A 144179-nucleotide genomic window follows, 5' to 3' on the forward strand; every position below is an offset into this window, starting at 1 on the left:
GACAACATCAGTGAAATATTCCCATGGGCCAGGAAGAACCATACTAGCAGCTGTAACTTACTAGAGCAATCTTTTTATGAATACTTTATTCAATTCATGGTGATTAAAAAACACATTAATTTACTTACATAATAATATGAAATCCCATTGCACACAGGATAGCATATGCAATCACAGGACATATTTGCTGCCCTTAATATTAAAAGTTTATATAGTTTTAATTCCTGCAAACATACAAACTTATGAAGTTGAGCTGTCTATTCTAATGGTTCCTAGGATTTAGGATTGTATACATCAGTGAAATACAAATGAGAAGACCAAAAGTTTTTCATTTGGCCAAATAAAATATTAAAACAAATAACCTAGTATCATTTTTTTCTCACCATCACTTCAAAAGAATATTTGTATGTTAAATAATGTTAATCTTTAGAAAATAATCTAGAAGACACAATTTTCAAATGAAATTCTTTAAATTGAATATATTCATACTTGTAAATATCTTTTACATTTTTCTTAATTTCTTGGGTTGATAAGGCATATGAAAATATCGTCATGGGAGTGCCACTATGTGGAACTGTGTTTGAAATGTTTTTACATCCCTCAAGGTCTGGGCTCCAGCATAGATAGACAAAAACCATCTACAATTATCATTTTGACAGAATCACCAGAATAAAGATATGAATCTCCAAATTAGATCAGTTCATCTTCAAATACTGGGAACTTAACCACTATGCCGTACATCTCTCCTAAAATATTTTTGGTTTTAGCAAATAGGAATTACCATGAAAAGCAAGGAATGTGATCATTTAAGTAACACTTCAGAAAGATGACTTGGATGAAACTACAATAATTAAAATCCAGGATGCTTTAAAGTTGGTAGAGAAGATCTAATTTTGAGTGTAGAAATCATAAAGTCCAGAATATAAGAATCAAATAATAGTGTAAACACAGATATATAGATACTTCAACAGCACAACAGCCAAAAAATCCTCCCTTCCCCAAAGACACATACATCTATGTTTATCTGCATACCGTATCTGCATTTCTTTCTATCTATACACATGTGTATGTATACATATAAATATGTGTGTGTATGTATATACATATATAATTAACTATATATAACTGATTTTTCTTTTAACTCAATGAAGTGGGAGCTGTGGACTTTATCTCCTTCACTTCTAAATACTTGAGCATGCATTTTCTGAGAACAATAACATTTTCTTTTCTTTTTTTTATAATGGGTACTCTAGCTTAAAAAATTAAGAAAATCAAAATGTTAAAATATTAATAACTAGTCAACAGTACACACTCCAACTCAGTGTTTTCAATGACTTTCTCCATCACTATTCCCAGTCCAGTATCCCATACTGTCACACATTGTGTTTAGCCAATGTAGCTCTTCAACCTGAAGCAGTTCCTTAGCCTTTTTGTTTCATTTTGTTTTTCATGATGCACATTTTAAGAATTTAGTCCAGTTATTTTATAGAATGTCCTCAATTTTGTTTTCCTTGTGGTTATATTCAGGTTATGAAAACCTAACTGGATACCAAGACGTGATGTGGGCTTTTCCATACATCATACATTCCATTCTGTAATATTGTTCCATCTCCTAATTGATACTATTCTTGAAGGTTGTGCCTGCTTTGTTTCTCCCCTGTAATTTTCTTCTTTTGAAATGTTTAATTAATACAGACATACTTTCAAGCAGTCTAAGTTTCCTGTTCCTTCTCAAACTTGCACCCATGAGTTTTAGCATTCATTGATGATTCTTATAGGAATCAATTTCATAATAGTATCTGCTAAATCACGATTTATTCAACTCCATTATTCTACATTTGTTAGTTAACAGTCTGCTCTAAGAGAATTTTTACTTTTATCTACATACTTACATAAGTATATGCGTGTGGATTTTGATTTTGTTCAGTGAGTTGTAATCTATTATTATCATTATTTCTTTTTTTTTTAATCATTATTTCTTTTGATGTTCCAATTGCCTCAGCTTTAGCTGATGGGCAGCCTCTTATAGTTGGTTTCTACATTCTGTTAATATGACCTAGTCATTCTTTGGGCATTCATTACTTTTTGGTGCAGCAAATATTATGAAAAATAATACCAAGATGAAAGTGGAGATTTATATGGATAAATGCATATGATATATTTTATAGTATAGACAAAGTGAAATATATTTCACTGATGCTTCTTTTATATCTGTAAAGTACTGATATGGCTTTTATCAGGAGATGATAATCTTTTCACAATGCCTCACAGCACACAGTAATCTTATCTTTAGTGCATCTTATCAGGATGTGTGATATAAAATCTCTGTACAGTTTATCCCATAGTTCTTATTTACTTTAGTTGGAAATAGGAAATTCTTTTCAGCCACTACTAAGTCAGAATTAATTGTCATTTTGTTTTAGGGTGATGATATTATGAACAGATGGGGTAAATAAGTTGTGGGAGAAGCACTGTACATTACTGTTTCCTTTTGGAGCAAGGCCATGTTCCCCTTCTTGATCTAAAACTGAGATAGTACGAGCCTATAAACAAGCAAAAGCTTCTCTTTCCTCAGAAAATTAGATTAATTTGTTAAGACTGTTAACTTTACTCTCTGTACTACTCAAGTAACTTTTCCATGTCCATGTGAATTCTGCACTGGATTTCCCTATGTTTCCTCCAGTCAGTGTTTTTCCACCTATGAAAGACAGTCAATTGATCTCGAAGCTAACTCACAGCAAACCTTGGCCTTTTCTGACTCTTACCAGCTATTTCACACTTTTTATTAGTTAGACAGGGGACAGAGAGTGTGCTTAAAATGAGACATAGAGAAGGTTTTCATACAGAGGCTGATTACAAAGGTGTGGGCATGGTGAGGGGAAAGCCATGAGGAATGAGAGCACTCCCAGGCCAGCAGCAGGCCTGAAGGAACAAGAGGACTAAGGATTACCTGACCCCAATAAAAGCAGCCCCATTTGTAGGAGAGGACAATATGACATTCAGTGGAGGAATGCAGCCATTGCCTATCCAGGGCAACCCAGCAAAGAAGAAACTAGTAAATAATATTCTTCTCCCTCAGATGGGGTTGGGAGTGTGGGTGTTTTCCTGCAAGAGCTTCCCACCGGTCAAACAACTGGGAACTCAAAGGTGGGAGGAGCCATTGATGCAATGCAAAAATCTCACTGTCCTTATGCATACAGCAGAATGGGGAAATATGAAGAAAATTTCTGAAGATGCAAAAAATATCCTACTTATATATGGCATTTTTGAATTTTTTTAATAAAAATTTAAAGGCTTCTTTTTATAGCTCAAGTGGCCATCCACCATTGTTCTTGTTCTTATATTTTTTTTTTTTTTCCCCAGAGATACTGGCTTATGCTTTGGCACCCATTCTTTGTCCTAACAGAGATCACACTCTGCTTCTCGTTGTTCCAAAGAAGTCTTTCCCTCCAGTTTCAATTCAATTCTAGATTTTCTTGTCTCCCTGTGGTGTGTGTGTGCATGCACATACTGAGATCTCCTTCTGCCCCAACTATAAAATAAAAATATCTCCATCCGGTTGAAAAATACTGCTAACAAAATTAAATGGGCAAACAATAAAATAAAAAATGTAATCTTTATTAGTTTTGCACATTTTTAATGTTGGTTAGCATCATTAGGGTAATAGTAGCATTTTCCAGCATGCAGTTCACTAATACAATTTATCTAAGTAGTTTTAAGAAAAAGAGGAGCCTATGATTTGCTTCTGTAAGAAACACAAAATGTCCTGATGTAATTGACAATTTTACTACTCTCTCTTTTTGTGGAAAAAAATTAAAAATTGCAAAGCCAACATTATACTCAGAGCAATCTAAAGCAGCATGACTCCAAGGAAATGAAAGCATAAAGAAAAGTTAGGAGGAAAAAAAGGCAAAAATGAAAAATAAACACTACCTTCAATCAGTTAATGCAGGCACTACCAAAAATGTAAATCAAATTTTACACCCTTTCCAACTGCAAAGCATAATTTGGATGTGAGTCGTGAGCCTATTTTTTGCCCCTTAAAATTATGAAATAATCTAAAATTAGCAAATATAATAATAAAAAGGCAAAATCTACAACTACCCAGTCTTGTTTTCATTTCTTGTTTAGCAAATATCTTCCATGAAAAAGTACTATGGACAGAAAGTAAGAAAAGTGATTGTGATATCAACCTGAAGATAATTTCCTCTTCATATTTATGTACATAATGCTGAAAAATAAAATAAAATGACTTTTTACAGTATTTATATTTGCTTATAAAATTCTAAACACATTTTAACAGGTTAAGCGGTGTTTTTTTAAACATGTCTGTACAATCTGGCTATACACCATATGTTATTCACTTAAAATTTTAAAATAACCAAAAAGTTGTTAGAGTGCGGCAAACTATTGTTTAATGACTTAAAGAAATGAGATCTGTTGAACAATTTCCTTGACTTTACCACTGACATATGGTTTCTCATAAATGAGATTCTGAGCAGTGGGAGAAACCAGATACAGCAGCATGGTAATATAAACATGCATTGATAGCATCCAAACTATCTATAATGGTACGGAATACATTATATTACCTGTATAAAGCTTGCACTCTACATTTCTTGTGGTACATATTTGATGCAATAAATACTGTGCTTAGGTCATTATTTGTTTGCTCAAACGTGCACCACAGGGTAAAATGACTATTTACATAATAAATAGCATTTCATTAACATATACAGTGTCAACCTCGCTGAAGATGGCTAAACAAAGTGCAGGATTAAGCAGAAATTTATAAAGGATTCGTTTGGTCAATTCAGTCTTCTGGGGGGGGTGGGGGTGAGGATCAGTATTCATTATTTAGAGTTTTTAATACAATAAACAGAAATAAAACATTTATGACTCCAGACATTTGAATGAAGTTTGCACCTGCTAAGACTTAATGACTTACCCCCAAACAATCTACTTGGTCTAGGGGCTAGACTGGATGAAACAAGATCAGCAAGGCACCTCCAGTTATCACCCAGCTACCCTCCCAGGAACACAGATGAGGTTTAAGAACTGCTTAAGAACTGTCGTGGCTTCCCTTGTGACTCTTTTCCTCATGCATGATCTCTAAGTGCAGCATGCCTTCATGCAAACCATGTCTTGGTGAAGGTGGGAGGGTCATGAGGCTGCCATGACCCCCAGGTGGCATACCTGTAAAAGGGGTCCTTGAGTCTATTTCCCAACAGAAATCCTGTTTACAAAAATAGTCACATATAACAAACAACATATGGATTAAAAAAAAGATGAATCCACTAACAGAGTTTGTAAAAACGTGACAAATGTGGCAGTTGAAATGCAAACAGTGGATACAATTACTACACTAAAGTGTTTCATGTTAAACAATCCCCAAATTATAAGTTTGCACCCCTTTAAACTGGTCCCTACAGTCTGCGTAACCACTTTGTCTCTTGTCTTCAGCAGTGTCAGCTGGTAGTGAGGACAGTAACCTCCTGTCAAGGTTGTCTCCCCTTTACACAGAGTCACACAGTTTGCCGACAAGGGGGTCACTGTCTTATTGTAGGCACTGACCTTAAGTAGATTTGTGTAAAAACAGTCAGTTTGGCATTGACCTCCTAATGGAGTCCTGTTGACAAAAATACATCACCTTCACAGGCTGTAAACAATTTGTCACCCAATTATTTTTATTTATTTTTTTTGTTTATTTCCCTTTGGCTTTTTCATCTTTTCCTTCTTGCTCGTGTTTTTCCACAATTGGCTTTGTCACCCGATCATAGGAGGGTGGACAGACTGCAGTGGACATGGTCAGATCAGTTTTCTCTGTAATAGAGTTTTCATTTATTCTATCGATTATCATGTCTTCTTTTACAAGAAGATTAGCCCCACCTTTGAGTTTGTTCTTATTATATGTAAATGAAGCTTGTTTGACAGTCCGCTTTAAAAGGTGGCGCCTGTAAGCACGCTGAATAATAACAGCAGATACTTCCTCTTGTTTTCGTTTCAAAGTAGTAGTGATTGGCTGATAGGAGACCTTGGAAGGATTGGAAGCCATGAACCGCTCTTCCATCTGTATTCGGAGGGCGTCCATCTCTCCACTCTCTCCTAGGACTCGCTTTGTAAAAGCAAATAAGATGTCTAGACAGTGGATTCGGTCACCACTCACCATGGGCAAATCCATAGCAATGAGCTGGAGTTTGTTTGGTTGTGGCAAATTGAGAGGAGGTTCAAGAGCAGCTGCAAACTGAGATAGTTTTTCAAATTCCATGAACTGGGTTGCATCAGGATCAAACTTCTCCCAAACCTCATAGAACATCTCAAAGTCATCCTCACTCAGGGGCTCTGCACTTTCTTCAGTAGCAACACTGAAGTTCTCCAGGATGACAGCAATGTACATGTTCACCACGACCAGAAAGGATATGATGATGTAACTGACAAAAAAGAAAATCCCAACAGAGGGGTTCCCACAGTCTCCCTTAACTGAGCTTCCAGGATTAACTTTATTAGGATCACAGTCTGGAGGTCCACTGTTGAGAATAGGTGCCAGCAATCCATCCCAGCCAGCAGAGGTGGTGATTTGGAACAGGCAGATCATGCTGTTGCCAAAGGTCTCAAAATTGAACATGTCATCAATTCCAACTTCCCTCTTAACATAGGCAAAGTTAGACATTCCAAAGATGGCATAGATGAACATGACCAAGAAGAGCAGGAGGCCAATGTTGAACAAGGCAGGAAGGGACATCATCAAAGCAAAAAGCAGTGTACGGATCCCCTTAGCCCCTTTGATCAGACGTAAGATTCGGCCAATCCTGGCAAGACGGATCACTCGGAACAGGGTTGGGGACACAAAATATTTTTCTATCAACTCAGCAAGAAACATTCCTGTGAATAAATGATGAGAGTAAAAGAAAGAAAAAAAGAAAAAAAACAATGAGAATACAACTAGTGAAAAAGTTATTCATTGAGATAATGCTTAAGTTTTTAAGGCTCTGAGGTAAATTCAGAATACTGAAATTCAATTATGTTTCTTAGATATCACTCATACATAATACAGTCATCTTTCACTATCTGCAAGGTACTGATTCCAGGACTCCCTTTCATTCCTTCCTGGGAATTCATGGATAATCAAGAATACCAGAATTCATGGATAATCAAGTCCCATAAAATATATAGTACTTGCATTTAACCTATGCACATTCTCCTGTATACTTTAAATCATCCCTAAAATACTTACAATACCTAACGCAAAGTAAATGCTATGTAAGTAGCTTATAGTCTATTATATAGGAAATAATAACAAGAGAAAGAGTCTGTATATGTTCAATAGAAATGCACTTTTTTTCTGAAGATTTTTTGTCCATGATTTATAAAGAACACACAGATGCAGAACTCACAGGTGTGGAAGGCTGAATGATATAATCTAGATTTATCATAGAAAAGTTGTAAAATAGTACAATAAATACAAAACCACCCTCCATCTGGATTCAAGAATTGTTAACGTTTGGACCCATCATGTCTGTTATCTATCTTATCTATATTATGATTTGATTTTGACATTCAACAATAAATTAAACCATAAGAACCACAGTATTTTTTTGTCTTTGAGGGATGTTGACAATCTATTTTTAACCTTACATTCCCAAGTCAGGATCTAAAATAAATAAATAAATGCACAAGTCTGGTGAACAACAGCAGTCAATAATGTTAGTATAAATTTATATGAATATAATTTCTTTTTTCTGAAATTTCCAAATTATAAATCCTCTTTTTACATTTTATCCATCAAAAAATAGTTTTTGATGCTATTTTCATCTATGAACTTGATGCTTTTCTGAGCTTCCATTATAATATTCATATTTACATATTTGCTTGTGTACCTTATGGTGCATTTGTGAAAGGATCCAAGGTTGATGTTTGTTTTGATTCCCTGTGTCTGGTATTGGTATCAAGTCCCTTTTTTTTTTCTTAACCTTTTTTCCAATTTTCCTTTTAAATAAAGACTATACTGAAGAAAAGCTCAAAAATCTAAATGCCTTTGAGTTGAAAGGATTATAGTCATGGATTAGATTGGGGATCAAAAGTATATATAACACATGAATTGGATTTAAGGCCAATTTATTCAGAGTGGGGAATGATATGAAAATCTGCCCCAAAAAGGTTCCCTTTAATGGATGGTAAAACATTGACTGATGTCCCCTTGTTTAAGAGAGAGTGAATATTTCAGGCCTACACACAGAGGTCTTCCCTTCACAAGACCTTCACTTATATCTGTTATGAAAAGAGTTATTGTTCATGAAGTCTATTGTAAGTTCCAGGCTTTTAAGTATATAACTAAGGAAATGAAGTTCCAGTTTACCGCACTTCCCTTGTGCATGATTAGTAAAACTTCATTTTTATGGTAATGTAGAAAATCTTTGTATCTGCTAACATTTAGTCTTGGTCTTTATCATCATTTTGTTCTATTTTTCCTTATCTTTCAACCAGCTTCCAACAGTATCATGCTGGTGTCTCCACAGCTTTTCTCTAATGTAATGTCTTTCCTGATTATACTTCTGGATGAAATGCATCAAAATAATCACAGTGATTAAATGTTGGGAGGACCTCTATTCCAAAGTTGTTTTTACTTTTCACTTTTTTTTAAACTGAATTTGAGAAGTCTTAAATATTTCTTACCTACAATGGAAAGAATGACAACCACAAAATCAAAAATATTCCAGCCAATCGTAAAATAATAATGGCGGAGGGAAATGAGCTTCAGCACACACTCTCCAGTGAACAACACGATGAATACCAGATTGATGCGTGACAGAATGTTAGTCACATATTCACTTTGGTCATCTGTTTCCACCATCATTGTGACCATGTTAAGGCAGATAAGAATCATGATGCTTATGTCAAAAACTTGTCTGGTTACAAAGTCAAAGACCATTCCTTGAAATTTGTTCTGTAGAGAAACATAAATGCTTTTAGCAACAGTTTTATTTTTTTGCACACTAGCATATGCATCAGCAATTTTTGCATTAATTCACTGTCTAATACTGTACATTATAGCTGTTTGACCCTGATTTTAGTAAGCAATGATTTATGGTACATTGATATTTAAAATTTAGTTATCTAAATTACTATTTATCTGTACCTATTCATCAGAACAGCAACTCCTTGTCCAAACAGTTTCTAATAGGAAACATTGCATACTGTACACAACAGTCAGAGGAAACAAAATACATATCAATATACTAAAATTATGAGGTGAGAAACCTGTTTGATTTGATGTTACCAAACTTTCCCATGATCAGTTGGATTAATACTATTAGTACAATAATATTAATATTCAATTTCCTTTATTCTCAAAGAATTATTAAAGGGAACTTGGGAATCTCAGGATACATACAGTTACATTCCACATATGATAATACTGATATTTCTCCTACTAAAGAATCTTCGCTAGCATTGTCAGAAACAAAATGCTGAGCCTCCACAGGGATAATCAGACCAGAATTACGTTCCTTGTTTTGATGTTAAAAATTTCACATGTTTTGTAACTGATTTGTAGTTCTCTTCCCCAGTTCTGTCACTGTCAGACACTGAAGGCCATCATCTGTCTATTTCCCTGGCCAATAAAAAAAATCTAAGGATATTTAGTATCCTACATTTTCTATACACATCTTTGACTCATTTCTACTTCTAGTAATAAATATCAACATAGGAAAGTATATATTTCTCATCATTCTCCAAAAGGCACTATTGGCCTAGCATTATGAATTTTCTCTGATGCTCCCTCCAAATTTAAGCTCAAAGATCATTGTCATGAAAATCGTTAATGTGAGCAAGGTCCCTCCATTTTCACAGCTTGTTTAGTTCATCATGGAAATACAAGGATTGTTATTTATCATGTTGAAATGTAATCCTTGACCTTGATTTTTAAAAGACATTAGTAATTTCTAAATTTATAGTCAATATGAATGGTAGTTGCTGAAATTCTTTCCTTCTCCAAAACACTCAGTACTTCTAGGGAAATATAAAATGAAAGTAAAATTTTATTTCACTTAACAATTCATCAACTTCTTAATCTAGTAGGAAACTACTTGTACCTTAGCCCCATCCAAAGGTTTACTCACTTCCCAGCATTAAATGGCAACTACTCTACAAATAGATAATTAATTCTCTCTGCAGCTCTGATGTCTACACATTCTCTGGCCATTTAATTTGAATTCTAATTGTGTAGTTCTAAATCTTTTGAAGAAAAAGGTACATTTTTATATGTCATCTTGTTCAGTCTTTTAATTTTTTTTACCATTACCATAAAAGTATGAATTAATGATTCTCTAAATGTGAAAGAAAATTTTGTTGTTGGAAATGTTAGCTGATTTCTTTTCTCTGAGAAAACCCATACAAATTTTTGGTTTTGTATACTTTTTCCCCCATATCATTTGATATTTCTTACTCCTGGTCGAGGTATAGGCTTTTGTGGCTTTTTCGATCCTAATTTTTTCATTGCATTATAATATTTCTTCTGTTCTTCTGTCATAAAGATGTCTTGACCTCCAAAGTATAGAAAAGAAAAATCAAAACTGGTTAAAACTGTGTTCATTTGTGCATGATTTTTCAATTACAATAAAAAGGGACAGTTAAAACGTAATGTAATTTTGAATCAATTAGCATTTTTATGCTGAGGATTTGAGTAATTAAATATACTTTGTAGGCATTGTAATTTCATTTAGTTCTTACATTCATTAAAAAAGACATTATTATTATTATTATTATTATTTTGAGAAGAAAAACCCATAAACTATAAGCACTTACCCAAGATCATATACTCAGGGAGTGGTAAAATTTGGCTCACTGGGATTGTAAATATATATTTAGTTCCATATATATATATATATATATATATATATATATTACTTTTTTTTTTGTATTGGGGATTTAATCTATAGGAACTCAACTACTGAGCTTCATCCCCAGTTTTCATTTTGAGATTGTATCTCATTAGGTGCCCAGGCTGGACTCAAACTTAAGATCCTCTTTCTCAATCTTTCCAGTCACTGGAATCAAGGACTGTGCCACTGTGCCTGGCAACATATTACTTTTCTGAGTTAAATACAATGATGTTCTTATTCAAATTTAGCAAAGAGTTAAAGATATTTATATTGCAAAATGATTTGGAGTTAGCCATGAAAGTCACTCGACTCTGTCAAGAACTGAACCAAAGAAACGGAAAGAGAACTGGACGAGTTGAGGGATGAATCAGAAATCCTAAGTATAGCAAGTGTGGGACAGGAGAGCAGGGACAGAGGACTGGACACAAGCTTATGACTAAATGGAAAAACTTGATACTAGCAAGATTATGCTATTAGTAAAGAGAATAATGTTAGCATTAGGAGTAGAAATGTTTTGTATTGGGAAAAAAAACAATCATTACATAATAAAAAAAACAACTAAGCAAATGAGATGTAACAGTTCATAAAAAATGCAAATGGCTGAGAGACACTTGAAATCCCATTCAAATCAATTCGTAAGAAAAATTAAAATAATTGTAGCTTTCATCTTGTCAAATACTAAATATTTAAGATCAAAGAAGTTTTGATACCAGCAAGGGAACACCAAGCACCACTTGCACATTTATATATATTTACTAGTAGTTCAAATGCCTACATTATTTTGGGGAAGGAAAACACTTAATTATGGGAATTTATCCTAAGGAATAGCTAAAAACTCAGTTTATTTTTTTTTTCCTTCATGGGATATAAAAATTTGACAAGGTAGTATTTAAATCATTAAAGATTAGGAGGAATTTAAATTATCAACTTGTTAGGGAATGGTTAAATAATTTCTGTTAATGTATACATAAAGACTTAAAAATGGAAAATACTTATGTCAAAATTTTAAGCTTAGATGGAAAAAAAGAATTTCAACAATAAGAATATACATAGAAACATTGTGAATAGAAGAACATGAAATGTGAATAGTGGTTATCCCAAGTGACAATATTTATTTACTTTTCATGCTTTCTATAATGAACATATATAAACAATAAAATGAGCTTCATAAATGATAATTACAAATAGAGATCTGTACAATTTAGGACTTGAAGTGATAGCTTATACTTAAATATCTGGGAGAAAGAAATGGACATTATAAAAGGAAACAAGAAGGAAAAAAGTATGAAAAGAAACACTAGAGAAAATTTATATCTGGTGCCTAATTTCTTGCAAAGATTGAGTCTGTTTTTTCTTTTTGATCAACATGTATTAATTGTACATATTAGTGGGGCTTTGTGTTATACTTCAATAGATGGATAGATACAACATACACTGATCAAATATAGCCTGCCTTTATCCACCCTTTTATTCTACTTCCCAACCTCTAGTAATTTTTTAACTGATGATATGGATAAAGGAGCCTGGGGATTTATAAGGACAAACATGGCAAAGTAGAACATTCCTCAGATTTTTTTTGTAGATTTTTATAAATTATTTTCTTTCAAAAGACAGCCAATGTTATTTCTTAATTAAAATAGGGATAAAAAGCAGAGATATTTGGTGAGCCTGCATACAGGTGTGTGAATAGTCATTCATTCTCAGCTTTCTATAGCCTGAAAGAGAGTGGTAGTTGATAGCAGAGGAGGAGGAAGGAAAAAATAGTTCATATATAGAACCCTTTGTTCTCTGAATTTGAGTACTCATTTGATGAATAAAGTATCCTAAATATTAATTTTTCTAATTCAGTAGGAGAGAAAATATTAGAAATACTTATCTTCTTTTTCTGCTGGTTGAAATTATCTATGATGACACCAATAAATAGGTTCAAGGTGAAGAAGGACCCAAAGATGATGAAAATAACAAAGTAAAGATACATGTACAGACTTTCCTCATACTTGGGCTGCAGTTCCACCTACCAAAGGAGAATATTTTGCAAAATATTACAATATATTTTAATGTGGGAAATATCACTGGTCCTTTTTCATGAGTATAGAAAATACTGTACTTAGCAATATTTCAGGATTTTTTCCTGTATTAACTACCTCTAAAAATAATCTCTGAAATACATATATATCCTTTAGTGATATATATTTTTAATAATCTTATTTTTATACCTTTACTTAATTTATTTTTTTATGTGGTGCTGAGGATCGAACACAGTGACCCACACATGCTAGGCAAGTGCTCTACCACTGAGCTACAACTCCAGTCCTTTAGTGATATTTTCATGTGAAAAATATTGTTATTATGATACTGTAGAATCTAATTTTTGTAACCACAATTAATGTTTTGTTATTTGGACAGTAATGTGATGAATTTGGAAGGTTTTTAAGGTACATAAAATTTAGCATTTTAAAAATTAGTGAAAAATTACTTCTACAAATACATATGGAATACATTTAGAAACAATCATTTACATATGCAAGAATGTATTTAGCAAATAATAACTGAATTATTCATTTGTATGTTTGACATCCTACCCCAACATGATATTCATTCATTGGATTTTTCAGATCAAGTAGACATAAATGGAAAGTTCATTTTAAATTCTCAATTCATAATTTAATCTCTAAATTGTATGTATAACAAATAGGCATAGAGCTATCACTTTTAAGCTAGTAAAGAGGTAAGGAGTTGCTACACCTAGTTCCCAGATCAATTCAACTCTTTTTAGAGATGGTAGAATTAAAACTGACCAAAAACATAAAGCAAAATATATTTAATGGTCAAATAACACAATTCTGAAGGCTATTGGGAAGGTACTCAGCAAAGAAGGAAAGGTATTGTGGCTTCAATAAAGGTAAAAATCAAACTATCAGTTCAGTCTAAAAACTACAGGGACAGAAGATGTTAAAGTCATGTCTATGGATCATGAATTAAAACAGATGACAACTCAGAATGGAAAGAGGAAGGCCTATAGAAAATATTCAATTTCACAATGTTTTGAAGACTAAAATTAGAATAAACATGAATATCAATTTATATTACTGAAACATGGAAGACATTGGGGTCAGATAAAGTAGATCTTAGCTGATACATACTTGGAGGAATCTACTAGCAAAGGTGTGATAACAACATTTTCAAAGGATCTAATAAATTTATGGATATTGACATCATATAGCAGAATGGATTTGAAAGAGACTGTTAAGTAAATCTGTGGCCCTAGGACAGTTTCTGTAGCTTTTCATGTTGTTTAACATGGAGGGTAACTATACCTTTCAGCAACTGATGGAAATCATATATTTTTTCATACCTGCTTTTGCAAACCAAAATTACTAGTGATTATAAAATTTGTGGATAAAAAGGAAATGAAATAGAAAAATATTAACAAGAAGAACATCTGTTACTTATTAAATAGATGAGCTTATGTTACCTTTGACTTTCAAAATAATTCATGCTTTTTAAATTTATCTTAATGAGATCTTACTGATAAACATTGCTATACTCAAGTATTAACCTGAGTCATATTTTTTCTTGAATATATTTAACCAACATAGACTCATTTCATTTGTTTTGTTGATTTTATTTAAGCACCTCATCAAAATAGTAAAAAGACTTATAATATAAAGAATACTTACATTTCTGGAATCAACCGCTGCATACATGATATCCATCCATCCCTTAAATGTTGCCTATTGAAAAGGACACACATTTTAATTTGGAGCCAAAATACTTCAGAACTGATGTTTATAAATATTCTTAAAGATACACTTTAAAGGAGTATTTTTGGAAAACATTTCAAAACAAATTTATAGGGATTTTGGACCCAAAATACTAAATAAACATAATGGTCATTTTATAGATAATCCTGCTTGATAATCGAATTATAAGTAATTCTCCATTCTTTATAATTAATGAACTCATGAAATTTAAAGTGCTATTACAACTTGGTAGAACACTTTTAGAAAGCCTTACAAATGTAAACACATTTGATCATATCTATAGCAGCCAAAAACTTAAAAATCAGATCTGATTATCATCTGCTGAAATCTAAAGTGACTGAAATGAGATTTCTGTTTTTTATAACAATATATAAATTAAAAATAGTATTGAAGCTATTCTGTTAGGACTGTAGAAGTTAAGCATTCAGAAATAATCTTACATTCCACTTTTTATCTGTATTTTTTGCACAGAAGGCATTAATATGGGCAAGAGAAGTAGAAAACAGTACAGTAGACACTTGGTATTCAGTTTAAAGGATTCCAAGTTTAATAATTTACTGTAATTTTTTACTTATCCTGTACATGAATTTTTGAGCTCTGTGGGTCTTTAGCTAATGAAGGAGCCTAATAGTTTTCAGCATCTGTATCATACATGCTTTATAACTCTAACACTGTGGAGTGGTGGCATCATGAGAAGATAGACAAGTGAGTATGTTGTAATGGAAAGAGAAAGCTATGATTCTTGGCAATAGAAATATATTGTACCACAAAGAGAGAAATGTTGAATGTGTCAATGGCTTCAGTCAGTGATAGAACAAGTCCATTACATACTTGGCACAGGAATAGAAAAGCAGACTCGTGGAACAATTTCAAGGAATTACTAATCAACAGAGGTGATTCTGTAAATAGCCGATTATGAAGCTGTATTTTAGTTGTTTTTTTTTTCAGTAGCAGAATGTATTTAATAATTTTGTACAGAACTTCATATTTTCAAAATGTTAGCATTTTGAAGGATTTATTAAAGTTTTCAAATTTTCTTTCCTCAATTTTATGGAGGAAATGATATGTTTCAGTAACATTTACAAGTGTGAGTACTAGTAAATAGGATAAATGCCCAAAGAAATGTCATTCTTACTTAGTATAGTATTAAATAAATCATTTTGCTAGATTTTAAATCCATATTTTAATTGCATGAACATTAAGAGATTTAAAATGTCCAGAAGAAAAACAAAAATTTTCAACAAAAAGGTGGGAGGAATTGAAATCATAGTAAAGACACCAGAGAAAACTGTAAGAGGATTTTGAGGATAGGTTTGTTTGCTTAGTGATTGTCCTGGTTGAACAACTAAAAATGTTATCTCAGTAACATAACCATATTTCTACCCTAAAGACCCTATAGAAGCACAACAGAAGAAATTTGACAGAAGCTCCGTTTTTGTATTAAAGCTGAGTTTTTAGCAGCCAAATCAGAGTAGCATCTTTACTGTATTTTTCAAAAACTCTGGGCCATTTTTATTCACTGCTTTATTGTAATGAGGCTGCAGCTAAGTGTCGTAATATTATTTCTAGTTTTGTCAATTTTTGTGTTTTTATTAATTATGAACTGCATTTTTTTTAGAGAACTAGTCTTAGATACATAGTAGGATATTTAGGATAAAATATAATTAAATAATGGTGCTTAGAGGTCATTTGAGATAAGACAACAGTTGCATGTGGTTCATTTCTGTGTCCAGGTGCTCTCAAGTGTTAATTTCATCTTATTGCAAGAATCTAATCATAAAACTTAAATATCATTCCAGAATCTCCAATCCAAAATAATATAAAAAGCAGTTGATTCCTCCAAATCAGTTACAATCTCATCAGGTGTTAAGTATTTATGTGTTGGGGAGAGGAGTAATCCATCAGTGAAAAACGTTTTCAATTGAAATAGAAAAAAATTAATAACAAAGTTATTGATTTAATAATCAACTTGTTCATATCGGAAGTGAAGGAAATTTAGAAAAAAAAGGAAAAACATAAAGGAAAAAGGAGAAAAAGATCTATGGAAAGACCTACAATATCTGGTCACTATTGACCACATTGACCATGTTTGCACATGTAATGAAGTTGCCATCTACCTGGGCTCACAAACTTGTACTAATAAATCAAAATTAGAAAAAAAAATGGTATAAACTTTCTTCTTAGTAACTCAATAACAGTTGTAGTCATTATGTTGTTATTATTCTGAACAATAAAAATATTTCAGAGAAAATAGTGTTCACTTACAACTTGGAGCAAAGAGAGATACCCAAATCCTACATTATCAAAGTTTACTTTCACATTTTTCCACCGGGCAGTCTCATTTCTTTCTATTAGTTTTAGGCAATCAGAATGATTATTCACTTCGCTGATCTCAAACATGTCACCAGTTGTGGTGTTAACACAGTGGTAGAATTTGCCAGCAAACAAATTTACGCCCATGATGCTGAAAATTAGCCAGAATATAAGACAAACCAGAAGCACATTCATGATGGATGGAATTGCTCCTAAAAGGGCATTCACAACCACCTAATACACAAATGGAAAAAAAGAAAAGTCAGAATTCTTATTGGTTAAAAAAGAAAAGACATTCCCCTAGTAACCTTTAATCTTTCAATTTTTTTTTATATCAAGAACCACTTATCCTAGAATATGCTTTTAAAATCAAAGTAAAAAATATTGAAATGAAATCCACTATTTCTTAAGCAATATGCTTAGGAAAACAAATACAGGCAATATAACAAAAAAATTAAAGCTTAAAAAAGGGAGAAGTTCTAACAGATTAAAGGAAAAGCGAAATCAGAGGAACTTGCTGCCAGATGAAGACAGAATATGTGCTGCTTACTAGAAAAAAGAGAAGTAGGAATCTTATACAGAAGATTAACTCATTTAAAAAAGGCAATATATTAAAGAACAAAACTAAAACATTTGGGCATGAGTTGATTTGACTATTATACTTTTAAAATAAATAAAAAATATTCATATGTCTAAAAATAAGAATATCATATAATACCTAATGTAATTTTGGCCTTAATTATTCATGCATTGCTATGACTAATAATAATTTTTGCATAAGAAGCAAGACAATTTAGCGTTATGTATTTCATTAGATCATCACATCGTTTATTTCAAGCTCCAGTCATATAAATTGTTTCATTTACTGAGTTTAATCCAATAAACTTATTTTAAATGAAACAAATTGGTTTCTTAAGAAAAGGAGGGATACAATACATAGTTCCCAAATCTGATGTGATTACATTAAGTTCTGTGCTAAGTTATTATCTACTTTTCTCCTATGGAAAAAGGTTTTTACCCCCTCTTTATTTCTCTGGACCACAAATTAAAAATGTGAGTTTTCATATTTGACAACACTGTAGTCCTTGCTTCCTCCTCCACAGTTCCCACTGGAGCTGCACATGAATATCTAAGAAGGAAGATAAAGACAAACTCTAAAATGCTTGCAAGTGGCTGGGTGTCTCAGACTTGAACATTAATAGCTGAGATTAATTCCACCTATGCACCTCTATTATTGCCGTAAATCTAATTCAAAGTAAACAGGCACCAAAAATATCTTCTATTTGTCTTTTGATTCCAGTGTGCTTTTAGAACAAAATTCTGTATCTATCTGGGGGAAAAAAAAGAACAAGAAGCAATTCTTTATACTTTCAAACTCTGTATAAAGTCTATACAGAGCCTGAGGCCTTCTGAGGATATAAAACACTGTGATAAATGGGCCAAAGGAAATAATGAAACTAGTAATGATAAACATGGGAAATGAATATGAAAAAGTTAACTCAGCTGGAGTTAGCCAGGGAGAACCAGATAATGTGATCTACACAGTTGACCAAACCAAAACACCTTATGCTATTTTATTGTCTATCTTAAAATTAACTGAATAAAACTCTATTTTTGTATTCCATTTTTAAATGCAAGGACACAATCAGATTTCTTTTAGACTTGAGATTTGAAAGTTGAAATCAAGTTATTATTTCTTTCCATCCTTGTCTGAATATTTTGTTTGTCATCCACACTAAAATGCTCTTTCTACTGTTATACAAAAATTGCATATTAAAATACATAATTTTACCTTCAACACTCAGTATAGAGTGTTAGCAGACACTTTCTTGCATTTCTTTATAGCTACTTCTTACATTCTTTTCATATCAGTCTGTAAGTCTCATATTTCTTTCTTCAAAACTTTTCTCATTTGTCACTTTTCCATCCTCATGGTCACCATCCTTATCCTGGTGATAACCTTCCTTTTTGTATTATTGTCAAATGCTCCTTTCTCTTGCCTTCAATATACGTAAGATGAATTAATCTTCCCCAAGTCCTATATTAAAATTATTTAATGGCTCCCCAGTAATTACAAAAAATGTTTTCCTTGTCACGATATGCATATCACTCCACAATCTACACCTCAAGTTTAACTTCCCTGGCCACCTACCCTTGATGCTGCCCCAACTAATAGAGTTACCATGTGCTAATGTAATTGCCAGAAAATTGAGATGCCATTTCTTTTGAATTCCTTGTCCAATATCTCCCTTTCTGAAATAGTCTCCTTTCTCAGAGGCTTTAATTCAAATAGCACTTCTTTTATGGAGCCTAACCTTCATCCTCACTTAGCCACCTAAATAGACATGAGAGTTTTCTCCTTTGAATTCAAGAATCAGAATTCTACTATACTGGAATGTAGAGATAATGTGATAACTTAGTATTGTGTCCTTACTTGGCAAATAAGGCAGATGAAGTTAAAACAGGTTAAATTCAGAAAGTAGCATCTCATGCTCTTTCCAGTCTATCCTATCACTTGTCCTAAGTTTTGCTCTCATTTTTCTGTTACCCACATTGCTCTATACTAGATTCATTGTATTCATGTAATCCTTACAGAAAATAAACCTTAAAAAATATAAGATGCGAAATATATCTGTGACTCCTCCAAGACTTTGAGTGTCTGGAAAATATGATTACTACAAAGAGGTTTCAATATGGGCAATATAAAAATGATTGAATGGATGAAAGAATAAAGCAAAGATTAACTTAGTATTTATTGATCAAAGCATAATAGCAGATATCTGGAAATAGCAGATATGGGAGAAGAATAATTAAAGAAGTAAGGACAGATAAATGGGGAAAAAGTAATGAATTTGAGAGATTTACTTTGGAATAGTGACCAGTTTTAAGTTAAAACTAATTCTAATTATGGAATTAGATGTAAGTATGTACTCTGTAGCAGTGCAATTCAAGATATGATTTGCAAAATTGTTACACATCTGAAGCATTAAAAAGTTTTATTTTACTAAGATAAAGAATTTTTTCTTGAAAAAAGGTTTGACATAGTAATGGGAAATATCCTATACAAATCTCATATTTAAGATTTCATTAGACAGCAAAGGATCATAAGAAGAATTGTCTTTTCCCAAGAGCCTAAACCAAATCCTTGGTTCAGCATAGAGCGAGGTGTATTAACTCTTTTGTCTCTAAGGAACTGCAGTAATTGGTTCCCATGCAGGCAATGCAAGGGCAGAGTTGGTCTGAATGGATTGGAAAAAACAAAGTGAGATTTTCAGATGCATAAAAAGAGATGTCTAATAAAGGAAATGTCCTGGTGAATAAATATTAGTGGTTAGATTCTAATGCTACTCTACTTGAAATACAGGAAGACTATATGAATAAAAATCAAAAGTAGGTAAAGGAAAAGTCATACATTTCTGAGTCTGGAAAAGAACAATAGAATCTTTGTTTTTTAATCTAATAATAAAATTTGTGTTGTGGGTTTAATTAAGGCAATTATTTCTGAAAGGTACATCAATTACTCAAACAAAAATTACAATGGTTTTCTACCTCAGAAATAAAAACTCTTCTTCTTGTACAATATTCCTAAACTTCAAGAGTAAACAAAAAAGTAGATTTGTTTTTATTTTTACCGTGATATCTCCTGAGATCCTAGAAAATTAGTTGGGAGCGACTTATTCTAAAAGAAGTGAGTTTATATATTTTTCTTCTCTTCTCTCTTCTTTACTCTTCTTTTTGTGGTCCAGGGGATCAAACCCATGACCTCATGTAAATCAATCTTAGTACTTATGATGCTTCTGTTTTAGTTTTGGGTGAGTGTTCTATTCTGCATAATTCAAATAATTTGATTCTTTTATATTAAGTATTTTTCCCATTTAAGACACAAATGAGTGCTTATTCAACTCTTCCTTAATATATTTTTGCCTTGTTTACATTTTGAGAATAAACTCTATGAACTCACACAATAAAAAATGAAAATGTCATACAATCAATAACAGTCTTATGAAACCTGGAATGTTACACCTTAGCATATGCTCACACATAACAATAGACTGATAGCAGGTAGCTGGCCATTTTCAGAACCCAGACCAAGGTGCTAAATGCCAAGGCATGTAAACTCAAACCATATCTTCAGCTCAATAAGTTAAATTATTTCCACACAATTGTCCTACACCAGGGTTCCCCACCCTCACCAAATAATGTCCCCATAAATGGATAATTCAATATACACATAAAAAGTCATATTTAGTGATACTTAATGAAGATATCAATCATTGTGGTTAAAATCCACAAAAGGTAAATGCAGAAAGGTATTTTTCCCCAAATAAATTTAAGACAATTGAAAATTGTGAATTAGGTAGTAAATATTCTATTTTTCCTACTGTGGTGCAGTTGCACCCTTCCCATTCCCTCCCTCACCCCGCTACACATAAGTCACAGTGCAAGGAGTAAAGGTACAAAAGGGGTAATACAGTACCCATAATAAGGGGCTGAGGGGAGGAACCAGCGCTCCACCCCATCCAAGTTGGAGCAAGATTATCCTATATAAAATAGAAATATATAGTTTGTTATTAGTTAGAAATCTGATATGACAGAACATATGGTGTTACTTTTTGTATATGATGCTCTCTGTCTGTTTCCCTATCAATTAATACTTGAGTTCTTTTGAAAAGGTATTTAAGATTACCTAGATTAGGAAATTGAAAAATACAAATTGAAATACAAATTTTATTTTACCCTAGGTATTCACAACATCAATTCACTCAGTTCAGTTTTACAAGTTGGAAAATTTGGACTGGAAATTTGAAATACAATAAATGTTCAAAAGCTGTCAGCCAGAAATGTGCATAAAACATGCAAAACACAAAGTGCAAAGTGATGATAACTTTTTAAATTACTTTTTAAGTTCTTATCAAGCACTATTAACATGCTTTATTCAATAGTGTTGCATAAAAGCACATGCTTTGGAAAAGTGACAGAAAAACAAAATAAAATGAGTGCCTGATTTACACTTTGACACAGCTATTACAATATTATGTTGCTATGAAAAAGAACTAAATGAGAGTTTCTGAATATATTCAAAATTCACTTCCCAACTAGAATCGTGTTACCTTCAACTTCACCATTATTCATGATTCTATTTTTACAAAGTAAAAAAATATCCAAATACTCGAAATATAAAAAAATAGAATCAATAATTTGACTCTACAATGCCAAGTAGGTGTTGAAGAGCTCTGTCATTTTAGTGTGGTGTACTTGATGTCATTGTGACGCAAGAAGCCATATTTATAAATATGAAATATTAAGTGATTTGGTTTTATAATCTATCAGCATCTAAAAGGAGTTTATGTTTCCAAACTTCAAGCTTTAACAACTAGCCTCCAAAAATATATCAATATATAATATTAATAAATTAATAATTATAGATCAGGATATTTCTGTAGAAAGTATATATAGCTTAATTGTTATGGAAATAAGGAGCTATATGCTGAAATAAATGGCCATCCAACTCATGAATTTATTAAGTTTTTAAAAGGTCAAACTTGAAATGTTGATAACAGTTTATGTGTTAGGCATCATTCAGATTTCAGAATCCTTTTATAATGTATTATTTTAATTCAGACAATATGTTTTCAAGTAGAATGTATGAAAAGTATATTTTTCTTGAGAACTGAAACTGCTACTCTGGAACAAAGAAAGTGACGTTTTAACTGGAAAGCAAACTTAATTTTTACATATCCTAGAGAGAATATCTGATCACATTTTAATAAAAAATTGGTCTGTATGAGAAATAAAGCAGCACTATTTGCATGATAATTTGTTGAATTTTTTCTAATGAGGAAAAAGTTTTCATATATTTAGGGAAATTAAAGAAAAGTCTTACATTTTTAAAAAGTGACATTTATAATAAATTTTAATTTAGAAGAGAACATAGGCTATATGTGACCTAGAAAATGCAAATATAAGTCGACAATACAGCTTAGTTTCTACAAACAGAACCAAACTTCAGGTACCAAAAGAGCAATGTTTTCTGTTGGACTCAGACATTTCAGCAACTTTGTTTAGATAAAAGAAATTTTGGTCCTTTAAAAAAAGAATTAATTTTTTATAGATATACCTCATATAAATTAATATTTCATGCTTTTTAAAAAGTCATGGAAAATATCAAGTCAATAATAGCTACATTTCTAATCTGTTATGTATCACGATGAATGGCTTAATGTTTTCTTAACAGGGACAACATAAAATTTTGTGTAATTTTGACAAGTGTGTTTTAACGTTAGTTTATGAATTACCTATGATAATGAGTCAAAATTATACATTCAGTTTATTTTGTTATAAGTGTTTTATTTATTGTCATAAAATGTGGATTTGTACATAATATTTATATAATGTCTTCATTTATTTATATTAAGAACACAAGTGCAGTTGTAAATTGAGGCTATATTACATGTATCTATATTAAAAATTAAAAGTTCAGCTAATATTAAATATCTATCCTTGAATATATTCAAATAATGCAAACTTTGGCATTATAAAGACAAAATTTATATTATACTTCATATTTTCCTTTATACTCATTCTTATATACATGTGTGTTTTATATTATTTTCAGTAAAACTCATTAAGTACAGTTGGGTCTTCACAAAGGAGAAGTACATGATGTAGAATTCACTTCAGATAATTATAATATTGATGCTTTAATAGTGCATTTGCTTTTTGTATGCAAAATTGCAAGGAAACTCCCAAAATGAATTAGGAAATAAAGTCATTTTGATGAGCACAGCAGATAAATGATTTTATATCATTTTAAGAGAGGCCTAAATTCTCTTGCATATCACCTAGAAGTAAATATGCAACAGATAAAAGGATTAAGTAGCAAGTTTGCAAGGATTTGCCATTCCTTTCGCATGCACATATTTTCCTTATTCTAAATTTAATTGCACTCAATTTTGGCTATATATGATCTTTCAGCTTTTTCATTTTCCTTACCCTCATCCCTTCAAATCGTGACAAGGCTCGTAAAGGTCTCAGAGCTCTTAGTGTCCTGAGGGATTTGATGGCACCAAGTTCTGAGTAACCCAAGGCATTTGCTGTTAAACTGACCAATGAAACCTGCAGGCACACACATATAATAATAATAAATAAATGGAACCCTTTTCCTTCAATCTATAGTTATTATGTAAAAATTGTAAAATGCCATTTTAATTTATATATTTGAAGACAAGTGGTTGGACATATCAGTAAAACTTTTAAAAATTTAAGCAAGTGTTTTCAGCTTAAATTTTAAAAACAAGTTATTTTAAAGACATTAATTAAACACTAGTTTAACAATCAAAATCAAACCATTTTCAGGATGGATTGAAGATCATTATGGTTAAGCAAAATGAACAATACTCAAAGACAAATATCACATTTTTGCTTATATGTAGAGTCTAAAAAAAGTCAACATGAAATAGAAAGGGGAACTTTTAGGGTAGAGGGAGTTGGGTGGAGGAAGGAAGAGAGGGCAATAGGGTAATAAGCAAAGCATAATGTATATGTGAATGGAAATGTCACAATGAAACCCATTAATTTACATGATCAATATATACTAATAATTAAATTTTTAAAAGCTTGGTCAAAAATAACTTAAATTCCATGTAATTTGTTAACTATTCCACTAATATAAATGAGTTCAGCAATTAGTTGGAAAAACAAAATGAAGCATTAATGAAATAAGGACTTGGGGAATAGTTCAGTTGTGGAGTACATGATTAGCATATGTGAAAACCTGGCTCTAATCCCCAGAATAATCCTCACCATAATCATGCTACAAGGAAGAAATCCAGGTGGGAAAAAATGTCAGAGATATGCTTTATTTTATTGGTGCTGCTGAATTTGGCATTTTGCCTACAGCTAGTTATCTAACACAAAACTACAATTGTACTAGGAAAAAAGAAATATCTACCCTGAGTTAATATACTACATTATTAGATTATTTATAATCTGTATTGTCAGAAATTAATGTGATAAATTGGTTTTAAAGGTGATTTTTTGGGGGGGAGGTTTGCCTAATACCTTGTTTTTAACTTTTAAAATTGAGTTCTATGTAAATAATTAAAATGTAATTCCATCATAAAATATCCTCTTTATTTGCTAAACTAATTTACAGTTTCTGCTATGTACCTGACCTTAAATGGATAATTGGTGAATAATCAATAGATTTACTTAATTAGCATAAACTATGCAACACTAATGGAAAAAAATCTAATTCTCTACACAAATTGCCCAAATTCTGTATTTGGGCAGTGCTATGATTTTAATTTGAGGAGTACCAATTCTATACACTGAACACTATTTTTGAAGAATTTTCATTTTTTTAAAGTGTGGTAAAGAGCTCTTAGTGTCCTGAGGGATTTGATGGCAGCAAGTTCTGAATAACCCAAGGCATTTGCTGTTAAACTGACCAATGAAACCTGCAGGCAAATTTATTAACATTTAACATACTTTTTACATTATTTGTGTTGTGCTATATTTATTTGTGTCATTTTCAGAGTGGTAACTGATCCTTATGAAATAATAAAAATGACATTAAAAATAAAAGTATTCTTTATAGAATTGTTTTTCAAAAGTATTTCAGAAATGCTTTACTAAAGCAATATGTAAAACAGTGGATGTGTAACCGATGTGATTCTGCAATCTGTATACGGGTAAAAATGGGAGTTCATAACCCACTTGAATCAAATGTATGAAATATGATATGTCAAGAACTATGTAATGTTTTGAACAACCAATAATAAAAATTAAAAAAACCAATTGGTAATAATGTTAAAATCATATTTCTTCCCCCCCAAAGCTCAGAAATGTAACAAATAAAATAGTACAAAATTAAATTCAGTATATTTCAAAAGGGTTAACTTATATTTAAAATCTAGCGTAAAAATTTATGAGGACTAATTGATTTAATTTCTAATGCTTGAAACCTCAATATGAGAAACTTCTTCCCTTTTTGATATGAGAAAGCAATTACTTTATTTAGGTTTCTCTCAATTCATTCATTTCATGGGAACGTTATTAAGCATTTCAAATTGCTTTATTCTGACCTTTGTTTAGAATCAAGGAGACCTAATATATGCATGACTCAGTTCTAGAAACAGTTTCCACGAGAAACATTTATAGTCCTGATGAATATTATCCTTTAGGTGAAAAACTGTTGCCCATTGAGTCATGATAATTTGGACATAATTTCCAAAGCTGAAATCATGCCAAATTGATAACATGAAATATGATATTTAATGAATTTTGAAGTCAGACACTTAATTTAGGCTAAGTGAAACATTAATTATTGGATATACAAATCCTACAAAGAGTTGTGTGGTCTATAATGTGCTTGCCACAAGTCTAGTCTACATTCTAGCATAATGGATAAATAAAGTAGGCATGTCTTTCTCGGTTCTCTGCACAGCTTATTCCTATAATGGAGCTATCATCTATGCAACCTATACTTATGTCTACCTTTAAAAGCTTTTGTAGATCAAAGAGAAATTTTTGTTAATTATAAAAGTGCCCACCTGCCTCAGTGTTTATTAAGCATCTTTAATTTTGTTCAGTTAATACCAATATTTTACAAAGTTAGGGGCCAAGTAACTTAGTGGCTCCAAACTAACAAGTGGGCAGGGGTAAAAACATGAGTTTTTCTGATTTACAACATAAAACATTTATGCAACATGCTTTTTATAATCCATTTCATCCACTCAAGTGCTACTGAAGTCAAACACTTGTCCCAGAGCTGTGGAACAGCCTAAGTGGGTTGGAGGCCAGATAGTAGCACTGACTGGGGCTGCATGGAGTCCCCCATGCCAGAACTGGCCTAAGGCACTGCAGACCATCATTATGGAGACTCAGGGTGCACTGACTTTTCACCCCACAGTGCTCTGTGGGAGCCTAGAGCTGACATCCTCTGCAGAAGCTGGCTTCACACAGGACTGCAGCCTGGAACCCCAGGCATCCATGAACCCATAACCTCAACCTCCACTTGAGCAAGGGAAAAAATAAAGTGAGGCAGACCTGAATGGGATTGCAGAGCTAATAATATTTTCCATGCTTTTCCAAATCTTGATTAGCATAAATTTGGACCAATAATTTTGATCCAAGTGCTATATAAAACCCTGTATTAGCACGCTCAGGCAGTCACCCCTCTTGGTTCCTGTCTTGTTTTGTGGAGTTCTGTTTCTATTCACACCTGAATAAATCCTACTCTTACATTCACTCATCCTTGTCTGTGGATTTCATTTTTCAAATTTGTGAGACCAGAACCCAGAAAGAAGAAATTGGCAGTGAGCTGTTGGGGTCTGCTGGAACGCTGGAGGGCATAGCCCGCCATTAAGAGCTGCAAAATGTTTCTTGGCTGAAGAGACCTACAGCTTATAAAAACTTCACCCACCAGCAGAAGAGGAGAAACTCGGGTTTCATCTTTGACACCAATCATGGGTCCCTCTTCAGAAGGGTGAGTGAAACATAACAACAAAACTATCACTTTTTTCCCCAAGAGTTCTATACTCCTTTTAGAAAAATATCTCTCTCCAAAAAGGAAATACTGGGCACCTGTCAGCCAGTTAAAAAGTAGTTAGGTCATTGATTGTTTCTTTTGCTGAGAAGAAGCTTTTTAGTTTGAATCCATCTCACTTATTGCACTACAATAGTCTTATTAAGGAAGTCAGGGCCTAATCCAACATGATGGAGATTTGGGCCTAATGTGTCTTCTATTAGTCACAGGGTCTCTGGTTTAATTCTTAGGTCCTTGATCCACTTTGAGTTGAGTTTTTTTTTTTTTTTTTTTGCATGGTGAGATATAGGGGTTTAATTTCTTTTTGTTGCATATAGATTTCCAGTTTTCCCAGCACCATTGTTGAAGAGGCTATATTTTCTCCAATGTATGTTTTTCGGCGCCTTTGTTTAACATAAGATAACTATAATTATGTGGGTTAGTCTCTGTGTCCTCTATTCTGTACCATTGGTTTACCAGTCTATTTTGGTGCCAATACCATGTTTTTGTTACTATTGCTCTGTAGTATACTTTAAGGTCTGGTATAGTGATGCCACCTGCTTCACTCTTCTTGCTAAGGATTGCTTTAGCTATTCTGGGTCTCTTATTTTTCCAGATGAATTTATGACTGCTTTTTCTATTTCTATGAGGAATGTCATTGGGATTTGGTTGAAATTGCATTAAATCTGTATAGTGCTTTTGGTAATATGGTCATTTTGACAATATTAATTCTTCTGCCTATGCAAGAGCAAGTTAGCCAATCCCAAAAAAACCAAATGCCAAATATTTTCTCTGATATAAGGAGGCTGATTTATAGTGGGGTTGGGAGAGAGAGCATGGGAGAATTAGACAAACTCTAGAAAGGGTAAAGGGGTGGGAGGGGAGGGAGGGGGCATGGGGATAGAAAAGATGGTGGAATGAGATGGACATCATTTATCCTAAGTACATGTATGAGGACACAAATGGTGCGAATATACTTTGTATACAACCAGAGATATGAAAAATTGTGCTCTATATGTATAAATGAACGTAATGCATTCTGCTGTCATATATAAAAAATTAGAATTAAAAATGCAGTTAGGTCAATGACAGGACCTGTGCTGCCCATCTTTGTTCTAGCATCCCTCCACCCTCTGCACCCCTGCCCAAGGGCTGTCATTCTGCAACTCTGGGCAAGGTCTTGACTTTACTATTTTAAGATTAAAAAATTAGCCCATTTCTTCCGAATACTGTACCATCATCCAGTGGATGAGCTTAGTAGCATATCACATTATTACAATACCATGGGCAGAGGTTCACTATTATAGAATTACAGAATAAATATGACAAACTATATTGAGCAGAAGACAAAGGAATGGAGGATACCTACATCAACAATTAAGAAGTCCAGCCAACACCAGGCATTAGTGAAATACGTTTGATAGCCATATGCCACCCATTTTAGAAGCATTTCCAAAATGAAGATGTAAGTGAAAACCTTATCTGCATATTCCAACATCGTCTTAATTGTCTTTCGCTGATCGATATATATATCTTCAAATGCCTATAAGAGAATGCTGTATGTTTTAGTTTTCAAAAACTATTAAATGCCATAAACTTTTAAAACTTTTATGTGCATTATGACACTTCATTGGAACAAGAGAACAAAGAATAGTAGTTATTGATGTTTTGTTACTCACAAAGTTTTTATTACACATTTTTTAATTGTTGATGTACCTTTATTTATTTATTTATTTATATGTGGTGCTGAGGATTGAACCCAGTGCCTCACACATGATAGGCAAGTGCTCTGACACTGAGCCACAACCGCAGCCCAATGTACAAAGTTTTGAAAATTATTTTTTCAGGGGAAAATTATACCTGGCATTGCTATTATATGCAGAATAAAGGAGAAAGGAGTAAAGAGGTAATTCAATGAGTTAATTTGACTTGTTCAAGAAATAGTTCTTAATGCCATATTCTAAGGGGCCCACCACAACTTGAAGTTATATATTCATGTTATTACATTGTTTTGCTTCCTTCTCTTAGCTTTTTTTTGCCATAAAAAGGAAAATTATAGAGGTAAAATATTAAGGCATATGTTTTTATAAAACCAGAAATTGTGATTGATCATCAGAGTGCACAATTTTACCAAATTTACCAAGTTCATCTGATGTTTTGTTTTTTTCATTTTGTTAACAGTTTATATTTCTCAGAAGAGATCTCGTGTGACAATAATAGTAAGAGGACATTCCTTTCTTTTGGTTGCTAATATGCATACTTCTAATATGGACCCCTCTTGACATTTTACTTCTAAGTAGACATTACTTTCAATGACTAAAGACTATATCTAAAGTGGCATGTGGAAGAAATTTATGTCATGAAAGAAATCTGCAGCCTTATGTTAGATTTATAAACTTAAGTTAAAGAAACTTGCATTTGTTTCAAGCAGCCAAGCTCTTCTCCTATCCTTCTTATCTATCTATCTATCTATGGATCTATCATCTTTATGTCAGTGTTTTTCTAAAATGTTATCAATATGATATGTGGTAGTTTTCTAAAGAGAAATTAAGGCTTAAATGAATCACTTAGTATTCTGTCCAATATTCATTGTTACCTACATTTATTGTTTCCTAGTAGTACATGAATGAGGAACACAGAGAAGTGTTCCCTAAAGATTGATCAATTGTCTATAAGGCAGTAATAGTATTAATAATACTCAAAAAGAAAATTCATTAGAACTCAGAGGATATACATCCCCAATCACAAACTTCCATGGACTATATTATTGGCCCCATTCTTATTATTTTATTAAAAAGGGTAATTAAATATTTAGTATATTTTAGTTAGAGTGAATAAGCAGAAGGGACAAATGGGGGAACTACTTACTCAAAGCAAAAACTTATATGTAGATTATTATAAATGTATTAATACATATTAAAAGGAATGGCTTTTTAGTTTTTTATTAAGTCTGTTGTCTAAGAGATAAAAGATAGGGTTACTAAAAATGCATTGGATACTAAGACAATGGAATAGAAACTACCAACAAGGTTTCAGTGTTAAAAGATACTAAAAAATCCGTGCTGTAATACTTTTGCCTAACACTGACTCACCAGAGCACCACTACTGAGGAGAATCATGAAAACAATGAAGGTCTCAAACCAGTTGTGTTCTACTATTCGGAAACATGTTCTTCTTAGGTTCCACCACTGTTTTCCTCTTCCTTCTTCCACGCTGATTTGACAACATTTGAACCTCTGCACACAGCCTGCAAGTATAATGTTCAAACAGAAGTAAAATAAGAGCCCTTTTGTAATATCCCTTGAATTGTGCCGGTTTCATGTTTCCACCACTATTGCCATTTCTGTCTTGCTGTGATAATTCTCTAAGCCTGGATTAGTAAGGGCACCTTCATTAGCCCTGTGAAGTTGTGAGAATTACTCAGGCTCACTGAATGATTCCCTAGCTAATACTACTTCTGCCTCCTAGTGTTACTGTCCAGGAAAAAAAAAAAAAGTTGTAAATTACAAATAAGTGTAAAGTAGCTTGCTTTATTCTATTCATTATGCTACAGAATTCCACTGAATTCATTCTAGAAAAGAAATTCACAATGGATTTTAATAATAATAAAGAGAAAACTTCCCTTTTAAAGAGAATATAGAATAATATTATTGATCTTTTCCAATAATGCTAGATCGGTTGATGTACAGGTTTTCTTGTGGAGTTTCTAGAAAGGCTTATATGATTTTTCACTAAAATTTTATTTGCAAGGTCCTAGTTTCATTTGCCATGGTCTTCCTCATATTGCTTTCACTTACACACACACACACACAAAACCCCCAAATTAAATCTACAAATATCTCTGAGTATCTGTCTAAGCCCCATGGAAGATTTTTTAAAAGTCAAGTATTTTTGAAAAAAAAAAGATAAATAAAAGGAAAGTAAAAGAATGAAGGAAGAGAGGAAGGAAAAGATAAGAGTAGGGACCTAAGGAACAAGGGAATAAAGGAAAAGAAAACAGTAAAGACACATCTAACAGTTTAAAAGAGAAAGAGAACAGTTTTTGTAACATAATATGTTGTAGTTATCAAGTGAATTAAATTTATGTTTATCACAGCCGTTCAAGAGTATAAGAAACTCCTCTAAATAAGATAATGGTAAGACAATTGTAGTTTTGAGAAGGATTTTGGGTTACGTGTGTAAATTATATAGGGAATAAAGGAACACTGCAGATATTAGGTCAATTAGGTAAAGAGTGCCAAATAAAAATATATACAAGTACTCACATTTTAGAGACTCAATTCTTAAGGAAATCAGACAATAAAAAAAATCTAGCTGTAGAATTTTATTTTTAAACCACTGAACTACATTCCCAAGCCTTTTTATTTTTTCTTTCGAGGTAGGGTAAAATTTATATTCTTTGTAAAAGGGAAGTTTTCCCTTATAGTTTAATGATGATGTTTATCATCATTAAAATCCATTGTAAATTCCTTTCTATTTTCTGAGGCTGTCCTTGAACTTGCTAACCTCCTCCTCAGCTTCCCAAATTGCTGGGATTATCAGGATGTACCACCATGCCCAGCCTCATATTATATATATATATAGTACCAGCTCAACGCTGTTTAGGTATCAAGTGCCCAGGGCATCCCTTATTTCCCTTCTTCCAACATGCATTGAAAAATGATGTTTTCATTTAAAAATACTGTCCAGAATTTATAATAATTTAGTTTTTGTAGTCAAAAGTCTACTGTTAAGGAAACTTCTATGTATGAGAATTTTGATGAATACTTAATATGCCAATTCATTGCAAAGTTACCATTTTCTTTAAAAATTACTAATCAGTAGCTTTCATTAAGTTAAAATGTTTTTCTCTGTGTTCATGATCTTTTCACATAATGGAGATAACTAAAGCATAACAGTAGTCTTCGATCCTTTTTATCTGTCAACACATTAAGGGTAACTGAAATTGATCTATTATTAAGGTCTAGTCTATTCTAAGTGATCCATTGCGGGGGGGGCAGCAGCAAAAGGCTTCTTCTTTACTGGAGAAAAATGAACACAAGGATCTGTGTCTTTACCTTCAGTGAAACAGGCCTCAGGTTCAAGGGTTTCTTCCGGTTCCACCACGGGCTGCTCCTCTGCAGGTGCACCAATGTCCACCGTGCTGCCTTCTGACGAGCTGCTGCTTTCATTAAGTTTCTGTACATAGGGTGGCATAAAAAACAGATCCCTTTAATGAGTGGCCTACCAAGAAGGGATTATCACTATGAGTGTATTTGGTATTGTTCTTATGGTAAAGAGTTTGTAAATTTAAAGCAAAAGAGAGATTGAGTAAGAAGAGGAAATATTTTTTTTTTTCTGTGTTAACTCCTTTGTCAGAATTGAGAATGTTAAGGATGCAACCAAATGGCTGTTCAAAGGGGTAATCAATGACCTTCAGCAATGCACACTGAGGAAACTTCTGTCCTAGGAATCAAAGAGAAAAAGGAAGACGAGGGAGGAGAAAGGGAAAGGGAGCAGAGAGGGGAAGAGAATTTCCACCTTAGGAGGAAATAATGTCACTCTGCATTTTAATGTTTGACTATATATATTTCTTTAGCAATGTCTTAATTGTGAGCAAATACTACCTTTAGCTTTAATTCATGATACTAATATTCACTGTTAGGGTATATAGAATTAATATAACTATGTTAATATTTATATATGCCATGTCCTCTTTTGATAGAAGTAGTCATACAATAGGTTAAATATATCAATAAACAAATAACCTTAGGCATATTAAATAAACAGTTTGAATTCCTGGTAAATATTTTAAAGCTTGAAATATTGCACGAAAGAGATCAACAAGTAGTGGGTAGAAAAATCCAGTTTACCCCTCAGTAAATGATATGCCATGTGCAGCTGAAAGGAGAAAGTTCAGTTAAGAAACAGCATTATTAATATTTTGAACAACAGTCATGGAACACATAGTTTTGGGGGGTTTTGTTTATTTGTTTATGTTGGGGGTTTCACTATGTTTTCCGGGCTGGCCTCAAAGTCTTGAGTTTAAGTGATCCTTCTATCTCAGCCTCCTGAGTAGCTGGGACAACAGGCATAAGCCATTATGCCAGACTCAGTTCTCATTTTAGGGTTTTCAGAAGATAAACATGGCAAAAATAATACAGAATATAGATTTTCCCACTAAGACAAGACCTAATCATAAATGATGGTTCTGAAGACTGGCAATATGCCATTTAGGTAGTAAGAATAATTAATCAATTCAGCCATTTATTCAAGTAGTATTTATTGAACATTAGCAATGTGTTAGATGCTAAGTATTCGTTGATGACGCCAATATCCAAGATAGTTTTGGGAACACAGTGTCCCCAACTTTATGCAGATCATCTAATAGACATTCATAAACAGATACCACTCAACTTATGACATTATTTAAGTAATAAAAATTAAACTATTAAAATTATTAAAATTTTTGCATGGAAGAAAATTGATTTTGTTGAAAAGTTCAACAAACTATTTATATTTGCTCAAAAACAATTTGTACGTCTGGGTCCATATCCAACTGATTGCTTCCCTTCTTTTAAAATTTGTGGTAAAATAGACAAATCAACATTTCGGGTCATTAGAATATGTAATAATATGATAGTGCTGACACAATTCTTAGTATTTGAGTTGCAGATGATCTCTGAAATTATAAGATTTATCAAAAAAGGCTAATTTCAACAACATTCCAACAAATGCATAGTTACCCTGGGTACCACATTCAAGAGCTTGAACTTTGTTCAACATAGGATACAGTAGCAAATAGATTTCAATTTACTTTTCCCATGCCTTTGGTTCTGAATGTTTTTACATTCCGTTTTATTTTTTATTTATTTTTTTTATTGATTGTTCAAAACATTACAAAGCTCTTGACATATCATATTTCATACATTAGATTCAAGTGGGTTATGAACTCCCATTTTTACCCCAAATACAGATTGCAGAATCACATCGGTTACACATCCACATTTTTACATAATGCCATATTAGTAACTGTTGTATTCTGCTACCTTTCCTATCCTCTACTATCCCCCTTCTCCTCCCCTCCCATCTTCTTTCTCTACTCCATCTACTGTAATTAATTTCTCTCCTACTTTTCCCATGCCTTTGGTTCTGAATGTTTTTACATTCCGTTTTAGCATTCATGCTGAATTAAAGACACACCCAGGAATAACTCATTGGTTATTTCTCTGACAAGTGAAGAGAATCATCAAATGATGGGCTTGAGTGAAAATCTCAATCAAACCATTCATCTCATACTGTGGTGTTCTGAAGAATTTCTCTTTTCTCATCCTCAATGTTGAAGAGATTCATAATTTGGTGATAAAGTGATAGGTCTAGGCTGAGGTTCAAGCATTACCACTTCAACAATGATAGAAAATAGCATTGTGAGTGTGTGTGCGTGTGTGTGTAGGTGTGTGTCTGTGTCTGTGTGTTGCTGGATATTGAACCCTTAGCCTCATGTATCCTGAATATGAGTTCTGCCACTGAGTTACATCCTGAGCTCAGCATTGGCCTTTGTTAGCAATATCAGCATCATGAAAACATTCATTCTATATTTTATGAAAAATCATAAGGAGTATGTCACCACCATCCATTGCACCTATTTTTCTTCATGATAGAAATGGAATCTTATGCAAGACACCAAATCTTCATGCATAATCAGTGAAGGGGATTTGAGAAGCCTAACAATATTGACCAATATTCATTAAGAACTAGAAAGCATATTGTTTCAAGTGCTTAAATTTGTGTATCGAAAGGCATTCAGATGCAGAATTAATTTCAATAGTAAATCCACTTTGCTGGAAGTAAAGATTGTCAAGGTCATCTCAGAATCCTGCCTGCCACACTAGTTTATGTCTGTATTGTTTTTTTCCCCTATGAACTACCTGCTATACTAGTATTATCTGCTACATTAATAATTCATGTGGATATTTGTCATATTCCTTCACTTTTTTCTTTTTCTAATTTCTGAAATTAAGATGTTTGTTATGCTCCTTCATCCATTTTTGATCATTCTTGGTAATATGAAGACATTTACTAACTGTTTGATCCTATTCCAGAAATTTTAACAACATATTCTTGTTATTGAGACAGCTATAAATGTATTTTATTTGCTCCATAACCCACTATTTATTTAGGAGAAATTTTATTAATAGTCAGGTTTTTAGAATTTTATCAATTTATTATTAATATCAGGTGTAGTTACATTTTGATCAGATATACATATACAGCTGTTTCAAAAATAAAACTATCTTATGTGAAAATAGCGGTAGCTTTACTTTGAGATCCAGTATATCGTTAATATATATGAATTTCTCCTGGAAACTTGGAAATAAGAATACTCTATAAATATAATTTTAAAAATAATGTAGTTATATATACTTTTGTTTTTCATATTATTCAAATTCTCAATGTCTTAAGTAAAAACATTGCTTTTTTATTAGTGTATTATAGTGGTACATAATCTTCTTTATAGCTGAATAAAAACTTAATTGTGGATGTAAACCATATTTTCTTAATCCATTCATCCACTGATGGGGATCTGAACTGGTTCCAATTGGCTGTTGTGAGTTGTGCTGCTATAAACATTCATGGGGCTGTATTGCTATAGTATAATGGTTTAGTTCTTTTTTATAAACACTAAGGAGTAGGATGGCTGGGTCATATGGTGGTTCAATTCCTAGATTTTTGAGGAATCTCCACACAGTTTTTCAAAGTGATTGTACGAATTTGCAGTTCTAACAACAATGTATGCATATACCTTTTCTCCCAACATCCTTGCCAGCATTTATAATTATTTGTATTCTTGATGATTGCCATTTCAACTGGAGTGAAAATGAAATCTCAATGTAGCTTTGTGTTTCCCTTATTGCTATGGATGCTGAAAATTTTTTTTTCAGATATTTGTTGGCTATTTTTTTATTGATTGTTCAAAACATTATAGTTTCTACTTTTGAAAAAAATGTATATTTAGTTCTTTTGCTCATTATTTGATTACTTTATTTGTTTGTTCTGGTATTAAGCTTTCTGAGTTCTTTATAGATTTTTTATATTAATCCCATGGCAAAGATTTTCCCTCATTCTATAGGTTCTCTCTTCATGTTCTATGTTGTTTCTTTTGCTATGAAGATTTCTAATTTGATTACATTGTACTTATTGATTCCTGGTTTTATTTATTGAGCTTTAGGGGTCTTGTTAAGGAAGTCAGTGCCAGTTCAAATATGTTGGCATGTTGACCTTGTGTTTTCTTCTAGCAGTTGCAGAGTTTCTAGTCTGATTCTTAGGTCTGTGATTCACTTTGACTTTTGTGCAAGGTGAGTGATAGAATACAGTTTCATTCTTCTGATGTGGATATCCAGTTTTTGCAGAATCACTTGTTTAAAAAAGCTTTCTTTTCTCCATTATATATATTTTTGGCTTATTTGTCAAGTATCAGATAACTGAAAGTATGTGGGCTTGCCTCTGTCTTCTATTTTGTTCCTTGGTCTTCATGTTTGTTTTGATGCCAATACCATGCTGTATTATTACTATGGTTCTTTTGTGGTATAATTTGAGAACAGGTATTGTGATGCCTCCAGCATCACTCTTCTTTCTCAAGATTTCTTTGGCTATTCTGGGACTTTTATTCTTCTAAATTTATTTTAGGACTGTTTTTTTTTTTTTTTTGCTAGTTCTGTGAAGAATGTCATTGGTATTTTGAAAAACATTGCATTAAAACCCTCATAAGTTAATTTATATTGTCTCATTTTTCTCATTGTAGAAATAAAAGATAAGATGGCTCTGTTATTTGTTTGAGAAATAAAAACACTATTACTCAGAAAAGGAAGGAAACACTTTCTACATATGTGGGAGCAGTCTATCTCTACATCATCACCTGAGGCAGGAATTCAAATAAAATAGTAGAGAAGCTGGATAATAATAGAACTAAAACATTTTCAGACAAGTACATTTATTGATTTGAAAATCAGTAAAGTTAATTATTTATTCCTTTTTTTTCTTGTAATTTTGAGGAATTTGAATTTTATAATTCATCATTCACGTAACAAAAAACTTGGTTTTACAGTTTCTGATAATTGGTAAAATATTTTAAAAATCCATTTTGGCATTTATTAACCCATTAGTCTATTTTCAATTTATTAAATGTATTAGCTACTTTGAAAATATGTAGGTTTTTACATATTGACCCACAATAGCTTAAATTATACATATATACACTAATCTATATTTTCAAGATATTCTTGGCAAACTTAATATGTGAGCTGAGAGAGTGAAGAGAGTGCATTCTATCTTAATTATTCACTTTGCCTTGTACACCAGGGCATTCAATAACCACTTAATAACTACAGCCTTGATGATGAGACCATTTTTCCTCTTCAGTGGATTCATACAATATTTCTTGCTTTTAAAAATGTTCTCTACTATAGCAAATGATTTTGACCTTCAGGGTAAAGCAAAACAAATCAAACAAAACATTCCACAATGTTTCTTTAAATGATTAAGTGCCTTTTTTCTTATTCTCTTACTTGATTTTATAATGGCTATGTTTTTATCTTTAGACTTGTTTTGTTACAAGGAGCTTAAGGTTTAAGAGGAGTTCCGTTTACAATGACTGATGAAAATATATGGATAAAGAAATAAATTTTGAATTTATGGGTCAAAATAATACAGATTATATGTGCATTTAGTGTATGCACACACACATACAGATACACACAGGCACATATACAAATATTTAAATGTGGCAAAGAATATTATCTCAAGTACTTTTTTAGAAACTGGGCATTTTAATGTATATATGTATATACATGCACACATAGAAAAACATAAATGAGATGTTCCAGAACCAAAAAATATTAGTATTACTATTTTATTGCATACACTCTGTATGATTATATACTAATTATAATTATATAGTAATTGTATATAATTGTATAGAAAACATTTCAAATATACACTATACATGTTAAACATTTAAATGATTTCTATTAAAGACTCTCAAAAAAGTGACAATATGTAAGAAAAAGACACTGTATTGGGATTTACCATTACCATAGAAGGGATGGAAAAATCAAATATTAACTTATTATTTCCAACATTATTCCTATATCACAGAGGATTTTTTCATCAAACTGTATTTTGGAAGAATAATCTTCAGTGAATTATTCATGTTTACTAAGTACTATATTAGTCCTAGAAATTGGTAAATCTAATATTATTCAAACATGTGTCCAGGGTAGGGGTGAAAGTGGGGATATACAGCTCTAAAGTACTCTGATTTCTGCTTTAAAGTATGTCAAAATTGAACATAAAGTATGTCCATCATTAGATATAAAGGAGCAAAAGAAACACAACTCATCATATACTGGTCCAACAGAATATTGTTATTATGCAAAAAACATTAAAAGTAAACAAAAATTCTGCAAAATTGCATTTATAATTTCCAAGCTAGATACCAAAACTGCAAATCATAATACTATGTGTATGATTTTAGCATACTTTGTTAAAGCTTATTTGTTTAGCTGATTTGTTGAAATGAGTTCATTTTTCTCATCTATAAAATTGCATAGTAATATTTATCTGACAGTATAAAGATTGAAGGAAGCAGTACATGAAAAGCCCTACAAACAGTGCTTTGATTGAGTTTAACCTTCAACAAATGATATTTGCTATTATCATTGCCTGAATCATAGGGACCGAATTGACATTTTTACTTCTTATTCTGGGGCTTGCTCATTACAAAAACAAATATGCTTTTTTCCTAATTACTTTAGTAATGTGCTATTTTTATTCCAAAAAAAGTGTGATTTAAATAATTCTTTAAAAAGTGTTTAAACAAATTTGTAGTAGTAATAATTATGTTGACATCATCTTTGTTTTTTTAAACTTTTTTTTGTGGGGGGTGGGCATTTGGGGATTGCAACCTAGGGGCTCACATATGCTAGGCACCCACTCTTCCACTGAGCTACAGCCAAAACCATTTTTAATTCTTTTTTGACAGAGGGTCTCAAACTAGTTGCCCAGATTGGCCTTGATCCTGTGATCCACCTGCCTCAGTCTCCTGAGTACCATGAGACTTAGCTGCTTTTGAGTACTCTTAACTTCCAAACATCTTTTAGACACTTATGGTATTTTAATAAGCATAATAGGACAGATATCCTGTATATAAAATTAGGAAATGGAATAATGTAAGACTGGTGATTTGCCTGAAGTTAAGGCTACTGAATTTTTAGCCTAGTATCTATGCAAATCAAACAAAAAATCCCTAAGTTTTTCCTGGAATAAAAGACAGTAGACGAATTCAAACTAAAACAGTTTTTCTCAGCAAGAGAAATAATATGTGAGGTGAATAGGGAGCCTACATCCTGGGAACAAATTTTTACCCCTCACACATCAGATAGAACCCTAATCTCTAGGCTATACAAAGAACCCAAAAAGTTAAACACCAAAAAAACAAATAACCCCATCAACAAATGAGCCAAGGACCTGAACAGACACTTCTCAGAAGAGGATATACAATCAATCAACAAATACACGAAAAAAATGCTCATCATCTCTAGCAATCAGAGAAATGCAAATTAAAACTACTCTAAGGTATCATCTCACTCCAATAAGAAATGGCAGCCATTATGAAGTCAAACAACAACAAGTGCTGGCGAGGATGCAGGGGAAAAAGATACACTCATACATTGCTGGTGAGACTGCAAATTGGTGCAGCTAATTTGGAAAGCAGTATGGAGATTCCTTGGAAAGCTGGGAATGGAACCACCATTTGACCCAGCTATTCCTCTTCTCGGACTATACCCAAAAGACCTAAAAGCAGCATACTACAGGGACACAGCCACCTCAATGTTTATAGCAGCACAATTCATAATAGCTAGACTGTGGAGCCAACCTAGATACCATTCAATGGATGAATGGATAAAAAAAATGTGGCATTTATACACAATGGAATATTACCCAGTACTAAAAAATAACAAGATCATGGCATTTGCAGGGAAATGATTAGCATTAGAGCAGGTTATGCTAAGTGAAGTCAGCCAATCCCCCCAAAATAAATCCCGAATGTCTTCTCTGATATAAGGGGGTGACTCAAAATGGGATAGGAAGGAGGAAGAGCATGAGAAGAAGATTACCTTTAGGTAGGGAAGAGAGGTGGGAGGGAAAGGGAAGGAGAAGGGGAATTGCATGGAAGATGGAAGGAGACCCTCATCGTTATACAAAATACATGTATGACGATGTGAGGAAATAAAAAATGAGTGTGTCACATTAGATTGGGTAGAGAGAAGTGACGGGAAGGGAGGGGAGGGGAAGGGGGCAATGGAAGGACAGCAGAATAAAATAGACATTATTATTGCTGTGTGTATATACGTGACTGCGTGACCAATGTAATTCTGCAACCTGTACACTCAGAAAAATGAGAAATTATATCCCATCTGATTCAAATGTATGATATGTCAAGATCATTGTACTGTCAAGTTAACTAATTGAAACAAAAAAAGAGAAGAAGACAGAATGTGTGAGTGTACTCCTCGAAGAGGAGGCAAAACAAATGTGAGCTTTCATTTTGCTTGTCTCTTCTCATTAGTCTGTTCTTGGTTTTCTGTAAGCTGAGATCATGTGCTCCTTAGTTCCATCTCTAGCCTCATACCCTAGACTTCATACCTTAGCAAGTCCACTACTAATTGTGTCCATATTATGTGCTGTTGCTTCATGTTTCTAGGTTCTTGCATATATATTCCTTCTAATTGTGCTTCAGGAAAGTAATTTTCTTAAATATCTAAGTCATTTACCATATCAAGAGTAATCAAAACAGTTCAAAATTTAACAACAACAAACACACACACACACACACAAAACAAAACATACTGTCTCCAGATAAACCTGTAAAACAATTTATTACAGAAGGAAAAAGGCAAACAAGAAAAGGTTAAATAGTCAAACATGTTACTAATAATTCTTATAAGAAAATTTACTCCAGCAGTGTTGGAATGCTACTAGTGAAAATACTAATGGTAGCTGGCATGGTGGTGCACACCTGTAATCCCAGCAACTTGGGAGGCTGAGGCAGGTGATAGCAAGTTCAAAGCTACCCTCAGCAAAAGTGAGGCACTAAGCAACTGATGAGACCTGTCTTTAAATAAAATACAAAATAGGGCTAGGGATGTGACTCAGTGGTCAAGTGCCCCTAAAGGTAATCCCTCATACCAAAATAATAGTAGTAGTAATAGTAATAATAATAGTAATTTAGTGAATACTTATATGTCAGGCATTGTTCTAAGCACATCATATTTATTACCACATTTGATAATCCAAAGAGATATAATATATATACATATTATATATACATATAATATGTATATATATATATTACACATATATATGAGAATATATATATTGAAAAAAATATATATATATATATGAAAATTGCAAATTATACAGCCAGCAGGGTTATATGGTAGGAGACTAAGGGAATTAAATTTCCTGGTATCTGGCTCAAGTATAATTTTTTTAACCAAAAACATTATAATTATGGCCTCACATGCATAAAGTATGCACAAACTTATGATAATAAATAATTATCACTTCTAAATTTAATCCAAGGAATGAATATAATTTCAGGGGCTTTATAGAGATTCATAGAGGATAAGAGTCATTACTGAATTCGGCAATTAAAATGTTAACATATTCAGATGGAAGAGGTCTAATAGAGGTGACAAGGAGTAACATATTTTAGTCAACATTGTTCCAACATGGAAAATCACATTAATAATCGAGTCACCATTTTATGAAAAAGTATGTATATTATATGTATTATACCTGTACACTATATATATAATTATATGTATTTTATGTTCACATATAAAATTCAGAATCGTGGCTTACTAGCATCCCCTATTATTTAGTATATTCTTTAAATTGCTGAATTATGAAGATAGCCAAAAAGAACAAAAAATAAAATAGAAAGATCCAAAATAGTATGATTTCTTTAGTATGCTAAAGACTGCATTCTTAGTATGAAATACATAGTATTAGTATACATACACAGTGGAGTATTTACTCAACCATAATGAGGAATGACTTTATGCCATTTGCCAGTAAATGGATGGAACTAGAGACTATTATGCTAAGTAAAATAACTGAGTTTCCAAAAGTCAACGGTAGAATGTTTTCTCTGATATGCAGAAGCTAATTAAAAATAAGGGTGGGGGGATAAAAAAATAATAGAAGAAAGATCAGTGGAGGAGACAAAGGGGAATGAAGGGAAGGTAGTAGGGATGAGATAAGGAAAGGCAGTGGGATGAATCTGACCTAGCATTCCTATGTACATATATGAATACACACCAGTGAATCTCACCATTATGGACACCCACAAGACACTAATTTAAAAAAAACTTTAAGTATACATCAGAAATCAGTATAGTAGGGGAATAGAAGAGGAGAGGGAAAGCGGAAGTCCTGGGGCTGAATTAGAAGAAATTATATCCCATGCTTTTATGATTATGTCAAAATGAATCTTATTGTCATGCATCACTAAAAAGAACCAATAAAAAAAACATGTGAAAAAAAGACTCCTTATTTGGTGGAGGCATCTTCCATCAGTTTAATTCATCTAAAAGCAGAACATCTTACAAATATGTCTTGCTTTGATGAACAGAGTACAATATAAGACTGAGGAATCAATGAGGAAAAATAATTTTTTGTGAGTTTATTTCTGATCAAGAAGGAAGAAATGTTGAAGTTAGAGTCAGGAAATTTGGACCATTATGGTAATCTCCAGAAGAATATTTGCAGAAAACTAGATATAAGAATGATATAATGAAATTGAAATTTAGTAGGGGTCAATAAATGTTTCTAAAAATTTCTAAAAATTTCAGTTGAATCAGATATAACTGCATTTCAACTGCAATTCATGTAAAAATTATGAAAGGGATTATTACTTTCTTAGAAGTCAAAGATAAAGTCACTAACATGGCTAACAAACATGAAAACAACAAAATCTAATTCAATATGAAAGTGAATCAAGAGAAACATGGGATCCAGAATCATGGGAAATAAAAACATAATTTTAAGTATGTTCCCATCAGAGAAAGTGTGATGAAGAGAATCCTTCAACATGGTTCTATGCACAAGTGACTACAGCCATTCTCATGGGGAAGAGGTGGTCTCTCATTGTGATTTTGACTTGCATTTCCCTGATGGCTAGTAATAGTGAATGTTTTTTACGCATATGTCTGATGTCTGTCATTGGTATATATTTTGGGAAATGTCTATTTTGTCTTTTTCCCATTTTTAATTGGATTATTATTATTGGCTGTTGAGGTTTTTTTTTTTTTTAAATTCCTTATACAATCTGGATATCAGCTCCTTGCCAAACATATAATTTACAAATATTTTCTCCCATTCCATGGATTGTCTCTTTACTCTGTTTATTTCTTTTGTGATACAGAAGATCTTTAGTTTGATGCAATTACCTTTATTTTTGATTTTGTTGCTTATGGTCTTGAAGTTCTGTCAAAATAAATACTAGTCGAAAACAACAATGTCATGTATCATTTTCTCTGTTTTTCTTCAAGAAGTTTCATGCTTTGGATCATAAATTTAAGTCTTTAATCCATTTTGAGGGTTGAATTTTGTATATGGTGAGACATAAATGTCAAATTTGATACTTTTGCATGTGGATACCCATTTATCCTAGCACCATTTGTCAAAGAAAAGGACTATTTTCTTTGTGCACTCTTAGCAGTTTTGTAGAAAATCAGTTAGCTGATTTACTTCTGGCATTCTATTGTGTTACATTGGTCTATGTTTTTATGTGAATGCCATGGTGTTTGAGTTACTATAGCTTTGCAGTATTTTTTTTTTTAAAGAGAGAGAGAGAGGAGAGAGGAGAGAGAGAGAGAATTTTTAATGTTTATTTTTTAGTTCTCGGTGGACACAACATCTTTGTTTGTATGTGGTGCTGAGGATCGAACCCGGGCCGCACGCATGTCAGGCGAGCGCGCTACCACTTGAGCCACATCCCCATCCCCTTTGCAGTATATTTTGAAGTCAAGGTTGTGTGACATACACCTTAGGTACAATGGCTATTATCAAAAAGATTGAAAGTAACAATGCTGCCCAGGATTTGATGAAAGAAAAACTGTTATATATTGTTGGTGGGAATTTGAACTAGTACAGTCATTATGAAAAACAGTATAGAGATTCTTCGCAAAATTAAAAATAGAACTATCATGTGATTCAGCAATACTATCCAAAGGCATATATACAAAGGAAATGAAATCAGTTCATTTATGAAATGTCTTTACTCCTGTTTATGACACCACTATTCGAAGTAGCCAAGATATGAAATCAACATTGGTGTCCATCAATAGATGAATGGATAAAGACAACATGGTATGTACACAATTAAATCCTTTTCAGTCAGTAGATAGGAGGAAATCCTGTTATTTTTGACAATATGGATGAGCCTGGAGGATATTATGTTAAGTGAAATAAACCAGACACAGACAAATACTACATGATCTCATTCATATGTGGAATATAAAAAAGAATATTATAGATATTAAAAGCGAAGTAGTGGTAGCCAGAGGTTAGGAGAGAAGGGAGGAGAAATCTTGGAAACACTGGTTAAGGAATATGATGTTAGTCAGTTAGGAAAAATAAATTCTGATATTCCTTCTGATCCAGAGAAACTATAGCTAATGATCATGCATTGTGTGTTCCAAATAGAGGATTTTTGAATGTTCTCAACAACGAAGCAACAATAAAAATTCGTGATGGATATGCTAATTTCCCTGATTTGATCACTGTATACTTTGTGCATGTACTTCATTAGTATGTACAATTGTTACATGTCAATAAATCTTTTTAGAAGAGTTGGAAGCTGAAAAATTTGATCTTAATGCCTATTCTATACTAAACATGTACAAACAGATCATGACATAAAACAAGAGATTTGCATGCTTACAGGTATTATGGTACTTTGTAAAATTTATGAGCCTGGATATATATTATTTATTACCCATACTCAATGCCTTATATCTGTTGGTACCATAAACGGAAGTGACCCTTCTTGTTGTGGTCAGAAAAGCTTTATGATCAATACCCTTATAGAACTGAAATGGTGTTTCTCTAATTTAAAAACTGAACTTCAGGCTCTACACGCATAAAGATTCATTGTTTAATGATTCATTAAACAATGCATTCAAGTGAAACAAAATCTTCATTTTTAAATATTCCTCCTTTTAACATGTAAGGTCCATTGAAATACTCCATTTTATTTCATTAAAATTTTTAAAATTACTGGTTAATAAAATTGAGTTTTCAATTTCAATTAGGTGATGATTCATAATTTAAGACACATTGCATCTCTAAAATTTCTACTACCATAACATTAAAAATTGCAGTTTATGCAGTACTCTAAGCTATGAAATGTCACCAAGTATAAAGAAATAGAATTTCCTAGAGTGGTTCAGTGGATGGTCACTTTATAAAGAGGTCAGTATTCCTTTCAACCCCGATCAGTACAAACAAAAACAGATAAACTGTGTAATCATGTTAAATTTTTGCGGGAAGAATATTTGCTATGGATGGTTTTTGCAATGAAATAGTTTATTTTTTAACTCAACAGATAACGTGTAATAACTATTAGTTTAATCACACACTGAATTTAGCTCTAAGGGTTGAATACTAAAAAGTCTATATTAGGAAAAAATATTTCCAAATTTATTTAGTCATTAGTTCAGAACTTGGAGCTCAGCAGCATAATCAGCACACCATACTTACAAGAAAAAGGTTTGGAACCAACTTTTTAAATATGAAGATAACTATTTTTTCAAAAATCAGCCTCCATCTGGTTCCTTAGCCGAACCCATGTCCTTCAATGAACAAACTTTGAACGAAGACAATGTACAAATTAAAAATCTTGAATAACCCCACAGTGTTTTACAAAAATAATCTATCATTTTCTCCCCTGAATCCAGAGAAATGTGACATATCTCTTGATATGTCCCTGAGCTATTTTCTTTCCCCTGTTTCATTGCACAAAACTGAAATACTAAGAAGCCTAAGGCTGGAGTTCCAGAAGTAGCTTCTAGTTCTAATATTATGCCCCTACTCCTAAAAGTAGAAAATGAGACCTAGATTATTCAGAGACTCAGTATAAAAGCTAGGATCATCTTTAAAGGGACATACTTAATAAATCAAAAGTAAGTCATATGCTCGGACAACTATTAAAACGAAATGCAGTTTCCCTTGGACAGAGTGATATTCTAGTGAAACTGTGCTCCTAGTAAAATATATCAGATCCTTTAAAATATTTAGACATGTAGATTCAAAGGTGGGAACTTTACTGTCTTTTAGATTTCCAAACATTAAATGAAGTGAAGGCACTTTATTTTCGACTTCTTTTGAATGATCTCATTCAGATACTACTCAATTTTCAGTGGAATTGAATCCCAATAGCCCATAATTAAGTTGAAACTATTATAAATTGAAAATTAATTTAGTACACCTAAGCTACTGAACGTGATAGTTATACAGCACACTGCCAAGCATCAGCTGTTTAATCTTTTGAGAGGGTTGCCTGAGGCCCAGCCTCTGCCCAGCATCATCAGAGGCTCCATATTGCTAACTCAGTGGGACATCAACATTCAAACTTACAAGTATGGTTTCTACTGAATGCATACCACTTTCACACCAATGGAAAGTTGGAAAACAGTCAAACCTCTGTACACTAGGGACAGTCTGTATGTACATTGGAGTTTTAGCTTACTACTTTTAAGAAGGTTTTCAAGCACTGAACCGTGTCTCCCCAAATTCAAATGTTCAAGCTCAACCCCTACATTTGTGACCATATTTGAAGACAGGGCCCGTGAGAGGGTGATAAAGGCTAAAAGAGGCTATGAGGTTCAGGCTCTAATTCAATAGGGCTGGTGTTCTATAAGCAGAAGAAAAACACCAGAAGTGTTTCTCATACTCATGCACTGAGGACAGGCTATGTGAAGACAGAGGGAAGGTGGCATCTACAACCTCAGAAGAGAGACCTCACCAGACATTGGCTGTACTGGTACTTTGATTTCGGATTTTCCTGTTCCCAGAACTGTGAGAAAATAAATTTCAGTTGTTTAAACCACTCAGTGTATGGCATAGTGCTGTGGTAGACAACGTAGACTAAAACAAAGGACAATACAGTTTTAGTGAGAGGAGCTGTAAAGACTATTTCTTGTTGCTATAGGTCTCTTTCATGTATGTGAGCTAATGTGATGCAATAGAAGACATAGAAAACTTACAAAGTCTCTTAAGTCCAAGTCTCAGCTCCATCCCTTACCAGTTATGCATCCTTTAAACCTCCTACAGTAGCTTTATTATTTAAAAAGTTATAATAATATATTCCCTTCTAGATTATTGTAAGGATTAAATAGTCCTATGATGATTCTATTTTTTCATTCATTGTATCATCCACTAATCCATCTGACAAATAACCTAAAGATGGGAAAACCCACACCTTAGTATACTATTCTTCAATTTATCTTTGGTTCCTCAATGAAATAAAAATTTAAGTCATGGCTAAGAATTCTAGATGGAAAATATATAATCATAAACATAGGCAACATAATACATACACACACATACACATATATAAATTTATACCTACCCATGTCCATAGCATCTTACCTCTTTGCTTTCTTCCAGATCTGATTCACTACTAAAGTCTTCTGTGTTTAAATTTTCGAAGTCGGACTCTCCTACAGCAATTGGTACCGTCACAGTAAGACTGGGATTATTTATGAAGGACATGTAGTCACTTTCATCAATGATGTACTTTTCAACACTGCTCCCAGTTCCTATGCCACTTGTGGTTCCATTAACATCTTTAAGATAATCAAGATCTTTCCCAATCTCTGTTGTGTGGTTGGACATACAACTGTTTTTTTTGTTGTTTAGATCATCAAGTGGTTTAATTTCATCTAAAATCTTTTGCTTTCTAACGAAGGACTGTTGAATAAATTCATATATTTTTCTTTTTACGTATGCTATTCCCTTGTGCATCCTCTCCACAGCAATTTGAAGATTGTTCATTTCATTGTCATCATCAGTGGCTGCAAGGTTGTCTGCACTGAAGGAGCTCAGAAGTAAGGCCAGAAAAAGGTTCAGGACCTTAAAAAAATAGACATGATTATATTTTCACCTCAATATAGTGAAGAGCATATTTTGACAACTTATAATTGTAGGAACCTCCATGTTCTAAAATTAGATGAAACAGAAACATGACAGCATATTTGTTTGGAGTTGGGTGGGCTGGGAGTGCAGCTCAGTGTAGAGTGTGTGCTTTCAAGGCATAAAGCTCTGGGTTCAATCCCAACGTGGGTGCTCTGAATTTGTGATTTAGCTTAGTAAGTATTTAATTATGCATCCTTAAGCAAAGACATGTTTTCTACAGCTTTCAAGTTTTCCCACTTGTAAATGAAGTTGAATGAGCTAACCTAAGATATGATTAATTTAAAACTGTATAAAAAAACAAATTTATGTGTACATTATATAATTCTAAATATAAAATAATTAATGTTTGTAGTTATGCATTTAAATATTTATTTTGTAGCTTCTTTTTTGTTAGAGATATTGAATTGGATAAAGGCAAAATCACCACTCAAATGGCTCAAATTTAGGATTATGGGCTTATGGGCTTAAAATAGGTATCTTAATCATACTGCATTTCTTATACATACCTCCTTATCAACTAATTAGTAGAACTATTTATAAATAATTTGTATTATTTTGGTGGGACTGGCACATTAATGTGTGTACCTCTTGGAATATATATATTATATATATATATATTATATATATATATATATATACACACACAAACATACATTAATTATTTTTTATTCATTCATTATAATTATAATAGTGGAATTCATGGTGACATATTCATACAAGCACATAACATAATTTGGTCAATTAATTCCCTGGTACCTCCCCTTTCCATCTCCTCTCTTCCCCTGGTTCCTTTCCTCTACCCTATTGGTCTCCTTCTATATTTATTAAAATATATTTATATTTTCCCATACTATAAGTAGCTATATTCCAATTTTAAGAGAGAATTACTCCATTAGAGCAATCTCAAAATAAAGAATGGCATCACTAGCCATTCTTTATTTTGACTTAGAGCCTCTAGACAATTTGTTGGCTAATGCAGTTACCATATGATATTGTGTGACTGAGTGTTATGTGTTGCAGTGAGCAAGAAAATGAATGGCATAGTCAGTAGGAACACTGAAACGCACCGCTTGTTAGTCCAATACTGGAAGGTAGTGCTGAACTAACTAACTTACTTACTTACTTTCTTTTTTTTTTTCTATACATGATTTGAAGTAAATGATTACCTTTTCTATGACTATAGTTCTTTCCTTGATTTGCAAGAGCATATATCTGAATTAGTGGAAATATTTAATAACCCTATGAACTTACTCTTTTTTGATTTGGATCTATATATTTTCCAGAGGTAACATTAAGAAAAGTGTTTGCATGCACATCTTATAACTGGTTGTCATCCACTGCCATATGTATGTATAATCTATGTATAACATATTGTAGATTTCTCTCTAGATATAGACTTCCTCCTCCCTTGTTCCTGAATTTGTAAAATGATTCCAGAATAGTCTTTTAGACTTGTCTTCAATGTGACCCTCTACTGCAATTCATATAATGAATGTGATAAAATGACTGACATAATGGAGTTGAGTATAATTTTGTAGATTACTTCTATATTGTGATACTTTCAAACTGAAGGTATAAATATTTCTGAGATAAGATATATTTAGAACTAATAATCATAAGAATTTTGGGGACAAAATGACCATTCTGTTATATTGTTAATATATTTCTGAAATGTGTATCTTAAGTGGATACATACCACTAGATTTCCAATCACCATGACCATCATGAAGACAGTAAGGCACATGGCTTGACCAGCGACCTCCATACAGTCCCACATGGTCTCTATCCACTCTCCACATAGCACACGGAACACAATCAGGAAGGAGTGGAAGAAATCGTTCATGTGCCAGCGTGGGAGCTTACAGTCACTGGCGATTTTGCAGACACAATCTTTGTAGCTTTTGCCAAAGAGCTGCATGCCGACCACAGCAAAAATGAAGACTATGATGGCCAACACCAGGGTGAGATTTCCCAGCGCCCCCACTGAATTGCCGATGATCTTTATTAGCATGTTTAATGTTGGCCAAGATTTTGCCAACTTGAAAACTCGGAGCTAGAAAAATGAAAAAAATGATACATATTATTATGCTCTTTACAAGCATTTAATAATGTTGAGGTTTACCAAGAAATGATGATTGAAGTTGAGTCTCTTAGGGTTGAGGTCTAGCTTAGTGGGAGACCACTTACCAAGTATGTGTGAGGCTCTGGGTTCAATCCCCAGCATCCCCCAGCCCCATAAAAGTTTGAATCGCTTAAAACACTGGTACTGCCCTATCCTCTAGTGCTCCTGACTAATTTTTGGATCCTCTAGGAAGACTCTATTTATCCCATATTTTAAACAGTTACATCATTTTCTCTGAGAGTGAATTTTTAATGATTACTTAGAAATAACTTTTCTTAATTTGTTTTACAAAGAAGGCTCTGAGATACCTCATGCCTTAAACTGTAATATTAACAACTGAATCTGAATGATCTCTACTGAAAGATACTCATTTGTCAATAGTATGCTAAGTAAAATCATATTGAGCCCTGATATATGTAGAGGAAAAAATATTTATTATTCATTAATGCCACTTCAGGTCATTGATATAGCTGAATGCACCTTCACTGAGAAACTGGAATATTTTTATGACTATTATTTCCTTAATTTGCAAGGACATATATATTAATTAACAGACTTGTTTTTTGGTCCTACAAATTTTCTCTTTTTTGATGGGTATATATTTTCCAGTGGTAGAGCTGGTAAAACGTTTGGCATGTACATCTTGTCACTGATTGTCATCCACTGCTACATAGGTCTATTTGTATTTTCAGCCTATTATTAAAAGGTGGAGCATTTTCATTAAAAATGTTTCTAACAAATGAAAATATTAACTGTAGTAATCATTAGAAACAATAATTAGTCATAATGGCAACTGGGTAGCATATTCAATTTTACCTGATTATGCTTTTTAGAATAAAGGTTTTTAATAGTAAGTGGGACTATATATATATATATATATATATATATATATATATATATATATATATTTTCACTTAAGAACAGTTTTGACAATACAAAGATATGAACTTGAAAGGCTAATGGTTGTATGGTAAAGTCCATGACAGAACTATTCTATAACACTGTTTTTAGAAAAGTTTTTGCTATTGTTGCTCTTTTGTTTTGCTTTACCAATCGGAATGAACGGAGAACTGATAATCCTTCCACGTTGGCGAGCCCAAGTTCTACCAGGCTAAGTGTCACAATGAAACCATCAAAGATATTCCAGCCTTCTTGGAAATAATAGTAAGGATCCATGGCAATAATTTTCAGAAACATTTCTGCTGTAAAGATCCCAGTGAAAACCTAAGATCAAAACAAAATTATTCTAGTTCCATCAGATAATGAAAGAATGTAACATAAATCTGCTCTTAGAACAAAAGGTTTATGCTACTTTTCCAAAGATTCCATTACTAACTTAAATGCATATAGTAGTTTATAGTTTATTAAAGACTTTCATATACTTTTTTTTCACTTTTTATCCTCACAGAACTCCCAATAACTGGATGCCATATAATTATTTCTTTATACAGAGGAAATTAAGATCACAAGATGGTTGAAATGACTTTCTGAATAGCTTACAACTCTAAGATGACAAAACTAAGATATGAGTGCAAATATTCTACTTTTGGCAGTGTTCTTGTCATTAAATCAAACTGCATTTTCTCCAGATTTTGTACAACACAGTTACTGATGAGATGTTGCTCACACACAGTTTCATTTTATCTATAAGCTTATACACATTTTCCTTAAGTCAGACAGTTGTCATACATGTTCATACATGTCACAGTGTGTGCACTATACTATCATTATTATTTTGTTACACGTGAAAAAAATAACTTTACTTCCATAGTATAAAAGTAGATTTTTATAAATATAAATAATACATTGAAGGATGTTACTTTTTTTTTTTTAACCATCAAATAACCTAAACCAGAGCTGGGGCTATAGCTCAGCAGTAGAGCGCTTGTCTCACACATGCGAGGCACTGGGTTCAATCCTCAGCACCACATAAAAATAAATATATTGTGTCCAACTACAACTAAAAAATAAATTTAAAAAAATCCTAAACCTTGAGCCAGGCATGGTAGTACATGCTTATAATACCAGTGGCTTGGGAGGCTGAGATAACTTAGAAGTCCTAAGCAAGTTAGTGAGACCCTGTCTCAGAATGAATACTAAAAAGGTTTGGGGATGTGGCTCAATGGTTAAACACTAAGTGGGTTCAATCCCTGGTACTAAACAAACAAACAAACAAATCCTCAACTTCAAAGCATATATTATGAAAAATGCATACATCACATTTCCATGCTCTTCCTTTCAGTAAATAAAACCTAATATTTCTAATATTCTTGAGTTGACTGGAGTCAGCTGACAAATGTGATTATTTACATTTTGAAGTACACAAACGAAAGAATGAAGTGGCAACCTTCACCCAAATCAGTCTTGATAATCATACAATATATAAAATGTCCTGGGATTTGCAATATTTTATGGTATAATATAGAATAAATAAATGAAATATTGCATAGACTACACAGATCCTGGAAGCAGTCAAGCTGGAGACATTTTATAGTTGTTATATTTATTCTTGCAACGATAATGATTAAGAAAAAGATCCACAGTTTTATTTTGGACTTCTATACCTAGGGAAAATCAAATACTATCATTTTTTTAAAAGAGTGTTCTTAAGCAATGAATGACTTCTGTGTCATTAAAATTTGTAAATATCACTATCGATTTTTTAAAAGTAATACCTGGGATCTATACCTACTGTTCTCTTTCTCACCTCTTGCATGGATGGATATAAAGGAACATTGCTTTTGGTAAAAGTAGAAATTCAGCTAGATATAATGTCCCTGAGGATGGAGTAGGAGGCAGGAAGTGTGGTTGAAAAAGTGCCATAAATTATTAAATAGAAGAGTTTCTTAAACAGAAAAATCTAAAAAGACTGAACACAGTTACCTTCCAATATGCTTACCAAGTTTCCCACTGTAAGCACATTATTGAAATGTTCTGTCATTGGATAGTGCTCCATGGCCATAAAAAGAGTATTTAAGACAATACAGATGGTGATGGCCAGGTCAACAAATGGGTCCATCACAACCAGGTTGACAATATGCTTCACCTTTAACCAATATGGAGAGCAGTCCCAGATTAAGAATATGTTGGAAAATTTATACCAACAAGGTGGGCATTTCTGCCTGGATTCTTCAAGTTCTGGATTTAAAAGAGTAAGAATAACAACTGAAAGATTTATTCTATAACCACAAATATTTATTTAGATCCACTAGATTTATTTTCAGTAATTGGTACACTTCCATTTGCTACAAAATCAAACTCATTTGTTCTTGGTAAAATAATTTTTTTAAAAAAATTATAGGATTTACTCTAGCCACCTAGAGACACCAGACATACACACAGAGAAGAGGTAATGAAGAAAGAGTTTTTTTTCCACTTATGCATTGACACTGTGGCTCAGCACCTGACCTCAAGTTAAGTGATTGATCTTTTAAATGAAATCAGTAGGAACATGCTTCGGGAAACATATTGTGTAAAATCTGATGTTAATGACTGGTTATGTTGTCAATGTCAAGTAGTCAGTGTTAGCGCTGTGGTCCAAGAATCATCCTTTGATTTGTTTTTATTTTGTGAAAATGATCTTCTTCTCCTGGCCAATCTTGAGAGTATTTAGGATGAGGCTAAAAGGGACAGTGCTGCTGGCACACTTAGAATCTCAGTCGCTATGATTAATGGGATTAAAAATCCCCAGCAGAATGTTGTACTGTGTATTTTCAGAGTTACCACATACAGTTCAGAAAATAGTCTTTAGGGTTCAATATTATTTAGAATAGATAAACTTTTAAAGCTCCCAGAATATAGGAGCACATATAATAAATAATCACTCTTGCTTTCTCTTTAGAATGAGGATTCCAACACACAAATAGAAAGATTTGTTTCCAATGGCACAATATAAGTTGATTGAAATGGAAATGGAATTTGTTACAAACCTTCTACTGTATTTGTTAAGATGCTGGCTATGCTCATTGCCCTTTGCCTTTGGGAAGGATCTTCTAGAAAGTCCATGGAAACATGGAAAGAACTTGATCTTCTCTTTCTCATTTCAGTTTCAGTAGTTGTTCCCTATAAAGAAAGTGCTAATGCATTAAGCGATTAACTTGAACAACATAATAAGCAAACAATCAAAGGGTGATTTGGTGAATTTTATGAAACATGCATCATGCACTTTCCTATTTAATTGTTGATGGCAGATATTGCTGACTTATTGTATCATTAACCTGGAATGTCAAAACTGTTAACCATTCAGTCATATAACAAAAATTAATTTTTAGTCCGCTGATTTCATAATTATATGAAATATGACATACTTATGTTATAGTTGATAAATATTTAGACAGATAGATTTCTGAACTAACATAAGAACTTAATAATTTAAAAAACCATATAAGTGATCCAGGCATTTGATTTTTGAGAAGGTAGCCATTTAATTTTAAGAAAATACCAACCATTACAACATACTTAGCTGCCATCTCTTTCTCTAGAAATAAGACATGGGTAGTCATTGACAACACAAACTATATTAAAAACACACACACATGCTGCATGGACAACAGTTTCATCCAGGGTATCAGAGCAATAAGTCATCTAATTCTGACTTAGTCATGCCTCATCATGCTGATATATTTCCAAGTGAGTGGACAGTTTAAAATGAGGCAGCATCTGTTTGGAAATTCCTCATCTGGTTCTACATTCACAAACATGTAACACAACTTGGTTCACAGGCAACTCTTTCATTTGTTTGTATCAACAATTTATTGTGTCTCTTCATTTTTATTAGTTTTGAAAAGACCTATATCAGCATTTTTTTTGGTAAGACAAATATGAGTACTAGAAATTTTAAGGTAAGAGTGAAGCTGTCTGTTTAAGCCCAGTGTTTTTGAAAATCTAAACTAAAGCACAGCTATGTTGAAGAATCAGTTGGAAGGATTTATTATACACCCTTTACACTTAAAACAGAAGACTCATTTATTTACTTTTATACCAGGGCCTTAGAGGATGCCCTGATATATAAATTCAGTGTGGGCATATAGCAAATCCTCCAATTGGAGGCAGTAATTATTGTGTCTAATTAATCCTTAGCATGTTGAATAAGTAAATGCATTCAGGTTTGTGCAGGAGAGAGTCAGGTTTTAAGGTTAAGTTGGTTAGTCCATTAAAGGTATTACAAGATGCAGGTGCATTCACAGCTTGACCAACCAGGAATCATTCTCAAGAGATCCATTCTGTAGAAACACTGGCTGGTGCAGCAATAATGGGCCAGCCATGCCTGAACTATTTAAAACTTCCTTACATTGTCATCAGTAGCTGGCTTATCTATTATCACCTCTGGCAGAAGCTGTCCAACAGGCGATGTAGGAACTGAAGGTCCACCAACCAAGGAAACCACACCATTGCAATCCACAGTGCTGTGCATCTTCCCATTTGCTGGAAACACTGCCAGCATCCGGGACGACCTACTGGTCTGACTTAGGTTACTGTTGCGTCGCTCTCCATGTCGTCTGGGCACAAACAAGGAATCTCTCCGGCTCTCATTATCCTCAAAGGTGCTGTGCTCATCATCAGCAAAGTCATTCTCAGACCCCACATCCTTTGCTCGCCCTCTAAAACTGAAAAGGCTTGTCCTGCTATTTCGCCTTGGAGAAAATAGGGAGCCACGGATGCTCAACAAAGACTAAAAGTTTGAAACAAACAAACAAAAAGTAAAATCATGTTAATATCACCTTTGTCACATGCAATCATTTTGAAAGATTAAGTTGAAAGAAATCTCAGCATTCCTGACAGAAGGATCTTCTAGAAAGTCCATGGAAACATGGAAAGAACTTTATCTTCTCTTTCTCATTTCAGTTTCAGTAGTTGTTCACATCTTAAATTTATAGGCATTCAGATTAAATTCAATCAATGGTTTCTAGCCACTGGTATTAAAGAATGGGGAGCTAGAGTGCAACCTAAAGATAATGAAAAAAATCCCTGAACCATCATTTCTCAATTTCAAATGGCAACAACATAAAGTCTATTGCTGGGGATATTGTGAACCTTGGCACTAGCCGCAAGACCTCAGCAAGGCCACTGTTGTTTTCGTTGCTCTTTCCTTTTAAGGAATTCCACCATTTTAAGAGATCATTAATCCACTTTTTCTAAAATTATTTTAACTGTTATTCCTGTTCTACCTAAAAGGCATAGCATTTTCGATACTTGACTTCTGAAGTTCAGAGGGATGTGCTTCTCAATAAAGTGTATCATGACTGATATTTTCAGAAACATGCACGAAGGCTTAGAAAGATGTTACAGGGAAAAACAACATAAAATCATAAAACAACCAAAAGGACATTACTGATCAGCCAGTCCCAGATCCACATTTTTTTGTTGTCGTTAAAAGAGCTGAGGGCCAGAAAGATTAAATGTCATTAGTCACAGACAAATACCAGCAGTCAGTCTCATGAAAATCCAGGTCTCATGGATTTCAACCCAACATTACTTCAACCATACCAAGATGTCGACTCAAATACACCTAGAGTAAACTTTTTCACTTAACTATGTGAAGAAAGGATAGATTTAGATATAATAAAACTAATAGTTCAAGTGATTAAAATTCCTAGGTCCATTTTAATTCTTTCCCTCTCTTCAGTATTCTGCTTTCACCCATGCATCAGCAAACTCAGCCGTGACGTACCTGGTGTGGAGAAGAGTACCTCTTTTCATATGTCAATCGGTTCCCTTCAATGGAGAAACGAAACCCCTTCCTCCTGATACTCTCTTCCGATTCAGATTTATGGAACTCATCCTCATCTTTCTCTTCCCCACCAGACTGCTCTTTCTGTTTTCTTTTCTTTCTTCGATTCCTCCTTTCCTTGGCACTCTTGGAACTCAACTTAGAGGCTTCAGATGAACTGTCTGAAAGCCTGCCTGCTGCACTGGGCTCTCTGGAATGTTCTGAGGTGGTTGCAGCTACTGCTTGCTATGTAGAGGAAAAAATAGATTTAGCATGGCACTAGAAAAGTCCTTAATCTTTCTTTAATTGTCTTAAGAATTTTCATGGCATTTACAAAATACATTTAGCTGACTGAGCTATTCTCACATTCATGCTCTGCAAGTGTAACGGGCGATTTTTTTTTCTTTCTACCTAATGAGGACTTTCAGAGATAATCTGGTTTTCTCCATCATACCATTTATTAGGTTTCTGTTATGCTTCACAGACCACATATTCAAAAGGATCCATTGTGCATCAATAATAATGTAAATTCATACTACTTTGGGGGATTTGATTTGCCCTAATAAATTAGATTTAATTAGCATTGTCTTCTTTCCTCTGAAAAGTAGATTGGAGTATAGAAGGAAAGTTACATGAGGTCAAAACCAAAAATGGGAATGAGATAATTCCCATTGATACTGTGTTATTCAATGCCCTCAAAATATTATCAATCAAATTGATGGATGCTTATAAAATCTCTTCTTCACCCCTCCATGATATTCTATTTTGAAGAGTGGAGGAGGGATGGTCAGCAGTTTTCTACCAAGCAATACAAGACATTCAGTTTTCCAAACTCTGTGCCCAACATCTTCGACTCGGCTCTGGTTGAACAATGCTTTTTGATCACAAATTGTATTAGTACTAACATGGCACTTTTTGATTATTATCATTGTTCCCAGAATACCCTCAATACAGGCCTCTGGTGTATAAATTAATATAGCTGAATGAATTTTCTTCTTTAGTAAAGACCATGAGTTTGTATATGACGCAGATGGGATGACAGGACAGGCACTTTCTGAACTATGAGCACTGAAATCACAGTATAAAACAAGTATCCCTCTAACATCCCCTGGTCTCTGTGAGGTTGGTGACAATTAGATGCCATTGGATACCACTGAATCAGAGAACATTGTATTTTTAACCTCTTCCTTATAAAGGCAATTAAGCAACCACTTTAAAAGGTGAATGTTTGGTTAAAGAAAGATAAAGGCTACTTTTATGAAATCGATGAACATCTTTTTAGATAATAACCAATATTTTTTCTAAGAAAAGATTTTTTCCTTAGAATTTTCTCCTAATGCCAGTATATTCACTTAGTGAAAATGTCTTGCCCAAGAATACTCTCCAAAATTACATTTTCCTCTTTATTCTGAGCATCTCAGAATAACTAAAATAACATGGGAAAGTTCCATTGTGGTTAATATTACAAGCATCTTAAAATAATTAAGTGAATAATTAAAATAAATGAAACTGAGTAGATGTTCAGAAACCTTTACTAATTCCCCATTCTACCAGTTTCCTCAGGTACCGTCTTTTACTTTCTCTCCAGTAATTTTTAACCATAAATAGTTGGTACCAAAAGAAAGAAAGAGGTTGGTACTGTGGGACAAGGCATATTTGACTTGATAATTTACTTGAGCTGCCTCTTGCTGCTTTTTAAGCTGTTCAAGCATCTGCTGAAATTCTGCCTCCTTCTGTTCGGCTTCTTCCATTGTGGCCTGATTCTGTTCCTCGTAGGCCATGGCCACCACAGCCAGGATCAAATTTATCAGGTAGAATGAGCCCAGGAAAATGACCAGCACAAAAAATATCATGTATGTTTTCCCAGCAGCACGCAGTGTCTGCAAACAAGAACAGAATTGTTTCTCAAAACTACTTCATTAAGGGGGTGGCTTCACCTTTCAACTTGTGTGTCTTGCAGAACTCTGATACAAATTACACAGGTCACAGGCTCTCCCTCTTCTCTGAAAGTGTATTTCATTCACCTCTGCCTCTTCATTCTTTAACTTAAGTATTCATACTTTAATTTCTAGGAGGAAATTCTTGGATTCACCCAATATGAAACAGAACTAATAAAATAAGATGGAGACTTCCATCAAAAAGCTGAGACTTTGATAAAAGTCAAAGAAGAAATCAGAAGTATTTGCACATTGACTTCCTTTTCATTTCCTCCCACCTGGGGGATATTAATCGAGGGGGGATACAGGGCTGAGGGGAGCTTGTGCCTTCTGGTTAAAGAGAACCTGTCTCAATAAGGATAAGAAATAGGATTTGAGCCAGGGAGAATGGGAGAGAATTACTATCCTTGGCATTATTCTGCTCAATATGTATTATAATCTATAAAATAGGGGAGGGGAGCTTAAATTTCTGGCTTTCAAGTTCTGCTCTCTCTACCATATTATGCTGTGGTGTGATTTTCATGACTTAGTCTATGTTCCTGAAAAGTTCAACTTAAATGCAGTAAATATTGCTTCAGATTCTCACCAGTTGATAAAGATTTTCCCAGAAGTCCTGAGTCATCAGCCGAAACAGAGACAAAAACGCCCAACTGAAGGTATCAAAGCTTGTGTAACCATAGTTAGGGTTTCTACCAGCTTTTACACACATGTATCCTTCTGGACACTGGCTGTAAGGGGAAAAGAAAGTATTACAAGACATTCTACTACCTTTTCATTCTGGTAGAATTTTACACTTAGAACATTATCTGGCCAGGAAGACTTGCTATCTCCAAGAATAACAGTACGATTGATAACTAATTAATATAATTCTCCATTTTTTGCAATGTAACTTTATTAGTCACTTGTTGTTACCATTATGAAGTAGGACGGAAGAGGATGGACACTTGAGGAATTTTCAGGAAGCAGGTTTATTGACTGCAGGGTTCTGAGAGGGCTTTTGCTTAAAATTTTCTGAACAAAGATTTTGGAAATTTTTGAACTTTACACCCTGTGTGTGGGGTGTGTGTGTGTGTGGGGGGGGCGGAGGTTCATATGACAAGTGCTTTCTGTTCCATCCTCTAGATCAGACACAGGTTTCACAAGTTTTTACCAAGAAAACAGAGATAATATCTCTTTGTACAACAAGCTTGCAAACTAAATCTATCATATCTTTTGTGTGCAAACCTGCTTCAAACCACAAGACATCCTGCTCATCTGACAAGAAGAGAAGCTTAATTATGGCAAGGGTATTTTGAGAGGGGGTCTCTAGCCTGCTTCAATTAAATTATATAGTATGGCATCTCTAACAACATTAACAAAAATATTTTTTCTTAAGGATTAGCATTTTCACATGTCTATTTCCTTTTCCCTACCTCTGGTGCCTCCACAGTCTATTCCTAGCAAGATATACTTACCTAAGTGAAACAGTGTTATAGCTAAAAGTATTCTTACTTTACAAGAAAAGCTTAACTAGTAATTTAAATAACCTAATGCTTTATAAATAACCTGAACTGTAGCAAATCAGTATTAATAAATTAGTTGGCTATTATTAGCTAGTTTCTACAGAAAGAGAGAAGAGGTATACATATGTGTGTGTACACACCACATACACAAATACACAAGATTAATGGCTCACCCTGCATCGGAGCTATTTCCACATAGTAATGCATCTAAAAAACCCTCCAAGAAATAATGATACCCTGTTTGAAAAAAAAAAAAGAAAGTCAGTTATGAACACTTTTTTGGTTAAAAATACTAAAATGAGACAGAAAATCAGGTTCTAAGTTTAGGTTCATTTAAGTACAACATATAATTCATTTGAAGACATAGTATTGGCCTCTTCTCCCTCCAACTACTAGATGTTGTAAAAAGGGCATTAGATACTTGATGGTGCAAATTTTATTTACTATTAATATAAAATTAATGGTAGCCTCAGGTACTAACATAACATTAAGAAAGAAATCAGTATTTTTTAACCACTGACCTTTGGTTTGTTTGTTTTTTGTTTCCCAATACTGGTAATAGAACCCAGGGCCTCACACACACAAGGCAAATGCTTCTTTTCTGAGCTATACCCCCACCACTTTTTATTTTATATTTTGAGACAGGGTCTTGATATGTTGCTCAGGCTGACCTTGAACTTGCTGTGCTCCTGCCCGCTCTCTCAAGTAACTGGGGTTTTAGGTATGTGCCACTGTGCCTGACTCTTGACTTCTTTAAATATAGAAAAATGTATTTCTAAGTTTTTAATTAAAATCAAATACCATGAAAGGGCTGTATAACTTCAGGATACATTTTTTATATCTTGTGCTTATGAATAAAGTCCTTTAAATTCAATGACCTAAAAACCTTACCTTGAAAAAAACAACTTTTCAATCATGATGCTTATTTTTAATTTCATTGAATTTAATTGTCTATCACTTTTAAAGATGAGTCATCTTATTTATATTTGCATTTGGTTTGAAATAACTTGTCACAACAAGTGAAGCATCATCAGAGCAAATAAGAATCCTAGATTTTTAGAGTTAAAAATAGCTTCAGATATTCTTGATTTTATTTAAGTGTAAGAAAAATAGTTCAATAAATTTTCCCTATGAGCAATAAATCCTGGGTGACATCTTCAGACAGAACCTTCAACTTAGATAAAAAGCAAACAACAGACTTCAGGGTGTTGGGGACAGCAGTGGACTTACTGACGTCACATGAATTGAGTAGGGCACATTTGAGCATCTCTGACACTGCTCCTAATGCATTTGTCTTAACCTGAAGATTTCCAACTATTTGCAAATTATTTGTCAACATATCATTGAATATCACGAAAGAGTTAATTTGTAACAAACCAAGGTATTTCCAAAATTTATAAGGAGATATTCAGTATGTGTCTTCATTCTTTTATTATGCTATCACTACTTTAAGAATTATCACACCACCAGTAACAGTTTGTTTGTTTTTTGTTTCCCAATACTGGTAATGGAACCCAGGGCCTCACACACACAAGGCAAATGCTCCTTTTCTGAGCTATATCCCCACCATTTTTTATTTTATATTTTGAGACAGGGTCTTGATATATTCTATGACTAATCCAACATGTTCTACACAGTCATTCACTAATGGTCTTTCTTCCTTTCATTTTTTTCCCAAAGTATTACTCACCATCTTAAAGTAATAAAGATCTAGCTATATGTAAGCATATCTACAGTCTAAGTTTATATATCTAATATTTTTCATTAAAAGGACATATCCTTTTTCAATGAATCATTTTTCTTATTCCCTGCTTTTGAAATACTGCTCCTGGCACATACTAAAATTAAAGAAAAGAAAGAGAAAATTTTTTCTACTTTTATTGTCAATTTTAAAGAGAAAGTGTGTTAGGACAATTATTTTTCCATCCTTCTAGAATAGACTATTTCAGTGTTTGACTATTTTGACTAAGTGCTTGAAATAAAGATAAAGCAATTCCCATAACCTCACTATTTTACTCTCTCCTGAAGCTTAATTGACAATAATTTTCTTCTTTTTGATGCAATACTTTTTCAAATAGAAGAGTGCTTATCTTTAGGTCTTGCTTGATTTCCATAAAATAATAAAGTCAACTGTAAGCACTATCAAGCCATATATTATCGCCATTATTTTCCCCACTATTCTGGCAAAATTACTGGCAATCTGTAGTAAATGTTTAATGTGTTTTATTACACAGTACTTTAGAATTTACAAAGGGTTTTCACACATTTATTTTCTTCAATTGTCTCAACTACCAGAGGAAGCATATACAGTTAAAAGAAGATCCTGATAAAATTCTTTTTAGCCTCCCAAATGACAACACAATAGAAGGTGGCATTTGGGAGTCAAAATTAAAATAGTTATCAATTAAAAATTGATGTATGAGCAAACCACTGGTAAGACAATGAAAAAAAATCTTCTTTAAAACTCAACCCAGAAATTATTTAAAACTCAGGGAAAAGATTAGGGATTTCATTTTGTGGAATAGTGCGATGGATTCAATACCCAGTGACAAAAATAAAAAAAAGAAAAAAGAAAGAAAGAAAGAAAGAAAGAAAGAAAGAAAGAAAGAAAGAAAGAAAGAAAGAAAGAAAACAAAATCCAGGGGAAAAGAATGTCAAATAAAAATGTAATTTTATATATATTTTAAGTAATTTTATTAAGTAATTTCCAAAGAGTTTACTACCACTTACATGATCCTTTTTAATTACCCATGCCTAGATAAAAGGCAGATCAAACAATGAAAAGAATAAATATACATATCAGCAATTCTTACTTTCATCTTGAATGTATGATTTCCAGTCAAACTCAAATAAAGTCTCATTTACAAGTGTGCCATTGTTATTCACAGTTATGTTCCTCTCTATAGTATGCTCCTCCAGAGAAGCATTCGTGGGAGGCCACTGTACACATTTATTCCTCAGGTTGCCCATGAAGAGCTGCAGGCCTATCAGTGCAAACACGCTGAGGCAGAACACAGTCAGGATCATGACATCGGAGAGCTTCTTCACCGACTGGATCAGGGCTCCCACGATGGTCTTCAGGCCTGAAAGAAGGAAGCCCATTATCATGAAGACTTAACACATCTAGAATAACAAAAGCTTCACACAACAATACTCTTGAAAATGTAGAGTGTGTTAAAGTCTGCAGTGGTAGAAAAGGGCGACACTTCATGGTAGGTGATAGCTTATGGAGATGAACAGCAGAAAAGTAATGATCCAAACAATGAAATTTAATCCACATTGCATTAGGATGAAAGAAAATAGCAGAAGTTTCATGGTCTTCAGGAAGTCTCCATAAGGAAAGGGTCTTGATTTTTCACTCCTTGCTTTTGAAACTTGGCCACATTTTCATTAGAGTCAGTTGTCCATTTTATAAACAAATGTCTTGAATAAATATGTTTAAATTTCAAGCAGGAAAGGTTTTGCTGGAAACTGGAGGTGGCTTAGAGTATAATTTCACTTTAACATAAATCCTCCGCTCAGATTCACACTATTCTTTTTATCATATTGCTTGTCTTTTGTTAGCAAAAAGAAGATTTTTATTGCTTACATATAGGCACCAGTGGTTATACTGGATAAGAAACTGAAAATTGACATATTCAACAGGGAATAATTCCTCAGTAAAACTGATAAGACAAAAATATAACATATCTAAGGGCAAATCATACAGATTTATATTATAGTGTCATGTAAGAAATTGTTTAGCTCCATGGCTGGAAAAAAAACCATATATTCAGAAAAGGAGAATATTTTTCTGTGAAATGCTGTATTTGTAATTTTTGATTTTCTATAATGTTGAATGTGAAGCAAACAGGCAGATGCTGACAAACACAATGGATACCCCCTGAGTGTTGAACCTTATTCTCACCTGGAATGACTGAGATCGTTTTCAATGCTCGGAGGACTCTGAATGTTCTCAACGCTGAGACATTGCCCAGGTCCACAAACTCTGTTACATATCTGCAGTAGGGGAGTTCACACACAGACACAGTAACAAGACACAAAGAAAGAGTTGTAGATACAAGGAGTCTACACTTCACCTTAATCACTCCTTACTTGCAATTACAAAAATAATTTTCAAAGTTCTCAAGATTCTTAAATTAGAATCACCTACATTTATGTTTGCAAATTCTGCTATAAACCTGTAGAATAAAACCAGAGTTACTCAAGACTTAAGCAGGATTCATGTTGCTTGTTTGGGTCTTTTATAAAGACCTTCAAGATGATTTTAAATAATAAATATTGTAAGTAGCAAATTAGACATTGGAGTCTATCACTGTAGTTTTATTTTCATAATTTAAGATCATTAACTAAATTTAAATTTTATAAGGTATTCACCCCGTTGTCCTTTTGAAAGCTATGTAATCAGCATCTGTGTAAATTAGAATTAAATGCAAAGAAATAAACCTTGGCTGTGATTTCAGGATTTCATTTAGAAAAAGAGTGAAGTCCCAAAGTTAGGTATGAAAAGGCAGATTGCTTCATTGTCTTTATCTACAAGATAAGGTATTTCTAGTGCAACGTTTAAACAAAAGTCAGGCAAATTAGTAATGATATTTTATGGGGCCCAATACTGCTCCTGCCATTATTGCTATTTCATTCTCAAGAAACAGAAGTATCAATATGCATTTTTTTGCACTGTGGCTAGAGGGTGTGGTGAAGATTTGGATCATCTTGCTCAGAGATGAAAGTAAGACCAGACAGGCAGCCTTTGGAGCTCTGAGTATATTGCTGTCCCTTCTCTTCCTCATCTGCACCATATTACACCTTCTATAGGTCAAGAGAATCAACTCCCAAAGGCAGGATGAGGGCATGGGGTTTGTTGGTTGGTCCACTGTTCTCCACATACCATGTCACTTATTGTGAATGGCTTTCCAATACTTGTTGGGTTCTCTTTCTAGGGAAGTTTATCACTAGAAAGTTTACCACTAGGGATGCAGGAATTGTTAACATTACTGAATATATATGGATAGGATATAAGGATAAGAAGGCTTGTGATGAGAGTAAAGGAAGAGATGAAGGAGGCAATAAAGAGAAACGATAGAAAAGGAGTCAAGAGAGAAATAAAGGTAGAGAGAATATGTCTGTATATAAAGCCATAAATACCCATTTACTGATAAAATAATAATAATTTATTAATTCATATTATATCAAATGCCTTCTTTTAACTGGTTAGTTTAATTTTCAGAGTACTTGAATATTAGTATATATTTACTTTTGATTATTTTATCAAACTAAGAAATAAAGGTATGGAGAGTATATAAAATTGATAAGTTTATGGAACCAGTAGAATTGTCTGTCCCTGTAATTATTTAAAGTCGTTTTGCAAAGACATATTATAAATACGCTTGTGCTTTTATATTTTGGGGGCATTGGTATGCATGTGGAAGAAAGGAAGATATGAAATTTGATGTGAAAATTTTATTTCCAACTATTGAAAAGCCTTCAAGCTATAGTGACATACCACTTATGCTTCTATGGTGCTAACTTAAGATCCAGAGCTTAAATGTATAAGTCATGCCAACATATTCTAAATACTAAATCAACTTTATTTTTTTAAACTGTAGTACTAATGGAAAACCCAACTATATTCTCTTTGAAGTTTCAAAAAAGGCACTTACGCAAATGTAATAACAGTGAAATCAAGCCAGTTCCATGGATCTCGGAGGAAAGTAAAATCTTCTAAACAGAAGCCCCTTGCAATAATTTTTATAAGTGATTCAAAGGTATATATTCCTGTGAAAGTGTACCTAGAAACAAGCATCCAAAGAAGAACTGATAGAGTAATAGTTTTCTTTCAGAGCATATTAACTTCTTATACCTCTGTCAGTGGAACAGATGAATACTAAAAACAGGAAATTATGCAGCTTGATTTTATTTTTGAAGAAATAAGACATAGTGGTAACTTTAAATTCAACTCCCTAACATATGAAGAGGTGTTTTTAAAGTGTCCTATGAGCAGTGTGAGAAATACATGCCATGTAAAATTCAAATCTAGCTACTGCCTGACATGTCCTAGTATTGATAAAAATGAATAGAGTCTCCCGAGAAGCAGCGTGGTTTCATGATGGAGTAGCCAATCAATAATGTTGCAGTATAGAAGGATTTTCTCTTAGAAAACCAAACAATAATAAAAAAACCCTCAACTTCCATGATAATTTAAGAATAAGAAGACATTGATAAATCAGCAAGTCTAACATTTTCTCTTTCTTCAAGCTAGGTTAACTTTCATGGAAAAAGACTTCATTAAAATCAAAGGATATAATTCTAGGGTTATATGAGGTGAAAATTTACTCTGGAAGAAAATTTGGTGATCATTCAAAAACTTGGATGTTTCCAATGTTTAAAACGGACGGCTATTCAGAAACAGGAGTTTGAAGATAGCAAAAGATCACAAAAACTAAAGTAATTAAAGACCTGTGGATTTTAAACTTGTTAGCTTCAATGCTTTAGGAATTCTTTTTATAAAAAGTTCACTATTTTCTCCAGACTCTCTCCATTTTCTTATTGGCTCCACCTTGGACCTATCCAGGAAGGATAGGAACACCTCTGTATTGGTAAGAGAAGTGGCCCTGGAGTAACAAGGATTTCGATAGAGAGCGTGGGCAGGTGCAGCAGCCAGGGCTGGAGCAGCATGGATTGCACTTAGCCCACAGCTGGGCTTTCTGCCCTCGAGGGATATCTCAGACAGAGACAGCAATTATATTAGTAATGCTGCCAGTTTTTTTAAAAAAATACTACCCTAACTTTCACCTCCATTAGTTTAGCTTTCAGTTAAACTAATTCAAATTTTAAAGTTGTACAATCGTGAAATTTTGGAAGGTTTTTTTTTTTTAAGTCAGTTTTTTGATGACCTCACTTGAACTGATATTGGTCTGACATGGCTGACAGAATTGAAAACTCCTGAGGTTCATCATGGTCTCCATATGGCATTTATAACTTGCTCTTAATTCTAAATCACTGCATTAATCCCTTAACTTCCAAATTTTCAATAACATAATAATATTCAAATTCTATTTTAAAGTTACCACAGTGGTATATTTGTTGCTCAATTTAAGTTTTTCTATATGTTCCATACGTGGGACAATGGGACAAAATGGGTATTATGGAATTGAACTGAACTCAAGATCCATCATATTGGACCTCTTCTGCAATTTCTTTCAACACATTTTCTCTGGACATGTTAATTCTACAGGAAAAAAATGGTGAATGTCCAAGAATGATGGACTTCTGATGACCATCAGGTATAGGCAAAAGAGAAAGATGAAATCTAATACCAGCAAGTCTTCTTGTTGCATAAATGTGCCTAAAATGGCTTTAATACAAGTGTTCTTCAATTTTATCTCGAAGATACATGAAGACATAGTTCCAAAATCTGAAATTTTGTATATGTGTGTATATATAGGTGTGTGTATACATATAAATATAGAATTCAAACTTACTCTACATTCTTTGTCCAGTCTGGAGGGTTACTCATTGTCATAAACACACAGTTTGTCAAAATAGTGCACATAATTAGCATGCTGAATAATGTAGGTTATTGTTAAGGAACACACAAAACAAAATATAAATTTAACTAGTATATAAAACTAACATCAAAAAACCTTAACTATAGTTCAACCAGTACTCAGTGATAAATATATCATGGGCAAGTCATCTAATCTCTTTAAATTTTAGTTTCTTTCTTTCTTTCTTTTTTGTACCAGGGATTGAACTCAGGGACTACTGAGCCACATCCCCAGCCCTATTTTGCATTTTATTTAGAGACAGAGTCTCATTGAATTGCTTTGCACCTCACTTTTGCTGAGGCTGCCTTTGAACTCACAATCCTCCTCTCTCAGCCTCCCAAGTTACTGGGATTACAGGTGTGTGCCATCATGCCCAGCAAATTTCATTTCTTTATCTGTACAATGTGAGTAATAATATCACCTTCACAGAATAGCTGTTTATGTTAAATGAAATAATGCATAAGAAGACATTATTGTATTGGTATAAGGTGTTGGTTTTGCAAATATTATTGAACAAATATATTCACTTCTCAGAAAACTTTGGTGGGAAAGCTTTCTGTGCCTTGTGGAGTTGCATATTATTTGAACAGAGAGCATTAACTTGAACTAATTCTAATAGTTAATTGTTGAGGAAGAATACATGTCTGTAAGATTGAAATTTCTTCAATACATGTCATCCAATATATTTCAACATGTGAAAAAACATTTTTTGGTCAAAGACAGCATGATACTAAGTATTGGATTTTTCAGTTTTGACCAAGTTTCTACAAGTGCACAGCATTGGATAAGATGAAAAGTGAATATTCCTGAAGGTCAAGATTTAATATGATGTGAATGTAATTAAAATTCAACAAGGCAAAGTGACCTCAAGTGAGTCGCTTATCCTCTCTGTGCTACTGAACCTCTCTGTGTCTCCACTTACTTTGATAAAGTGGAACTGATAATGAAGAGATTTCATCATTCTGGTGGGCAAGTTAAGTGAGTTAATGTGTGTGAAATGCTTGGAGCAGTGCCTGTATATGAGGAAAGATGCTCTAAGTGCTAGCTAAAACAAATGAGGAAGGCCTAATGGAGTTGCAGCTGTGACAGGGACCTTAGAAAACAAGGAGTCTTATCACTACATTTAGAAATCAGAGAATTAAGGCCTATGCTCTAGAGAAATTATATAACTTGGCCCAGGACTACAGAATGCAGGTTTTCTGTCTTCAGACACAATATTCTTTTCACTGTAGTTTACTGCCCAAATGAAAAATTTCCATCAACTGAAAAAAAAAAGTTTACATCAAATGACCACATGATGGCACTAGGAATACAAACTAAGACAGGAAACACAGAAGTGGAAAAACCCTGAACATGCAATTTTTAATTTCAAATATTTAAATTTTAATAATAGCATATTTATACCTCTTACAATCAGCTTAAAATAGAAGGGTATCTCAGTTGTGTTTTTTAGTTGTTGTTCTGTTTCACTGTTGTATTTTGTCTTGTTTCAGGTGCTGGAGCTCAAACTCAGAGCCTTGCCTGTAATTGTTAGGCAAGCGCTCTGCCTCTGAGCTACACTACCTTCAACCCAACCTTTTAGATTTTAGAATCTTTTTATTAAAATCAGATAGAATGGGCTTATGATAATTATAATAGTATTTCCGTATTTGTTATTACCAGAACCACCAAATGAAATACAAAAAGGAATGGAGTTTTCATTGATAAATATCAACAGATGAATTTAGTTGCAGTGGATATTTTAAACCAGTAGGAATCACAAAGCTAAACCTCCAAAGCATTTGGAAATATAATCTTAGTTTGTTTCATCAACTCCCAAAGTCTTTATTAAGCAATCAGTTTTACATGACTGAATCATAATTCAGTGGCTTAAATTTGGAATTCAGCCAATATTTCAGTACTTTCTTTACAAAAATTATCAGTGAAGTTCAAGAATTAATTAAGCATTGATCAAGGTCTTCTGATATTCTTCTATGGAAATATACCTACAAGTTTATTCTACAGAATATTAAATTGTTTTAGAATATAGCTATGGCTGACCCCGACTCTGGAAGTAGATTTCTTTATTATTATGTCATTATTCACTGAAAATTCTACACATCTTTCTACAAAGATGGTAAACATAAAGATAGATCTTTTGTGCTAGATTTGTAGGGCTCAATACATACAAGTGTTTTAGAAAGATAACAACTATACATACATATGTATACACATATGTAATGTTTAAGACTTTGTAAGTTCCCATGACATCTGTGCTTAATAAACTTTAAGAATAAGACTTTTCTAACAAAAGATGCAAAATGAGAGTGATAAAAGCTGTAGAGTATGAGTAATTTAATTTTGTATTTAGCTATAAAGCATTTACAGATTATGTATAAACAGTTAACATTAATCACTTGAAAAAGGATATGAATGTACCAAAATCTTAATAGCTATTTTCCTAAGAGGATTGAAGGGAGTTAAAATGTACAGGGCAGAGGTGGCACTGAACCGGAAGATGGCCTTCCCTTTATTCAATACTATAAAAGTCTGTAAGACAGGAACACAACACAAAAGTATAAAAGTGTAAACAATTTCAACTTTATTACCTGTTTTCTGTTATTTACTATAAGGAATAATTCCAATGTTGCACAAGAAATCAGGACGATCATAATTTATGATACATACCATGAAGAGAAACTATTACTGGATCTCTTCACTAAAGAGGAAATTTGATGACATCACTTACCTTTTACCTAATACTTACCTGTAATTTTATTGTACATAGGAAATTTAGCCAAGATAATTTATTTATTTTCTTAATATTTTAAAAGTTTGATTTAAATGAAATTCTTAAGTGGGTGAACATTTCACTTTCATTCTAAAAGTCTTTAAGACACTAAATTCCTTTTATAATGATTTCAGCTTTCGCAATTAAAATATCTTGAAAAATTAATCCTGTGGAATGCAAAATCATTCAATAGAGTTGATACTATTTTTGGAATAAAAATTTTGTTACCATCTTGCTTATAAAATAAACATTATCACTTTACTGGTAAATGAAAATAAAAGCAGTCACCCTCAAACACACTCTTGGATTAGATGGATGTGATCCAATAATTGATTTCTGGAGGCCAAGTTCCCTGGAGAGTGTCTGTTGACTGAGAGCGCTAAATTCTGTATTGGGATTTCTGAGTTAGCTGACACATTGAATTCTAATCCCAACTGACTTTATTGCATGTGATGATTTCTTTGCCCAGAAGAAAAGCTCAAAGTCCCCAAAGAACCTGGGATCCATGAATGTGAATGGAATTCCATTTCAAAACTAAGACTTATTTGATCACAATTGATAGTATGCAGAGAAAAAACTTTAAGAAGCAACATACAATAGTGTACAAAGGACTGTGACTCAGGGCTTTTAAAGGCACTTACTTATAGTCATAGCCAAAGGTAAGAGAAAGCTACTTTCTCTGTGAAGAACACATTATAGGAAGAGAATTTTAAGTTCGTTTATGTATCTATCTATCTATCTACCGATCGATCTATCTATCTATCTATCTATCTATCTATCTAATAACCCAGAACCTCATTCAAGTACTATGACATTGAGCTACCAGGTCAGCTTTTTTTTTTTTTTAATGTAAATTCACCCACTCTCTAAAGCCTTGTTTTTAGCTTTAGGATGCATATCTGTATAGAGCCTTTAATGACATAGCACTGTATCTTCATATTTATTTTCTAATAAGAACCTTTGATAATGGTTTATTCTTCACAGTTAGTCTTCAGGTCAGTAAGAGGTTTTACATTTCTTTTCCAACTACCATTTACAAATAGAATAAGATTTTCAAATAAGTAATTACTCCAACATATTTATGGAATTCCTCTTTGAAAATAGAACTTCCTAACTGGTATTGGAAGAAATATCCCAAATCTTCCATGAAAGTATGGTCCCTCAACTAATACTGGTAATTAAATTCAGCTGTGATAAGCTAAATACAAATATTTGAGAGTACAGCTTATTTAGAAACTTTTTAGACACTTTGATGAAACTTTGTCTATTGAATCTAATAATTTAAAAAAGGAGAAGGTTGTAGTTTGTATATCAGAGTTTCATATAGATTTTTTTAAAAATTAATTTTACTGCATTTTATAGAAGAGACCTCCCTTTTGCAACAGTAGAGAATCTCCACTTGAAACCCAACCTAACTACACTTCCTTTATTCTTTGTAAAGAAGTAAGTTCAGAAAACAAAAGAAAATTTTACCACAGAAAGTGAATTTACGGGAGCTGGTGATATAACTCAGGTGGTAGAGTGCTTGCCTCACATGCACAAGGTCCTGGGTTTAATCCCTAGCACCACATACACAAAAAATGTGTATTTACAGTGTTTGTGTGTGTGTGTGTGTGTGTCGACCTGTGTGCAGCACTTAGTTTCTGTTTTCCTCTGATCCATTCAGTGCATTTGCCCCTAAATGACATTGTGAAATCACCATAAATCATGAACAGACTTGTGGGATGCAAATACCTTTGCCCTAGGGAATATGAACATTCAAAGCCACAGAAGAGCAAAACTGAGCTAATTCTGGACTGTAGGGTCCACCTTTCACACCAACTGCAAATCTCCTTTCCTCAAAAACACCCCAAATAAAATCTGATAGAAATAATGGGGTCTAGAGTAGGAGAACCAGTAAAAATATGACACAGAATATATACTCTGAATCTAAGAATTTCCTCCTACCAGATAATATTATAAGATAACTTTGATTGATACAGTGGTACAAAGAGACAATGAAGAAGAAATTACAGCCTCATAGGTGGCCCAAACCATGGACTGGAGGGTGAGGGTGCTCAAGGTGGTTCTGATTGCAGCTCATAGGGACTCCTGCTCCTTGACCACCCTCAGCCTAAACCAGGAGCAGAGAAAATTCACCAAGAAAACAGAAATGAGGGAGAAGGCAGGGAAGCAAAAGGCAAAGGTGGAGAAACCAAAGAATGGGTGGGAGAGAGAGAAAAGTTTGCCTTGAGCACTAAAAAGTCAAAGAGGCAGGACTAAGAAACTTACCAGAGAAGTGCCTGAAAAGGAAGTGTGAAGGGTTGGAATTCAAAATGGTAAATGTAATGAAAGCACTGTACCCCTAATGCTGACAGCTAATTTTCACCCCAAAGTTCTTTGACAGATGAATTAATACTTAGACATAAAAGTTAAAGACCAATGGACATAATTATTAGTTGTTCAAGCCTTAGATGGAACTTTTTACTGATTTGAGGATGTATTTTTTTGTATGTGTGTGTGTATGTGTGTGTGTGTGTGTGTGTGTGTGTGTGTGTGTGTATAGGAGATTATTTTATAACCTGATATTCACACAACTTGGATGTGCATTGTGTAAATGTTTATAATTTGATTTTATAAATGGGCTAATGGTGTTCTACTACACAAAGTTTGTTCTTCACAAGATATACATATGGGCATGACATTTTTGCAAGAACTACCCAGGAGGGTGATGATAATGCCAACATTAACGGACAATGTTCATAGGATATTTTTCTGTGAGAGCTCTGCTTTTCAAGTGTTGAAATGTATGTGTTTTTGTACAAACTTCATGTTTTCCACTTTTTAGTGATCATGGGGTTATTTTCAGTAGACTCACAATAAAGCAAAAAATTATAGACTTGTATAGTAAATTGTATAGTAATTGTATGTATAGTAATTGTGTGTAGAATTTCAAATGTTATCGTTTTATGTTAGTAAGTTCCATATGGAACTTCAAATTTACTATTTGTAACTGATTTGATGCTTATTCCCTCATCTATCGGTATCCATCCTCTTTACATTTTCTTACACAGCCAAGAAGTTAACCATTCAGTTTGTAGTGTTAAGAATTAACAAAAGGGGGGCTGGGGATGTGGCTCAAGCGGTAGTGCAATCGCCTGGCATGCGCGGGGCACTGGGTTCCATCCTCAGCACCACAAAAAAATAAAATAAAGATGTGTCCACCGGAAAATAAATATTAAAAAATCCTAAAAAAAAAACCACAAGAATTAACAAAAGGATCGTGTATCCAAGGAAACTCAGACACATTTTTCTCCAAATAGTGGCACTGATGGTTTTGAAGGATGAGGAGAGTCAGAAAGAAACACTGTTGGCCTGGGGATGTGGCTCAAGTGGTATTGCGCTCTCCTGGCATGTGTGGGGTACTGGGTTCAATCCTCAGCACCACATAAAATAAAATAAAGATGCTGTGTCCACCGAAAACTGAAAAATAAATATTAAAAAATATTCTCTCTCTCTCCCTCTCTCTCTTAAAAAAATTAACACATTGCTAATTAAAAAAAAAAAAAACACTGTTTACTTACAACAAATGAGTAACTCCAGAATCTTAAAACATATGGACACTTGCCTTCTGCATTTTACACATAGAAAAGAGCTCTAAGAGGGAAAAATCCAAAGACTAGCCAAGATATCACCATACCTTAAACTATAAACAAATATTTTGTGACTTTAAGCAAATCAAGATTTTAAGAAATGTTTAATAGAGGATCAATTTTTTACTTTGGAAAAGAGCATATTAGGTGACATAGTAATATCTTAGCATCCCTTAAATCTACTTTGTGCATTTACACAATTCCTAAGGATAATTTGCTTTGCATTTAGTCACTTCAGTCAGTACAAAAGAACAGTTCAAAATTGATGGAGAAGAAAAGGTAGATATAGTAGCATCTAGTTTGAATTAGGTTTCTCCTTATACTCTGTGGCTAATCTGAATGTTGACATGATGGTGCATTTACCAGCACCAACAGTGTGACTTTTAGTAAAATTCTGTCACATCATGACTATCTTAAAGTTTGTTCCTCAGTTCATCTATTATGGGGCTGAAACAAACATTTTAATGGCATTCTATAAAAGAACTATAAGAAATTCATGACACCATTTAACATATGAGTAATTGTATGGCTGAAACAAGTTTGAAACATGGCTTTGTGACTGAATTCAAAAGTAGATTTTGTATGGGAAAAGTCACTTGACAGATATCTTTGCAGGAATCAACATTCACACATTAGGGGTTACATTTTTTTTAAAATAAGTATAGTTTCTGAAATCAAATAACATTTATTGAATACCTATATAATACATTGCTACAAAGTAGCATGAACCTGATTTTAAGTTCAATGCTGATTTTAATATAAAAGACATATATGAACTGTTTAGCACAATGTTTGCACATTCCTGTGCTACCAACTAAAAAGAAAACAAAGTTATGCACATCATGACTAAGAAGTTTATAAGCTAAAGAATGCTCAACTACCTATACTAACAGAAGTAAATTAGAAAAATTAGTGGAGGTTTACTTAGATCAGCATTGTCCAAGAGAAATATAATGTGAAATATAAATCTGAGTTACAGATACCATTGTAAATTTTTTAAGTGCCACATGAAAATAAATTTGAACAATGCTTCCTTTAACCCACATATCCAAAATATTATCACTTGAGAATGAAACCAATATCAAAAATTATGAGTTACTTTACATCTTTTTTGTTGTTGTTGTTCCAAATCTTCTAAATCTGCCATGGCTGTCTTCATGTGCTCAATAGTCACATGTGTGACCTGTATCGAACAGCATAGACCCAGACCTCAGCCATTCACCCTTCAGCTAGGTCAGATTCTCTTTACCAACCTTGCCAAGTTAAAAATATTTCTTGCTTTAAAGAAAACACAAGGAAGTGGTTATGTGGAAAAACTGATAAGTACTGCTGGTAATCAACACTATAATGATCTGTAAAATATAAGTAGGATTTATCTTATTAAGAAGGCAGACCCTGGAGTCAGATGTGAGGTTCAAAAGTTGGCTCTGTTGTCTGTTAGAGTGAGATTTTAGATTTTAGTTTTCTGGGTCTCAGTTACCTCATTTGAGAAATGATAATAAATGTACTTAGTTGACAGAGATGTTGTGATTCCAATTCAATTGGTCAAATTTTGATGCATAGTATCTTGTATCATTTTTAATTAAATAATGCAGATGATTCTGTAATAGCAGAGCTGTCAGTCTGTTTTTGTTAGGTAGTGATTTTTAAAAAAAAATCACTAGTACTTGACCAAATTATCAATGGTTATATTGTATACAAGTATTAAAATCTTTTCCCTCAATCTAATTATATGGTCAATAAGGAAATAATTATGTTACAATAGTTTGGCAGACATTACTTATTAAGCAATGCTTATTATGATCTGAAATCTTTTCCTGTATCTGGGTTTATAGATAGGGATTTGTTTATAATTTGTTGTCAAGATGAACATTGAATTTAATAACCCACTACTTTGCAGTTTCCTTTTCTAAAATATACCACTGCCTAAACCCAACTTTTTTCCTTATTAAAAAATGTGTTATTTTTAGTTATATATGATAGTATAATATATTTTGACATATCATACATACATTGAGTAGAGCCTATGTTTTTAAAAATACATAACTAAGACATAAACTCTTTGTGTTTCATCTACACTGTATCAGTAAATTGCCAAATAACAGGAATGACTTCAAGTTTACTGCTTTAACTTAGAAGAAAGCCATAGGCAAAGGAAAAAAGTAACACAAAAATGAGCATTATGATGAACAGTATTAAAAAGTAGCAATATTATGATGCATTAAATTTATCCATTGGCCTCAAAATAAAAGACAAACATTTTTAACATGTTTTTCTTTTCAGCTATATTCTGAAAATGTAAAAGTCATTTACTTTGAGCTTTGAGTATATTTTCTAACAAGGGGGAAATATGTAATTTTTTCCAGACCCCAAAGTCTATGTAATGTTTTCTTTTTCCTCCTCTGAGATGCTGGGGATTGAATACAGGGCCTTGTAAATGCTAGGCAAATTCTCTACCACTGAGCTACTATCTAGCCCTATGTGATACTTAATGAAGTATAATTCTGAATTAATGATACGTGGAAATTTATCTTGTAAAGAATGACACATGAACATGGTAACAGAGTTCTAAGTTGGGATATAACATATAAATTTTTCTTCTTGACATAGTCCTGTCAGTCAGGATAGGGAAATCTGGCTATAGCTCCTGCAGAGAGGTGGAATCCACCTTTCCCATCTGTATGCTTCTAGCTTGGGAACAACATCTAGCAGATAGGGGCAAATGACAGGTATGTGGCAAGAAAAAAGATGCTTCAAAGTTCTGGGTATGAAGAACAGTATAGAAGAACAAGAGATGCCTGTTAGTGCAGATCTCTGGGGACATTTCTCATTCTAGACCAATACCATGGCATCAAGTTCCATTTCTTTCCAGAGAATTTTTAAATGGTTTACCTGCTGTCCATTTATTGTAACATTTGGATTGAGGCAAAGATTTCCCTCCTTCTCTGGCTTATTGGAGAATGGAAAAGTTTTCTTGCAGGTTCTTGATCTGTCTCTGACGTGAGCATTTTTACCATTTAATTTTTTTTTCTCTCCTATTTTCAATTTTCCCCTTTAAATTAGGGATAACTAGCCTCGAAAAAAACTTAAGACACTTGTTTGGCTGCAGCCAATTGTAATATATAGGATTCATCTAGTTATAAATGTACTCTCTAAGACATGGATTAAAAATTAAAATGTCCACAGAGTGTGGGTGGCAGTTGGTACAGTAGGTACTTGACAATTTTTGGCAAGTGAGTCATTGATGCCAGATCTGATATTTCAAAACAAATCCTAAATATGAATTATTTTGTGGGTGGTGTGTGTGTTGGTGTTTGTGTGTGTGTGTGTGTATGAGAGAGAGAGAAAGAGAGAGAGAGAGAGAGAGAGAGATCTCCTGATTTATAAATGTTGGAAAATAATTTAAATATTTTAACAATATTACATGAGTCTAACAAAACAGATCTGTGGGATTAATGTCTCACAGTTGTTCAAAATTTCTGCTATAAGCTCTTATAGAGGAATAGAATTTGTACCCAGAGAAGAGAGTCCATAATATGGCTCATGTCTGTGCTTCAGATGGGTGGAATAGAGTGTTGGGCTGTTGGAGAGACAACCCTGCATGTGCCTGGCTAGAACTCGTCAGCCAGGGCTGTGGATACCTTGACGTCTGCCTCAGTGGAGCAATGGAGAGGACAAACATATATATGGTTGCTACCATATATAAAATGATGAAATCAGAAAGTGCAGTATTTTTTTCAGCTCTGAATCATCAGTACATACAATGAGTTTCATACAATATTAAATGCTCAGTTAGTCTCTCTTTTACTGGAAATTCTGAGTAAACTTGAGTTACGTTTTGATCGTAAATTTGCTGTGTGAGTAAATTATGAGCAAATTTTAAATAATGAACAAATTATTCCTCCTCAATTTCCCCATATCAATGGGGAGGACTATAATAATACCTACCGTAGGGTTGTTCTGAGGATGAAATGACATAAAACATCTCTATATCCTTAGTAAATTTTAAATTGTCAAATAAATACAAAAGTTAAAATATTAGTAGTGTGTCTCGTATGTCCGATGTACACAGAGAGGAACGTTTCTATTTCTCAAAGCAACACTAAGTTTCACACTGGGGTTTTCAGGTACAATATCTTTCCTTCCAAACTTCATATCTTAGAAAACGGTGCTATCACCTTTCCCCAGTCTGGTACCTAAATATTATACCTCAGGGATCCAAGATGAAAGACTAGAGGGAGGCTGCATTCTGTGTCGCTCTGGGACTGGGGATTCAAGTAGTGGAATACTGTTCCTCTGCCTGTCATTAGAGGACCCCCAACAGGTGCTTCCATGCAGGAATCACAGCCACCATGTGCACACAGGACTCCAGACTTCAGTGTCAGCACAGGGACCAAAACCATTAGCACCCGTGACAGATTCCTGGCCACTGCTCCCGCACAGGACAATTGGCCGCTGCCCACCTGCAGGATCTTTGGCCACCATTCCCATGTGAACCTCCATCTATTAACCCGGGGCTCCCTGAGTCACCTTCATCTTGGGACACTGCAACCACTACCCCAAAGTCCCCTCCCGTGGTAGTGTGCATCTGGGGACACCACACAGGGTCTGGAGACAGCTGCCAGCCACAGAGCTGCATCTCTGAACACGTTGCCCAATGCCACCACCGGGCCCCACCCAACCTAACACCTCATCACTGAAAGCAGCCACCTCCAACTTGAAACACCTTTGTTGCCATCTTTAGTTGTGGCAACTCCTAGCTTGGGACACCTGCCAGGGCTTAGACGCAATATCAAGGTACCCATGGTCCACAACTCCTCCCTCTTCCTGGCAGCTGCTAACCCAGCACAGTGCTTGCAGCTACACCGCTGTCAGTAGCTCACCAAACCTGGTCCAGAACTGCTCAATACAAAACAACTCTTTGTGACAGGTGTGCAGCCTCCAGAGCATAGCCCACAAGACCTCCAGAGAGAAAGGTTCCTGATTGGGAAGTAGAAAAGAAGGGAGTGAGTGAGATCTAGTCTAGAGACTAAATTAGAGACCAGGAATTGTGAGGTCTATACGTGATACAAGGAGATAAGACCAGGAACACACATCACACAATCAGATCCCAAAGGAGATCCTTGGGATGCATTCTCCCATAGGGGACCAGCAAGTGCTATACCCCATCTCCAGAAGCTCCACTCCCAAGACCAACCCTCTCACCCTAATATCCTTCATCAGCCTGAGGGTGAACATACCAGCAAATAACAGACAATCCCACCTATTGCGTGAGAAGGGAAGCAGGAAGGATACTGATCTCCAACAAAAAACAATCTTTGTATCTTCCTTTGAGATTTTTTTTCTTTCTCTTTTCACTCTCTCTCTTCTCCCGCCCTCACATCCCCAACATTTGTGAAACCAGGTACTTTTCATGAATTAGGCTATTGGGTTCTGGGATGTCTGAATAGTATATTGCAGTTGCGTTGTGTATTCTTTTATCTCCTATTTTTACATTTTTTATTTTACTAATATTTATGTTTATTTGGTTTTTGTACTCTCACTATTGTCTTCCCACTTACTTGTCTCCCCCAAATCACTTTCTCTCTCATCTCCTGCTACTAACCAGTTTCTTTAGATTCCTCTTTCATGCTTCCTAATATCTAATACCTCTATATTTTCACCTCCCAACTCCTTAACATCTCATCCTACAACTCACCCCTGGTTCTCTCTTTGTCTGCCATCAGAAATGGTTGACCCTTCTGCAAACCTACTGTTTATATTATAAATAATAATTAAACTCACCATTTCTGTCTATTGTGACAAAACCATAAATGTCTTAATAGCAGCTATTTGGTTTAAGGCTGTATATTGTTTGTATTGGGATCTGTTAATATTGTTCTCCCCCTTAAAAGACAGGTATTGGAATCCTGCAGGGACACTATAAGCCAATAGGGTAAAAAACTATAAAACCTCAGATCTGCAGTGCTAAAACGGAAGACACAGGAATAACATGAAAAAACAAGGGAAGAAAGTGCCCCTCCAAAACCAAGATATTACATTAATAGAATCCATGACCAGAACAGCAGAAGAAATGACAGAGAAGGCATTCAGGATATATATAATCAAAATGTTCTGTGAATTAAAAGATGATATAAGAGATCAAATGCAGGCAGCAAAAGATCATTTTGATAAAGAGCTACATAAGCAAATACAGAAAGCATAAGATTACTTCAATAAGGAGATAGAGGTTCTGAAAAAAAAGAAAAAAAACCAGAAATCCTTGAAATGAAAGAAATAATAAACCAAATTAAAAACTCAATAGAAAGTCCCACCAATAGATTAGATCACTTGGAAGAGAGATTCTCAGACAATGAAGACAAAATATATAACCTTGAAAAGAATATTGACCACACAGTGAAGATGGTAAGAAACTATGAGCAGAACATTCAAGAATTATGCAATAACATAAAAAGACCCAATTTAAGAATTATTGAAATAGAGGAAGGCATAGAGTTACAAACCAAAGGAATGAACCATCTATTTAATGAAATAATATCAAAAAAATTTCCAAACATGAAGAATAAATTGGAAAATCAAATACAATAGGCTAACAGGACACCAAACATACAAAATCACAACAGATCCATACCAAGACATATTATAATGAAAGTGCCTAGCATACAGAATAAGGAGAGAACATTAAAAGCCACAGAGAAAGGAATCAGATTACGTATGGGGGAAACCAATTAGGATATCAGCAGATTTTTCAACCCAGACCCTGAAAGCTAGCAGATCCTGGAACAACATATACCAAGCTCTGAAAGAAAATTGATGCCAACCAAGAATCCTATATCCAGCAAAATTAAGCTTTAGGTTTGATGATAAAATAAAAATCTTCCATGATAAACAAAAGTTAAAAGAATTTGCAACTAGAAAGCCTGCACTACAGAGCATCCTTGGCACAATATTCCATGAGAAGGAAATGAAAAATAATGAAAATCAGCAAAGGGAGGTATTACCCTAAAGGAAAAACTAATCAAAGGAGAAACAACGTCAGTCAAGTTAAATACCAAAAATAAACAAAAATGACCGGGAATACAAATCATGTCACAGTAATAACCCCAAATGTTAATGGCCTAAACTCACCAATCAAAAGACATAGATTGGCAGATTAGATTTAAAAATGGGCCCAAGGGTTGGGGTTGTGGCTCAGTGGTAGAGAGCTTGCCTCGAACACATGAGGCCCTGGGTTCGAACCTCAGCACCACGTAAAAATAAATAAACAATAGAGGTCCATTGATAACTAAAATAAATAAATAAATAAGAAATCTTTTTAAAAAATAAAAAATAAACAAAATAAAAATGGGCCCAACAATATACTGCCTTCAAGAAACTCATAGGAAATGATATTCATAGACTGAAGGTGAAAGTTCAGGAAAAAAAACATACCACTCACATGGACTGTAGAAGCAAGCAGGGATTTCCATCCTCATATCAAATAAAGTAGACCAGGCCAAAGTTGATGAAAATGGATAAAGAAAGACATTTCATACTGGGAAACATAAATCAACAAGACATAGCAATTATAAATATTCCCAAAACAATGGAGCATCTACGTTCATCAAACTCTTCCAAAGTTCAAGAGTCAAATAGACCACAACACAATAATTATGGGTGACTTAAACACATATCTTTCACCACTGGATAGATCGTCCAAAGAAAACTATATAACTTAATAATACAATAAATAACTTGACTTAAGAGACATGTATAGAATATTTACCCATCAACAAGTGAATACACTTTCTTCTCAGACACACATGGATCCTTCTCTAAAATAGACCATACGTTATGCCAAAAAGCAACTCTGAGCAAATATAAAAAAGTAGAGATATTACCCTGCCTTCTATCATATCATAATGGAATAAGATTAGGAATCAATGATAGAATAAAATACAGAAGATACTCCAACATCTGGAGACTAAATAATATGCTATTGAATGAACAATGAGTTGCAGAAGACATCAAGGAGGAGATTAAAAAATTCTTAGAGGTAAATGAGAACAATGATACGACATAATAAAATCTCTGGGAAACTATGAAGGCTGTACTAAGAGGAAAGTTTATTGCATGGAATTCATTCTTTAAAAGAAGGTCAACAGATAAATGACTTAACATTACATTTCAAAGCCCTAGAAAAAGAAGAACAAATAAACCCTCAAAGCAGTAGAATACAGGAAATAATTAAAATCAGTGCTTAAATCAATTAAATTGAAACAAAAGAAACAATTGAAAAAACTGACAAAACAGAAAGTTGGTTCTTTGACAAAACAAATTAATTTGATAAACCCTTAGCCATGCTAATGAAAAGAAGAAGAGAGAATACTCAAATTACTACCATCTGTGATGAAAAAGGAAATATTATAATGCACACTACAGAAATACAGAAGATAATTAGAAATTATTTTGAAAGTTTATACTCCAATAAAAAAGAAAATATTGAAGGCATTGACAAATTTCCAGAGTCACATGATTTGTCCAAACTGAATCAGGATGATATGCACAAGTTAAACAGATCAATTTTAAGCAATAAAATAGAGGATGCCATCAGGATCCTACCAACCAAGAAAAGCTTAAGACAGATGGATACTCAGCTGAGTTCTACAAGACCTTCAAAGAAGAAATAATACTAATACTCCTCAAATTATTTCATAAAGTAGAAAAAGAGGGAACACTTCCAAACTCATTCTATGAGGCCAATATCATCACCCTGATTCCAAAACCAGGCAATGACATATTAATAAAAGAAAACTTTTGACCAATATCTCTAATCAACATAGATGCAAAAATTCTCAATAAAATTCTGGCAAATCAAATGCAAAAGCATATCAAAAAGATAGTGCACCACAATCAAGTGAGGTTTATGCCAGGGATGCAAGGTTGGTTCAACATATGAAAATCAATAAACATAATTCACAAGAATCATATGATCATCTCAATAGATGCAGAAAAAGCATGTGAAAAAATACAACACCCCTACAAGTTCAAAATACTAGAAAAACTAGAGATAACAGGAACATATCTCCACATTGTAAAAACTATCAATGCTAAGCCCCAGGCCAACATCTTTCTAAATGGAGAAAATTTGAAAATATTCCCTCCAAGAACTGAAACAAGACAGGGATACTCTCTTTCACCACTTCTATTTAAAATAGTTTTTGAAACTCTAGCAAGAGAGATTAGACAGATGAAAGAATTAAAGGGATATGGAAAAGAACTCAAACTATCACTAGTTGCTGATGACATGATTCTATACCTAGAGGATCCAAAAAAAATTCCACCAGAAAACTTCTAGAACTAATAAATGAATTCAGCAAAGCAGCAGGATACTAAATCAACACCCAAAAATCAAAGGCATTTCTGTACATCAGTGACAAATCCTCTGAAAGAGAAACTAGAAAAACCACCCCATTTACAATAGCCTCAAAAAAAATATTTGGGAATTGACTTAACAAAAGAGGCAAAATACCTCTAAAAGGAAAACTAAGAACACTAAAGAAAGAAATTAAAGAAGATATTAGAAGATAAAAAGTTTTCCTTTGTTCTTGGATAAGCAGAATTAATATTGTCAAGATGACCATACTATCAAAAGCACTATACAGATTCAATGTGATCCCAATCAAAATCCCAATGACATTCCTCATAGAAATATAAAAAGCAGTCATGAAATTCATCTGGAAAAATAAGAGACCCAGATAAGCCAAGGCAATCCTTAGCAAGAAGAGTGAAGCAGGCGGCATCACTATACCAGACCTTAAACTATACTACAGAGCAATAGTAACAAAAATGGAATGGTACTGACACCAAAATTGACTTGTAGACCAATGGTACAGAATGGAGGACACAGAGACAAACCCTCATAAATAAACTCATCTCAAATTAGACAAAGGCGCCAAAAACATATATTGGAGGAGAAAAGATAGCCTTTTCAACTAATGGTGCTGGGAAAACTAGAAATCCAAATGCAGCAAAATGAAATTAAGCCCCTATCTCTCACCACGCAAAAAAAACTCAACTCAAAGTGGATCAAGGACCTAGGAATTAAACCAGAGACCCTGTGCCTAATAGAAAAAAAATTAGGTCCAAATATTCATCATGTTGGATTAGGCCCTGACTTCCTTAATAAGACTCCTATAGCCCTAGAAATAAAATTGAGAATCAATAAATGGGATGGATTCAAACTGAAAAGCTTCTTCTCAGCAAAAGAAACAATCAGTGAGATGAATAGAGAGCCTGCAGAATGAGAGCAATTTTTTCCCACAGGCACATCAGAGAGAGCACTAATCTCTAGGATATATAAAGAACTCAAAAATATTAACACCAAAAAACCCAATCAATAAATGGGACAAGGAACTGAACAGACACTTCTCAGAAGATGATACATAATCAATCAACAAATATATAAAAAGATGTTCAACATCTCTAGCAATTAGAGAAATGTAAATCAAAACTACTCTAAGATTTCATCTCACCTCAGTGAGAATGGCAGCTATTAAGAATCAAAACAACAATAAGTGTTGGTGAGGATATAGGGAAGAAGGCATACTACTAATACAGTGCTGGTGGAATTGCAAATTGGTGCAACCATTATAAAAAGCAGTATGGAGATTCCTTGGAAAATTTGGAATGGAACCACCCTTTGACCCACCTATCCCACTACTCATTTATACCCAAGTGACTTAAAAACTGCATTCTACAATGACGCAGCCACAACAATGTCTATAGCAGCACAATTCACAATAGCTAAATTGTGGAACCAACATTGATGTCCTTCAACAGATGAATGGATAAAGGAAATGTGGTATATATACAGAATAGAATATTACTCAGCATTTAAAAAAATAAAATCATGGCATTTGAAGGTAAATGGAGTTGGAGAATATTATGCTAAATGAAGTAAGCCAATCCCCAAAAAACAAATGCCAAATGATTTCTCTGATATGTGGATGCTGATTCATAATGGGAATGCGGGGTTGGGGCATGGGAGGAATGGAGGAACTTTAGATAGGGCAAAAGGGAGAAAAGGGAAAAGACGGGGTGTGGCGTTAGGAAAGATGATGGAATGACATTGACATCATTACCCTAAGTATATGTATGAAGACATGAATGTTGTGACTTTACTTTTTGTACAACCAGAGACATGAAAAATTGTGCTCTATATGTGTACTATGAATTGAAATGCATTCTGCTGTCATGTATAGCATATTAGAATAAATATATAAACTTAAAAAAATTATACCTTGTGTGTCTATCTAGCATTCTCTATTTCCATTGTCACAGTACTAGACCAAACCTCCATAAAGATTCCCAACTTATTTTCTTTTGTCAAATTGTTCATTCTGTTCTCCATAGAGAAGCTGGAGTGATTTTTTTAAAAAAATATTTTTATACCTTTATTTTATTTATTTATTTTTATGTGGTGCTGAGGATCAAACCCAGCGCCTTGCATGCTAGGTAAGTGCTCTTACTGCTAAGCCATAACCCCAGCCAAGCTACAGTGATTTTTTTTTTAACAACATAATGTGGACCCTGTCACTCCAATACTCACAACATTCTAGAGAATTCATTTTCCTTTCAAGATACACTTCAAACACTTCAAGATCTACTAACATGTGCCTTTATCTACCAGGCCACCTCCCTAACCTCATCTTACTCTCTGCTTATGTTTTATGCTCAGTCCTATTACATGACTTCTTATAAGTTATTCCCTTCCCCTGCAAGACTCATCTCTGTCATCCTTTTGGGTCTTCAGATCCAAATTCAAATGCTACTTCCTTTCAAAGTCACACAATTTAAGTTTCCTGGACTGACTGTCTCTGAAAAAAGATGCTTAGTACCCTATTAGAATCTGGTGGAAAATGTAATCCTAATCACTTAGAAGCTGTTCCAGACCACCGAGTCACCAAGATTTTAGTTCTTACATGGGAAGGCGATGCTCAAGCAGTGAAGTCAGGGTTTGAAAACACTGCCAGTCCAGGAGACATGACTTATGGTTTGCAAAGTGGCCTGAGTAGAGGGGCAGGATAGCAGTTGTAGGCGTATTAAGATTCTACCACTGACTTTTCTTTTCCACTGATCTCATTAGTGCTATAACCACAAACCCAAAGGGGCCACAGGACTTCGTGGATCTGGTTTTAAACCTAGTCTCTTACTTATTAGCTTTGGGTCAAAGAAAAACTACTTAACTCCAGTTTCATTAGTTTTAAATAAAGACAAGTGCTATGTTGGAAGGACACATGGATTAAATAAGAATTTTAAATATCTTGATGCATAATATATAGAATACATAGGTTTTGTTATGACTTGTCTAGCATGACTTTTATTTTCTAATTGTCTCTATTCTTTTCAATTTAGGAAAAAAGTCTATGTTCATAGTCTACTTATGTAGGTCGAATGGAAATGACCCACTCCTCAGCAACCTGGGCCAAAAATACTCTCATATACTTGTGGCCACAGTAATTGATTCAGAGAATACCAGGTAGCCTAATTAGAAGGAATTCTAGGACATTTGTTAGAGGTTTTGAAGAAAATATGAGCCTTTTTCTTGGGTTACTAGACTGTAGGATGTTATCTTAGCACTACTGGTGGCAATTTCTCCCACCTTGTGGGATAACCAGTCTATAAATGAAGCCAGCGTGGGTAAAAGCAGAGCTCAAAATGGAAAAGGACTGTCCTGATAACGTCATTTTAGGTAGAGTCTTTTCATAGTAAAACCAGACTGAGCCGAAACATTTTCTTTTTCTTTTTTTCTCCTGAAAGTACTTTCTGTTGGTTTTGGTCACTTTCATTTGAAGGATCTCTTACTTTATGAAAGGCATCCAATAAATGTTAACTATCATTTTATTTACCAACATCATCTTGGGACTTTGTGAGTCAGAGACTGGAAGGTGACAAAAAAGAAAGGGGCATAAAGGAAAAATGATATATGGGAAAAAGGAAGATTTAGAAGTCAGCTTCAGTGCTTTGGATGAAAGGGAGAGGCCGGGTGACTGGCTGTTACAGAGGAGCCAATATGCAAAGAACCATTGGCAACGTGACACCGACTATATGACAATTCATAAAACCCTAAGTTTTTAACTATCAATTATTTTTCTGATTTTATATTAAATTACTTTTGCAAGAAAAAACTTCCTCAGAATGATTTAAAATAACACAAACAAAAAATAATAAAATAACACCCTAAAATAACAATTAAAATTCCAATAACAATAACAGACCAGGCATAAATTAGCAGCCTCTCTTGCAAGACTTCCAATGCAGGCTCAGAAGAGAGGGAGTGCACATAGTTTTCGGAAAGATGATCAGTTGTATTTAAGTACTCCAAGAGACAATCAGGAGACAGTCAAGGACAGAGTACAGTTTTTAAGTGAATACATTTCTACATTGCATAATTAACAAACTTTTTTTCCTGCTGATCTAAAATATCTCATTCTATTTCCAGTAAACTGCCACACTGTCAAAAGGATATTTCTTCCCATGGTACTAATGAGTCATCTGTAATTTTAAGGACATAAGAACAGAGGAATTTTCTGTAATAAAGAGCAAGTGAAGAATTTGAATGTATAGACACATGGTGCATCAACCCGAGCTATGAACAGAAACTGAAATACATCCCATAAAAGGGGGAAAAGATGTGTTCACAAGCAAAATGTGCCTATTATACAGCTAAAGTAAACAAACAAATAAACAAAACCCCCAACCTGGATTCATGTTCTGAAGGTCACTTGTTCAGGGCAGATGAATTACATAAAATTCTGTGACTTTATTATGATAGCATTTTTTTTCTTAGTTCTTACCTGGGACTTCTGAAGGCTCAAAACATCTGAGAGTCTGTAAAACACCTAATGATCCCTGCATCAGGAATGTTCATGAGATGGTTACTACTATTTCTTCAGTTATTATTATAATACCACGGATCATGGTTTCAACTATTCTAACAATTTTAGTAGAATATTTGAATATTATATAATTTGCACATTTGAAACTGGGGCATAGAGGATAAAAATATGTGGGCATATGTCAATGGAAAATACACCAGCAGCAGTGATGTTTCCATAAGCTCATGGACATTGTCTTTGTAAAAGATCACAGTGAACTTTAGTGTTATGTCATTTACATTCACATAAAGTTTCTGCATGTATGACATTGCACTTAGACCCAAACTATAAAGACTGGGTTCTGAAACCATTTTTACAGTCAATGCTATTGCTAGAATGTTTGCTCCTTCTAAAACTCATGTTGAAATGTAATTGCCATTGTTGTGGTATTAAGAGGTGGGGCCTTTCAGAGATGATTAGATCATAAAGGCTGCACCTGCATGGGTAGGATTGATGCCACTGTAAAGGGTGAATTCAGGCCACACTTGCTCTCCTTTGTCTTACACTTGCTGCCTTTCTTACCCAGGTGCTAGTCCCTCAATCTTGGGCTTCTCAGTCTCCAGAATTGTGAGCTACTAACTTTCTGCTCATTTTAAATTGCCCAACCTCTGGTATTATGTTATAGTAGCACAAAGGGACTAAAATGGTCATCTTGATTTATTTATTCTATATGTTACTAAAAAAGAAACCAGATGCTTGATACGTTATCAAATGACAGATTAACTGTAGTATTAAGAGTTCAACTTTGGGGAAGCCACTGGCCTAACTGATGTTTGCATATTTCACCTCAGTTTGCAAAACAGATTTATATCCCTAATATCATCAATCATGGGAAATCTCACTCCAAGAAACATTTTACTTACTGATTTTTCCACCATTTGACCCTTCAGCTACACCAAAAGTATTGTGTGTGCACTATATTGTTTTAATGAAGAACACATTACCAATCTCAGATAAAGTCTCTAAATAAAATCAGTTATCAAATATTAAAAGAAATATTACTTTTAAAAGTTTGAAATTTTGTTAAGCTACTCCAAGTTTAATCAGAGAAAATTCACTCAGAATTGAGGAAGACTATTCCTCAATATTGAAATAATCCACTTATAAAAGAAAGATTAAAAACTTCCTGTAAACTGCCTGTGTACTAGTACACAGTTTACAGGAAGTTTTAAAACATAAAAATTTAAAAGAAGGAAATGTCAGATGCATAGGTAAATCATGAGCATAAACCACGCCATGTTGGTTTTTAAGGATTTCAGCCCTGCAAAAAAATTGTGTTCGTTTTGGTGCTAAATGACTTACATTTGAAGATTTGCTTGATGTCAGCTCAATGTGAAAGCAAGAGATGTACGTTACCTTGGGGAAATCTCCTTCCTGATAACAATATTTCTCTTATCAGGTTGTTCTGCTTACACACTGTGATTTGTTCCAAAATGTCAGAATATTTTTTCTTCCTCAAACAATATGCATTTGAAGATAAGGATGGACAATATTAATGGCAAGTTTAGATGGGAGCCTAACAAAGTTTGGTTAACAGTTCATTTCCTCAGAGAAGGTCTTTTACCCTCAATTTAAAGACCTTTAGGTATTTTGAAAGAGTTTGCCTTATTTTGTTTTTCTTTATGTCCTTTGTTATATATAATTCATTATGGACTTATTGTTTTCAAGAGCGGGGGAATTCCCCACAAGACAATAGGTTTTATCAGTCTGAAAGCTCTTTTATTTAAAAGAAAAGATTGATTGGATGGTCTGGTTTCCACATAGAGACTTAGTACCTTTTCAACATGAAAAAGTTTGGTTCCTCTCAAAACACTCATTTATATTTTCACAAAAAAAGACAAAGTGTAGGAGTTGGGAATACTAGATTTTACCCCTGTGTGATGAAGGGGTGGACACGTTTGGCTTTAATAATTTTTAAATGGTGTTTGCCAACAGAGAACGGGAACTGGATGTCTGAGGGTAGCTACAGGCCTGCTGTGGTTGTAGTTCAGTAACCCATCACAAGAAGAGCCTCTGGGGAGACTGGATATATCCAATGACTATAAATGATGAATAATATCTACATGCTGTGAATGGATTTCTGAGTGAGAAACATCAAAGTCTACTTAAATATTAAAGAATTTTAAATGCAATGTTAAATAACTGGATTATTTGCAGTTTCCCATTCCTCATACAAATAAAACTCTCACAGTTTGTTTAATTTGAGCTTTGGTTTTTCAGATATCAAATTAAGGTAATTTTCAAAGAACTGATTTGATGACGAACTGCAAATTCTCTCATAGTTTCAATGGCAATCACGAAATAATCTCTCTTATAAACTAAGGTTTGACAATACAGTGTTAAAAAGCAACGTTAAATAAAAGAAAATGAAACCTATGGAAAAAGGATTCTTTGTCTCTGCCATAAATTGGGTTAATCAGTTTTTGAAAAAGAAAAATATGTTACACTTAATCTGGCTATATCCTGAAGAGTTTAAAAAAATGTAAACATGGAAAGAGTCATCTTCCTTGTTATGCTTTTGCCTCTGAAGCTTTAGAAGTCAATTAGAAGTGATTTACAAACCATCTTGAATTCACATAGTAAAATTGCCAAACTTCGTGTGTGCATTCAACAAACACTAACTACGAACAAAACTGTGGTAGCAATAAAAAATCCCTTAAAATTCTGAGGATATTTTAAGGCCCCTGTCCAATTAAGTCTTTTATTTGTTTAGTCACATTTATTTTCTAACCTTTCACCCAGAGTTCCCAAATGTATTGTTTGGTAAAAAGATAATAAAAGGTAGCAAAATAACCAAAGTCATACATTCAACTAAAAATCCATATAGTAACTTTTTTTTTGATTTTCTGTCAGTGATTCCTTTTTGGTTTGGTGAAATCACGTTGGTAATAAAAGATTAGGTGCTTAATACCAGGTATTCATTTCAAGCATGGATACAGAAAACTTATGCATTAAAATATCATTTATAAATGGTTCTTCAGAATTTTACATTTTTGCTAATTTTTACCAATGTCAAAACATTTCTACCAAAATATCAACTAATTTTAAAATTGCAGTTGATGTAGTTATTTTCCATGTGGAAAAGTTTCTTTAGGAAATTGATCAATGTATTGCTTTTAATGATACAGAAATTAGAAAATCAACAATATTGAATTTTCTTTCATGAGAAATTAATACTAATATTTTCTTAAGTTTTTGTAACTCATGATGATTTCCAGATTTCCAAGCGCAGAAAGTACATAAATTGCATAGTAAATGTAATTTCTGGGGAAAATAACTCATTAGCTTAGCTGCCTACAACTAACATTTATTTTTAGGTATCTGTCATAGCGCATTTGGGACAGTTTCATATGTTATAATTGATTTACTTCTCATGCATATGCATAAAACACCCACAAATGTGTCTTATTTCTAAATAGAAGGATAATTAAGACTGTGCTAATTTAGTATGGCATTGCTACAATGGTCCAACATATGCAGTAGGCAATTAGCAGCAAAATATGCCTGACAAAAAACACTCACTTTCTTATTGATATAGTAGGGGTCCAGGTCCTCCAGAGGTTCTGACACCATCTCTGGAGGAATGTCTCCGTAAATAAAGGGAAGGTTCTTTCCAGCTTCCAAGTCACTGTTTGGCTTTGGGCCATTTTCATCATCATCTTTTTTGTCTGGTTTGGGATTCTTAGCCTTTTCTTCTGCAATGCGTCTTTCAATAGCCGCAAGAGATTCTCTGGTGAAGAAGTTGAAGCTGTCAGGTCCTGGTGGTACAAGCACTGTTTGCTCCATCTTGTCATCCTGCACATTTTAATTACCATTTACTCTGCAGTTGAAATCCCTAAGGAAGAAAAAACAGAGATATATTAAGGAGAAGGTTAAGAGCTGTTAATATTTATAATACTTGTCATGAAATATGACCTTGAGGATTTAGCATTTTGTTTTTTCCTCAAATTGAAAAGTAATTGCTTAATAAAAATTCTTAACGAATCTGTTTCCTGTATAGCATTCTGTTCAGCACCCTATGTTTATGAACTCTTGTTCTTTACTGCTACAGGATCTGGGCCACATCAAGAAGTTGTTCAAATATAGTTTAACCAAAATACATTAGGTTAATTGCCAATACTTCACTAATGGGATGTCCACCCTGAAACCCACCCAGAAGACAGAGATGGTGCACTTACAGACACAAAAGATAGTACAGTCATGTCAACTAGGATAAAGTGGAAAGGAGCTATCTCTGAGAAGACATAATATGCAATCCCTTGGGCCTGACAAGTCACTCCTGGCCATGCAGGTCAGAGTAGGTTGCTGCAGTCAGCTTTAATGGCCAATCAAATAGTCACTGGTGTCCTAAGTGGTCCTTCATCTGCTCTGAGATTTGAGATGACTAGAGCTGTGACTTACTCACTTCATTAAACATGGTAAGGTTGGCTGACCAGAACACAGGTGGGAAAAAAAGTCTAAGGTTAGACAAATGTCATGTATGTGACTGATTAAGAATGAGAGAAATAGTAGGTTGGGGAATTACTTGATTGGGTCTGGGATGGGAGAAGATAGTTGTAGGTATAGGATACAGCAGAAATCTCCTATTGTAAGAAACCCAAAGATTCAAGAGCAGACAGTGCCATAAACTCAATAGGAACTGAAATGTTTTTCTTCACTAAAGCAATAATGATATTCTTGCTGATTCTATAGTCCAATAGTGCTAAACGTATTAAAAAGACCTGAGGCAAAACTCACAGCTCCATCTAGCAGAGTCAGACCTGATTTGATGCCAGAGGACAAATCCCAGATGTATTGTTTTAAGGCATATTTAATATGAGCTCAAATTTCACAGATATTACTGTGCCAAAACTTCCCAGAGCTCAGGCTCAAATTTTACTTGGATACCACATTAACTCATTGAGCTCAGCAAGCTATCATACAGTTAATTACAGCTTTGCTGTATACAAAATGCAGTAATAAAATTTTGGGTATAATTATTTTGTGAGGAGTCCTCCAGGGACTTCAAATTTCACTGAAGGAGGTTACCATTGCTGTGAGGTTTCTGACCATATTTTTCACTGAATGCTCAGAAAGAAGGAAGGACCTAAGTCTAAAGTTCTATTCTCATACTCTTAGGTAAACTTTTCAGAGGCTGTTATAGTCTACAATTAGCTTTGGGCCTGGAAGAATAGGCTGCCTATAGAACAAAGGAAAAGGAATGTTTTTTCTAAAAATGCTAGCTCCTCCATAAGGCACCAGGATAATACTGGCATTTATTTATTTGGAAAACAAAGTTTAGGGATAACAAATATGATAAATTTTCTCATAAAGAAATTATTCTGATATCCATATATCAGAATATATATAGATTCTTATTTTAACTAGATTTTGATAGAAGATATATATGTGTGTGTATAATATATATATATATATAATATATATATATATTATATATATATGATATAGATTTGGAACATTTGAAAGAAAATATAGTACAAAATCTCCTTCCACCTTGTTCCTTTATCTGTCTCTCATATATATCTCTCTAGGTATGTAATATGTATTCACTGACACATGATTATATGTATATTCCTATGTATTCTATTAAAACACTTATACAAATAGCAACATAATATACTGCTGTCTTCACCTTGTATTTTTCACTTAATAATAAACAATAGAATTCATTCCATCTCAGTTTTTATATATTTCACTTATTTCTATTATAAGCTATGTAACTTTCCATTGCATGCATATGCCATAATATACTGAACCAACTCCCCAATTACAGGTATTCAGGTTGTTTCTAATCTTTCTGTTTGTTTGTTTAGTTGTTGAGGGACCATTATTTTATTTATTCATTTATATATGGTGCTTAGAATCAAATCCAGTGCCTCACATGTGCTAGGCAAGCGCTCTACTTCTGAGCCACAACCCCAGCCCTAATTTTTTGATATTATAAACAAAGCTGCAGTTAATATATTTTATGCACATAATTTCCCATATATGCATAGAATTATTTATAGAATTAAATAAGATATTTATAGAATTAAACTCTCAATGTGAACTTGCTGTGTAAAGAATAAAATGTAACGTTGATGATTAATATAAAATTATTCTCTCTGAGGTGATTCTCCTTACTGCTTTGTAGTATTTACTATATTTACTTATATCCTCAGCAACATAATGTGTCATCAGAGTTTCAATACTTCCAGCACGATAGGAACACATATGGGAGTACAATGTAGTTTTAACTTACATTTGTCCTATATAAAAAAGTAGAGCATATTTTTAATATATTTAAGAGTTTTTTTTTCCTTTTTTTGTGACTGCCTACATAAAGCACTCCTATTTTTGTAGTTATTTTTTTCCATAACTATGGCATCTTTTTAGGTATAATATTTACCATTTGACTTTGTGATATATGGGTTTTTAAAAAGAATAAATCACGTTTTGTGACTTTGTGCAGATTAACAAATTTAATTAGAAATGTTAAAAATCTTATGTGCTTAGCTAACTCTTCTCTGGCTTCTGGATTTTTTTGCCTTGCTTAGAAAAGTATCCAGGGGAGCAAGCAGGTGAAGGTGGGAGAAAAGATAAAAAGATTCTATATAATATAGACATACACATATCAATCAGGGTTTCTTGCAATTTTAGCATTTTGATGGCTTAATTTTATAAATTTAAAAGTTTTGATATTCTATTTAGGATTTGATTTTTATCTGGAGTGAGGTAGAAGTCCATTTTTTCCCCTTAGGTTACTCAGTTATTCTAACACAAATTACAGAATAAACTAACCTTTTCCTGGCAACACACAAAGTAGTTTTCATAGTACATTAGAAACATAATTGTGTATATATTTATATGAGTCCCAAAGCAAAAAAAAAATTGACAAAGTAATCCAAATGCATTTCCATTAAAATAAATAAATCAACATTGCTCTTTAACAATTTTCTGGAGGTACAAACCAATCCAATTAAATATATAAATAATTACATTATACAATAGTAAGAATAATGAATGTAAAATTATATGTATTTATATATTGTTTTATGCCCAGAAAGTTCAATAGGAACACTTATAAAATTCCTACAAGCAATAAAATAATTAAAGAATCTAGGTTTAAAATTAACATTAAAATTCAATAAAATTTCCTTATATGAATAAAAGGAGTTTAAAATACAAGGAAAGCTAGAAGACATCCCACTGGATCAGAACAAGCTAAGCACACTCCTTCTCACCATTCCTTTCAACATTGTACTAGAAGTCCTCACTAATGCTGAAGGACAAAAAAAGGAAATAAAAGGCAAACAGACTGGGAATAAAGAAATAAAAATGTTTTTTTCTTCTTTTTTACGGATAATATAGTTGTCTATATAGAAAAACTGAAAAAATTAAAAAAGACGACCAAAGTAAATAAGTGAGTATTGAAAGGTTGCAGAAAACAAGGTTAATATATGAAGGTTTAATTAATTTCCTATGTATTAGCAATGAGCAAACAGACTTTAACATTTTAAAAATGATACTATTTGCATTAGCATCGCCCCAAATGAAATGCTTTGGTATAAATCTAACACAATTTGTATAAGATCTATGTGAGGAAAATACAAATCTATGAAAAAAGAAATAAAAGAATTAACTAAATGGAGCATATTCCATGTTCATGGGTTGGAAAACTCAATGTTGTCAAGATATCGGTCCTTCCTTACTTAATCTGTAAACTCAATGTGATTTCAGTTCAAATTCCAGCCAGGTATATTGTGAATATTGACAAATTAATTCTAATGTTTCTAGGAGGGCAAGGCAAAGACCTAGAATAACCCACATGATAATGCAAAAGAAGAAGTCTGAAGACTGACACTAAGCCAGCTGCAGAAACTGCTATAAAGCTAACGTAATCAGGACAGCGTGGTGCTGGAGAAAAAGCAAAAACCAAACAAATGAAATATACAAATAGATCAATGGAACAGAAAAGACATTTCAGAAATAGAACAACATGAATACATTTAACTGATCTTTGACAAAGAAACAAGATAATACAACAGAGAAAAGATAATCTTTTTAATAAGTATTGTCAGAATAACTAGAAATCTATATACTAAAAATAGATAAATAAAATAAATATAGACACAGACCGTATACCATTTAGAAAAATTACCTCAAAAGGCATGATAATCCTAAATGTTGAACCTCTAACATAGAAGCAAACCTAGATTATCTTTGCATTTGGTAAGGACTTTTATTAGATATAACATCAAATGCATGACCCATGAAAGAAATAATTTATAAACTGAACTTGATTAAAATTATAAACATCTGCTCTGTGAAATACAAGGTCAATAAAATGAGAAGACAAGCCATACATTGGGAGAAAATATTTGCAAAAGGTGTACCTGATAAAGGACTCTTTTTCAAAATATACAAAGAATTTTTAAAATTCAATATTAAGGGAATAAATATTTTGAATAAAAGGGGACAAAAGACAGGAACAGACATCTCTCTAAACAAGATATGCATATGATAAATATGCATATGTTAAGATGCTCTGTATTTTATGTCACTGGTGAAATGAAAGCTAGAATAACAATGAGATGCTCCAATATGCCAATTGTAAAGAATAAAGTCAGGAACACAGATAACATTAAACGCTGGCAAGGATTTGGAGCAATAGAAATTCTTTCATTGTTGGTTGGCAAAATGGTATGTCTACTTGGAAAACAGCATAGCAATTTGTTACAAAACTAACATATTCTGGCACACTTTGATATTTAACATAAAGGAGTTTAAGCCTTATGTCCACAGAAAGTCCTACATAAAGATGTTTGTTACAGCTTTATTTGTGATTTCCAAAAGTTGGAGACAATAAAGAGGTGAAACGGTAGATAAATTATTGTACATCTATCACAAGGGGAAGAGATGTCTCCAAAGGAGTGTCTAAGGAGTTCCCAGAGAGAAGCAGGAACTTGACCCAGGACCAGCAGGTTTGTTGGCACAGATGATGAAAAAGAATTTCAACATGCATAAACAGTGGTTTATTTAGGTACGTATTTAAGGGAGAATGGGGGCAATCAAGAGACGGGGCAAGAAGAAAGATATCTTTGGGGTAAAGCAAGGAGTACACACTAAAGGAAGAATATGGTCTTTCTTCAATAGGAAAGACAATGGCCCCTTTGAGTTGTGTATTAATATTTACAAAGGGAGGGTCACTAGGGCCGGACAAGAGGTGGGGCCTGGGTGGATTCGAAAAACTTATTTTACCCTTCGTATGCACAAATAAAGAAAAAATATCCAGAAAATTCTTAAAATAATTTGACTTCAATATCTTCCCTAGTGTAGGAATTGTTTAAGAGAATATATTTAAAATTTCCAAAATTTACTCCTAATTTGTTTATTCTTAGTTTCAATGCATTATGATCTGATAATTTTATTTGTGCCATTTATGTTTCTTGGAATTATTGGGATTTTTCTCTCTGTCCTAAGAGGGGTTCTTTTTTAAATGACTCTTATAGAAACACTGAAAAGAAGCCTATTCTTTATTTAAAAGCAATAGAATTTAGTACATCTCAATGAGTTTACCTTATTTCTTATCATATATTATTTCCCTATGCACATATTTCTGTTATACTTTATTGTTATGCACTGGGAGCCATAAATTAAAGTCTATTTTTATTGATTCTATTTATTCTTGTAGCTTCTGGTTTTTTTTTTGTTGTTGTTGTTCTAGGAGTTCTAATGCTGTTATTTTGTGTGTAGACAATGCTTATGACCATATCTTTTTTAATGTTCATTCATTATTTATTATTTTTAAACTTTTTTAGTTAAAAATTTTAATTAGTTATACATGGCAGCAGAATGCATTTCCTTTCATTGTACACAGAGGGAGCATAACTTTTCATTTCTCTGGTTGTACATGATGCAGAGTTGCACATTTGTGCAATCATACATGTACTGAGAGTAAAGATGTCCATCTCATTCCACCACCATGATCACATATTTGCAGTGGATTGAATACATTACAGTCATATATCAAGTAATGCTGGGGATATGTTTTTAGAAATGTGTTATTAGATGAGTTTTTCTTCATGCCAATATCACAGAGTATACTTAGAAAACTAGATGGGACAGGTCATTCAACATTATTGCATGAAGAAACATAAAAAACACATATGTTTGAGGCTGCTGCTAGCATAAAATGGCATAATCTTTTTTATGAGTAGGAATGCACACTATAATAATGACAAAAGTATAGATAATACATAAACCAGTAACATAGGCATTATGTAATATGGTCATTATCATTAGTAAGTATTATGTGCTGTTCATAATTGTACTGCTACTGTACTTTTGTATAATTGGCAGCACAGTAGCTTCGTTTACACCCTCATCATCATATTCATAAGAGTAACACATCCTGTCATGACTTCAGGATAGCTAAGACTTACAGGGCCACTGTTGTATATACAGTCTGTTGTTAAATAAAATGTCAGTATGTGCCACCTGACTGTATATCCTTAAATAACCTTTGTTTGGCTGACTTTGATTTCTCTCCCTCTGAAGTCAACTTTGAGAGCACACAGTGACTGTTACTTTCTTTTTCTTTGCAGTTAGCTGGTTTGTCTTTGTCCATTTGGTTTCATCTTTTCTATTACAAAGCTTTAACATTTTCTTTACTACACATATATTTAGATTTTGTATATAGGTGATAGGTGTTTTCTCCCCCCCCCCTTCATACACATACACAAACAAGCACACATATGAGCATTATGGACAATTACTGCCTTTCATAGAGTATGATACACCGGGCTTCATTGTCCATGAAGTTGTATGAATAGAACAGAAATAGTTCCCTAAAGCCTTCCTACTTTACAGAAATAGTCCATTTGAGAAAAGCCCTCTAAGAAACCATCCTTAGTCATTAGTTGTCAGTTCCAATTACAGAAGTAAACAGCCAAGAAGGTAACAAGAAGGGCAAGTTCCACTTATGAATGTCATCAATTCAAATGTATTATATATAATTATAAATTTATTTAGGTGTGGAAATATACTCATTTGTGATAACTTTAACCTATATTATAACAGCATAATCCTGAGCTTAGGGACAGTATTTCTTCAACTGCTAAATAGACCTCATATCCAAATCCTTCTAAAAATTCTTAATTTATTCTTAACTATAAGAATATACTCATTTTTAAAATTATGACCTATTCCATGATGTTATTTATTAAATGTGTAAATAATGTCAAATATTATTATGATTTTTTCTGAAATATTATGAAATAAAGTTGTAATTATTCTTGAAATCCCTATTTGTTCTGCTAAAAGTTGATATAAGCATTTACACTTGAAAGAAAACTTTGACTTTCTAACTTCAAAATTCATAACTGCTACTTAAAATGTTCCTGATTTATGAAAACATACATTGGAGACATTGATAATAACCAGCAGCATCTGTGATTTTGACTTGACAGTTTTCTGTTTACATTATATTCAGAATTTAAATAAGTCTTTGGGTAGATAAGAGAGACCTTGCTATTTTCTAAAGATTAGACAATAAAACTTACCTGGTGAGAAAAGACATCAAAGAGACAGGGAATATTTTCAAAATGAATATGGATATGCATTTAGACAAAATAGAAAAGACAGAAAAGTGACCATAGGTAGGAAGGAAAAATTAATGAGGTATGTATTATCAGACAATTCTGAATAGATGAATTTTAAAAAACAGATTGAGAATAAATAGTGTATGAAACAACAAAAATGTGGAAGAAGATTGATTCCTTAAAAGAAAACTGAAACAAATTAAAAGTAGAAGCCAATCAGATAAGACATTCTAAAGGAAATAGAAAAGAAATTAAAAATCCAATAGAAAATGAGATGCAAGTGAGGGACCATGAAAACAAAAAGCTTGTAAGAAAATGAATGGAATTTGTGAGTGATAAAATAATAATGTTAAAAAAATAGCAACTGTATGACCAATATTAATTAATTTGGAAGAAAGAAGAATAAGATAGGAAAAATTATTAGAACATATCAACAATAAATTAAAGAAATTATAGAATAATTTCTGGGCATATCTAACTGATAGAAAAAAGGAGGGGGAAAACCAGTACCATAAGAATTACATTTTAGTAATATGTAGTATTATATTTTTCACTCAAACATGTAAAATTCAAATTTTTAATTTTCTTCCAATTATTTATCCTATGATGCTCTTTATGTAGATGTTTCTTAAAGTCTATCATTTTTTAGTTTTATACCTAATTTAATACATGACATAATAAATTTTCAACTATACGTTGAAGACTTTACTTCTGGACATTATATATATCTGTCTTTCCCATAGAAGATTACACATGTATGCCACAGTGGACTTAAGCAAACTAATTACCAGCCAAAAGATTTTCCAAGTGAGGTGGTAAACTGTTTGGTTTTGGTTACCTTGATAGTGCAGATGGAGGGACTTTATTTAAAGTAACCTTAACTCATGAGGTCTCACAGTTCAGCCTTCATTGGGCATATAAATTTCTCCACCCAAACAGAAATGCAAAAGCTCAAAATGAGGAATTTTAAGTTTACTATAGCATCTCACACAAAAGACTTAAACATAAAGTCAATCTTGTAAATGCTTTGTATTTGAAGAAATTTTCTCCTTTTAAGTTAACCACTGTGACTTTTCCTTCTTTCCACTGTCCTTAACAACTTGCACCTTTTTCTTGCTTCAGAACCAGGGTGAGAAAGACCCATCCTGTCTAATGCTCCCCTCCAACTGAGGCCCAATACCCACACCTTCACATTCTGACGCCATTATCAATTTAGTTGAGAAATAGCACAGCTGAGGTAAATATCCATGAGATTTTCTGTGCTCATCAATGTCCCTGAGGTCCATGTTGTTTTTAAAACATGAAAGTAACTCCTATCCAGTCTCCTGACTCTCACAAACCCTACTTGGTGGGACAAATCTCTCATTTTTCTCCTTCCAGTTTCCACGGCTATCATTATGATCCATTAGAATAATTGCCATTATTTTATGTTCTGTCTGATCCTGGAACTCATTTACAGGGACAAATGATTAACCAATGGACCAATGAACTAAATAAACAGACTTGTGTCTTCTCAGGTTGAAGTTCTTATGCTTTTGTTTAAAGAAAGAATATGTGCTTTTTCAGGCTGGGGACATAGCTCAGTTAGTAGAGTGCTGGCCTTGCATGCACTAAGGGCTTGGGTTCAATCCTCAGCACGAAGAAGAAGAAGAAGAAGAAGAAGAAGAAGAAGAAGAAGAAGAAGAAGAAGAAGAAGAAGAAGAAGAAGAAGAAGAAGAAGAAGAAGAAGAAGAAGAAGAAGAAGGGGGAGGGGGAGGGGGAGGGGGAGGGGGAGGGGAAGAAGAAGGTGTTTTTTAAAACTTCATAATAATAAAGGAAGAAATGCAGATCTCATTCAATTCACTTGTTATTTTGTTGATTAAAAGAATTGCATCATTTGTTACTATTGAATATACAATCTATATTCACTTCTGATGCTACTGTAAGGGTAATACATCGTGGGGAAAAAATCTATGTTGAACTAAAATAAAATATTACATTCTAGGCATACTTGGAATCAAGAAATATTTAAATATTAAATTAAATATTTTTAATTAATAAAGTTGTGCAAGTTTAGGCACCTTTTGCTTCATCATATAATTTATTGAATTAAATTTTAGAAGACTAAAATAATAATCCCATCAGTTGGAGTTATTTTGGGATTTAATTCCAGTTTGGCGATATATCTGAGGTAGTACTGAATGACTGTGAAGAGAAAGAAAAGTATCAAGACTCATTTTAATCAGTTCCCATAATCTGCTTGACCACACATGTTCCCTGAAAACCCAAAGAATTGTAACCCTCCCCTACTGGTGCTGCTCCTGGAAGGATGTTTAAAGGCTGTGACAGAGGAAATGTCCTGGAGTGTAGAATTCTGCTCAAGGGTGTCTCTCTTTAGCATAAGCTCTAATATAGTTACTCTTCCTGCTCTTAGAAATTCATGTAAAACCACCTCAACACAGAGCAAAACTGCCCATGGCATCGTTGATGTCTGAAGAAATATAACAAAGCAGTCAGGGCAGCTGTCTGGGAGCAGGATAGAAAGATATAGAATTCCTTTAAACAACTGTGATTCATTTATAACAAGAAAACCATAATGAGCTGGGTGCTATGGTGCTTTTGTGTAATCCCAATGGCTTGACTGACTGGACTTGGGAGGCTGAGGCAGGAGGATTGTGAGTTCAAAGCCAGGAGCAACATTTTAGTGAGGCCCTAAGTAAATCATCGAGACTCTGTCTCCAAATAAAATATAAAAAAAGAACAGGGGATGTGGCTCAGTAGTTGAGTGCCCCTGGGTTCAATCCCTGGTACCAAAACAAACAAAGCAAAACAAAACAAAAATAATCTGCATAAAAGCAAATTATTAAGGAGGTCTTCCATGGTAGAAAATAAGTAATCTTATTCTAGTGGTAAATTGTCTAGTCATAGAAATTTTGGAGAATCTAGAAAAGAGAATTCCAACAGCTCCTGACTGTGTTTGTGGTTACTGATTTTGAGGTGAGGTATAGGCACTAAAATCAAATGTGGGTCTCCTGGGCCTGGTTAGCTGAGGATGAGAAAGGCAGTGCCTAAAGCCTAGTTGTGTATGATAGGTTTTTAATAAAATGAATTACTTAGAAAGGAGAAAACCTGGAGGTAAGCCCATTTACCCTTCCCTTTCCCACCCCTACCCATGACTCTGTAGAAATGTTAGGAGTCAACAAAGTTGTATTTGAAAACAATCATCTAAAACTAACTTAATATAAATCTCAGGAAGACACAAGCAAAATGAATGTCATTGTTCTCTCTGCTTTCTTGGGTGGTGCAGGTCAATTTTGCCAAAATTGCTGGACAAGGTGGGAAGTATGTGGTTATAAGTAGCCACCAGAGAAAATGCTGCTAGAGTCAGCATTTGTCTTTTTATTGCTGTGAAATCATAATAGGAGGGGAAAAACAAACAAACAAACGAAAAATCAAGCTTTCTTTGTACAGTTCCCTTGGAAGGAAAAAAGAATCATTAACATTTTAATAAAAAACAAAATGCTGGGGGAAAATGGTTACACTCTCACTTTGCAAATATCTGCCTGGATAACCATTTCTCTGAAATAACACAGCATTTTCAATCAGTATGGAAATCCTTTTGGGATTTGTGGCATGATTAGAATGTGTTCCTAAGAGACAAAGTATGTCTCTTTGGTAGAATTTTTATTAGATATCTAGGTAATATGTGTTCTTAAAAACTCATAGATATTTTAATTTTTATAATAACTTTCACCTTTTACTCTTGTGATGTTGCCTGGGCCATTCAGAATATAAAATGGTTGCAGAAGTCCTAGAACTGCTATAGCCAGAAGAAATGTAATACTGTGACATTGTCCTGGAATGTGGGATTCTGCTCAGGCGGTCTCTCTTTAGCTTATATTCAATTTAAATTTGCTCTCTGGCTCTTAAAACATTCCTGTGAAACTACCTCATCACAAAGCAAAATTTCCCGGGGCATAGTTGATGCTTGAAGAATTTAGCAAAGCATCCAGGGGCAGATGGGGAAAGCGAATAGAACTGTAGAAAAAGAAAGTATTAGGAGTGATTGAGATGTTATGAGTCAGAGCTGTAGAAATTCAGTTCATAAAGAGTCTGTGTGTATAAAATCTGGACACTAAACATTTAGTTCTTTTTTCTCTTATTACTATAGACTCTTGTTCAAAGTAGAATCACTTTTTTGGGGAGTAAGCTGAAAGAATTTGCAGAAAATGGGTCTTAAAGGGCAGAGATAATTTCCTGACCCCAAAACTCACTATATTAAGTTTTCCCTATATGTTATTTTTATAATACAAATTAATTTATTATATAATTAATTTATTTATTATATAAAATTATACTTAAGTTAGCCTTGAGTCTACACTGTGAAGTCAATCATTCCATATTCTTTTGTGGGACATGTGCCAGGATTAGAGACCCTCAGGGATTGTTATAATATTTTTCTGTTAGAGTGCCCACCAGCTAATAAGACAGATTTGTACTGGTTGGACACTACCCTTATGCACAGTACTCTATCAAAGCAAATCCAAGTCTATTCCTGTTTGAGTGTATGACATGCAGTATATGCAAATCTATTTTGTTCAACCTGCAAATATTGATTGAATATACACCATGTACAAGGAACCCATGTACAAGGCACTGGAGTTGGCAAGTGGAAAATAATAATATGGAAATTCTGGAAAGTAAGAAAATTCATTTTACAAGCTCCTCTGTGAAATAGATTTTAGGCTACTTGGACCTTGACTTGGAGATTTAGGTATTTCTGGTTTTTTATGGACTTATTTTTCAAGTCCCAGAGTAGAGGGGAAAAAAGGTTGAACATCATCACAACATTTACTTTGAAAACAGAAAATCTCTTTCAACCCCATAAGTTAGTGTGTGCCACACACACTAAAGTTGCAACACTATCCTGAATTATCACAGAATCATTTTTTAAATAATAGGATAAGATGGGAGCAGTGGTACATGCTGGTAATCCCAGCTATAAAAGAGACCAAGACAGGGGGATTCCAAGTTTGAAGCTGGGAAAATCAGTAAGACCCTGTCTCAAAATAAAAAAAAATAAATAAAAATTAAAAAGGTCTGGGAAAGGACCTAGTGGTAGAATACCCCTGGGTTCAACCTCAGTACTGGGAGGGAAAAAAGAAAAATGAATATAATAAAATAAGAGGAAAACCGTGATATAACCTGTTTTCATATTCATACATAGTCATTTTGTCTAATTTAGATACACATTTTAGGACTCATCTCATTTAAAGATTATCAATGAATGCTGATAAACATGGTAGACAAGGAAACATAAGATTCAATGCATGTCCTGCATTCTTTCGACCTGTTTTTGTAGTGCCAATGCCTTTGTTCAAGAGTTAATGATGAAGATCTAGAAATATAGTTAAAACAAAAATTTCTAAGACAACTTTCTAAGACAAATTTCTAAGACAAAATATCTAAGACAAATTTCTAAAACAAAAATTCATGCTGTTTGGATTCATGTTTATTCTTCTGTTCAATATGTTTTCTAACATGCCTTCAGTGCTGAGAAAATTTCCTAGTTTTAATGCTCAATAGCAGGTGGCAGCTTAAGATGTTCAATTGTATGCCTGATAAAACCTTGTAAATAATTTAAATACTATTATCACATTTAATTAAAACCTACACTCAAACTATTTTTCATTCTGCTTAAATTCCCAAATATATTTCTCGTTGTTATTCCACCCTCACTCTCAGCAAATTCCCAGTCTTTGGTCTAGGCAGGGCATTATTGCTTTGGTTTTTGAGTTAAAGAGTTGGGCTAAAAGAGTGTTTAATTTGTTGGGAGAGCCACTGTTCTTTTCTTGGGAGACTGATAGAAGAAATATAATGGTGTCAGATGACCAACTCTTCAGCTAGAGGTGGACTAGCAGGTTCAAGGTCAGGTAAGTCAAGGCCAGTTTAATGCCAAGGCAAATACCAGTAACCACAATGATAATTTAAGAAATCTTACTAGGGTTGCTCAGAAGGTGAAAATAAAATAAATCTGAATTTCAAAACAACATTTTTTTTAGTGTAAATATATCCAACATGATATTTAGTGCACACTTACAGTAAACGTTAATCACTGACTATTTGACTTTCCAATTTAAAATAAGAGGATGTTTTTCACTTTTACTCCTCAAACCTGGCAGCCCTCACTCTGAAGAAAGGCTGCTCTGCTAAAAAAATTTTTCTCTTCGAAATTGCCTGAAATTTGGGCTGGGGTTGTGGCTCAGTGGCAGAGTGCTTGCCTGACATGTGTGAGGCAGTGTGTTGGATTCTCAGCACCACATAAAAATAAGCAAAAAAAAAAAATGAAGGCATCTGTCCATTTACAACTACAAAAAAAAAATTTGCCTGAAATTTAATTAAATACATCTTCCACTCAGTTAATAAGCATTCCCTTTTTAAAGACAGATATCTTTGAAAGTAGATGAGTTGTTCACGCATCAGTGCGAATTAATTAAAGAGATTTCTTTCTTTTCAATATCTAACTCATTTCTCAGCATCAAAGTGGTTCAGATTGAGGGTTTAGGAGATCCTCTTTTGCTGGGAAGAGGGGGACTTCACGGTGGGCTTGGTGCTACTCATTTCAAGAGAAGGATACTTGACAATAAACTAGTTTTAGTGGGGCTTTTCTGATAGAATTATCTAAGTGCCAAGGAAAGACTATACAGAAAAATAAGAGGAGGGGATTGGGAGATGCAGTTGGAAGGAGACAGCAGTAGATGTGTAGGATAAACAAAGGCAGAGATCTGAAGCACAACAGGAAGACACTTAATACAGTTGTATTGTATGGGTGATTTTTGTTAAATGAGTATATTCAGCTGGTCTTAACCAAAACAGCTGTGTGAGATGATAATCTGTTTTATGATAGTGAAACGTGTATTCATAGTGAATACAGGTGATTTATATATGAATAAAATATAGTGAATACACAGTGATTCATATGTGTTCCAAAACTTGATAATGTAAACATTAAATGTACACAAAGAAGAAGAAGAGGAAGAAGAGGAAGAGGAGGAAGAATAAAACAATGTGGTAGTGCCAAGGAAAGTTCATTCATTCTAGAATTATTCTTAAAATATAAAATCCTTAGGAGGGGAACCACTGGTATGCTTTATTTTCAAGTGTACATTATGGTAAATTTTAAAATCAGTGCTATGTTTACAGAAATGGTGAAGAGATCATAATAGAGTAGTGAAACAATATAACTTATTTCATCCTGTGTCAAAGATATTCAATTTGTTTAGGGAGTAGATAATTATAATTAGTAAGGTAATCAAAATAAATAAAGATATTTTGTATTTATTACAGAAGAATATTATTTATAAATGTTAAAATTTGCATGATCTATCTGTGTTCCTGTGACTGGGTCCCACAGGCCACAGCAGAATTCCAGGCCAATAGGAACAATGAATGTTTGTTGAAAGAATAAATAACGGATTGACAGAATTATTTAGGAACATATGTTGAAGTTGTCTGAATCTTACTCAACAAACTGACTTTGTTAGTTATTAAAGCCACTGTTAATTTTTGCAGGGTATTTATGGAAAAAGGGGAAAATAAAGTGGCAAGCCAGATCAAGTTAACAAATTTCTTCAAGGCCTAATTATGTGCATATAGTAATGGTTATATTAATTGGCTTGTTTCTATTTTTAGCAGAAATCTCAAATAGAAGTTTCTGAAAACTCAACTCTTGGCATGGTTAATATTCTGTTTCTGCACTTTCCAAATAGATTTTCTTTATTATTAACCAAAGGAAGATGGTCCTCAAAGATTTGGGTAGTACACCTGTCCCCATCACTTGCTTTTCTTCCTTGTTGAATTTGTCACTCTACTACAGACTCCATAGGTCATACACAAAGAAACCCAACAAGCAAAGAAAGAAAAGGTAATCCAGACCAGTAGGGATAAAACTGATCCTTCTGGACAACTGCAATGACAAAGACAATAGAATTTTGAGTCATAACCTATAAACTTTTGAGAGATAAAGTAATTCCATTTTGCCTTCAATCTTCAAAGTGATGTAATATATTCCTATCAAAAGTGAAAAGATATGTGGGGGTTTGGCAATATTAAGCTCTCTTTACAGAAGCCAGGCCATAGCACTTCCCATTCACCACAGTTCACAGCCCACATTGTACCATTTACCTGACATAAATTGTAACTAATATGTTGCACATTCACTGCAATTACAAATTCCTTATACTAACCAAAAAGAGCACTGAGATGAATTTACTTAATAGACTTCCCATAATTTTTGGTTAAAAACTAATTGTTGATTGAAATATATTTAGAGCAAACTCTTAAAACATAATCTAAATTCCCAAATCTAATATATTATGTATCAGTTTATTCATATTGCTATTTATTACCCCTAACCAAATAATCTGAAGGTTAAAATTTTATTTTCTTAAAATCTATGTTTGAAAATGTCAAATTAGTCAAAATGATTTCAAACTACAAGTACATTCTATTTCAATTAGTAACATTTTATTTTTACCACAATCTACATGAAACATATCAAACTGTACATTGTGAACTAACCTTCATTGTATTTTTATTTTTTCCTTCCTCTGGAACAATGATTTTTATTGGAAAAATTACGCTGTTGGCTCACTAATGGGTAGAGTTACACCATGCACAGTTTTATAGCAATGTACTGATGCAGTATGGAGATGCAGGAAGGCTGGGAAATCAAAAATCACTCACTTCTAGGGCACCTTTGTTTTCAGCTGAGTCAAAAAGGAAATTTCTGTTTGAAAACTCACATACCTAGCCTAGTGTTAGTTCTGTTAAGCACTAAGTCCAAAGAAAGGTATTTAGCTCAGGAAATCATTTTGCAATTTCTAGAAAGAAGAGATCCTCATAGAAACTTTAGATGTTTTTATTTACCTAATAAGTAAAGCAAGGCATCCTTACAAAAGAGTCATCGGTGCTACAGAATTGAATAAAGAAAATTCTGGTGCATATATTCGATGCTTTATTTAGTTTGAGGTTCATTTTGAGTTTAGAAACAGGGCTATAAAAAACATCAGAGATTAAACAGCACTGCTACAGGAGGTGAACAGAGCTGCAGGAAAGGGGCCAACTGCCCCTAGCTTTGCAGGCATTACTCAGCACTTTGTATAAACTGATCTATCTTGCTGGCCTTACAGGCAAGTCAAGACCCTCTTGCTGCTGCTCAATTGCTTTTCTTTTGAGTTATTTTTCTGGTAAAAAGGAAGGCAGAGAAGATAACATCAGGACTGGGGGAAAGGAGGGAGGGCAAATAGTACAAAGATCCCACAATAACTATATCAATCGAATCTCCAGTATCCTATGTTTCTATTCCAACTCCTGTGGAATTATAAGCATTCTATGTGACATACTGGGACAAAATGTGTACCACAACAATGTGACACTCAGTAAAATTTTCTTGAATGAATGAATAAATGAATGAATTCATAATCAATGACTTATCCTTGGTTATCTGCTCATCAGTAACACTACAATCTTTCTGCCTCCTCTCATTCTAACATGCAGACTATTACCAAATCAAGGGAACTCAAACATGGAGTCATAATATAAATTTTTAGAGCTTCATTTAGATAACAAATTGCTCCCCTATGTGGAATCTGAGAAAGTGACACTAATTTTAATTAAGTGAAGATTTTTTTTTTTTTGGTGAACTAAAATAATACAGCAAATTTTTTGTTTATTTGGTAGAGACTAAACACAGAACTTAAATCACTGCACTCATAGGAATTTTGTGAAAATACATAGTTAAAAGTCCCACTCCAAGATTCTGTTCCTGAGAGTTGAGTTTGGACCTATAATTTGTCTTCAAATTACCTGTCCTGGTGACTAGAATGTGGAGTTCATTTTTGATTAATGAGTAAGTTTGAGAAACACACATCAAAAATGGATAAAATGGCAGCCTTTACAAATTTCAAAACCAAGTTCTTGGTACCTAAGTTCATGAGTAAATTCATGCAATTATTAGTTTGTTTATTAGAGATGATTCCATAATTCCATTAATTTAGAATAGAAGGAATCATTTCCATCCCTGAAGTTTATTCTCTCTACTATGAGAATTTCATTCTGAAATAACTCAGAATGAGAATACTCAGGTTCAAAATTTGATTCTAGTCTTTAATAAAACCTATCTATCTCTGTCAACTTCAATTCCCCCATCACTTAAAAATGAAACATTTTAGATGCCTACCCACCTTGGCCACTTTGAAAAAAAATGTCCTCCATGTGTAATGTGTACTGAAACATGAACATAAACATTTATGTTTGTACCATATGACTCTCCCATCCCTTTACCATTACCATAGCTTGATAGCTTGTATGAGGACACTGATTATGGGTGACCAACTATTAGCTTCACAGAGATAACAGGGCTCCAAATTGGGTAAAGTAGGGTAAGGCAGAATGCTGAGAGAATGTGATCTCTAAATGTTCTAGAGTTGAAAATTAGGAAGCCAAATCTGTCCAGAAGCAGGCAGAGGACACCAACTAAAAGAGCAAAGGAGAGAGAAGTAGAAATAAAACCAGACAACCACTCAGAAAAAGAGTGTGTTATTTTGATTTGTTTGATGATTTCTCAGTTCCAGTTCAATCTCTGTATGGTTTGATTGTACTTCAGCCTATGAGATTTCCAATTGTATTCCTGCAATAAATAACCCATTTTATTTATACCAGCTTGAATGTCTTTTATAATTTGAAACCATAAGTTCTCTGATAAACATATAGTGCTCAAATACTTTGCATATAACAGATTCCTACATTTCTCTATTAACCACCTGCATCATAGGGAAGAAGTTGTAGGTTAAACAAAGCTAAACATCACAGATAATGGGTGATTGCCAAGATCAGATAGTGACCATGAGATTGGGATTTGAATGTGGGTCTTATGTTTCACAGTCTAACACTCTTGTTTTAAAACTGGAAAATTTAGGCAACAGGGCTAATATTTTACTAGAAACATTTATGATCATTACATATCTGACTTTTTGAAATTGTCATCATCTAATTTTTACATAAAAGTAAACTAAAAAAACCTTCCAGGTCAAATATTCCTCAAAAAAGCCTTAAATACAATTTTAAGAACTTGGACTAATACATAATCGGAATACTGAGCTCTAGGTTTTAAAAAGATAATAAGGAATTTTATCAGAAAAAAGCCACCCAATATTAGTATATCTTAAGCTTTTTTTAAAAAAATGGAATGTCTCTTAGAGAGTGACTGGTTTTAGAAGAACTATATACTGATAGATCTTTCAGAATGGGTTGTGTACAAATGAGATCACTTTACTAAGTTGAGTGGTTGAAAGTGTCCTTTTAAATTATCAATTTAGACTCCAAAGAACATCTGTCAGACAGAACAGGTTTTGGCATGGTTGACAGTAAGTTGTGCTCAGAATTTTAAATTGAGTCAAATTTATTTTCTACAGAAAGTCACAGTTTTAGATGTTATTATATAATTTTCTGGCAGAAATAAGGAATAACATTCAGAATGTTACACTTCAAAATTCAAAGAATCTTAGTATAAAAATATCTAGTACTTTAAATGTTTCAAAGTAGGTCCAAATGCAGAAAATAAATTTGGTATGGTAAAAATATCAGAATGTTCTATTCATCTGGCATATTGCTAGAAATTTCACCTTCTAATAATTCAGTTGCTAGGCAAATAGTAAATCCGAATTCAACAACTACAAGCTTTAAAAACTAATCAATCACCAAATAAACTAGTAAACCACAGACATCCTCGGCATGTGCTAGAAGGTATAGGTTTGTCAGAGATGTGTAGTGTGTTCCCATTTCATTAATAACTTCCTGTATAGACAAATGGGTCTACATATAACCTACCATGTCTTTCTACCCTCTCCCTTTAACATCTATTTCACCACTGTATTTAGTTTGTTTGGTCTTCATTGTCCACTTTTATATTGTATTTGATTTTTTTAAGTCAGAACAAATTAGTTTTGGGAAGTAGAAAATAAATAAATAAATGAAGGTCTGCCTTGCTACAGTTAATGCATATTTCAAGTGATTATCTTTCCACAGAAATAAAAATTCAATTGCATACCCTCCTGTGACAAGTCTGCATACATCTAAATGAAGTTATCACGTTTCTTTTTATTTTTCTACTCTCCAAGAAGAAAAATATTCAGTCTTTTAAAGCTGTCCTTTTACAATAAAGACTATATAATCCCAGCTTCACTGATCTGCTTGGAGTAGACCCCCTATTTGAGGAGAATAGAATAGAATAGAAAAATAACAGAGATGAAGTCTGATTTTGGATATATTTTCCTATTTTTTTAGTGATAGAATACATTGTTTAAACAAGTATTTTTAGTGATAAAATACTTTTATGTATGTAGTCTGTATCTCTGCATAAATCAACTTGGCATTTTTTAAAAAGGGAGAATTAAAATAATAAAATTGTTCTTTGCATATAAAAACACTCAAATATTCTCTTATTCTTGTTAGTAACCTGAAGCAACTATTCATTGACTTCTTATTAAACATAAGGTATTAGTGATTCTATCAAATTTGGGACTAACTAGTTTTTCAACTGCCTGGTTATTTATAGTAAGTCTCTCCTTCCTTGATGGATCAGTTTCTAAAGTTTCCAGATTACTCTGTTTCCTATTCCTACATTTTATTGGAGCTATTCTTATACTATATATGACTTAAACATTTATTATCAATTTCAACATTCAGATAAGTGAAGCTATTAAAATAGTAATAGTCTTTGGATTAATTTCATTGGATTCTATTTAACATATTTCCCCAAGATATCTTTAATTCACTGTTGACCATCTGACCATTTGACCTCAACTCTTAACAGTTATATGATATGAATTAATATTTGCAGAAAATCAGGCTCAGATTTATTTTTTCATAAAAGTAGACTAAAAAAACCTTCCAGGTCAAATATTCCTCAAAAAAGCCTTAAACACAATTTTAAGAACTTGGACTAATACATAATTGGAATACTGAGCTCTAGGTTTTAAAAGATAATAAGGAATTTGATCAGAAAAAAAGCCAGCCAATATTAGCCTACCTCAAACTTTTTTAAAAAATGGAATGTCTCTTAGACAGATTCTAAGAATCTGTAATGTCCACTCCAGTTTTGGGTTAATACTCCATAATGATTTATAAACAATCACACCATTATATAGTTTTAAAACTATATATGTGGTGGTTTTTTAATAAAATGCCAATTCTTTCAGAGTTATTAGCTTTGGAGAAGCCGGTTGACAGTGTGTACTTTTAACCATCAACTGACACAGAGTGTTCAGCTTCTTTCATGTGGCAATTCTTTACAATTGATATAAAAGTTGTGAATCAGTGGTGAGAGAACAATTATTTTTACAAGGACATATACAGATATGTAAAACCCTTTCTGAAGCACAGATAAGTAATGTCTATTACTTCATCTTGATTAATACAACTGTTAATTTTGTCTTCGAAGGATACATTAGTCTGACACTATGTCCATTCACAAGATAATAATGGTTTCTATTCCATGTTATTTTAATTGACTATCAATTTTAACATGTGTTATTGTTTTCTTGTTTTACTTAAATAGAACTTTCAAGACATTGAGTTAAAATGAAAGTCTTAAAGCTGTTTAATCACTTTTCTCAAATATAGATTCCCAAATTTGCCTTTTCATAAATATCACCATTAGAATTAATAAGCCCTCTATGTATTCATCATTGATGATGGAAATCTAAGAATATTGTGTAATTTTTCTGTCTTCTTATATGACACTTTATAAGTGAATAGTATTTGCATTTTGCCTGTATTTTTAAATTCATTTTTGCCACTTCTTATCTGTAAAGCAATGACTGGTTCTTGGAACTCCATCCCTAGTTCATCCTTTAGCCCCCATTAATTTGCTTTCTCTAAATGCCAGGGTTACCAAATGAGATAAAAGGTATCTCCAGAGCGTTGATTTAAACAGTAGCATAGTTAAATACTTTTATATGTTAGATTCATCAAAACTAAGGGATATGAAAAGATATTTGGGATGTTCAAAAGCCCTTATTCCATTATTGATTTGAGGTTATATTCTAGATTCCTACAGAATTAGAAAATATATATAGATAAAAAAGTGCATTGTAGAAATATCTATGTACAATTTGCATTGTTTAGATTATGTTTTATTCTCAATTGCATTTATGATGATTCTATGTGTGTGTGTGTGTGTGTGTGTACATGCATGTATGAGCATGAATGTGTGTGTTGAGTTAATACTAGAGTAGAGAATTACATCGTTTGAGTTAGCATTTGAATGTGGGATATATAAGGCTTTTTATTTATTAAAATTACGTGAAATATAAATCTTATTTTCTCATTTATAATTATAAATAAATATAGTAAATTAATGCATATATTGTATATTAAAACTATTTGCCAACAAAACATCTTTTCCATTTATTTTAGAATATTGACATTCTGAAAATTTCATATTGACATATTTTATAAACAATAAAAAAGTAATATATTAATGTCCCAAATGAGAATAAATATGTGCTTAATCTTGCTGGATATTCATTAATTGGGCACATAATCACAGCTAAGAAAAATATTTCCTGAATTTTAAAATAATGATATAAAAATTTTTTGAGCTTTTAAAATTAACATATGGTATGATGATCTTTTTATATTTATCTCAATGAATGCATTTTTAAAAATAAGCTTCCTTGAACACTTTCAAGTTGCATTATACTTGGGTACACATTTGGTAATTTAAAAATGAAGTTTGAAAAGTAAATGTAATAATTAACTCTAGAAGAATTATATAAAACATTTACCTTTCATAATGAAATATGTATTTGTTAGCATCCAGAAGCCACTGAACTGAAGAAACCTGTTTTGTTTGCTAAGAACATGAAGAATTATTTAGGTAATATAGTAATTATAAGCATATCTCATTGTTATATAGATATTACATAGATGTAGAGAAAATAACATTCAACCAGAAAGTTTGTAATGTGATATCTAATGCTGTGTATTTTGTGTATAATGCAAGACTTGGACATAAGGATGCATCAATCCTGTTCAAGAATCAAGAATAAGTAATTTTTGAGTTGCCTACTAGGTTCCAAGCCTGATTTGGGGTTTGGGATACACACACACACACACACACACACACACACACACACACACCATACAGCTGCTGTTCTGAAGAATCATGCAATCTATTAAGGGAGACACACGTGAATTCCAATAGATGTGATACTGGAAGACAAAGGAAAAGGACTGAGGATATGTGAGGCATGTAAAATTAATATGGTATTTTTGGTCACTTAGGAAAAAATAGCAAAACAAAATGCTAATAGTGTTTAAAAGCATCTACTCAGTGCCAAGCATTGAGTTATGTACTTGGCAACCATAACTTTAGACTTCATCACGCCATTTTCGAATATATGTTATTTTCACTATTTTACAGATGAAACAAAGACAAAGAAAGACTTTAATTAAAGTGATACCAGATACAGCTAGAGCTGGCCTACGAACACTGCTTTGCCTATATCCAGCCCTAAGTTCTTTACATCATACCATATTTGCTGGAAATAGTCTTCATTTATGGCATAGTGCCTAGCACTAGGCTCATTAAATTAATATCTGCTGAATGAAAGGATGGATGAATGATTTGAAATAAAACTGAATTTAGTTGGTCAGTTAATTTTATTGGTGGTATTTATGGGTAGTATAGAAAACAATTGAAAAGCAACATGACCAGATTTGCCAAGAAATTTAAGGGAGCCTGATGCCACTAAGACTTTGGTCAAAATAAATGTTTTCTTTTTTGAATTCGACTGCTCACCTTTACAGAAAACAACAACAACTACAACAACAAAGCAATGCCCACTTTCTAGAAGAGGAAATCAAGGAAGATGGTGAGAATGAGATGAAGAGGATAAGCAGTGTCTGATGTTGCCCCATAATCCAGTGAGGAAGAGTCCTTAAATGGAAGAGTGGAAGAGTCCTTGAATCAGCACTAAGCCTGTCCTTAATCCCCTTACTGGCCACATCATGCTAGAGTAGAAGAAAGATTATGATAGTTTAGAAAGCACACTGGCAATGAGAAATGAGACACTGCATCTCTTTTCAAGCAGCTTGTATGTGAGTGGAAGAGTGGGATGATCCTGTAACTAGAGAGAGAAGGAGCATTTTAGTAGGAAAGGAAAGACATCCTTTTATATACTGGAGAAATAAAGATCACTGAAAGGAAGGTGGGTGTAAAGATGAAGAAATTTGAAGGTTTATATAAAAGAAGAAATGGTTTAAGACTCAGATCCTAATTTTGTGAATATAAACACATCATTTATCCTCCCTTAATCTTTTTCTTTTTCAACAAATGTGGGTTTAAACTTGATAGGATGGAATAGTTTCATCAAATAAAAGACTAGATTGGGTCTTCTCTAAAGTTCCATTAGCAATCGTATCCTCTCAATATTTTGTATATCTTCCCTTTGAAATAAATGCTCTTAAAATGGAAAGTCATACTGTATACGTGTAATAACAATTGTAATGTATTTTACTGTCATTTTTAAAAAATCAATAAAAATTAAAAAAAATAAATGAAGGTGCATCTTATGTCGGGGATCTTCCAATCAAATTCCTTGGCTAATAGCCCTTAAAGGTTCCTTCATCTTTGAAGTGAATTGAACACTTAGTCTTGCCATGGTGGTGTTTGGAAGAAAGCACAGCATTGTTTGTAAGAAAGAAAACAACTGACATCAGGGTCCTGAGAAAATACTTCATTAGGAAGTAAACAAAAAATAATTTATCCATGGAAGAACACTTCTAAAAGGAAATAAGACAATTTCTCAGCTTATTTGTGATCTGTTTCAAATGACCTCTGTTTAATCATAAAGGGGATAGCTTTAATATTATATCTTATTCTAGGATTTTTGCTATAGAGAAAGAATGTGAAGATTTCTTAATTTAATGTTTTATACATATTTACTTAATGTACCTCTCCTCTACCCAATGAGCATTATTTCACTTTAAAAAGATTCCAGAATTAATATATGTGTATCCTGATGATAACATGGAATGGGAGAATATTTGAATTAAATATTTGATTTCAAATATATATTTTTAAAAGATCTCTTACAAATCAATAGCAAAAGGACAAATGCCAAAATTTAAAAATAAAGCAGAGGACAAAGATAGATATTTGCCCCCAAATAGATACATGAATAACTAATGAGCACATCAAAAGATGCTCAGCATCATTAATCACTAAAGAAATGCAAACCCAACCTTAATCAAATAGTGCACCATACACAATAGAACATCTATAATAAAAATGACAGATAATAATAAGGGTTATTGTTGAAGTAGAGAAACTAGAACTCTCATGTTTTGCTGGTAGGAATTTAAAATGGCACCATCACTTTGGAAAACACTTTGTCAATTTCTCACAGTAGATTTATTAAATAATGCAATAATCACTCTTAGCTATCTAATAAAGGCAAATGAAAACACATATCCACACAGACTTATATGAAATTTTCATAGCAGCATTATTTATAATATCAAAAACATGGGAGCCAGCCATCTATCAACATTAATTGGAGAATGGATAAACAAAATAGGGTATATCCATATGATAGAATACTGTGGAGAATTTTTAAAAAATAACATTCACACCTGCTACAACACAGATGATTCTCAAAAATATTATGCTAGGCAAAAGAAGCAAGCTACAAAATATGACCTATTGTATTCATATGAAATATCAAGAAAGGCAAATGTACCAGTGCAAAATGAAGTAGTGGTTGACTAGGACTGGGAGTGGAAATGGAGAGTTACTACAAATGAGCATTATGTTTTTTTACATCTTCATGGAAATATTCTAAAATGAGTTTTTAAGGATGGTTGTATAACTATAAATATACTAACAATGATAATCATGTAAGCCGTGGTACATTCACCCCTTTCTTTTTAGCTTTTGGATCAGAACGCCATGATCATTTTTAAATTTTTAACTTTTTGAAAGGATTTCAAGAAATTTAGAGTTTTATAAAGATAATAACAATGACAGCATTTGGTTAATGCACTTCTTTTAAGAAATTTTCTTTTCACCTGAAGTCAAGAAAGATTCTTCTTTAATTGTGTATTAGTTACCCTTCACATTATGTTGGGCATTGCAATAAAGAAAAACCATTTGATCTACTCTAACTTGAAATATTGAATCTTTTCTGACCAAGAGGCACATTACAGATTTTTCAGTGAAACTAATACATATGAATAAAAATATTGATTTTAAGTGGGCCGGGGTTTTGGCTCAGTGGGATAGCGCTTGCCCATCAAGCATGAGGCACTGGGTTCGATCCATGGCATCACAGAAAAATAAACAAATAAAAATATTGTGTCCATCTACAACTAAAAAAAATTAAAAATACTGATTTTAAGATCAGTAATATTGAGGCTTGGAGATGGTACTCATATATGTTCATTACTTCAGAAGTAATGAATTCCATTTTTAAAATTTTTTACATGCTTGGGGTGATATTGTGCTATAATATGAATTATATATTTAAGTCTTCATCCTGGCTCTGGCCCAGACCTCCTAAAATCCTTGTTATAGCCCAAGTATTAGTTGTAATTGGAGCATCTTTTTTGTCATATTTTTTTCTCAAATCTACATCCTGATACAAAAGTTTCTCTAATCTTTGGAATCTCTAGAGTGACAGGAGTCTCTTGTATGCTTCAAAGCTGACTGGTGGCTGATGGAATCCTAGATAGCTTCAGGATTGGGGCTTATCACCAGAAAGACCAAGGCATGATTAGAAGTTTGGAACTTTTGGTGCCACCCTGGATCCCAAGGAAAGGAAGAGGGGCTGGAGATGGAGTTAATCACCACCAGTAGGTGATTTAGTCCATCATGCCTAAGTAATGGAACCTCCATAAAAAATCCTAGACTGTGGGTTTGGTGAACAACCCTCCCCCATACCTTTCCCTATGCATTTCTGCCATTGGCTGTTCCTGTTAGGAAGAGTAGTAGTCATAAATTTTTGATGTCATGGAGGGCTTTGTGGGTTTTTACTAGGGGATGCAGATGACTATACTTTGAGATAAAATGGTAATTAACATAGTTTTTAACACTGCATTGTTACCCTGGATTTGAATATGTGATTTTAGGATCCCATGGGAGATATTAATGATTATCTTCCTTAGTTGATAGCAAACCTATAACTGCACACATTTGAAAAATAAATGAGAACTTTAAACCTATTACCATTCTCTATATCCATTCTAAATCTCATATTATCCAGTATGCATCTTAAAGACAGATTTTAGCAAAAATTTTACATCTCTTAAAAACATTTTATCAACCTAGAGAGGAAAAAGGAAAAGGGAATAATCTCATGATAATTGAGGGGAGATCAGTAGAACAGAGGAAAGAAACTGGGGGAAGAAGAAGGAGAAGGAAAGGACAAACAGTGGTGAATAATATTGGCCAAATTATATTGTTATATTGTGTGCATTTACAAATATGCAACAATAAATTCTACCATTTGGTACAACTATAAAGCATAATAAAATGTTGGGAGAAAAAAAGGGCAAAAAAAAAAAGAAGAGGAAGAAAGAAAAGAAACAAGATTCAAGCCACAAATGTGCAAGGTTCACTTTCCTAGTACATATTTAAAGAAATAAAAACAGATTAAATTTTAAAATACAAGCTGGGTGTGATGGCACACGCCTATAATCCCAGTAGCTCGGGAGGCTGAGGCAGGAGGATTGAGAGTTCAAAGCCAACCTCAGCAAAACCAAGGCACTAAGCAACTCAGTGAGATCCAGTCTCTAAATAAAATACAAAATAGGGCTGGGGATGTGGCTCAGTGATCGAGTGCCCCTGAGTTCAATCCCTAGCAGTGCCCCTCAAAAATTAAAAATACATAAAAATAAACTGTTTATCAATGAGTTTAAGAAGAGAATTGTTCCCTGTCACAAAATGATACAAAAATCACAAATCAAATAGGTAAACCAATGGTTTTCGGGCAGATGTTCAATGTTAATACGTAAGTTATTTTGTCTGTTTCTAAAAATAGGAAAATGTTTGGAAATATTAATAAAGTAGCCCAAAAACATTTATTCTGAACAAATGCAAAGAAGGAGAAACAATGAATAAAATTCATGAGCCAAACCCTAAGTGCAATCTGTACTCCCAGCGAAAAACAGAAAGCAGAATCAAAAGTGAAGAGAAGCCTCTTACACCAAACTATGCATCTGACTCATTGCCCTCCTTTAGGTGTTAGTTGACTGCATCTTCTTCTTGTCTGTGCTACCAGGTAGTTGCTAGGGTTCTGTTTTCCTTACCCAGAAATTTTAAGTTTCAGGATCTGTTTAGACAACAAGTGATAACTACTAAAACAGGAATATAAAATGCTTGGTATTATTGATATCTTATTTATCAATATCTCAAAAGTAATGATCCAGAGAGAAAGAAACAAAATTCCCATGACTATAAGAATAATTAAATTTAAAACTGTAATGAAATATTATGAAGTTATTAAAACTATATTTTTTAAATTATTTTGATGGCATAAAAATGTTTAAGATATAACACAGGGTACCAAATTAAAAGTATGATAAGAATTCTACTATTTCCACAAAAAGAATAGATTTAGAGCAAAACGTTAAAATGCTAAAGACAATGCTATGATTTATATAGGAAAATGATTCAAAATAATGGATCATGAGATCATAAATATTATTTTCTTCTTTATGCTTTTATAAATATTTTAATTTTTCTATAATAACATTGAGACATTTTATAACTATAAAGACCAAAGTATGCCTCAAAATGATAAAAGGAGAAGTAATTAAATTTCTTGAAGCTGAGTGCAGTGGTGCATACCTATAATCCCAGTGCTTGAGAGGCTGAGGCAGGAGGATCACAAAGTCAGCCTCAGCAATAGAGAGGTGCTAAGCAACTCAGGGAGACCCCTATCTCTAAATAAAATACAAAATATTGCTGGGGATGTGCCTCAGTGGTCAAGTGCTCCTGAGTTTAATTCCCAGTAACCAAAAAAATATATATTCTTAAACAGTAAATTGAGTACTAAATGCTGTAGACAATAATTTTTTAAAAATTTCAAAATTACTTTGAAAAACTGTGTTTAGTCACCACGTACATGAGCTATATTACAGGAGTTTGCAAATTGTGTAAGAAATAAAAGAAAAAGAATCATTATATGCTGCTCAAGTATGCATTTACAAAATAGTATTTGTGAAAATAATCTTTAAATCATAGAATTAGTAGATATGTCTAAAATATGTTTTTACTTCATTTTTATTTAACATCTATCTAGTACTTATATACTCAAAACAAAAGGAGGTAGTGGAGGTGATATTTAGCCATAACAGAAAATAGAATGCACTACCTTGCATTCTATAACAAGGAGTCAAACACATAAGCATGATAAAGGACAGTTGGTGCTGTGACAGAAGTCTATCCTGGGTACAGGCACAACACAAAGGGAAATGATTCCTATTTGGGTTGAGAAGAGGTCATGGTTTTTCAAGAAGAGAAGAAAACAGTAGCAAAAGCTAAGAGGAACATCTTCAGATGTTCACAGAAATACATTTACTTTTGCATGACTAATGGTAGTATAGATAGGTCATGGTGTAAGAGATAAACCAACACAGTTCATTAAAGGAAGCCATCTAAAAGGATTAGGCTTTTAACCAACCCAAGACATAATAATGGTTTTAACAGATTTGTTGTACATGCTAGGGTGGTCACTGGTGAGAATGTGGAGGGAGGCCAGTTCTAATTGGGGACAGGGAGTAGGGGGAGATTTGGATAAGACCAATAGAAAATTCTTACATTCATTCAGGTGAATGAAGATGAAATCCAAAGAAAGAGTATTTCAACACTCATATATTATAATTTGCTGACTTGCTTTGTAGCACTTTTTACTCACTTTTACTAAAACTTACAAAAAATTTGATGACATGTGCAGCCCATATCATGGCAATAGAAAACATACTGACTGGTCTAATGAGACAAATGTTTTCTTTATTCTGCATGACCTCAAGGGACTCAACTATCTGTATATAATATAATTTTTTGGCGGGGAGCGTACTGGAGAATGAACCTAGGGGTGCTTAACCACTGAGCCACATTCACAGCCCCCCCCCCTTTTTATATTTTATTTAGAGACAAGGTCTTGTTAAGTTGCTGAGGCTGGCTTTGAACTCACAATCCTCCTATTTTAGCCTCCCAAACATCTAGGATGGCACCTGGCAACTACCTGCATTTTAATATCCTCAGTACATATTGTTTTAGCCAGCTTTTTCGCCACGGAGACTAAAAGACCCAAACTACACATTTGTATAAAAGGAAAGTTTATTTGGGTGCTCATGGTTTCAGAGGTCTCAATCCATAGATAGCAGACTCCATTCCTCAAGAATTGAGGTGAGGCAGAACATCATGGCAGAAGAGTGTAGCGGAGGGAAACAGCATTAGATGATCAGGCATCAAAGAGACAAACTTCAGTCACCAGATACAAATATATACCCCAAAGCCATGCATCCAATGCACACCTCCTCCAGCTACACCCTACCAGCCTTTAGTTACCACTCAGTTAATTCCTATTAGGGGATTAATTCACTGGGTTAAGCCTCCCACAACCCAGTCATTTCTCCTCTGAACTTTCTTACATTGTCTCACATGTGAGATTTTTGGGGTCATTATATCTAAATCATAACACATGTCTATAGTGCAATGCCCATAAATGTACCCTAAAATCTGAATTATCAAAGTGCTGAGTATATTTTCCATTGTGTATATATACCACATTTTCTTTATCTATTCATCTACTGAGGGACATCTAGGTTGGTTACACAGTTTAGCTATTGTGAACTGTGCTGCTATAAACATTGCAGCTGTGTCCCTGTAGAATGGTGTTTTTAGGTCCTTTGGCTATAGACCAAGGAATGGGATAGCTGGGTCAAATGGTGGTTCCATTCCCAGCTTTCCAAGGAATCTCCATATTGCTTTCCATATTGGCTACACCAATTTGCAGTCCTACCAGCAATGTATGAGTGTGCCTTTTTCCCCACATCCTCGCCAACACTTATTGTTGTTTGTTTTCTTAATAGCTGCCATTCTGACTGGAGTGAGATGAAATCTTAGAGTAGTTTTGATTTGCATTTCTCTAATTCCTAGCAATATGGAACATTTTTTCATATATTTGTTGATTGATTGTATATCATCTTCTGAGAGGTTGTCTGTTCAGTTTCCTGTCCCATTTATTGATTGGGCTATTTGTTTCTTTGGCGTTTAAATTTGAGTTCTTTATATACCTTAGAGATTAATGCTGTATCTGATGTGTGAGTGGTAAAAATTTGTTCCCAAGATGTAGACTCTCTATTCATCTCACTGATTGTTTCTTTTGCAGAGAAGATGATTTTTTAGTTTGAATCCATCCTATTTATTGATGCTTAATTTTAATTCTTGTGCTCTAGGAATCTTATTAAGGAAGTTGGGGCCTAATCTACCATGATGGAGACTGTTAGTATTATTGAGGTACCCAAAAGGCTTTTAACTTCTCTGTATTAAATTTATTGTTATTTACAATATTATAAATTAAAATAGAGAAATCATAAATTTATTTAATTAACATTAACATTATGCCATTCATGTCATTCATTATTTTTCCTTAGAAATATGGTTCCCCTCCTTAAAATTTATTTTGTCGATGTGGTATTTTCTTAAATTTGTTACTTAAAATTTATTTAATGCTTTCATGATTTAACCTATCAACAGACTGAACTGTACTCTGCTACTATAACATCCTGTGTCCTGTCTCGCACTTTAATAGTATTTATTAGTCATGTATGATACGCATTGTCCATTTGTAAAGTATCAGTTGACTGAATTATTCAGAACTTCAAAATGTTGACAAGTTTCATTATCCATCTGCTAAAACCAACACTAATCATCAGAAAATCTTTTAGAGAACCTCTTGAGCTCATAGTAGCAGACATAAGTTTCCCGAAATTCTAATTTTATCTTGAATGGTCATATTTTGTCATTGGCAACAAATATAGTCAATTATTGTTCTTGAAATGACTATATTTATTATTTGTCTATTTATTTATTTATTTGTTTGTTTATTTATTTATTTATTTATTTTTATGTGGTACTGAGGATTGAACCCAGTGCCTCACATGTGCGAGGGAAGCACTCTACCACTGAACTATAACCACAGCCCTTTATCAGTTTTTTTGTTTTCAAATAAATATAGTGTTCCATGGAAATGAGGCAAATGCAGTACAAATCTCAAACAATTGTCAGATGCTTTTTTTGAGCAACCATCATTGCACTTCGGTGTGTGCTAGATGTTTTTCAGATTTCAGCATACAGAAATTTTAAAATATAAAGTTCTAGATTAAATCAAATTACTTTTTGATGCTTCATTAAAAAACATTTCTTTAGGGAAATTGCCTTTTATTTCAATTTGTCTGCTTACTTATTTTTCTGGAAGTGAACTGCAGTGAAAAATATAACAACTACCAGTAGTTTAATAGCACTGTTTGGATGAAGGTTAAAGCCAGGAGTCTTAATTGTTCTGGCACCATAATGTCAGCACAGTAAAAAAGTAAATAATGTTTTTGAACAATTATGAAAAGAGTTTTGACCTGATGGACCACCTGAAAGTTCCTAAGGGAATGCCAGAAAACCTTGTGGTCCAGAGTGAAAATAACTGCTAAAATTACTTTAAGAATTTTTCTATCTTTGGACTACTACTACATCCATCACTATGAACCATGCGCACACTGAGATTATGATTGTGAAAATATTTTTACAAATCCCACTGAGAGGGAGAGGGTTTGAAATCAAGAACCGTGAGAGAGAGAGAGAGAGAGAGAGAGAGAGAGAGAGGGGCTGGGAATTAAGTGATGGGGGAAGAGAGTAAGGGAGAATGGGGCAAGTAGTTTTGGTCCCAGAAAAGAAACAGCTGAATGAGATGCTGCTCTTCCTCATTACATAAAGTTTCCCAAGGAAGATCACTGTCCTGGTTTCTTTCTTTCTTTCTTTCTTTCTTTCTTTCTTTCTTTCTTTCTTTCTTTCTTTCTTTCTTTCTTTCTTTCTTTCTTTCTTTCTCTCTCTCTTTCTCTCTTTCTCTCTCTCTTTCTCTCTTCTTTTTCTTTATTTCTTTTTTTTTCCCTTATTGATTTCTATTTAGTTTCTCATCTATATTCAAACTTCCTTGAAAATCTTCCAGAAGGTATTCCTGCCTTCACCCATGCAGGTTGATCTATACCTGAATAATGCTCTGAATATTGGTGTGAAATCTTCCAGGCTCCTCAAATCACTAGAAATCTGAAACTCCAGGGCCCAGGTGATGCTAAATTATGGCATTCTAGACCTGAAACCAGTCTGTTGTCTCTTTGGTTTTGTACCAACAGACTGACTTACATAGCCCAAAATACCACTGGACTTTTTTAATGGCATATCACATTCCAGGGAAATATCAAAAGTGCTGCCTGCTAGCATTTGTCAAGTCTCAGAGTAACTCTTTCTAGGATTTTCAAATCCAGTGAATTTCTTAGAGAGAGATATATATGTGATAGAATTTTCTTAGATTTCCCTGTTCTATGAATATATAATTGAAAACCCAGAACTCTGATTTCTTTGTTTGATTTTCTTTGATATCCAAATTATAAATATTTGTTTTAAAATATTTAAAATATTTCATTATCAAAGATATGCCATTAAACATGTATTCCTCTTTGTACATATTTTTCCCTCCACTTCTTTAAAACAAATAATTTGAAATCCTCAAATTCAACATACCTAAATAATTACCCTCATTGCTCCACTATGCCATCTCTGGTTGAAGGTATATACACTACTCATTTAATTCTGTTATCATTCCATTTTGTAATCTTATAATTTGATTTTTTTCAGTTTGTTAAGTTTGGTTCCAAATAGTTTAAAAAGTTATGTACATACTGTCTCAGTATTTAAGGGTGATTTTGTCCATTTAGTTTTTAGTATTAATCTTTTGGTGTGAGGTCAATTTTTACTTAACTTTTGCAAATAGGTGATGCCCCATATATAAAATGAATTTCTTTTTTTTTTTAATTTCTAAAGGGAAATATTAATTTAAAAAATTACACAATTTTCATAAAACCAGCCAGCTGATATTTCAAATATAATTTATATTAGAATTCTTCTCAAATCTTTTCTATTATTATAAAATTCTCAAAGTACTAGATTTTTATTTTTAATGGTATGCAGTCTAATTTAATTAATATTCCAGGAAATAAAGTATACAAATATTCTACTGTTTTCTCAATAACTTTATAGAATTTATCATATTGATTAGGATATTTTTTATTAAAATAGATTTAACTGAATTCCATTTTTTAAAAAAAAAAGTATATACAAACTTTTATTCTAATTTTTAAGGCAAAACATACTTATTTGGGAATTCTTTTTTAAAAAATACTAAAGCATTTGAACAAATAAAATAAATTACCTAATACTGATAATACTATTTTATACTTTCCCAATGTCTTATATAATAAACATGTATTACTTTGGTTATAAGAAAAATAACATGTGGCTTAGTGATTAAGTACCCCTGGGTTCAATCGCTGGTACCAATAAACCAATAAACAACATGGTATTCTGATTTTAAAATAAAAAACCAGGGTCCCAGTGAGACTGTATCATAATGAAATAAAAAAAGAACAGAGTATGGTAGAACACATCTGTAATCCCAATTTGGCAGGAGGGTCACAAGTTCCAGCCAGCCTCAGCAACTTAGCGAGAACCTATCTTGTAACAAAAAATTAATAGGACTGGGGATGTATCTCAATGGTAAGTGTCCCTGGTTTCAGTCCTCAGAATAATAATAGGAAGAATAATTTTAAAAATATATATTTTAAAAGTTCCGCAGATGTAGCTCAGTGGTAGAAAACCTGGGTTTAATTTCAGTATTGCAAATAAATTAATAAATAATAGGAAAAGAAAATTTATATAGAACAAAATAGAAATCATAAACTTATAAACTAGAGATAACTTTTATTTTTTTTCCTATTTCTTCCTAAACAAAAACATTTTTTCATAATTGTGTCCATATTAGATATATATGCTTGTCAAGTACATTGTAATGTGCCATTATATCCTGAGCAATTTAAGACTAAATATTCCTTGAAACATTTTTGTTTTGTGGCACAAATATATCTTATTGTTTGCCCAGACCATGGCTCATTTGACCATTATTTTAACATTATTTATGTAGTCTGTTTTCAATTTTGTTTGTGTATAATGTTTTCTGAAACAGGGAATAGTTTGGTGGGACTGTTACTCAAGAAATCCAATTTACCCTCAGCTGAAAGGATCAAATTTATAACCCAACTTGACCAAGAGGATGCTAACATTCTGGATTTTTAGGGTCAAACAATAATGTCAGAACAAGGAAACAAACAGAAAAAGACTGACAGCAGTTGCACTGATTCATTTTGTGGGGTAAGAACACCTTAAAGAAATCACCAAATATTCCAACATCTAGACTAGTTGCTATCACAGCTTTTCTGGCTCTCATCATTTTACAGTCAAGATTTTAGCTGCTCCTAAGCTCTTTGAACAATAATGTCTTTTCAGGACGTTACTTTTATACTTAAATTAACTTGATTCAGTTTCATTTGCTCATGGAAACACTTTGGAATTAATTGTTTTATCATTTTATTTATAATTCATGAATTCTTAATTATTATGTCCATTTTTGTCAATTTTCTCATTGGAATAAATAATAGCCTAATTCTGACTACAGGTCACGAATACAAACGTGACATCTTAGGCACACCACAAGAATCAGAGTTATCATCATTTTCTTCTACTCATTTGTTATTCATCATGCCTCTTTAAATACAAACCTAATTAATTGCCCTGTAATATTAATACATATAAAGGCAACTCACTATTCAATGGGAGGAGGTGATGAATAATGAAAATACATCATTAACAACAAAAACAAGCATTAATTAAATCTTTTCTCATTATTTTGGTAGTCATAAGTATACCCTAAGACAACTGTTAATGGCTGAATTATGTCTCCGTTAAAATCAGTATTCTGGCTCTCTAATCCTCACTACCATAGAATGTGACTGCATTAAGGAATGAGGGAATTAAGTGAGTCCTTTAGGGTTGGTCCCTATCCAATCTGACTAGTGTCCTTATAAGAGGAAATTTGGACCCAAAAAGAGGCATTAGAGATGCAGATGCATAGAGGAAAGTACATGTGAGGAGACAGTGGGAAGATGAATGGATTTAGCAAGCTGAGAACCATAACTGCTGATGCCTTGGTCTTAGACTTCCTGCCTCTGGAACACTGGGAAATGAATATCTGTGATTTAAACCACACAGTCTATGGTACTCTGTTAGGCAGCCCCAGATGACTAACACAACAACCAAACCTTTTTGATTGGCACATCTCTATCTTAAGTTCTATAGTTCCTCCCAAGGATAATTTTGAAACAAAAGGTAGAAAAGCTACATATAAAGAATATGAATAATGTTGGCACAAGTTCAAAGGAACATGTGCAACACAATACAGGTGTTTCTTGGAAATAAGTGGTGATCTTTCTCTTAAAAAGACTAACTCATTAAAGAACCATGCATTGTTGTTGCCTTAATTTCTGGTAGAGTAAAAAATGAATATGATTTTTTTAATAAGAAAAATTTGACATGAACTTAGGACAAAAAGTTGACAGTTGAGGGTATATGGGTCAATTTTCTCACATTTTACAATTATACAGATTCTCAAGAAGGGAGAATATCCATAACCTTGTCTTAAAAAATGTATCCCTAGCAAACCATGTGAAATAATTGATAGTAAAATCATAAATGTATAGTCACTATGATCAATACGATGATTCAATTGGGGGAAAGAATTGTATTTTCAGAAAAAGGTCCTGGGACACTGGATACCAGCAAGCAAAGGAATGAACCAGATCCCTCCTTCATATTATATACAAAAAGTTGACTCACAATGGACCATAAACCTAAATGTGAACTAAAAATACAAAGTTTATAGAAAACTTAGGAGAAAATTTTCAAGATAGGTTAAACAATAGTTTCTTCTACGTGACATTAAAAGTGCAAGTGAAAAAAATTAGAGTCAAAGATATTATAGCCATGGTTGTAGCTAGAGGACCAAAGGAAGACCAGGCGATAGAAGAAGCAAGGACTTTTGACTACGTCCAAGAATAAACTAAAAAGTTATAAGAGGAGTAAATTTGCATTTTCCAGAGAAGAGCTACAGTGTCTATAGGCAGCTGAGAGAGATGGAGAGCAGTTAGCCAGGAGATAAAAAGGAAGACCCTTAGAATGTGAATTCTGAAGGAGTAAACATGTAACAACAAATGCCTTAACATAGACACAAATGAAAGCTGACCTATTTTACCAAATGTTGAAACCAAATTCATGTTCATTAACCCATTAAGTCCCAAGTTTCCAATTTTGCAAATATTTATATGAAGTTGCCATGGGTGAATTAAAATAGTTTGTAAATCATAATCTTGAGATTATACATCCTTTATATATATTCATATATGTGGAAATATATGTTATAATACATATATTTGAATTTTCTCATATACACCTATTTCTTTTCTCAAAAAAAAATAGACTTCTAAAAACATAACATTTATTTCAAAGAGACTGTAAATGGTCTATTTGTTGCTCATATTAAGGGTTTTTGGTTTTGGTTTTGGTGCTGGGTATTGAACCCAGGGGTGCTCCACCATTGAGTCACAGTCCTAGTCCTTTTTAGTTTTTATTTTGAGACAAGATCTAGATAAGGTGATGAGGTTGGCCCTAAGTTTGGGAACCTCCTGCTTCAGCCTCCCAAGTCACTGGGTTGACAGGAATGCCCTAGTGTACCTGGCTTCAATTTACATTTTATAGGTGTCCTACATGCAGAAGGGTGGAACATAATGGGGTAGTTTTTAAAACATGACTTGTTCAAACACCTGTGAGCACCTCCTGTGTCCTGGCCACAAGAGGAATCTCAATGTTGGTTTCTATATTAACTCTCTTCCTTGCTCACACTTCCTTAATTTGGTGATTTGAGAGACATAGTCCTCATCAGGTGCAAGAAAGCCTAACTAGGTGGCAAGAGCGAAGTGAGAGGGTGGGAGCTGTTTTTTTTTTTTTTAAACTGATAGTTTCTATTAATCTAAGCAATAATCTCACCCTTAATTTTCTCTTTTTCTTATTTTTTTTTTACATCCAATAATGTCTTTAGGACACATTGCATTTTGCATTCTAGGAACTACATAGCATTTTCCAGAGAACTTTAAAGATTCTTCAAAAAAATTTGTGGATATGACTGAATTAATTTATTTGAATCTAGTAATTTGTCAACATTAAAGACAAGACTTAAGTTTATTTGAATATGTCTTTGATTTGTTTCCTAGGAAGCCCAGAGGCAATTAGAGCCCAAAGCCCAGCCTTCAGGATACCACAGATCTGAGCGGGCACTGGGATGCTTCCATTTGTTTCCATTCTTCTGCTAAGAGGCTCACTTGCAAACAGGTGCAACTACTTGTATCAATGAAGCATCTCATTCTTTGGGAACTTTTTTGCTTTCTCTCTTCCCTCTGCTTCAAATGTTCTTTACTCCACCACTCACTACATTAAGGTTTCTACTTAAAAATCACTTTCTTTACCTCTTTTCTTTCTCCATGACCCTCTCATTTTCACTTTCCTTTATCTTGTGCTAATTTTTCTTCAAAGAACTCATGTTTACTGACATTTCTTTACCTATTGATTTCTGTACATTCCCATCTAGCTCCGTCACTAAGACTGAAAGCCCCATATGGGCAGGAAATTTGTTTCATCCATCATATTCCAGAAACTAGAATGGGACTCCACTACAGTCACTTTTTTATGATAAATAAATGAGCAGATGTGAGGGATCATTTTAAACTGAAGTAGTTTTGAAATTTGGGCACATAGGAAAAGAGATGAGTTACAGCTGGCAGGTACAGATTGCACACATTCTGAGCCCTCACTATCTGGGCTAACTGGTAACTATTATTACACAGGCAACAAGGAGACTTCAAGAGCACAGACTCTGCCTGGGTTCAAGTCTGTAGTCTGCCACTCACCTAAATGTGCACTAATGGGCAAATTCACTTGGTCTCACTGTGCCTTGGTTTCCTCGTCGATAAACTTAACAATAATACCTTCCTGGCAGGATTCAATAATGTGATATTAAGAAACTATGGCTTATAAAAGTGTTTGACATAGAGTAAACAATTACCTGTCTTTTAAAACTAAAACAATGAGTGGGATCTAAGAATGTAGACAAAGGGAAAATTTTGGAAAAGAATAATTTGGGGCAGGGTAGGAAAGTTTTGATTTTTTTTTCCTGACCACAGTTACACTGAGAATAAATCTCTATCCCACCCCTACCCTAAATCAGTGAGATCTAATTTGAGCTGTAAAATGTGCTTAACTGACTAATCAGAATTTCAAAGGGAAATGATTACTTCAATGAGCAAAGCCCCATTGACCCTGAGGCTGGCTGAGACAGGCCTTTCACTGCTCAATTTCTTTCTTTTTTTCTCTCCCCTTCCAAGTTTGCTGGGAGAGATCAGGACTTGTGTTCTTGGCAAGTACGGGTGGTGGGGGGGAGGAGTGGGGTTCAGCTTCTCTCACTACCTAGGAGGGAAACAGTACCTTGCACGGGTCCCCCAGCTAAATTTTGGAGGGACATTTTCTCACACCAAGCTCATATCAACATAGTCCCTCCTCTCTGAAGAACTGTCCCTTTCTGTGATGTCCTAGAGTAGCACCAAACAAGCCCTACATCCCTTTCTCGTCAGCTATACCCAGGAAAGATGCTCTTGTGTTTTCCCTCACTGACCGCCCTCTAAAGCAAAGAGCTGAAATGTTTTTTTTTTACTGGATCCTTCTGTGGATCCCTTAGTTTTTGTTCCCTGTGGTGTGGTGAGTTTTCTTCAGGTTTCCAGTTTGGCCACTTGCCCCTGGTATCTCTGGTTGAGAAGACAGCATGCTGGCCAATATCCCTAGTGCCTTCTTGGATACTGTATAATTAATTAGGGATCCAATTGTGCTTCCCCAACCCCCAAAGATGGAGAAATGCTCCCTACCATATCTTAAAGGAAAATTGCCATAATAAGTGAGTCTCTAAATAGCAAATTTCCCAGTCAGTGGGAGTCATGTAAGTAGAGACAGACTATTAGTATTGACAGCAAAATCTCATGTGTTATTTTTACCAGTATGAGCACTCCGGATGTACTGGCCCCCTAAATAGATATTTAAAACAACAACAACAAACAACTAGGGAAACAATATGAAACGAGGAAAGGAAAAAAAAACTACTCAAATTGCACCAAGTTTAATGGAAACTAATTACATTGTTCATGTGATATAACCAGCCACTTGTACTCTGTTCTAGTGGTTTATAATGTTACCTCACCCTCTCCACGAAATTGTTTTCCCGTAAATCTCTGTGGCCATCCATTCCTGTCTACACATTATGTTCCTAAAATAGACACCATCTAAAAATCTCTTCAAGGAGCTTTGTGGAGGAAGGCCTAAATTGCAACATTCCTCCTAAGAAGAGAGGAGCAATGCTTAATAGCAATTACGAAAGCAATAGCCACAAAGGGGAATTTTAAAGGAGTTTTTCACCATGGCTATTCTGCTTCTGAAGTGCCCAGCTAAGGGAAAGAAAAGTGCCAGACGCCTTCCTGGTGAACGTGCGGAAGCTCCCAGTTGCATCACCCTGGCATGCCAGGTATTGCAGCAAATAGGAAAGGTAGCTACCCCTGCTCTGGGCAGGAAGAACTAAAGCAGGAATCACCAACCTCAGCATGGAATTTTCCTATTTCTGTTTGGCATCATTCTCTTGGGACGATTTAGAGTGCTCTCTGGAGAAATATGTTCTGTTACTACACTAGCGCATCAGAAATACCATGTGAACCTGCAAATCCATAGAAAAAGAAGCCACATTTTATAGGTGTGATAGCAACAGCGTTTGGCAATTTGCAAGTTTGTTACTGCACCTCAGAAATATTTAGTCACATGCACATATGGACCAAAAGGAATCAGTCTTGACTTAATCATTTCATTGGACACATGAAAAAAGCACCTACCCACCAATCTATATGAACTGACTTGTTAAAAGGAGTGACAACCGCTAGCTAACAACCAGAGAGAAAAAGAAACATAAGAGGTGAATGTGACAAAGGGGGAGGGTCTTAAACACATACCTCAAACAGGTAAGAGAGAGAGGGAATCCACGATAACAAAGGCATTTGAAAAAGCCTCATGTCCACCCAGAAACACTTCTTGTGCTCTTGGAAAAGCGAGACGGCTCACACTGGGAACCAAGCAGCATCTGCAGTATCATTGCTGATTGTGACCTCTGTCTAATTAAAAGTAAGTCAATCTTTCCTGTTTGTCATTGCACGGAGCAAGGAACTCTTGACCACTTCCCTGAGTTCCTTTCCAAGTGTGGTTCAATAGGAGTTAGGGGGAGAAGTCATTGTCCCCTCCTCCCCCAAGGCATCTCTTCTCAACAGCCCAGCCTCTGCCTGAGGAAGCTGACTACCCCTGCAGTGCGAGGGCTCCGCAGCAGTCCCCACTGTCTTCTTCCTTCCTGTGGAGTTGAGACTGATATTTAAATTTTCTCCATCCTTAGGAACAATATGACCTCTATTCACAGCCAGTTCATCCAGTTCCAAAGCACCAGTAATAGAGGGGGCTTGGAAAGAAGATCTTGAATAGGATGAAGGCAAGCAAAGGCAAGAACTGGCCAGATTCCAAGTTATTTCAGGCCAAAGAATCTCATCTTGTATCAAAATGCTGAACTGCAAAACAAACCTGATTTCAGTTTGTGGAAGGTTGAGAGAGGAGCGGGGGGAGGGGAGCAGAGGGGAGGAGAAGAGAGGGAGGAGGGGGACAATTGGTCCGGATTCACATACAAAAATGGACTTCCTGTTCAGCCCAAACTGTATTTCCATGGGCTCTTTTTCGAAAGGAATGGAAAGAATGAATTTGCCTAAGATCACAATGAAACAATTAGATGGCTTACCTGATAAAAAGGAAAATTACCCATCGGCAGTGAGGAACAGCATCTCCCAAAGACAAGATGATTATAATGTGTCTTTAGTTGCAATTGTTCCAATTTCTTCTTGCAAAAGGTGACCAAGTATTTACAAGGGCTGCAGTCTCACTGGGGCAGAACACGCACACACACACACACACACACACTCACACACGCGCACACACACATACACATACACACACGCACACATACACACATGCATCAGAGACCTCTGCAGTATCCTCTCGGCTTCATCCTCGCCTCACTCTATGGTACCTAATACAAATCAGCAAATAGCTTGTTTAAAAAAAAAAAAAAAAAAAAAGTGGAGATGGCACCTTACATTATATTGCCATCTAGTGGCCAACTGTTAAACATGTTCTCACCGCCTGTTTTGTGTGTTCTTTCTCAACCTCTTCTCTCTGATTCCTTCTTTCCCTTCTCCCTCTGTTGATTACTTCCTCTTTTTATTTTTCATTCCAGATTGTTCTATCGTACAGCTACCAACTAAAGGTTGGAAAGTTTAAAACTAAATACAGCTATTTTCAAGTTTTTAAATATTCAATGGTATTTTTATTTGGAAATGTTACTTTATTCTCAATCTGAACTATTGTTACCTCTGCAAATTATAGAAATCTTGAAAAAAAAAAAACTATAATTGTCTTTTTATTACGCCAGGAGAAAAATGGGTGACCCTTTATTGCAGATCTATGGCTTTATATATTTTCCTTATTGTTAATATTGTGATGAACTAAAAGAAAGTTCTCTGTTACAGTGAACAGCTCAGAGCGATAAGACATGAGTTTCACTTCAAGTTCAGCACTAATGAGCACATCTTTTGAGCAAGTCACTGACTTCCTCTATGGAAACTTACATTTTTCCCGACTTCAGGTGAAATTAGTGGTTAGACAAGATTAATTTCTCACTCTATGGTTTGACTCCTTTTGCTCCAATCTGTCTCCATATTTTGTGGAGATGATTTAAAGCTCAATTATAATAAACTGGTTTAATAAACAAATATACTTTTGAATAAAATTAAGAATTATTCATTAATAAAATTATAAAAGCCATGCACATGAGGTTTTTCTGCCACAGTGAAGAATCCATGCAAAATTATTTATAACTCAGGGAACCAAAAGCAGAGCTTCCTATGTTACACATTGAACTTTAAAATTGAGTTGGTCTCTCCCATTCATCATGTACAAATTCACAATTAACTATGTGTAGATGGTTGTTTTCCCTTTGCCATCTAATACACTCATTATTGATAACTGTCGTTGTATGTACTCTATCATTTATTAAAAGACATAATCTTCAATATTTAATTTTCTATTATTTACAATAGGTCAGTGAGATAGATACTATCAATATTATCATAATTTTTCCCATTATACAATTGAGAATACAGAAGTTTTATGAAGATCATTGGAATTTATTCAAGACCACACAGCTTGCAAAGCAATAAAACTAAGACCCTTGGTCTAAAAATTCATGTTCTTTACAACAAAACTAAAAATCCACCTTTCTTTCTCTGTTCTAGAATCATAGAAATGTAAATTTTTTTCTATGCTCACAAAATATTTAATTATGAACATGTAGGTCTATCTCATGGGTCCATCTTCTCATCTGTAAATGAAAGAAATTGACTAGGATGGTTTTTTTGCTCAAGCAAAAAGATCCTATACTTTCAACAAAACCCATAAAGGTAACATGAACACATTATTTGAAGTGATTTGGTGTCTGGGAAATGATGTTGGTCATTCTCTGTTATGGTCAGGACAATGTTGAAAGAAAGTAGATTAAAAAAAATAGAGAAAACAGGTGACCAACATTTGGCAAATAATTACCGGAAATTAGAGATGAAAGGGAAAGGGAAAATATTGGAACTAGCAGGAAGGTTTTTATAACATTATTTTTTAAATTTTAACATTAACATTCTGTATGCATAATACTTAGGGTTTAGATATATGGATATAAAAAAAAATAAGAACATCCCTGGAAAGACATGTCAATGTTTTCCAATTGAATATTACAAAGGTCAATATTTGAGCACGTGTTCTTAATAGTTCTACCAACAGTTCTCCTTCCTTGTTCCTTGGAGGTGAACCTGACTCCTTTTATACAGAGAACCACAAGTGACTGGCAGCGGGGTGAGGTCAGCCTTGTCTCACCATGTAGACTCAGGGCCATGGTGCTAAGAGAAAGAAGTCACATAGAGGAAACAGTTGTGACAAAAGACAGGAGCCAGAAAACACTCTGGGTTCCCAATGATCTTTCTGTTTCTAACTCCCATTTCATACAAGATCCAAATACCTTCCTATTGAGGGTTCCATGACTGAACCAAATAAAGTCCATTTTTGCTTTTTCAAACCTGTTTCCTGTTACTCTATGGAGGTCTTAACCAGTTCACTCACTGGAGGAAAGCTGCAAGAACTGATTCTGTCAATATTGTTCATATTCTGGGCATCTGACACTTCATTTTTTCCCTTCTTAAGCACTTGCTATGTGTCAAACATATTCCCAGGTCCTAAAGTCACACCAGTGAACAAACCAGATAGAAACCCTCCTTTTGTGAGTTTACAATGACATCCCTGGCTGACTTCAAGGTGCACACCTCCCTTTTTCCACTGCTACATCTTTGTTCATAGCCTTCATATCTCAAAAGACTTTTCACCCATCTCTACACCCATGGAAAAATTCACCAATCCTTTAAATGGCTAAGTAAGATATCTCTTCTGCTCTAATGTCCTTTCAATTTTCTCAGTAGATATGATCTTTTTTCTTTTGTTAGTTATGAAACAACTTTATTTTTCCTTTTATGTAATATGGTCATTGGTTGAGTTTAAAGCATTGAGCAGGTCACAGCTTAGTGCTCAGAGAGACAAGGAATATGGTAACAGAGCTTCTTCTCTATCAGTAGACCCTAGACATAAAGGAGTGAGGTCCCTCAGGTGGAAAAAGCTGTGCCTGGTCTTTTTATTTCTGTGAGTTTTAAAATATAATAAAAGGTAATCTTATGTTTTTTAATATATATATATATATATTAGTTGTCAATGGACCTTTATTTTGTTTGTTTTTATGTGGTGCTGAGGATCGAACCCAGTGCCTCACACATGCTAGGCAAGTGCTCTGCCACTGAGCCACAACCCCAGCCCTAATCTTATGTTTTAATTGGAATCTTGAAAGGAGAGAAGTATCTCAGCATCAGAAAGCTGAAGAAGTAGTGTGACTAATATCTGGATATTATTTAGAAAATAAAGGCAATTTGTTATCATAAAGCTTTTTTTTTCCTGATGTTCATCTCTTGGAGTTCTAGATCATTTATTCAGATGCCCTATAAAAAGAGAATTTGTTAATCACTTTCAAGGCTGTCAAGAAGGGAATTATCCTGATCACTGGCCAAAATTTTCCAAAGTCATGGCCAAATCATATTTTGGGTTCTGGATTTCTTTGTTCAGAGTTATGAATTAAATTTCAATTTTAAGGCAGAAAATCTTTCTTGATTTCTCTATAATTTTTTTCTTAAATCTACACTTTCTGTGTGACACAAAACCAGGTCTTCTCCTGTCTAATGGAAAGGGATAGGATACTGGTAGATAAGAGGAAAACTTGGAGGTGTCTCAGAGGAGATGCTGTTCATGCCACACAAGCTCCAATGGTAGCAGGGTTCTGACAGAATGGTATATGATTCCAACATAGAGCCATGTGGTATGATTCCAAATTCACAGGACCATTGTGTAATTATCTGAATTCAAATCCTGGCCTTATCGCTTTGTAATTGTAAAGTGAAAACTTGTTAAAGCCCAGGACCAGTAATGATTCTACAGTTAAAATAATTTACTATTTCCAAACTTTTTCTTTGTATATGTAACTTTTCCAGCATTTTATTTTTTAAATGGGGCATTCTGCAAATATATATTCCCAGTCTCTTGCACTCACTCAAGCATTTACTAACAATGACTCTAGAAAACCCTAAATCAAAATAGAACACAGTTCATACTCAAAAATAATGAACTATGTCTTTATTTTGAGTTTAATTTGTCCTTTTAAAAATAAGCTAAAAATATATGCAAAATTTGCCTACAAAAAGTGTAATGAAGAGCCCTCTTTTAGGACTAAAGTCAATTTGGTTTTCAGGAAGTTTAATCTTATAATTTCTTTAGAGTAAAAAATGGCTTCCTTGTTTCAAAATATTTTATAGGTATTAATGTCATCGTTTAAAACAGTAACCCATATATCCCATAGATGAAAAATGAAAGTCAAATAATCAGTCAGTTTTTCAAGTATAATATGAAAATATTAGAGGAATCCCTTTCCCACAACTGGATTTTACTATATCAAAGTCATTATAGGTCTGTGATTCTTGATTCATAGATCATGGTTTCTAAAATCACTTATAATAAACCTAAATAATAAAAATTACTTTTCTTACTGGTTTGATTCCAAATGTTTTTCAAGTATTTATAGAATCCATGTGTTTGTGGGCACACGAAGAACTGTTTAAAATTTTATGAAAAGTTTCCACACAATCACTGAAATTACTCCCAATTCTCTTCTCTTTCTGGAAGAGGAGGAGAAAGAATAGTTCTGGCTTTTCTTACCTCAGCACAAACCAGAAATTTAAAGTGAAAGAAAAAGGAGGGAGATTGTGGGATCATGAGGGAGAGCATAGGATTCCCCAGTCCAAGGCCTGGAAGGCCAGTATTCACTTATGAGTCTACAGATGATCATTTCCAAGTACGCAGTTACTCCTTGTTGGAAGATTCACTGTAATTTCCTTTAAGTGGCTTAGACAGCCACTAGTGTTGGAAAGAAAATATGGTACTCCCAAACCAAAGAAATAGGTTTCATGAACAAGACAGAATAATACATGAGCTTGATTTTTCAAAGAGGAATTAAATGTATGAATGTAAAACATCTGATGAGATCAGTTTTGCAAAGTAAGTTTCAAATGTGCATTAAATTACAAAATTTCTTTTTTTCCACTTCACAGAATAGTATCATTTATTTATTACAGCACTCTCTAAACAGCATTTTTTTAAAAACTAACTTTAGTGTTCTGTATTTTTAAAAATTTTAAACATATTATTATTTGAGAACCTGGTTCATTTCAGCAAATGTGTAAGGGTACATTATTATATTTACTGAAAATGATGCAAAAATATAATTTTTTTTCCCTTAGAACATGCTGTTTGCCTTATCGTAAATAAGCCAGGAGCCTTCACACATTCACGACTTTGCTTTTTTCATTTCCTCTGCTGGGAGGATTCTTTCATCTTTGGCTACATTCACATCTACTCTTTAACTGTCTGACCCTATCCTACAATGTGTTTGAAGGCATGAACAGAAATAGTTTAGATGTCTACCATTTTTGTCTCCCAAACATAGTCTAATATAGGTAATTGAATCAAGGTTATTAAACTGCTTTATGGAGATGATTTTGCCAATCACTGAGGAATTACAGAGCCAAAAAAATTCTCAGAGTCCTTCCAGACAAGCATTCTTATTTTGGATAGGAGAACTGAGGTCAAGAGAGGTGATATGGCTTGTCCAAGGTCACATAAATAGTTATGTATCACAAAAGTCCATTCAAGTTTTCTCCACAGTTTAACTATGAAGGAAATTAATATTGAGTAGGTGCATCAGCACATAAGAAGCAAAATGGAAGTGAGTGGAGTATTTCTGGATACACCACAATTGATTTTCACTCATGTTTTGACAGAGAGATGAATGGGATGGAGGTTAAGATCGCAGTTAGTGTTTAAGAAGGTGATGGACTAACCAACATTGGTTTTAGCAAAGAATAAAGACAGCAAACATCCTTTAGTCTTTCCCACATACTTCTCTTTTTCTTTTTTCAACTTCCCAGAAGTTTATTTTGAGTTTACTCTCTGGTTCATGTGGCAATGGGAAACCACGTCTGTATCTTGAAAAGTCTTAGAAAGGGTTTTGATTGATGTCAACATGTCTTGGCTGGGTGTTTTACTCTCACTGATTTTTTTAAACCCTTATTTATTTTGAAACTTATTAATAGACTCTCTTGGTGAATTTAGACACATGCTATTAAATATTAACCACAAATTCCCAAACTCAAAAACAGGAACACCAGATTGGAGAGTAAAACATTCACAGCCTTTAAGCAAGCCGGAAGAGAGCCCAAGGAAATGGGAAGTAAGTGGTCTTGCTCTATAATTTCACTGAAAAGCTAAAACACATCCTAAAAACATATTTGTTTCTTTAGGCTAATAAACTATATTCAAATAAGGAAGTAAAACATAATGTTTCAGATGTTTGAGGGCTTTTTTGTTGTTGACATCATCATCAATATTATTATTTTGGGTACTGCAGATTGAACCCAGGACTCTTTTATCACTCAGCTATATCTCCAGTCCTTTGTATTTTTTATTTTGAGACAGAGTGCAGCTAAATTGCTGAGGCTGGCCTCAAACTTGTGATCCTCTTGCCTCAGTGTCTCAAGTCCCTGGGATTATAGTTGTACAGTACTGTGCCTTGCTGGCTTTATACCTCTCCTTTAAATAGACCAAGACTTTGTAAAGCTTTGGCTCCTGAGACAAGATCAAGGTACATTACAATATTTAAATCACTGTGTTCAGATTTATTGCCACAGGAGGATAAAGACACAAAATAAATATTGATGTAAATAAATAAAATGTATGAACAATTTTAAAGAGCTAGGTTACTATGCTAGGTTCCATTCTGTGCTTATTTGTGCTGTTTCCTATGTTCTTAAGTCAGGTAAACACAATGTTGGGCTCTCATTGAGTAGCTTCCCTCTTTGCAAAAGTAATTAACCAAAGCTATTACTAAGAAAAATATGCTTGATTACTATCAGTTCAAATACCAATGTGCCATTTTAATATATCTTTAAGGCAACCATATAAGTTGCCTACATATTCAAGGGGTTTAATTATATTTTTTATTGTAGAAGATTTTCTTGACACTAAAGGAAATTGCTGATATTTATGAAGACAACTCTTTATTTACAGAATAAAACTGAACTTTGCCATAACTTAGCATAAGCAAATATGTGGTTTCTGTTCCCCTAAAGGATTCTTGCCAACATCTTTTTCTTTTCATGTCTAAAGGTAGTAAGCCATTGACTTTATCTGGAACAATCTATTATGTATTTATGTGTTATTAGAATTAGGTATTACAGTATTTCTCAAGGAAATAACAGCTTTCACACGTCCCTATGCAGTTCCAGGGTTCATCAATTAATTCGCACACAGATGCAATCATATTTGATTACATATCTTCTTCTCTCTCCCCTTGAAAAAAACAAAATTCTTCCCTAGGCAAAAAAAAGGGCAGAAGTCATTAAGCCCCACTGCCGGGATGCAAATTTTTTAGCAGAGAATTGCAAGTGAAAGATGCATGAAAAGTCAGGTCATAATTGCATTTAATCCAGCCTTCCTGAAATTTCTTGGAAGTTTTACGACTCCTGAACTGAATTTCTAGCTCTGGAATTGTTCTTGTTCATATCCTATAGGGGAACACCAAAATGTCCTTCGCCCACCTGGGACTCCCTGGAGCTCTGGTTGAGACCAAGTGCTGGGCAGCCTACGTGCAAACTGTTCTGCTGCAGTCACATGAAAGGTGAAGAGATTTCTTTGGTTAGTATGGAATAATGAAACAACAGAGCCACATTCTCTATTATTTTCCTTACTGGATAAGGAAACTCAGAGACTGACATATTTGTTTCCTTGTTCCACTGAGTGATTTTTGAAAGGTCTCTTTTTAGTTCTGGTTGCTATCATTACATGAAAGTAATCTGTATTCCTCCTCTCTCTGGGGAAGAGTAGGCTGAATAAAGCAAGAAAGGAGTCCTAGGTCTTCATCACTTTAATTAGCACATAGGGGATGTGGACATTTACATATCCACTTCCCCTTTTCTGAAGCTAAGCAAATATAGTATTTGGATTTTTCCCCTTGAAAAAAGCAAAATTCTACCCTAGGCAAAAAAAAAAAAAAAAAAAAAAATCATTCCATGACACTGGGTGATCATTTACCTTAATTCACATGGGTTGCTGTTTCTTAGTGTGTGTGTGTGTGTGTGTGTGTGTGTGTGTGTGTGAGAGAGAGAGAGAGAGAGAGAGAGAGAGAGAGAGAGAGAGAGAGACCCCAGTTCAAAGGTGCATATGCTATGCACACACAGAGGTGTTTGTTAATGTTCTCTCCTTATCCCACCCTCTCCAGTCCTGCTTTGCAGGATTGCAAAACCTTTGTGCCTATCTCATCTGCCTGGAGTCTCCTCTCTAAGCCATCACAACCAGAGCTCGAAATATCTATTGCTTTAAAATTATGCTTGTGATTCAGTAAACTTCCTGGAAGGAAATAACATGCTAAACTGAAAAAGGATTAAATGAAAATAATTTAGAGAAGAAACTATTTACCAAGAATGTTAAGATAGTCAATAAAGTACTCAAGAACTATCAATAGAGAGAGCCAAGGTTAGTTGGGTGGAATGACATACATCTGATGCCTGTACACCTCTGCAGGCTGAGGTAGAAAGATCACACGTTCAAGACCAATCATAGCAACCTATTGAGACCCTGGCCAGAAAATAAAAAATAAAAAAATAAAAAAAATTGGGGAGTGGTGACATCAGAGCTCCCCCCCCAAAAAAAAGCAAGCTGGACTTTGAAAGACTCTAGTAGATGATTTAATCAAAGGGATACAGCTTCTTTTTTTAGAATAAAAGAAAAATTTTGGTGGGGAAGTCTCTCCAGTTTTCTGCTAATGTCTGACTTGGACTGAACCCAAAAAATTCAACGGAAAAAGCTCCAAGGTTATGCAATCCATGGAAAATAACTTTGAGAGTTTGAGAATCTTTCTTCTCACCCAGCCTTTGTCCCACTTCTAAACTATTCACCATTTCTACCATTCACTTCACCTGGCCTGCATTTTTGGAGTCTACTGATCTTTCCAGACCCTCATCCAGGGCTCCCACTCTCGCTGTGCTCTGGGAATGTGGTTTCCTCCACATGTATGTTGGAAGACCCTGTGTATCTCATCATTTTGTTTGGCTCTCTGAAGCCTGTCCTGTGTATGGCCCCTTCATCCATACCCACTGTCTTGTAATCATAGGGAGGGTGACTTAGAAGCCCCACCAGATATGAAGAGCTGGTGGGAACTGGGGAAAAAAATGTGTCCCATCTTATCTCCCAAAACACTTCTTTCTCTGCTTAAAAAAACAAATGCATGCATTAAATACTTTAAAGATATGAACAAAATCTTTATCACAAATGACTTGATTTAATACCTTAACGCTTAGCACAGTATATAGTAGTATATGTTAGATACTCAGGAACAAACGCTTACATTCAAATATTTCTACTTTCAAATTAATTTTAATGTAATTTAAGAGGAATAGTAATTATTGCTAATATTTATCAAAGATCCAATATATACTTGGAATTTGAAACTTTACAGCAATCTTATGAAATAGATATTATTAATATGATCATTATTTTATAAAAAAGACAACTGAGACTCAGAATAATTGAGTATCTCGGACAAGGTACCAAAGAGATGAGAAAATGTGATTTTGAAACCAACAATCTATCTTCAA

General features: G+C 33.7%; 1 protein-coding gene across 3 annotated transcripts; it reads right to left on the reverse strand.

Annotated features, from left to right (window-relative positions):
* Positions 1-5704: 5704 nt before the first annotated feature.
* Scn1a (sodium voltage-gated channel alpha subunit 1) lies at positions 5705-92691 on the reverse strand. Of its 3 annotated transcripts, none has more exons than XM_077798670.1 (26): positions 92389-92691; positions 70956-71074; positions 68480-68569; positions 66659-66787; positions 64906-64997; positions 63812-64081; positions 61172-61235; positions 60083-60224; positions 59233-59439; positions 57521-57805; positions 56225-56521; positions 54780-54912; positions 53750-53988; positions 51901-52074; positions 50425-50781; positions 48183-48665; positions 32543-32663; positions 30578-30732; positions 28855-29028; positions 23951-24073; positions 16910-17191; positions 14561-14614; positions 12757-12894; positions 10445-10549; positions 8674-8944; positions 5705-6882 (listed from the first exon to the last, which is right to left on the reverse strand). In XM_077798670.1, the coding sequence occupies exons 1-26, from the start codon at positions 92650-92652 to the stop codon at positions 5705-5707; spliced, it is 5946 nt and encodes a 1981-aa protein (XP_077654796.1). In that variant the 5' UTR covers positions 92653-92691. The 3 variants fall into 3 exon arrangements, with proteins under 3 accessions (XP_077654796.1, XP_026266877.1, XP_077654791.1); XM_026411092.2 differs by having other exon boundaries at positions 56174-56521; XM_077798665.1 differs by having other exon boundaries at positions 56141-56521.
* Between the last annotated feature and the right edge of the window lie 51488 nt (positions 92692-144179).

The sequence above is a fragment of the Urocitellus parryii genome, chromosome 1 (assembly GCF_045843805.1).
Source record: "Urocitellus parryii isolate mUroPar1 chromosome 1, mUroPar1.hap1, whole genome shotgun sequence".
Taxonomy (NCBI): Eukaryota; Metazoa; Chordata; class Mammalia; order Rodentia; family Sciuridae; genus Urocitellus; species Urocitellus parryii.

Bases quoted from the DNA above. Each gene is read 5' to 3' on its own strand.
- Scn1a (XM_077798665.1), bottom strand. From the start codon at position 92,652: ATGGAGCAAACAGTGCTTGTACCACCAGGACCTGACAGCTTCAACTTC. The intron at 32,664-48,182 runs GTAAGATGCTAT...CCCTATGTACAG, and splicing joins ATCTGGAAGAAAGCAAAGAG to AAACTTAATGAAAGCAGCAG. The intron at 24,074-28,854 runs GTAGGTATCCTC...GTGTGCCTGCAG, and splicing joins TGGACTTCTTAATTGTTGAT to GTTTCATTGGTCAGTTTAAC.